The 141354-nt window shown below is 46.9% G+C and overlaps 5 protein-coding genes and 2 long non-coding RNA genes across 14 annotated transcripts; 3 read left to right on the plus strand and 4 right to left on the minus strand.

The window, feature by feature from the left end:
* Nucleotides 1-17075: 17075 nt before the first annotated feature.
* On the minus strand, nt 17076-18419 carry LOC310833060 (uncharacterized protein). The gene is made up of 2 exons (XM_083715409.1): nt 17850-18419; nt 17076-17819 (listed from the first exon to the last, which is right to left on the minus strand). Exons 1-2 carry the CDS (start codon nt 18330-18332, stop codon nt 17229-17231), a joined length of 1074 nt encoding a protein of 357 aa, XP_083571535.1. The 5' UTR covers nt 18333-18419; the 3' UTR covers nt 17076-17228.
* Nucleotides 18420-25107: 6688 nt separating this feature from the next.
* LOC310833453 (uncharacterized protein) lies at nt 25108-41229 on the plus strand. 3 transcript variants are annotated; one of them, XM_083716196.1, is made up of 7 exons: nt 25108-25262; nt 28016-28143; nt 34045-34113; nt 35443-35484; nt 37079-37116; nt 38587-38709; nt 40772-41229. In XM_083716196.1, exons 2-6 carry the CDS (start codon nt 28083-28085, stop codon nt 38704-38706), a joined length of 330 nt encoding a protein of 109 aa, XP_083572322.1. In that variant the 5' UTR covers nt 25108-25262; nt 28016-28082; the 3' UTR covers nt 38707-38709; nt 40772-41229. The 3 variants fall into 3 exon arrangements, 2 of the variants coding, with proteins under 2 accessions (XP_083572322.1, XP_083572321.1); XM_083716195.1 differs by having other exon boundaries at nt 25132-25262; nt 28012-28143; XR_014558689.1 differs by having other exon boundaries at nt 25248-25262; nt 27978-28143.
* Nucleotides 41230-53956: 12727 nt separating this feature from the next.
* On the minus strand, nt 53957-54371 carry LOC310833036. The gene is made up of 2 exons (XR_014558526.1): nt 54202-54371; nt 53957-54033 (listed from the first exon to the last, which is right to left on the minus strand). It is a non-coding gene; the product is annotated as an uncharacterized lncRNA (long non-coding RNA).
* Nucleotides 54372-56374: 2003 nt separating this feature from the next.
* Nucleotides 56375-71187, plus strand: ANP32E (acidic nuclear phosphoprotein 32 family member E). 2 transcript variants are annotated; one of them, XM_083716104.1, is made up of 7 exons: nt 56375-56823; nt 60752-60901; nt 61813-61935; nt 63769-63934; nt 64597-64769; nt 66222-66276; nt 67847-71187. In XM_083716104.1, the coding sequence occupies exons 1-7, from the start codon at nt 56770-56772 to the stop codon at nt 67912-67914; spliced, it is 789 nt and encodes a 262-aa protein (XP_083572230.1). In that variant the 5' UTR covers nt 56375-56769; the 3' UTR covers nt 67915-71187. The 2 variants fall into 2 exon arrangements, with proteins under 2 accessions (XP_083572230.1, XP_083572231.1); XM_083716105.1 differs by lacking the exon at nt 56375-56823 and adding an exon at nt 58408-58480.
* A 1624-nt stretch (nt 71188-72811) lies between these two features.
* LOC310833361 (uncharacterized protein) lies at nt 72812-80573 on the plus strand. Of its 5 annotated transcripts, XM_083716064.1 has the most exons (7): nt 72812-73442; nt 73914-74028; nt 74668-74687; nt 76597-76668; nt 77261-77351; nt 78499-78620; nt 79463-79657. In XM_083716064.1, exons 1-7 carry the CDS (start codon nt 73020-73022, stop codon nt 79526-79528), a joined length of 909 nt encoding a protein of 302 aa, XP_083572190.1. In that variant the 5' UTR covers nt 72812-73019; the 3' UTR covers nt 79529-79657. The 5 variants fall into 5 exon arrangements, 1 of the variants encoding a protein (XP_083572190.1); XR_014558655.1 differs by lacking the exon at nt 76597-76668 and having other exon boundaries at nt 73163-73442; nt 79625-80573; XR_014558654.1 differs by lacking the exons at nt 74668-74687; nt 76597-76668 and having other exon boundaries at nt 72890-73442; nt 79625-80573.
* On the minus strand, nt 74740-76166 carry LOC310833556. The gene is made up of 2 exons (XR_014558788.1): nt 75576-76166; nt 74740-75000 (listed from the first exon to the last, which is right to left on the minus strand). It is a non-coding gene; the product is annotated as an uncharacterized lncRNA (long non-coding RNA).
* A 29927-nt stretch (nt 80574-110500) lies between the features above and the next one.
* PLEKHO1 (pleckstrin homology domain containing O1) lies at nt 110501-134618 on the minus strand. Its single transcript, XM_083715752.1, has 6 exons — nt 134045-134618; nt 132831-132977; nt 117713-117853; nt 116186-116290; nt 112738-112839; nt 110501-111548 (listed from the first exon to the last, which is right to left on the minus strand). The coding sequence occupies exons 1-6, from the start codon at nt 134579-134581 to the stop codon at nt 110763-110765; spliced, it is 1818 nt and encodes a 605-aa protein (XP_083571878.1). The 5' UTR covers nt 134582-134618; the 3' UTR covers nt 110501-110762.
* Between the last annotated feature and the right edge of the window lie 6736 nt (nt 134619-141354).

A 141354-nucleotide genomic window follows, 5' to 3' on the forward strand; every position in this document is an offset into this window, starting at 1 on the left:
CATTAAAAAAAACTTCCCTCAACAGGGCTGCCTTCAGATGTCTTCTAAATGTCAGATAGTTGTTTATCTCTTTGACATCTGATGGGCCAAAGAATATGCACAGCCGAGAGAGGTTGCAAGAGGATGGTACATTTCTGAGAAAGCGAAGTTGCTTTTTACGTCTCTGGAAATTAAAACGTTTGAGATTTTCTAGATGATGCATGCCATAATTGCATATTATATATCTTGATATATATATTTTACCTTTAGTATATTATTTGCTTCAATGGTTCTTATTTCACTTATGTGCATTGTTAATAATAATAATAATAATAATAATAATAATAATAATAATAATAATAGCTCTGGTTTTCCCAGTAGTGATGTATGGAAGTGAGAGCTGGACCATAAAGAAGGCTGAGCGCCCAAGAATGGATGCTTTTGAATTCTGGTGCTGGAGGAGACTCTTGAGAGTCCCATGGACTGCAAGAAGATCAAACCTATCCATTATGAAGGAAACCAGCCCTGAGTGCTCACTGGAAGGACAGATCCTGAAGCTGAGGCTCCAAGACTTTGGCCACTTCAGGAGAAGAGAAGACTCCCTGGACAAGACCCTGATGTTGGGAAAGATGGAGGGCGCAAGGAGAAGGGGACGATGGAGGACGAGATGGTGGGACAGTGTTCTCGAAGCTACCAAGATGAGTTTGACCAAACTGCAGGAGGCAGTGGAAGACAGGAGTGCCTGGCGTGCTCTGGTCCAGGGGGTCACAAAGAGGCGGACACGACTAAATGACTAAACAACAACATTTTTAACTCCTAAGCCTGAAGGTCAAGACCAATGTGTGTGTGTGTGTGTGTGTGTGTGTGTGTGTGTGTGTGTGTGATTTGCAAGCCATTCTCTGAACCCTTTTTGGCTGAAGGGAGACATTAAAAAAAAGAGAGCTTTAGATTTTGTTTAAAAAATGAAAAATCCACTCCTTTGCTCTGCAGAGAGCCTGCTTAATGTTACTTCAGAAGGCAAGGTGAGGTGATGGGTTGCTATTGTGGTTGGGCTGGGATCTGAATGTCTCTGAGGCATCTGTGGGCATTTCTGACGCAAGTCTATGCACCTCCAAACCTGAGCCAGTTTAAGTTGTATTATTGTGGCTCTCACACATACAGGAGAAGGAAACCGCACAAAGATAGAGGTAGCTTTGGTCAATATATTTATACTTTTCTGAGAAACAGTGGAAAAAGAAACCCTGAATTGTTTGCACTGAACAAATAAACAAAAGATAAGGTAGAGAAGAATGAGGTTTCCGTTGCCAGCTTCCAAAATCTCCCCACTTCTTCCCAAGCCCTGCATTTGATTACAGAAGAAGGGGCACAAACAAGAGTTGCCAACTTTTCCTCCTGGCATGGCTCCTCTGCCTTGAACAGCTGTGTGAGAAGCAGAAATTGATTAGTGGGTACCCTGCATTGTCTCTTTTTTCAGGCTGTGTTTCCTGCAGATCCCTTTTCATTTGTTGTGAGACATAGTGTTACAAGCAGTGTTAGGTTGGGAAGAAAAAAGGGGGAAAGAGGGGGAGGGGGAATAGTGAGTGGGGTGGGGTTTGTGTCAGTGTCACTTGTGTGGGTTCTCTTACTATTCACTTGTTACATTTCCTTGGTGGTGAGAGAGGTTGGGGGTGGCCTTACAGTGTGGTTCTGGGGTTACGTTTTCCCCTTCTGCTTCTCTGCTCGCCCTGAAGCTGTTGTTAACGGAGATATCTGAGGGCTTCCTTGGATAAAAAACAAGGACACCAGCCAGGAATACCAGAGCAAAACAGCAGCCAGTAGGCTTGGTCTTTATTGAAGACTGTTGCGACAGGACTCCCACCTGCCACACGGTGGAACAAGATGGAAGCCCCAAACAAAAGAGCCCCCAAACTTTTATTAGCTGCTAATCCCCATGTTGGATGCGGGTGGCGCTGTGAGTTAAACCACAGAGCCTAGGACTTGCCAATCAGAATCCCCGTGACAGGGTGAGCTCCCGTTGTTCAGTCCCTGCTCCTGCCAACCTAGCAGTTCGAAAGCACATCAAAGTGCAAATAGATAAATAGGTACCGCTCCGGCAGGAAGGTAAACGGCATTTCCGTGCGCTGCTCTGGTTCACCAGAAGCAGCTTATGCTGGCCACATGACCCGGAAGCTGTACGCCGGCTCCCTCAGCCTGTAAAGCAAGATGAGCGCCGCAACCCCAGAGTCGGCCACGACTGGACCTAACGGTCAGGGGTCCCTTTAACTTTACCTTTAATCCCCATGTTACATCCCCCCCCAAACTGCATCACTAATACATCATGGTTACATCATGAAAGGGGAGGTCTGGTGGCAGTAATCTGAGCATCGTGGACCCTGCCCCATGGTTCTCCTTGCCCTCCACCAAACACCCATCAAGTGTAACAAAAGAGATCTTTACATTTCTCTGTTTCCCAGCCAAGTTAATCACACCCTTTTGTCTTCATCTGGGTTTGTTATTTCTGGAATGGCTACCTGTTTGGTACTCAGGTATCAGGAGGCCAGGGATTATCCCTCAGGCAGAGGGGCTGCTGAGGAGCTGAGCTCACATGTCTATATGGATTTCTGAAGTTTTCCCACTGAGCCAGTACAGAGATACCCATTTATCAGTGAATTCTTACATTTGGTATCGTGCAGCAAAGGCCCTTTGAATAGATAGGAAGAAACTGTGATGAAGTGTTTTGTGGGGACAAATCACAAAAGTCACAAAAGTAATTTTGGTAGTGGGCTGCATGTGCATGATATCTGCTGGAGGGGCAACCCCCCCAACCTATACATAAATTCCTGCAACACTGTTCAAGGTGCAGGAGCCTTGCGAGGGGGGGGGGAATTGGCGCCTCCACCTGCGGAAGGGGAAGGTGGCCTTCAGCTGGCCTCATGCAAAAGGGGACTGGATTGCATGCTTCTAATCATAGGTAGGCAAACTAAGGCTTAGGGGCTGGAACTCTGGGTTATTTGTGGGGGCATAGGAATTCGTTCATTCCCCCCCCCAAAAAAATATAGCCCGGCCGCCCACAAGGTCTGAGGGACAGTGGACCGGCCCCCTGCTGAAAAAGTTTGCTGACCCCTGGACGCTAACTGCAGAAGCATACCCTCCAACATTTATCTGATGAAAACAGGGACGTCCCATTCCATAATTATAATTTTACTATTTATACCCCACACATCTTACTGGGCTGCCCCAGCCATTCTGGGCAGCTTCCAACATACATAAAAACATGATAAACCCATACTTACAGTGGTACCTCGGGTTACAGACACTTCAGGTTACAGACTCAGAAACCCAGAAATAGTACCTCTTGCTAAGAACTTTGCTTCAGGATGAGAACAGAAATCGTGCTCCGGCAGCGCGGCAGCAGCGGGAGGCCCCATTAGCTAAAGTGGTGCTTCAGGTTAAGAACAGTTTCAGGTTAAGAACGGACCTCCGGAACGAATTAAGTACTTAACCTGAGGTACCACTGTACTGTTTTAAAAAACCCTTCCCTATACAGGATTGCCTTCAGGGGTCGGATAACTCCATACCCTCCAACACTTCTCCGTTGAAAATAGGGATGCCGTAATGAAAAGTGGGATGTTCCGGGATCAAATCAGAAACTGTGATGGCTTCTGTAAATCCGGGACTGTCCCTGGAAAATAGGGACACTTGGAGGGTCTGCAGAAGAGGCGAGTTTCGTCACACTTTTTGCCATCCCTAGGGCTCCAGGAAATGTCACACGAGCACACGAGCTTCCTTCATTTATAACACTATTAAATCAGGGGTTCCCAAATTTTTTGGAGTCACATCCCCCTTGGAGGAGGAATGATGGCTGGGAGGAGCACAGACAGAAGAAACACCATGGTGCATCTGCAGCAGCACAACCAGCACAGCCTTCATCTGCCCCCGCTGCAACAAAACATGTCTCTCCCCTATCAGTCTCTACAGCCACAGAAGGCGCTGCAACTTTCCGATGGTTTGGCTTCACCTGCAAAGACACCCTCCTCCGTGGTCTCCCAAGATAGCCAGATGCCAAAGGCAACAAGAGGATTTGGAAAGATGTAGCCACAGGCTTACAATCTATTCCAGCCATCCAGATGTTGTTCAGCTCCCCAATTGATGACATGGCCAATTGGCCAGAAATGATAATAGAAGTGAGCTATAGTTGCCACCAGGACGCAGGTGGCACTGTGGTCTAAACCACTGAACCTCTTGGGCTTGCCGATCAGAAGGTTGGTGGTTCGAATCCCTGTGACGGGATGAGCTCCCGTTGCTCGGTCCCTGCTCCTGCCAACCTAGCAATTCGAAAGCACACCAAAGTGCAAGTAGAAAAATAGGTACCACTCTGGCGGGAAGGTAAACGGTGTTTCCATGCACTGCTCTGGTTCACCAGAAGCAGCTTAGTCATGCTGGCCACATGACCCGGAAAAACTGTCTGTGGACAAACGCCGGCTCCTTCAGCCTGTAAAGCGAGATGAGTGCCGCAACCCCAGAGTTGTTCGCGACTGGACTTAATTGTCAGGGGTCCTTTACCTTTACCTTATAGTTGCCATCATCTGAGATGCCCACCCCTGATTCAGACTAACTTGCCAGCTTGGCAAAACTCATGAGGACTAGCCCCATGCCAAAAATCATTTGGGCTAGGCTTACCTAGAAAAACACAGGGGCGTGTTTGTTCTCTGATGGCCTTTTTCATCTGTCTCTCCCCCCCCCCCCCGCTGAAAACAGGAAACCAGGCTTCTAGCTTGCCATTTCAGAGTTATATTTAGGCTGAAGTTGTCCATCTATGCGGTTGAAACAGACCGCAGGTACGTTCGAGGTCCTGCGCCTCAAACCAGATATAGGCGCCTGTGATGGGATAGTGAGCTGCTTGTGCGTAAAAGCTTGATCCCTCTGGGGTTTGGCTGGTCATCCAAACCGAGGCACTAACGGAGCCCCCAAAGCATGACTCCGTCAGTCGCTGGTAGAATCTGACAGTGGGCGTCTACGGAATTTACGCCAACATAAAAGCTGTTTGACGGACATGCGCCTTCGTGACTCTCTGCGTGACAGTTTCCGGCGAAGGGTGGGAGTTCCTAATGGGGGTCTTGTTACCTCTTCGCTATTCTCACTAGAAGTATCCCAGAGCCTCCCCTCCGCTGTGACTCCTGCACTCCCCCTGCTGGTTCCTTCCTCTGCTGCAGATTCTCTCCTATTCTCCTGGAGCCTGTCCACCACCTGTCCCTCCGATGGCAGTTCCCTGACATCCACCTCCCCCCCAGGGCCCCCTTCACCCCCTCCCGCCTCCTCTCCCACTGGCGGTGAGGGCAGAAAGCCCCTGAAGGAACTCTCCTCGTCGTCCGAGGATTCAAACACTTCTAGCCACGGCGTACCGTCTCTCTCCCCGTCTTCCTCTTCTTCGTCGGAGTCGGCTTCCTCACCCACCCCTGACTCTGGGAACCCTTCAAACTCTCCTTCCTCATCGGTGGTCCCAAAGTGTTCCCTTCTAAATCGTGCCACGGGTTGCGGTTTTCTTGGGAAACGCTGATGAAATGTTTCTATTAAGACCTCGTCATTGACTACCTCTGCTGGTACCCAAGTGTTTTCCGACTCTACTTCCCCCTCCCATTCTACCAGATATTCCACCTGATTCCCCTTCCACCTGGAATCAATGATTCCTGCCACGTTCATGTCGCGCTCTCTCTCTTCTATCACGGGCGTTTGGGTGGCCTCTCTCTCACGCTCCCCCCACTCACGTCCCTCTCGGTACGGCGACAGTAATGACCTGTGAAATACTGGGTGTAATTTCATGTGACTGGGCAGCCTGAGTTTGAATGCTACTGGGTTGACCTGCTGTATGACCTCAAAGGGTCCCAATCTTTTGGGTCTCAATTTCTTACTCCCGCCCTTGAACGGTAGTCCTTGGGTGGATAACCACACCCGGTCTCCCACCCTTATAGTTTCACCTTCCCTCCTATTTCTGTCTGCTTGCTTCTTATATTCTTCCTTGGCTTTCTCTAAGTTAAGTTGAAGCTGACGGTGGATCGCTTCCATCTCTTCAAAAAAATATTCCGCCGCCGGCACGCTCCACCTCTCCCCTCCCTCTCCTGGGAATGCCCGGGGGTGACACCCATAATTTGCCAGAAAGGGACTCATCCCTGTGGACACGTTCTCCGTGTTGTTGTAGGCAAATTCTGCTAGAGGTAACTTATCCACCCAATCATTTTCTCTGTCTTTTACATAACACCTCAGGTATTATTGTAAAATCCCGTTTGCCCTTTCCGCTTGCCCATTTGTTTCTGGGTGCCGGGCAGTTGAGAAATTGAGTTCTACGTGCAGTAAGCTCATAAGTTTCCTCCAGAACCTGGAAGTAAATTGTTTCCCTCTGTCGCTCAAAACCCTCAAGGGGGCGCCATGCAACCTAAAAATATGTTCTACAAACAACTTGGCGGTTTCCTCCGCTGTGACCGCATGTGAACAAGCTATAAAATGACACATCTTGGTTAATAGATCTACCACCACCATGACAGCTGTTTTGCCTTTGGATTTTGGCAGGTCCGTCATAAAATCTATGGATACTGCCTCCCATGGCCTTTCTGGCGTGGGTAAGGGTTGTAATAGCCCCGCTGGCGCCACCCTCTCTCCTTTCGCTCGCTGGCACCTGTCGCAACCCCTGACATATTCCCGTACGTCCTCCCTCACCTTGGGCCACCAAAACTCCCTGGTAACCAACCACATGGTTTTGTGCTGTCCAAAATGTCCCGCTGTGGGGCTGTCATGCAACTGCTTGAGTACTCTGCCCCTCAGTTCCCCATCGGGTATGTACAGTGCCCCTTTGTAATACAATGCCCCGTTCTTTTCTTCAAACCCCCCTGTGTTCTCCTCTGTCCTCCTGAGCTCTCTGAGTTTCTCTTGGGCGTATTCATCGTTCTCAGTACCCTCTATCAGTTCCCTCTGCCCCACCAATGCCGCCCCACACACCCAGCGGTCTTCAGGGATTACATGCCTTGCCTCAGGCGCTCCCTCCCCCTCTAAGTACTCAGGTTTCCTGGAAAGAGCGTCCGCCCTCACGTTCTCGGATCCGGGCACGTAACGAATCTCAAAGTGGAATTTGGAGAACTCCTGGGCCCATCGCACTTGTCTCTGGTTCAGCACTCGGGCTGTTCTCCAGTATTCCAGATTTTTGTGGTCAGTTCGGACTTGAACCTTGTGCTGCGCCCCAATCAGCAAGTGCCGCCATTTCCGGAATGCTTCATGAATGGCGAGCAGTTCTCGGTCGTATACTGTGTAGTTCCTCTCGGATTTGTTCAACTTCCGCGAGAAGAATGCACACGGTCTCCATTCAGACGTATCTTTTCCCGGCTGGAGAAGAACGGCCCCCACCGCTCGGTCTGACGCGTCAGTCTCCACTCTCATTGGTTGTTGTAGATCCACGTGCAAAAGTTGCTCTTCCGACGCAAACGCCTGCTTTAAACGTTCGAACGCCCGCTGCGCTTCTTCCGTCCAAACATATTTCTTTTTGCTACTAAGACAATCCGTGATGGGCGCTGTTAAATGGGCAAAGTTTTTGATGAACTTCCTATAGAAGTTTCCGAAGCCCAGGAACCTTTGCACGTCCTTCTTGGTCTTTGGTGTTTTCCATTCCAGTACCGCTTGAACCTTGCTGGGATCCATGGCCAATCCCTTGTCAGACAACCGGTACCCCAGGAATTCCACCTCCCTGGTATGAAACTGACACTTCTCCAGTTTCACCCACAGCCGGTTTTCTCGCAGCTTGCTCAGTACCTCTCTTACATCTCGCACATGCTGCTCCTCATTCTCTGAGTACACCAGGACGTCATCTAAGAACGCTACGCAGTTCTTGTAGAGCAGTGGCCCCAGGACGTGATTCATGAATGATTGAAAGCAGGCGGAGCCCGCTTGTAATCCGAAAGGCATAACCCGGTACTCAAAAGCCCCCAAGGGGGTGAACATAGTGGTCTTCCACTCATCCCCCTTTCTCACACGTATCAAGTTATATGCCCCCCTAAGGTCCAGCTTGGTAAAAATTTTCCCTTTTCTCACCCGTGTTAGAATGTCATCAATTCTAGGCATAGGGAAAGTCACTGGTTCTGACACTGCATTTAGGGCCCTGAAATCACATACAAGCCTGGGCTTGCCCGTGTTTTTTTTGTCCACAAAGAACACTGGGCTGCCCCCCACCGCTCGTGACTCTCTGATGAAACCTCGCTTGAGGTTCTTGTCAATGAACTCCCTTAACTCCTGCATCTCACTGTCTGACATTGCATACAGCTTGCCCACTGGCAATTGTGCTCCTGGGAGTAAGTTAATTTGACAGTCAAAGGGTCTGTGCGGGGGCAGTTTATCTGCTTCTTTTTCGCTGAATACGTCAATCAAGTCAGCGTATTGTGGTGGCACCCTCCCCTTGTCCATCACTTCCATCCCTGCTAGAGTGGCCCTGGCCCCTGCCTGAGCCTCTCCCTCCTTGCAGTGTTCTAGGCAATGTGCTGATCCAAAGGAAACCACTCTCTGATGCCAGCCTACTAGCGGATCGTGTAGTGCCAGCCAGCTCATTCCCAAGATAATAGGAGCTCCTCCCAAGGTGGCTACGTTAAACGCTATCAGTTCTGTGTGTCTTGCCACCCTCATTATCATTGGTACAGTTTGTTGGTTCACTTCTCCTCCCAACAGCTCCCTCCCATCAATCGTGGTAACCTGCAAAGGCTTACTTAATGGGATAGTCTGTATCTGGTGTTCAGCTGCAAACTCCTTACTCATGAAATTACATGAGCTACCTGAATCCAATAGCGCTTTTATCTTCAGTGGGTGTCCGTTTGCCAGTTCCAGCAACACCTCTATCACAAGCGCTGGTCTTGGAGGTTCCGGCGTGGGCACATTCACTACTCCCTGGCCTGGCTGCTGTGCCCTGATGTTGGCAACCAGGCGTTGGCTTTTACTTGCTCCGTGATTTCTTCTTCCTCCTTCCCCCCAACAGTTCCCGCCATCCCTTGCCATTCCTTCCTTTGCGGACAGACTCTGGCAAAGTGACCTGGCTGTTGGCAGAGATAGCATCTCTTGCCGCTCTTTCCCTCCTTCTTCCGCCCTTCACTGGTGTTTGAAACTGCGCGCGCGCGCGCTGTTCCAAGTTCCATCGGCTCTGCTGGCGGGAAAGGCTGCTCTGGAATCTCTGGAATGCGGAAGTCCTTCCAACGTTCCCCCTTTCCTTCCCGCTTTTCCATAGCTCTAGCCTCCTGGCGTGCTCCTATGGACAGCGCTGATTTAGTCAGCTGATCCATAGACTCCGCCCTAGGCGCCCGGGAAAGTTCATCTTTCACTGCCGGAGAGAGACCTTCTTCAAACAGCATTTGAATAGGTTCACTAGCAAGGTCCCACCCTAGTCTATGAATCAGCATGGTGAACTCAGTCCAGTACTCACGTACAGATCGGCTCCCCTGTTTACACGCCATTAACTGTCTGCGCACCACCCCCTGCTCGATCTCGCTGGAAAACATCAAGTCCATGGCGCGAAAAAACTTCATAGTGTCCTTTAAGATTTCATTATTGGCTGCCATCAGGGGCCGAACCCAGTCCTTCGCCCCTCCCTCTAGATGGCCAATCACGTACGCCACTCTAGAGTTCTCATCGGGGAAGTCATCAAACAGTAGATTGAGAGCATATTGCATCTCTGTCCTAAAGGCTTGATAGTTCCTGGGATCCCCCCCAAATTTCTGCACCAATCCAGGCACCCGTCTGGCAAGTGGGGTGGTTTTCCCTTTATCCGCATCTTGAGCCCTCCTCTCCTCGAGCCTCGCCGTTTGCAGCGCCAGCTGGACCTCCAACGCCCTGTACCTTTCTTCCAGGCTTGGACTTGCTCCAGCTCCAGCTCCTGCTCCTCCGGTTCCGGCTGGTTCGCTCATGATGCCCTCTGCTTGCACAAGCTGCTTTCAAAGACTGTCAGATTGCTGTGATGGGATAGTGAGCTGCTTGTGCGTAAAAGCTTGATCCCTCTGGGGTTTGGCTGGTCATCCAAACCGAGGCACTAACGGAGCCCCCAAAGCATGACTCCGTCAGTCACTGGTAGAATCTGACAGTGGGCGTCTACAGAATTTACGCCAACATAAAAGCTGTTTGACGGACATGCGCCTTCGTGACTCTCTGCGTGACAGTTTCCGGCGAAGGGTGGGAGTTCCTAATGGGGGTCTTGTTACCTCTTCGCTATTCTCACTAGAAGTATCCCAGAGCCTCCCCTCCGCTGTGACTCCTGCACTCCCCCTGCTGGTTCCTTCCTCTGCTGCAGATTCTCTCCTATTCTCCTGGAGCCTGTCCACCACCTGTCCCTCCGATGGCAGTTCCCTGACAGCGCCCTTGGTAAATGCCACGCTTCTGCCTGAGACAACCTTTCTGTTCTTTTGGTCTTGGGTTGTGTTTGTGTCTTTTTACTTGTTAAGGTTGGATAAAATAAGTTAGAATGCTGAAATAATAACCTATAATGAAACATAAATAATAATGAATAAAATACAGTGAGCAATTTTAATAGACATGTAAATATGCAGATAATTTATAATGCCAGGTAAGTTGAAAGCCTTTCCTTTCCACCTCTGAATTCATGGAGCTCATCTCCTTTTGCCCATGCCCAAGCGTCACACATGCATACATTCAGAAAGAAAGAGAGAGAGAGAGAAAGAAAAGAAAAGAAAAGAAAAGAAAAGAAAAGAAAAGAAAAGAAAAGAATGAATCATTTTAAAGAGACTGATCTTGGATACGGAGGAAGCGCCTTCGTGACTCCCTAGGTGCTAGCCAATTGGTGCTGTTCTCATCCAAGTGCAGCAACAAACTTGAAAAACCAGCTTCTTTCCCTCTAAAGAAACCTGGGTGTGCTGGGGAGAGGAGCAGTTCCCACTGCTCCAAAATGTTCTATCCAATGTCATTCTGGAACGTGTCCAGAAGAGGACAACAGAGATGCTCAAGGGTCTGGAAACCAAGCCTTATGAGGAACGGTTGAGGAGAGATAGGATAGCCATCTTCAAATATCTCAAGGGCTGTCACATGGAAGAGGGAAGAAACTTATTTTCTCCTGCTCTGGAGGGCAGGGCTCGACCCAACGGCTTCAAGTTACAGGAAAGGAGATTTTGATTAAACCTCGGGAAAAGTTGATAGACAGAGGAACGGTCTCCCTAGGGAGGTTGTGGGCTCTTCTTACTTGAAGCTTTGCATTGGCTCCCAGTACGTTTCCAAGCACAATTCAAAGTGTTGGTGCTGACCTTGAAAGCCCTAAACGGCCTCAGTCCAGTAGACCTGAAGGAGCGTCTCCACCCCCATCGTTCAGCCCGGAGACTGAGGTCCAACTCCGAGGACCTTCTGGCGGTTCCCTCATTGCAAGAAGCCAAGTTACAGGGAACCAGGCAGAGGGCCTTCTTGGTGGTGGCACCCGCCCTGTGGAACGCCCTCCCACCAGATGTGAGGGAAATAAGCAGCTATCCTATCTTTAAAAGACATCTGAAGGCAGCCCTGTTCAGGGAAGTTTTTAATATTTAACGCTGTATTGTTTTTAACACTCGATTGGGAGCTGCCCAGAGTGGCTGGGGAAACTCAGGGTATAAATAAATTATTATTATTATTATTATTATTATTATTATTATTATTATTATTATTATTTTAAAGCAGAGTTTGGATGGCCATCTGTCATGGATGCTTTCGATGAGATTCTTGCATTGTAGGGGGTTGGACTAGATGTGGTTCCTTCCTACTCTACAATTCTATTCTTCTATGAGAGGGCCGCGGGTGGCGCTGTGGGTTAAAGCCTCAGCGCCTAGGGGTTGCCGATCGAAAGGTCGGTGGTTCGAATCCCCGTGGCGGGGTGCGCTCCCGTTGCTCGGTCCCAGTGCCTGCCAACCTAGCAGTTTGAAAGCACCCCCGGGTGCAAGTAGATAAATAGGGACCGCTTACTGGCGGGAAGGTAAACGGCGTTTCCGTGTGCGGCTCTGGCTCGCCAGAGCAGCGATGTCACGCTGGCCACGTGACCCGGAAGTGTCTTCGGACAGCGCTGGCCCCTGGCCTCTTGAGTGAGATGGGCGCACAACCCCAGAGTCTGTCAAGACTGGCCCGTACGGGCAGGGGTACCTTTACCTATGAGAGGGCAAGATTCCAGTCCTCATGGTTACAGTAAAAGCTGGGTTAGGCAAGAGCAGAGGAAGCAGACCATTGTCCCATGTAGCTCAGCACTGTCTACACTGACTGGTAGCAGCTCCCCAGGATTTTGAGGAAGGAGGCATTCTGTGCACAAAGCAGGTGCTCTAACCACTGTGAACAACAGCCCTTCCCTGCTACGTGTTGTGGTTGTTTAGTCGTTTAGTCGTGTCCGCCTCTTCGTGACCCCCTGGACCAAAGCACGCCAGGCACTCCTGTCTTCCACTGCCTCCCGCAGTTTGGTCAAATTCATGCTGGTACCTTCGAGAACACTGTCCAACCATCTCGTCCTCTGTTTTCCCCTTCTCCTTGCGTCCTCCATCTTTCCCAACATCAGGGTCTTTTCCAGGGAGTCTTCTCTTCTCATGAGGTTGCCCAAGTATTGGAGCCTCAGCTTCAGGATCTGTCCTTCCAGTGAGCACTCAGGGCTGATTTCCTTCAGAATGGAGAGGTTTGATCTTCTTGCAGTCCATGGGACTCTCAAGAGTCTCCTCCAGCACCAGAATTCAAAAGCATCAATTCTTCGGCGATCAGCCTTCTTTATGGTCCAGCTCTCACTTCCATACATCACTACTGGGAAAACCATAGCTTTAACTATACGGACCTTTGTTGGCAAGGTGATGTCTCTGCTTTTTAAGAGGCTTTCTAGGTTTGTCATTGCTTTTCTCCCAAGAAGCAGGCGTCTTTTAATTTCATGACTCCTCTCACCATCTGCAGTGATCATGGAGCCCAAGAAAGTAAAATCTCTCACTGCCTCCATTTCTTCCCCTTCTATTTGCCAGGAGGTGATGGGACCAGTGACCATGATCTTCGTTTTTTTTGATGTTGAGCTTCAGACCATATTTTGTGCTCTCCTCTTTCACCCTCATTAAAAGGTTCTTTAATTCCTCCTCACTTTCTGCCATCAATGTTATGCCATCTGCATATCTGAAGTTGTTGATATTTCTTTCGGCAATCTTAATTCCGGCTAGGGATTCATCCAGCCCCACTACGTAGGTGATGGTTTTTTGTAGCTCAATTCTATTTTGGAAGGTGATTGCATCACAACCTAATTATCAGGCGAGGAGTTTTAAGGGACCCAGAAGGGAAATAACAGATGAATGAGTTTCCTGCTGGAACTCGTCTCAGTTGCAGAGAATACCAAAAATGTCCCGAAATGTTCTATGCGCCAAAGGAAACGTCTGAGGAAGGATACTGTTTGGACTATGTGTCTGCAGCTGCCACGTGAGAGGGACGGCCGTGCATTTAGAAAAGGGGAAAGAAACCCCAATGTACGATAATAAAGGAAGGAAACTTTACAAACCCGTGGCAGCTTTCATCCCCATCTGACAAGCATTTTGTAGGCAAAGCATCCTGAAACCCCAGCACCCAACTGGGCCCTTCCCCAAAAACTTGGGCACATGCCTATGGTGGCTGTTTTGATCCCTGCCTCTAAGCGATCTTCCCTTGGCTCGGCCAAAAGGGGTCTTTGTGTTGCCCATCACTAGCCATCAAAATCCCGTTCCCTCTCCTGCCTCCTCTGCTGTTGTGGCGAATAAATAAGATAAAAATCGGGCTTAGCATCTAGCCAGAGAATTGTAGAGTCGGAAGGGACCCTGAGGGTCATCTAGCCCAACCCCCGAGCAAATCAGGAATCACAGCTGGAGAATTCCTGGCAGGCAGCCCCCCAAACTTAAAAATCTCCAAGGAAGGCGAGTCTGCTGCCTCCTGACAGAGCCCATTCCACCGGCAAACAGCTCTTGCCATCAGAAAGTTATTCCTAGGTGACCGTGACGCCACGTGACAGGAATGGCCAATGGAAGTATGTGTTGATTCTGTGGAGTCCGCTGTGAATGCAGAAAGAGGAGGTAATCCCATAAAAAAAATGGAAGATCATTGAGGGGTCTTTCTAGGCCAGGACACCTCTGGGTGCTGGCCGCCTTGAGCTGTGTGCCAACCTCATGGAAGGAGGAACAACACCTACTATAGGCCTTTTGCAAATGGTGAAGCAGTGTATAAGGTAAAGGTAAAGGGACCCCTGACCATTAGGTCCAGTTGTGACCAACTCTGGGGTTGCGGCGCTCATCTCGCTTTATTGGCCGAGGGAGCCGGCGTGCAGCTTCTGGGTCATGTGGCCAGCATGACTAAGCCGCTTCTGGCGAACCAGAGCAGCGCACGAAAACGCCGTTTACCTTCCCGCAGGAGCGGTGCCTATTTATCTACTTGCACTTTGACGTGCTTTTGAACTGTTAGGTTGGCAGGAGCAGGGACCGAGCAACGGGAGCTCACCCCGTGGCGGGGATTCGAACCGCCGACCTTCTGATCGGCAAGCCCTAGGCTCTGTGGTTTAACCCACAGCGCCATCCGTGTCCCTGAAGCAGTGTATAAGGGTGGCTGTATTTGTGATGATCCGCCCCCGTGGGGGAGATTTCCTCTATTCTGACTGAGAAATGGAGGTGATGAAGGCAGACATCCGACTTGCCAAGCAACATGGGGCTGATGGGTTGGTGTTTTGACTGAGGATGGACGTGTGGATACAGAGGTCTGCACAGCACTGCTGGCTGCTTCCCGCCCTCTGCCAGTCACCTTCCACGACCCTTTGGCAGCCTTGGGAACGCTAATATAGGGACGTGGGTGGCGCTGTGGGTAAAAGCCTCAGCACCTAGGGGTTGCCGATCGAAAGGTTGGCGGTTTGAATCCCCATGGCGGGGTGCGCTCCCGTTGCTCAGTCCCAGGGCCTGCCAACCTAGCAGTTCGAAAGCACCCCCGGGTGCAAGTAGATAAATAGGGACCGCTTACTGGCGGCAAGGCAAATGGCGTTTCAGAGTGCTGCGCTGGCTCGCCAGATGCAGCTTTGTCACGCTGGCCACGTGACCCGGAAGTGTCTTCGGACAGCGCTGGCCCCCGGCCTCTTGAGTGAGATGGGCGCACAACCCTAGAGTCTGTCAAGACTGGCCCGTACGGGCAGGGGTACCTTTACCTTTACCTATGACCCTTTGGCAGCCTTGGGAACGCTAATATCGATGGGCTTTGAACGGGTCCTGACTAGTGGCTGTGACAGCTCTGTTCTAGAGGGGCTGCCCTTGATAAAACGACTGACAGAACAGGCTAAGGGCAGGATTGTTGTAGTGCCAGAAACCCTTACACTACCACGGGGGACTACCTCTGCACACCTGAATATTCCATCAAGGTGGCTGATGTGGCTAAAGTGAGGACCCTGGATGCAATTGCAAAGCATATCCTGTAGAACAAGCTACTGTGAGCCAGGAAGACCCAGAGCCCTGTGACCTGACAATCCACAGACATAGACATTTCAGCAGCATCCTTGCCAGCACTTAAAGGACATGGGTCAATCAAATTAAGAAACCTCTGCTTGTTTTTCTCTTATTCCCACTTGCTCCACAGCATTTTTTCCTCAGATGCCGTAATGCCATTTTGTCTGTGGAGAGCAAATGATGGGGAGGGGCTTAATTAAAGGGGCACTTGCCATAGGGCAACACTCTCCCTGTTAAGGTCTCTTCTCAAATAAACCCTGAAGCCACTTGTCAGGACTGCCGCTAGGTCCCAGCTCACAGAGGACCAACGCCCAGTGGATGTTATATACAAAAGTCTTTATTAAAGTTTAGTTTCCATTTCCAAGCTCTGGGCGCGCAGACCCACGTTTTGACGCTAGACCGGCTAAGTCCCCTCTGACTCACTGCTCCACCCACACCAGTTTAAGATTCTAGCCCGGCTCCACCTGTTGCGCTGTTCTTTCCTGCGCTGGGTCCTTCTGCCCTCTGGGGTTCCCTCCTTCCTGGACTCCTCTGACGCTGAGCCTCCTGAGTCTTGCCCCTCCCTCCGGCGGGCTTTAGGACCTGGCTCCCTTCCCGGGCTCCCCGCTGTGCCGCGCTCCTGTACATTTGAACTTGGCGCGCGCGCCCAGCCGGTGACTTTCCTTCTGACCGTTTCCCCGCTTCCTGATGTGGGCGTTGCCAAACCTGACTCCTCTCCTCCCTCTGGTGGTGAGGATACTGGTCCCGACTCCTGGGACTCCCCCTCCCCACTGCGCTCTGGTGGAGACGCTGGTCCTGATCTCCAACTGCTGCTCAGGGACTCCCCGCTGGCCCCTTCCTCCTGGGGCTTCCCCCCTGGAGCCCCCTTCGCTCTGGCCACCGGCGCTCCCTTCTGTGAGTCCTCCGATTCGCTAGAGAGGCTTGTGGAATAACTCTGGCCACTGTCACTGCCTGCGCCCCCCTCGTACTCCTCCTCCTCACTCTCCATTTGCTCCCCCTCCTGTGTCTCTCCTTCTGAACCCCTGACACCACTATATATATTTTTTAAAAAACAAGTTCTTCCTGATGTTTAGGTAAAGGTAAAGGTACCCCTGCCCGTACGGGCCAGTCTTGACAGACTCTGGGGTTGGTGCGCCCATCTCACTCAAGAGGCCGGGGGCCAGCGCTGTCCGGAGACACTTCTGGGTCACGTGGCCAGCGTGACAAAGCTGCATCTGGCGAGCCAGAGCCGCACACGGAAACACTGTTTACCTTCCCACCAGTAAGCGGTCCCTATTTATCTACTTGCACCCGGAGGTGCTTTCAAACTGCTAGGTTGGCAGGCGCTGGGACCGAGCAGCGGGAGCGCACCCCGCCACGGGGATTCGAACCACCGACCTTTCGATCGGCAAGCCCTAGGCGCTGAGGCTTTTACCCACAGCGCCACCCGCGTCCCTCCTGATGTTTAGTCAGATTCTATTTCTTGCAACTTGACGCCATTGGTTCTAGTTTTCCCCTCTGGAGCAGTAGAAAACAAGCTGGCTCCATCTTCCATGTAACAGCCCTTGAGATATTCGAAAATAATAATAATAATAATAATAGTAGTAATAATAATAATAATAATAATAATAATAATAATAATAATAATTTATTTATACCCCGCCCTCCCCAGCCAAGGCTGGGCTCAGAGCAGCTTACAAGCAATAATAAAAACAAGATGAATGATTACAACTTAAAAACAAAAATAAAATACAACATTAAAATAATGGAACATTAAAATATTAAAATGTAGCCTCATCGCAGGAGAAGGAAAAGAAAAAAGAAAGAGAGGGAGGGAGGGAATCAAGCTGGCTCCAAGCCAAAGGCCAGGCGGAACAACTCTGTCTTACAGGCCCTGCGGAAAGAAATCAGATCCTGCAGGGCCCTGGTCTCATGAGACAGAGTGTTCCACCAGACCGAAGCCAGTGTTGAAAAGGCCCTGGCTCTGGTTGAAGCCAATCTAACTTCCTTAGGGCCCGGGACCACTAGGGTGTTGTTATTTATGGACCTTGAGGCTCTCCGTGGGGCATACCAGGAGAGGCGGTCCCGTAGGTACGAGGGTCCTAGGCCGTGAAGGGCTTTAAAGGTCAAAAGCAGCACCTTAAATCTGACCCTGTACTCCACCGGGAGCCAGTGCAGCTTGAAAAGCACTGGGTGAATATGCTCCCATGGCAGAGACCCCGTGAGGAGCCTCGCTGCAGCATTCTGTACCCGCTGGAGTTTCTGGGACAGCTTCAAGGGCAGCCCCGCGTAGAGCGAATTACAGTAGTCAAGCCTGGAGATGACCGTCGCATGGATCACTGTGGCCAAGTCAGGGCGGGAAAGGTAAGGGACCAACTGCTTGATGCGGCGAAGGTGGAAAAATGTCGCCTTGGCTGTTGCTGTAAGCTGCGCCTCCATGGAAAGGGAGGTGTCAAGGATTACACCCAAACTCTTAACGGAAGGCAATGGCACTAATTGGGCCCCCGCAAGAGAAGGGAGTTGGTCCCTCATCCCCATGCCATCCTGACCTAGCCATAGGACCTCTGTCTTCGAAGGATTTAGTTTCAATCGGCTCCCACGAAACCATCCAGCCACAGCTTCCAAGCATCTGGTCAGTGTGTTTGGGGCCGAGTCGGTGTGGCCATCCATCAGCAGATAGAGCTGAGTGTCATCAGCATATTGGTGACAACCCAGCCCAAAGCTCCGGATAATCTGGGCAAGGGGGCGCATAAAGATGTTAAAAAGCATCGGGGAGAGGTTTGCGCCCTGCGGCACTCCACACACCAAGGAGTGGCGCGACGACATTTCCCTCCCTAGTGCCACCCTCTGTCCCCGACCAGAGATAAAAGAGCACAACCAGTTACGGGCTAAGCCCTGTATCCCCACGTCTGCGAGGCGGTGGTCCAGAAGATCATGATCGACCATGTCAAAGGCTGCTGACAAATCTAAAAGGATCAGCAGTCCTGACCCGCCTCGATCCAGTTGTCTACAGAGATCATCTGTGAGGGCAACCAGAGCTGTCTCCGTCCCAAAACCAGGACGGAAACTGGACTGAAATGGATCTAATGCCGATGTTTCCTCCAGAAACCTACCAAGCTGTTCAGCAACCGCTCTCTCAATTACCTTACCCAGGTATGGAAGATTTGAAACTGGGCGGTAATTGGATAGGGTCTAAGGGATCTGATGAAGTTTCCTTTAAGAGTTGGACACACCACTGCTTCCTTCAGTTCCCCTGGGAATGTCCCCGTGTGAAGGGACAAATTGATAATTTAACCCACAGCGCCACCCACATCCCTACTTTAAAATTGATTGCGCCAATTGGTAGAAGATGAGATCAGCAGTGGCTATTAGCTACCATGGCTGTTTCCTGCTTCTATTATTAGTATATAGTAGGGCAGAAGCCGATAAAGCGAGATGAGCGCCGCAACCCCAGAGTCGGTCACAAATGGACCTAATGGTCAGGGGTCCCTTTACCTTTACCTTTATGCAACACCACCACACTTAAACTTATAAGTATTGTTTAGGCACTTACTTAGGAAAAACATCAGTCGTGTCAAAGGTGCCTCTGACTCACCCTGCGGCCTCATAGCAGCTCAATACAATACGTAACATAATATTTTGATGTAAGAGTTAATTTTGCGTGGACACCGCCGTTGAGAATGACAAGCGCTGCCGCTGGCATGGCGCATCTTTGATAAAAGAGCGCGCAAAGTCGAAAGTCCTTTAGTGAAACAGTAGGTATACATTTCGGCCAAGCCTCTTCTAAGGCTCCTAAATGGCTTTAGCTTTCTCGGACCACATATGCAGATTATATTACCCACAATTTCGCTGCATGCTTTCAGGTGAAATAAAGATTTTGATCTACATTAAGCATTATGTTCTGCATGCATTCTCCATTGTGACGCATTCAGTTATTCTGGGACAGCCCCTGCTTTCAACTTTGAAAGTCAAAGGCGGTGGCTGTTCCATGAAGACTACATTTTAAAAGCATAATATTTCTGTGCAGCTGAAGGAAGCAAAGTACCTCCCTTTGCTAAGCAGCTAGGAAGTACCCAAAAATGAGAGAGCTGTTTCTTCTCCACTATCTCAGTAATCTGCATATGAAGAGGAACTGCAGTTGATGAGTCAGACAGACAGATAGAAAGAGCACGGAGAGGATATCAGAAGAGCTTGGCTGCTGCAGGATCAGGCCAAAGGGGGCCCATCGTAGCCCAGTGTCTTCTTCTCACAGTTGCTAACCAGATGCTCCAATGGGAAGCCTTGTTAACGGAAAAATCCGAGGGCTCCCTTGGACAAAAAACAAAGACACCAACCAGGATTATGAGGAGCAAAACAGCAGCCAGTAGGCTTGGCCTTTATTGATCTGTTGCAACAGGAGAGAGGAGGGGCCCAGAAAAATGGTGTGCAAGGCCTTATAAAGACTTTTGAAATTGCCACCCTGTAGATCAAGACCACCCCCAGAAACATCATACATACATCACAGAAGGGGTGTAACCTAAGACCACCCCTCAGATACATCACACCTACATCACAGAAAAGGCGGTCTAAAACAGAAAATTGAATACTGTTTTTCTCCTGTTGTTGTTTATCTCCTGTCTGGCAGGTTACTTGACTGGATTGCCTGGGTAGCCTGGCCAGTCTTTTGTAATGATAAATACTTAGTTCCTGGGCCAGGTCACAAGCTCACACCCTATTCAAACACAGACATACCCTTAAGACAGGATTTGTGAAGGAAAAGACAATGGGGAGGCTTTTCCAGTTTGACCTTGCAGAGAAAATATTTGGTCAGTTTAGGAATCAAAATGGTTCCAGGTTGGCCTTCCTGTGCTGATCTATGTACGTGCTTGGTTGGTACACTTATGAACATTGCCATATATCTAAGACCATAAAATTCCTATCACAGCCTGAAAACAAGACCTCAGTGCAAAAGCAGCAAAGCTCTCTACTCAGAGTTCCCAGAAATCAATATTATTTGGGGGCATATTCTCTCCAGTGGAGAGAAGACTCATCGCCTTACAGGAGGAAGTGATGCATGCCCTCCAACATTTATCTGATGAAAATAGGGACATCAAAGTCAATAATAATAATAATAATAGTAATTCTGACTGGGCAGCTGCATCCACTCTGGGTAACTCCCAACATATATAAAACCGTAATAAAACATTTGAAAACTTCCCAATACAGGGCTGCCTTCAGATGCCTTCTAAAGGTTGTTTGGTTACTTATCTCCTTAGCTTGTTTGGTTACTTATCTCCTTGACGCGGGTGGTGCTGCAGTCTAAACCAATGAGCCTCTTGGGCTTGTCGATCGGAAGCTTGGCGGTTCGAATCCCAACGATGGGGTGAGCTCCTGCTGCTCTGTCCCAGCTCCTGCCAACCTAGCAGTTTGAAAGCACGCCAGTGCAAGTAGATAAATAGGTACCGCTCTGGTGGGAAGGTAAATGGCGTTTCTGTGCGCTCTAGTTTCTGTCACGGTCTTCTGTTGCGCCAGAAGCGGTTTAGTCCTGCTGGCCACATGACCCGGAAAGCTGTCTGTGGACAAACACCGGCTCCCTCGGCCTGAAAAGCGAGATGAGCACTGCAACCCCATAGTCACCTTTGACTGGACCTAACTGTCCAGGGGTCCTTTCCCTTTCCCTTTTTACCTTCCTTGGCTTGGGGGGGTGTCACATAACTCCATACTCTCCAACATTTCTCCGATGAAAATAGTGACAACCTAAGCAAAGGCAGGGATGCGGGTAGCACTGTGGGTTAAACCACAGAGCCTAGGACTTGCCATTCGAATCCCTGCGATGGGGTGAGCTGACGTTGCTCAGTCCCTGCTCCTGCCAACCTAGCAGTTCGAAAGCCTGTCAAAGTGCAAGTAGATTCTGGTTCACCAGAAGCGGCTTAGTCATGCTGGTCACATGACCTAGAAGCTGTGCGCCGGCTCGCTTGGCCAATAAAGCGAGATGAGCGCCGCAACCCCAGAGTCATCCGCGACTGGACCTAATGGTCAGTGGTCCCTTTACCTTTAAGCAAAAGCAGAACATTCTGGGATCAAATCAGAAACTGGGATGGCTTCTGTAAATCTGGGGCTGTCCCTGGAAAATAGGAGGGCCTGGTGATGGCCCCCAACTTGGATGGTTTTAAAAGAGGATCAAACAGTTTCGGGAAGAAGACTACTGCTGGCTGCTGGGCACAATGGCTCAGCTCTGCCTCCACAGTCAGAGGTAGGAGTGCTTCTGAATAACAGTTGCTGGAGAGGGCAGAAGGGGAAAGGGCAATGATAATGATAATAATGATAATGATAATGATAATACTTTTTAATTATTTGTACCCTGCCCATCTGGCTGGGTTTCCTCAGCCACTCTGGGCGGCTTCCAACAAAAGACCAAAAATACACTAAAATGTCACACATTAAAAACTTCCTTAAACAGGGCTGCCTTCAGATGTCTTCTAAAAGTCTTGTAGTTATTTTTCTCTTTCACATCTGCTGGGAGGGTGTTCCACAGGGCGGTGCCACCACCAAGAAGGCCCTCTGCCTGGTTCCCTGTAGCTATGCTTCTCACAATGAGGGAACCGCCAAAAGGCCCTCGGTGCTGGACCTCAGTGTCCGGGCAGAATGATGGGGATGGAGATGCTCCTTCAGGTATACTGGGCTGAGGCCGTTTAGGGCTTTAAGCGCTCAGGTCCTGCTTGCAGATTTCACCTGGGGGTCCCTGGGTGGCCACAATGCTGGACAAGATGGGCCATTGGCCTGATCCATCATGTCTCTTCTTATGTTCTTGGGTAACACAGGCAGCAGGTCTGTCAAATGGCATGGTCTCTAATCTGGAAGTGAGCAAAATGTGTATTCTTCATTATCTGGCTTACTTCATTTCCTGGAAGGGGGAAAAAGAAGAAGAGGAGAAGGATTTCACTTCCTCCAAGAAGCCTCTAACTCCTGCAGGTGTTTTCTGTTTTAGCAATCAGCTTCTTCCTTAAACAATGAAGCTATGTCATACCTAGTTCCGGACAGACAGCAGCTGAATTATCCAGCACAAACACTTAAGAGCAAACAACACACACACACACACACGAAGTTTCCTCTCCCTTTTCCAGAAATCTGAATCACGCAGCAACAAACACAAGGAGCACATTTGTGGATCGGGCCGCCGATAGCACGGATTTCATTCCATCTTGATCAGCAGCCAGTGAGTGCAACAGTGAACAGAGATAAGCTTTCCCTGGGTGCTTTGCATCCATTCGCTCAGAGGTAGACTGCTGCTGTACATGGAAGTTTCATTTAGACTGGGCATGGGGCAGTGGCGTAGCATGGGAGGTGCAGGGGGGGCCGGCCACACCGGGCGCAACATCTGGGGGAACGCGCTCGCCGCCTCCAGAGTCGCCAAAGAGCCTCGGGCGCAGGCTGTAGCAGAGCCCCATGTCTCGCGGAACCGACGAGCTGTGCGCGCGTCCGGGCTGAAGGCGTCCGGCTGCTGGGCCATGTTGCATTTTCCTCGCCTCTCTGCCCTCCTCCTCCTCTGGGCAAGCGGCGTCGTTTGGGCGCCAGCGCCAGCGGCAACTCGCCTCAGATCACCTGACACGGACCCACCGCCGCCGCCATGGCTACCTTACCGTAAATACCCCAGCCCAGGCAGCAGCAAGAAGAAGCTGGCAGCGGCGGCAGGTTAGGGGTTAGGGGCGCAAATTACTTGCCTTGCCCCGGGTTAGGGGGCGCAAATTACTTGCCTTGCCCCGGGTGCTGACAACCCACGCTACGCCGCTGACATGGGGGAGCTTTTGGCTCTCCAGAGGGGACTGGTCTACAAGTCTCAGCAGCCTATATGCCACCCGTGCTCAGAGACCCTGCACTGGCTGCCAATTTGCTTCCTGGCCAAGATGAAGGTGTCGCTGTTCGAATATTAAAGCCCTTAAGAGCTTGGGATGAATGTGCATGCAATGCCCTAAAAGAAAATGTGATGAAAATGATGTATAGATGGTATATTACACCTGTCAAGTTAGTGAAAATGTATAAAGTTAGTAATAAATGTTGGAAATGTAAAGAAAAAGAGGGAACATTTTATCACATGTGGTGGGAATGTAAAAAGGTGAAATGCTTCTGGGAGATGATATATAATGAGATGAAAAAAATGTTGAAATATACAGTACATTCATAAAGAAACCAGAAGCATTTTTACTGAGCATTGTGGGGAGTGACATAAATAGAAAGGAATGTAAGCTCTTCTTATATGAAATAACAGCAGCAAGAATATTACTGGCCCAAAAATGGAAGCAAGAAGAATTACCGACGATTGAAGAATGGAGGATGAAGTTAATGGACTATGCAGAACTGGATAAACTAACAGGAAGGATTCGAAACCGGTGGGACCAGAAATTCATGGAAGACTGGAGTAAATTTACGGACTACTTGAAAAGTACCATATTTTTCGCTCTATAAGATGCACCAGACCACAAGACGCACCTAGTTTTTGGAGGAGGAAAACAAGGGGAAAAAAAATCTGAATCCCAGAAGCCAGAACAACAAGAGGGATCACTGCGCAGTGAAAACAGCAATCCCTCTTGCTGTTCTGGCTTCTGGGATAGCTGCACAACCTGCATTCGCTCCATAAGACGAACACACATTTCCCCTTACTTTTTAGGAGGGAAAAAGTGAGTCTTATAGAGCAAAAAATACGGTATTTGTGAAGATCAGACAATGTTTGTAGGTTTGCAAGAAGTTTTGTGAGGAGTATTATTGGAAGTATTGCAAAAATGGAGAAGAGGAAGGATGATTTGTTAAGAGATGTAAGGGCAATATAAAGTTAAGAAATGCATAAGAGGTGGTTAAAATGGTGGATCATCAGAGGTGCTGATGGAAGTCTAAAAAGATTGTATAAGTGATAAGTTTTGTGGTACATTTTATAATTTATATGTTAAAATCAATAAAAAAAAAATAAAGAGTTTGGGATGAATGTACCTGCGAGATCGCCTTAGACCATATTCACCCACTAGGTCACTTCAGTTGGCAGAACTGGCAATCTTACAGTTGCCTCATAATACTTATTCCTCATTTGTAAGAAATTGATGCGTTAGTGTGGCAACATTTTGAAATGCACCAAGATTGCGCATAGTCAAAACACTTTGGGTCTGATGGCGGTTGGGATGGCCAAAGCCATTTTTCCTGGAATTCTGCTCCCTTTTTAATTAAAAATTATTATTTCCCCACACGCACGTAAAGATGAATACGCACAAGTTAAATGTGCATATAAGTTGCGGGCTTACTGTATTTTTAAACCCTTAAAAAGCCGACAATAAACACCAGATTAAAACACATGCTGATGTTCTGCATGTCTGGACAGACTTTGCCTTAACAAATATGCTTTTTATTGTGTGCCGAGAAGATTAGAGTTTCCAGATATCAATAGCTAGGAAGATCCTGGAACTTTGACCCCATGTGAGTTGCAGGCTTGCTGGAATTTGCTCTATTGCTTCCCTGCTTGGTAAACTGCTTTGAGGTTTCCTTTCATTTTATTAAATCCATTATTAAAGACGCACGGAGTATTCCAACGATTCGGCAAAAGAGGCGTCGTTTCGGTTTTTTTTTACAAAAATCTTCATTAAACAAATAAGTGTGTACAATTTTCAACTCTGGCTGTGGCACCAATGCTCCGAGTTGGTGGTTGGGCGAGATTGAACCAGCCCTCCAAAATTCCCCAGAACACAAATTTAGATGCAGTTTCTGTTCTTTCTCCACAGGCCTCCCCACCTCCCACCCTCCTCCTCCTCCTCCTCTCTGTGCGCTGAGATCCACCTTCGCTTTCAGTTTAACTGAGCCGAGCTGCATTCCTGAGGTCTGTCACTTGTGGCTTCGGCTTGAATTCCCACCAGACATGTAAGTACCACTCCCTTTTGAAGTCTCTCAGGTGGGCTTGCTGTATGGCCAGGGGCAGCCGCAAGAGGTTTCCTGCCCCTCCCATAAAACATCCCTCGGGTTACAGACGCTTCAGGTTATAGACACTTCAGGTTACAGACTCCGCTAACCCAGAAATAGTACCTCGGGTTAAGAACTTTGCTTCAGGATGAGAACAGAAATTGCATGGTGACAGTGCAGTGGCAGCAGGAGGCCCCATTAGCTAAAGTGGTACCTCAGGTTAAGAACAGTTTCAGGTTAAGAACGGACCTCCAGAACGAATTAAGTACTTAACCTGAGGTACCACTGTATATTAAATCTTGATCACTAAAATATAACCTAAAAGTATCATTTAAAACCTTAATCATTTTGGTAGTACAGTGGTACCTCGGGTTAAGTACTTAATTCATTCCGGAAGTCCGTTCTTAATGTGAAACTGTTCTTACCCTGAAGCACCACTTTAGCTAATGGGGCCTCCTGCTGCCGCTGCGCCGCCAGAGCACGATTTCTGTTCTCATCCTGAAGCAAAGTTCTTAACCCGAGGTACTATTTCTGGGTTAGCGGAATCTGTAACCTGAAGCATATGTAACCTGAAGCGTATGTAACCCGAGGTACCACTGTACTTTTAACCAGAACCCATAAACGAAACACAACAGGGCCGCCCAGTCAAACTGTAGATTGGGAGACCCACGATGGGCAAAAAGAAAAGGCTTGTTCAAATTACGATAAATTCAACAGTGTAAATGCGGGGCTGGCAGCGGGAAGAAGCACACGTCTCCCCGCTGTCAGCCTCCAAACCACATCGGGAGACAGCGGGATGGCAGCGGTCCGCCTCCCCGCTGTCCCCCAACCTTGTGGGACTGGCGCTGCGGCTCTCCTGAAGCCTGGAGAGCGAGAGGGGTCGGTGCGCACCGACCCCTCTCGCTCTCCAGGCTTCAGCGAAAGCCTGCATTCGCCCCATAGGACACACATGCATTTCCCCTTCATTTTTGGAGGGGAAAAAGTGCGTCCTATAGGGCGAAAAATACGGTAGTTGTTTATCTCTGACATCTGGTGGGAGGGCATTCCACAGGGCAGGCGCCGCTACCGAAAAGTCCCTCTGCCTGGTTCCCTGTAACTTGGCTTCTCGCAGGGAGGGAACCGCCAGAAGGCCCTCGGAGCTGGAGCTCAGCGTCTGGGCAGAACGATCGGGGTGGAGACGCTCCTTCAGGTCTACTGGACCAAGGCCGTTTAGGGCTTTAAAGGTCAGCACCAACACTTTGAATTGTGCTCGGAAACATACTGGCTATTAATGGCTACTAGCAACAATGGCTATGTGCTATTCCTCCTGTGTTGAAGGCAACATGCTTCTGTATACAAGACACAGCCGAGTTTACTGGCTCTCAGAGGATGGTGCCCGGTTGCCACTCTGTCTGAGTCTCTGCTCTAGGGCTCTCCTCTCCCCCCCCCCCCCGGGATTGAGGCCGCAGAAGCAGTGGTGGCCTTGGACCAAACAATATCAAATTTGAGATTCACACAGAAAGGCAGGCTTCTCTGAGGGAGGGAGCACTCCATACCCCCTCAAAAATGAATTTAACTCAGAACCCCAGCCATGAAAACCCGCTGGCGAATAACCAACTCAGCCCACACCCCATAGAGGGAAACAAAACTCCTCTGAAAACCTATAAAGGAAGTAATGAAGACATCAAAACATACTCGGGCTCGACCAACAGCGCCATCCATTTGACCTTTGCAATTTCCTGTTTCACCCTTAAACTTTGCTTCCTAAAGAAAAGAAGAAATTGTATGACTTTTGATCACCATTATACATAAGGGCATAATAAATCTGCCTTATGCCCAGCCAGAGCATTGGTCCATATAGCTTGGCTGCTGGCTGGGCTTTCTGCCTTTGGCTCAGAAGTTGAACATACCTGTGCCCGGAAAATCCCTTATTTTGGCTGCTGATCCCTTATTTTCAAATCTGTAAGTTGACAGCTATGGGGTGGCTACTGTGAGTACAGGATGCTAGACTGGATGGGCTCCCTTTGGGCCTGATCCAGCAGCCAAGCTCTTCCTATGTTCTTATGAGCCACACTGACTCCTGGAGCTGATGGGATTTGGAGTCCATCAACATCTGGAGCTTAAAGTTTTCTCTTTCCATGGAATAATCCCTAAGCATTGGGCTAGAAATCCATTAAAGCAATAGGAATACTTACAAAATGTTGTTCCTGCTAATCAAGACGATTCCTTCTGCAGAAATAAATAAGCAAAGTTTCAATGTATTACCCGTCCGGTCCCAGCATGGGTGACAACATTTTAAGATTCCCTATTAAAAGCACTTGAAAGCAAATTGTATCCAGTGATAGTTCTACTCAAGGGCAGAATTAATGAATAAACCAGACCAACTTAGGTCCATTAATTTCAGGAAGTCTACTCAGAACAGGACTAGCACGGGATACAAAACAACAACAAAAATGTGAGTCTACTCTGAACGGGACAAAATGTAACCCTGTAATGATCATAAGTGGTAGAGGTGATAAGGAAACATTCGTCCCCTGCAAGAAAACATCTTTCCTTGGAGGGGTTACACCCGTTTCCTTGGCCTACCCAACATGATGATTGCACAACATGGGTTTCTCCAGAAAAATATCTTGGGAGATTTTATTTTATCAAAGCGAAAAAGCCCCTTCGCATCCAGCCTTTTCTGTTTCACAATAGAGGGTGGTGGTGACTGGTGTTGTTTCCTGTTAAGACAGCGAAAGGAGCAGTTGCATTGTTCCTCAGCTAAGGAGGGCTCTGACCAACTCTCTGGACGTTTGAACAATGGCATACGTGAAGATGGGAGCCTTATTCCTGCTCACCGCCATCCTTCAGAGTTTTGTAGGTAAGTCACCCTGCCTAATCTCTTGCATTTCCTTCATTCAAGGGTTTGGACTTCTTGTTGTTTTTGCCTTTTGCTCGTTTGCTTTGACCCAGTGAGATTTCAGGCAGACGGGTGACTGTCCCAAACAGACCGGCTTATGGAGCAAGTTTGGACATTGCACCCATTTAGGTATAACTGCAAGGCTTTTTTTGAGTCTCAAAACATCTGAATGAGCATTCGGACCTAGGAAAGCCATTTAAAAGCTACTGTTTTTCTTTAAAAGAGCATCTTTGTTTTTATTTCGCTTTGCAATCAGGCAAACTTTACCAACTCATTTTTAGCAGGTTATTTGTTTCTTTTTTAAGGGAATGAGAAGCAATGAATCCTTTAGGCAGGCAGCTGGGGGACGGACGGACAGAATTGATTAGTTATAATTTTACCTTCAAATGTCATTTTAGCAGCTTTTGAAAAAGAAAATGAAATGGGAAGTAGTTACTCATTTACTCAGGGTGGGGGAACGTTATGACTTTCCTCCCAGGTATCATCAAGGGAAAGTTATAGATGATATTTTACAAAGTCACGGAGAAGCCATAAATTGATTTTTTTCCTAAAGCAAGTCTTGTGAAACATCCAGTTAGCCAGAAGATAAACATTTATTACACAAGCCAAAGGCCATAACATCATCCGAAAACACTAATAGCATAAGAACATAAGCAAAACCGCCTGTTCTCATGACTCATTGGGAAACCTCCAAGTAGGATCTGAGCACAAGAGCAGCTAAGGCTTTGGGCGGGGGGCAGAGTTTAATCTGCAGCAGAAGGCAGAACGCTTCTGAGGTCACAGCCACATCTTATATTGAAAGCACGTTCAACTCACAGTTAAAGCACATGGTGTCCTTTCCCTCAAAAAACAGAACCCTGGAAACTGTAGTTTGCCATTTCCAGCACCCTTAACAAACTACAGCTCCCAGGATTCTTGGGGGTGGCACTATGTGCTTTAAATGTGTAGTAGAAAAAGGTAAAGGGACCCCTGACCATTAGGTCCAGTCGTGGGCGACTCTGGGGTTGCGGCGCTCATCTCGCTTTATTGGCCGAGGGAGCCGGTGGCATACAGCTTCCGGGTCATGTGGCCAGAATGACTAAGCCGCTTCTGGCGAACCAGAGCAGCGCATGAAAATGTCGTTTACCTTCCCACCGGAGCGGGACCTATTTATCTACTTGCACTTTGACGTGCTTTTAAACTGCTAGGTTGGCAGGAGCAGGGACTGAGCAACGGGCGCTCACCCCATTGCGGGGATTCAAACTGCCGACCTTCTGATCGGCAAGTCCTAGGCTCTGTGGTTTAACCCACAGCGCCGCCCGCATCCCAAATGTGTAGTAAATGTGCCTTAATATATATATGGTGCAGATATTAACTGAATGCCAGTTTCCAAAAAATTAGGAGAGTTGCTGTTTCACTCAACACCATGCTTTAGGCTTCACATTTGGGGCATTTGACCGGCCATTGAGAAAACAGTAGACTGGACTGGATGGGTCCCCTTTGGCCTGATCCTGTGGCAGGGCTCTCTTTAAGTCCTTGCATTTATTTCCCAATTGAATGGATCCTTGTTGCTTTCAGATATGGGGTAGTTTTACTATATTCTGTTTTGAAGCTGGCTGGGTTCTGTGCAGGCTGAAATGTTGTGCGGGTGCCTGATGATCGTCTTCCAAAGCAACTACTCTACTCCGAACTTAAAAATGGGAAGCGTAATGCTGGTGGTCAACAAAAGAGGTTTAAAGACAGATCTAAAGGCAGATCTAAAAAAATGTAGTATAAACACCGACAACTGGGAAACACTGGCCTGCGAGCGCTCCAGTTGGAGAACAGCCTTTACCAAAGGTGTCATGGGCTTTGAAGACACTCGAACTCAGGACGCAAGGGAGAAACGTGCTAAGAGGAAGGCACGCTTGGCAAATCCACACCGTGATTTCCCGCCAGGAAACCAATGTCCTCACTGTGGAAGGACGCGTGGGTCCAGAATTGGCCTCCACAGTCCCTTACGGACTCATTGTTAAAACCATGTTTATGGAAGACAATCTTACTCGGCTACAAGGGATCGCCAAAGAAGAAGAAGAAGATTAAGGCGATGAGCTGACTCAGGATGCCTGTGAAACTGCTCTCTGGGCAGAATGAAGAAGCAGCATCAGGTCAAACTGATGTTCCAAGGGGAACTTGCCTATAATGGCTCTGCATTTAATTTAATCCCAAATGAACATGTGCAAATGCTTAGACTGCCCCTCTTCGGAACAAACCAGACGAATTCTAAGGTGTATCAAGGGGGAAAGATGCACCCACACTTTGGAACTCCCTGCCAATTGACGTAGAATCATAGAAGGGTAGAGCTGGAAAGGGACCACAAGGGTCATCTAGTCTAACCCCCTGCAACGCAGGAATCTTTTGCGCAGTGTGGGGCTTGAACCCAGGACCGTGAGATTCAGAATCTTACGCTCTACCAACTGAGCCATAAAGCTGTGTACTTTGTTCAGCACCTGCTTAAAAACTATTTTTGTTTGGGCATGCCTATCCAGATTACATTTGAATTTGCAGTTAGGTATAACAAGGACAATACAGATATAGCAACAGTTTAAAAATATATAAATTAAAACTTAGTCGATAATGGCACTGTTTTGTTTTCTCTCCCCCCCCCCTCTTTTTTGGGGGGGTAAGCCACTTTGAGATTAGTTTTAACGATCAAGATGAATATGAGATCTTATGCAATAAATAAGAAGTTGACGGTTGGGCTCCCAACCAAGGACTGTCAGAGGTAAAGAATGAGGGAAATTCCTTAAGATGAAGAAGGGAAACAACTTTCACAGCTAGTGGCGAGGAAGGGAAACCCCAGACATCACAAGTCACCCGACCCTTCAAAACAGACGACTAGAAAGGGAAGGAAGTTCAGGGAGGAGTCAGTATGCGGATGATACCCAGCTCTACCTCTCTTTCAAATCGGAACCAGTGAAGGCGGTGAAGGTCCTGTGTGAGTGTCTGGAGGCGGTTGGAGGATGGGTGGCGGCTAACAGATTGAGGCTGAATCCTGACAAGATAGAAGTACTGTTTTGGGGGGACAGGGGGCGGGCTGGTGTGGAGGACTCCCTGGTCCTGAATAGGGTAACTGTGCCCCTGAAGGACCAGGTGCGCAGCCTGGGAGTCATTTTGGACTCACAGCTGTCCATGGAGGCGCAGGTCAATTCTGTATCCAGGGCAGCTGTCTACCAACTCCAACTGGTACGCAGGCTGAGACCCTACCTGCCCGCGGACTGTCTCGCCAGAGTGGTGCATGCTCTGGTTATCTCCCGCTTGGACTACTGCAATGCACTCTACGTGGGGCTACCTTTGAAGGTGACTCGGAAACTACAGCTAATCCAGAATGCGGCAGCTAGACTGGTGACTGGGGGCGGCCGCCGAGACCACATAACACCGGTCTTGAAAGACCTACATTGGCTCCCAGTACGTTTCTGAGCACAATTCAAAGTGCTGGTGTTGACCTTTAAAGCCCTAAACGGCCTCGGCCCAGTATACCTGAAGGAGCGTCTCCACCCCCATCATTCTGCCCGGACGCTGAGGTCCAGCGCCGAGGGCCTTCTGGCGGTTCCCTCATTGCGAGAAGCAAAGCTACAGGGAACCAGGCAGAGGGCCTTCTCAGTAGTGGCGCCCGCCCTGTGGAACGCCCTCCCATCAGATGTCAAAGCGATAAATAACTACCTGACATTCAGAAGAAATCTTAAGGCAGCCCTGTTCAGGGAAGTTTTTAATCTGTGATATTTTAGTGTATTTTTGGTTTCTATGGAAGCCGCCCAGAGTGGCTGGGGAAACCCAGCCAGATGGGCGGGGTACAAATAAATTATTATTATTATTATTATTATTATTATTATTATTATTATTATTATTAAAAAACAAAAAGGGCTCAAACCATTGCAAGAGGTGTTGAAATTTTGGGAGGCTGGATGGCTACAATGGAATGCTCTCGGTGGTGGGGTACACATTTTTATTCTTATTTATTTATGATTATTGTTGTTGTTTAGTCGTTTAGTCGTGTCTGACTCTTCGTGACCCCCTGGACCAGAGCACGCCAGGCACTCCTGTCTTCCACTGCCTCCCACAGTTTGGTCAAACTCATGTTCGTAGCTTCAAGAACACTGTCCAACCATCTCGTCCTCTGTCGTCCCCTTCTCCTTGTGCCCTCCATCTTTCCCAACATCAGGGTCTTTCCCAGGGAGTCTTCTCTTCTCATGAGGTGGCCAAAGTCTTGGAGCCTCAGCTTCAGGATCTGTCCTTCCAGTGAGCACTCAGGGCTGATTTCCTTCAGAATGGATAGGTTTGATCTTCTTGCAGTCCATGGGACTCTCAGGAGTCTCCTCCAGCACCAGAATTCAAAAGCACCAATTTTTCGGCGATCAGCCTTCTTTATGGTCCAGCTCTCACTTCCATACATCACTACTGGGAAAACCATAGCTTATGATTATTAATTTATCAAAATAAAAATAAAATAAAAAAGAAGGGGCATCAAGCCCAACTCCTGCAAGTAGTTATAGCCTTGTCTATGTATTCATTGACTTGAGATCACTGACTAAATCCTGCATCTGGACATTTAAAGGCCTGATAGTTTCCTCTGCAGCCATTGCCTTATTCTGAGGACTGGGGGTTCAAGCTGTGGAGCTGTGCTCTTGACAGGAGATCCCTGAGGAGATAATAAAAGCCTACTGGACTGGGCCAATGGCCCATTCAGTCCTGTATCCTGTTCTCACATTGGCCAACCAAATGCCCATTATGCAAAGCCTGCAAACAGGACCCCAGAACAGGAGCCCTCGCTCTTCCTGCTGTTTCCAGCACCTAGTATTCAGAAGCCATCATGGTTAATAGGCATTGGTAGCTTTCTCCTCTGTCAATTTGTCCAGTCCTCCTTGGAAGTCCTCCAACCTGCTGGCCATCACTGTGTAATGTTGAAGCAAGTTCCTCTGTGGAACTATGTGATGTGATATCTCCTCGAGAATCTCCTGACTCGCTAAGGCCTAGGACCCTCATACTTACGGGACTGCCTCTCCTGGTATGTCCTGCAGAGGACCCTAAGGTCCACGAATAACAATTGCTTAAAGGTCCCAGGCCCTAAGGAAGCTAGACTGTCCTCCATCAGGGCCAGGGCTTTTTCAGTAACGGCTCCGACCTGGTGGAATGCTCTGTCCCACGAGACTAGGGCCCTGCAGGACTTGATCTCCTCCTGCAGGGCCTGTAAGACAGAGCTATTCCACCTGACGTTCAGTTTGAATTAACCTCTATTCCCTTTCCCCTTTCCTCTTCTATGAAGAAACCCTTTCTGGGACCCCACATTTAAATTCTTATTCACACACCTCCTTGCTGGCCCTAGTAGGACCAACTTGGCCAGTTAGCCCTGGTGATCATTCAGTGTCTACTGAATGGGTTTTTTCAAAAATGACCCCTGAATTTTTGAATATTATTGATATTGATGCTGCATTGTATGTTGTATTCTATGCTGTTTTATGGTCACATTTTAATCAATGTTTTTAATTGCTGTTAGCCGCCCTGAGTCCGGTTTTTAAAATGGGAAGGGCGGGGTATAAATAAAAAAAAATTAATATTATTATTATACTTAAGGAAGTATTTGGACTGATCAGCATAGGTTTGGGAGCAGAGGTATTTTCCTTGGGGTTCAGGGAAAGAGATGCAGGTACCAGGGACCATGGAACAGCATGGGGCAGACCAAGGATTTGACCCATCATCAAGGATGCCATCATCGGAAGACTCTTAAGGATTCTGTATCTGGGCCATGATCCCAATGGCTTGTGTGTAGAAGAGGCATTTGTCAATACTGTATCTGGAACAAATCTCTTGTGTCGTGCTCACAGGCTTGAAATTTTGCTTTCTTAGAAAGGAGCACCGCTGGCGTGACTATACGTTTCGAGGAAGCTGGCCAGAATTACTCCTTTTATATCAACGGTAAGAAAATCCATCAGACTTTGGCAATTTTAAGGGGAGTATTAACAACTGCACAGAGAGCTATCTGTTAATCACCACCAATCATTATATTTGCATGCTGGTTTTTCCAAATTGTGCTTTGGAGGGAGTCACAGGAACGGTAGGACAAACCAGTGTTTTGGCAGGTGCGTCGGAAAACAAATTGGAAGTCTTATCAAATATATCCCACAACGTAACATTCAGACCAGTGGTTCCCAAATTGGGAGGTACCACTTTTTGGGGGTCGGTGGGATTACCTAGGGGGTTGCTAAGAGGCAAGGGGCTCTGGAGATGACATTGACTTTGAAAAGCTTGTATCACTGGATTAAATTTGTCAGTTTCATTTGAATTCATTAAACTAAACTGGTTTCATTGGGTTTTGAATAATTTTGACTGTTTTGAACTGTATCATACTATATTATCTTCCTTAGTGGGTCATGCAAAGTGTTATTCTGAACAATGCTTTTTGTACGGTAGGGGGCACTGGAGGGTGATTTATGGAACAGAGGGGGGCGGCCCACAAAAGTTTGGAAACCCTGGGGAGAGGGCCATCTCTGTGGTGGCCCCCAAGTTGTGGGACCTCTGTCCCACAAAGGTGCCCTGGCACCTGCATTGTATACTGTAGCTTCCAGTGAACACCTTTGATCCATGAGGTAGATATTTTTAGGATGCACTTATTTTGGTGACTGTAAGTCGTTTTAAACCGTATTGTGTTTTATGGTTGCACCGTAGGGTGAAGGGAGGGTAATGTAATAATAATAGTAACGGTAATAATAATGGGGTTCCTTATTTTATTTCATTGTGTTCCATTAAAAAGAAAATAATAATAATATACTTGGCACCTGCCTGTTCCATTAATGGAATTGGAAGTCTCTAATGACTGCAATTGTACATTGCAGTTTTTATTTCAGTGTGGTGCAGTGGTTAGAGTGTTGGACTAGGACCTGGGTTCAAATCTTCCCGCTTGGCCATGAATCTCTCACTGGGCGTGGCCTTGGGGGGCAGTCACTGCCTCTCAGCCTAACCTACCTCACAGGGGCGTTGTGGGGATTAAACGAGAAACAGGGAGAGCCATGGAGTACACCTCCTTGGGTGGAAAGCTGGGATATAAATGCGATGAATTAATAAACACGATTAAATTAATTGTTCTGACCTGACCTCAGAGTTAACGGTGGCAGAGGGGGATTCACATTACGACTATTCTTTGCACAAGTGGGAAAAGGAATATTTGTCAATATTCAGAATTAGTACCCTGGTCTTCAATGATTTCTGTTACTCACTTCAGTATTCTTACAACTTTTCCCCTCATAGATACCTTTGAGGACTTTTACACGAACGACAGCGACTATTATGGTATGATGATCTGGAAGGATCCACTGTAACAGCGTGGAGAGTGTCATTTGGCCCACTTGGGGCCTATGGATTGGCCAAATTTGACTGGATCACCCCAACCGGTCAGAAGGTTTGGGGTCAGACCCTCGGGTTTGGTAGCCTCAGTGAGGCAGGGCCAGTTTAAAGCCACGGTTTTTGAACTTTCAGCTGCAAGGGAACCTTTTCTTCATCAACTGAATGTTGGAAATTGGGAAATATCAGGAGAGATAAAAGGCCTTTTTTTCACACAGTGCATACAGTCATACCTTGGAAGTCAAATGGAATCCGTTCCGGAAGTCCGTTTGACTTTTAAGCATTCAAAAACCAAAGCGTGGCTTCAGACGCAACGTCAGACATTCGGGTTCCAAAGAACGTTCCCAAACCAGAACACTCACTTGCGGGTTTCAATCATTTGGGAACCAGTTTGTTTGGGAGCCAAGGCGTTTGAGATCCAAGGTACAACTGTATTTAACTTTTGGAACCCCCTCCCACAGGAGGCAGTGATAACTACCAACTTGGAATGCTTACAAGAGGATGGTGAATTTTGAGCATCTAAGCCCAAAGCATAGGAAATAAAATCCCACCAGACCAGATGACCTATAAGGGTTGCTCTGGTTCTAGTCCAACCCCTCAGAGACATGCGGTTTATGTGTATTTTTTTCCACAATAGCTGAAGTTCTCTCTCCCCCCCCCCCCCGCAGTGGTTAAAGTGCATACTTTAAAAAAATAATATTTTATTTGTTGAATATAAGAACAACATATAATCAAATACAAGCAATCAAATACAGTTTTTCCCTACACCCCCCCCAAAAAACCAGCCCCAACTACGTCCGGGTAATTACATTAGTAATATAATAATAATAAAAATTCTACAATTGCTGGTTTAAAAATATCATCCCACTTGCTCCCATGTATCTTAGGTGGTTTAAATCTGAAGTTCTTATGCAGTGGTACCTCTACTTACGAGTGCGATCTGTTTCGGGGTGCCGTTCGCACCCTGAAAAGTCCGTAAGGAGAGTGCTAGTACTGTGCATGCGCGAAGTGCAATAGAGCATTTCTGTGCATGTGCGAAGCATGCAGATTGCTTCTGCGTGCGCGGTGAACCTGGAAGTAAACGCTACCGGGTTTGCCACGTTCGTAACCTGAAAAGCGGAGCAAAACACGAAGCAAACGTAACACGAGGCATGACTGTATACCACAAAAATCAACTGTAGACCCCCTACTCAGTTGGTTAGAGCGAGGTAGAGCTGATAATGGCAAGGTTGCAGGTTTGATCCTTGTATGGGACAGCTGTATATTCCTGCATTCCTGGAGGTTGGACTAGATGATCCTCAGGGTCCCTTCCAACTCTACAATTCTATAATTTATGACCTCCAAGGATTTTCATTGCTGGACTGTTGAAATCCCGGCTGCAGCTGACATCAGTGTCCAAAGCTCTTTAGAGCAAAAACCATCCATGTTGTCCATCCACATATTCAGTAAAGGCAGTTTAATAAATACATAAATTAATAAATAAACATATAAATTAATAAATGCATAAATTAAGTGTTTACTTCTTTTTCTTTTACCTTTCCAGATACATTGGATTATGATGAGTTCAAAGAAATAGAAAAAGTAAGTCGCTTTTTTGGGAATCTACAGGTTAAATCCCACCCACTCCTCAGTGGGTGTTACGTCTCTGTAGGAGCAAGTCGAGAGGCTAGGCACTGAGTGTTGCTGCTAGTTGTCCCCCCTCCCCACACCATCGCTGAGTGTGCCCCTTCCTTCCTGGTTGGCCCAGTAGATACCTCCTCTGGGGCAATGTGCATAGAGGCTAACACCTTCTCTTCTTTATTTATTTAATAAAATGTATACACTGCTTGGGACGCAGGTGGTGCTGTGGGTTAAAGCCTCAGCGCCTAGGACTTGCCGATCGAAAGGTCGCCGGTTCGAATCCCTGCGGCGGGGTGCGCTCCCGCTGCTCGGTCCCAGCGCCTGCCAACCTAGCAGTTCGAAAGCACCTCCGGGTGCAAGTAGATAAATAGGGACCGCTTACCAGCGGGAAGGTAAACGGCGTTTCCGTGTGCGGCTCTGGCTCGCCAGAGCAGCGATGTCACGCTGGCCACGTGACCCGGAAGTGTCTCCGGACAGCGCTGGCCCCTGGCCTCTTAAGTGAGATGGGCGCACAACCCCAGAGTCTGTCAAGACTGGCCCGTACGGGCAGGGGTACCTTTACCTTTACCTTTTATACACTGCTTGGAGATGCAGGTGGCACTGTGGGTTAAACCACAGAGCCTAGGACTTGCCGATCAGAAGGTCAGCGGTTCGAATCCCCGCGACGGGGTGAGCTTCCATTGCTCGGTCCCTGCTCCTGCCACCCTAGCAGTTTGACAGCACGTCAAAGTGCAAGTAGATAAATAGGTACCGCTCCGGCGGGAAGGTAAACGGCGTTTCCGTGCGCTGCTCTGGTTCGCCAGAAGCAGCTTAGTCATGCTGGCCACATGACCCGGAAGCTGTACACTGGCTCCCTCGGCCAGTAAAGCGAGATGAGCGCCGCAACCCCAGAGTTGGCCACGACTGGACCTAATGGTCAGGGGTCCCTTTACCTTTATATACTGCTTGGTTGTAAAAAAGAAAAAGCGGTTTCCAAAAAAAGTTTAAAGTAAAAAATTACCATTGAGGAAAAAATTAAACTTTCGGAAAGTTGAAATAATAGAGTAAAATTGCACCAGCTCTCTAAAACATCTGGGTAGGCCTGCCCAAATAAAAATATTTCTCTGCAAGCACCAAATAGAGAACAGTTGAAGGCACCTGCCTGAAGTCAATAGGCAGGGATGTTCCAAAGATTTTAGTTTCTGCCACACTGAAAGATCGATTTCTCGCTCCTTTCGCCAGTGGCTCGCTCAGAGAGGGCAGGTCAGCAAGCAAAGAGGAGGCAGAGGAGCACCAAGGGCAGAAAGACACGAAAGATTGGTGTGAGGGGTGTGCCTCAACTGGAGGGGGGCCGTGGCAGCTTCCCAGCAATACAGACCACTTCCATGTCAGCCCTAGAACCAAAGATCTGTGTTTGCGGAGTAAATTATAGCCTTCTGTTTCCTTTTGCAGCACCCCAATGACCCTAATGACTCCACCGGGCCTTTACACCCTTGCTGCTGTGTCCTGTTCTTCGTTAGTCTCCTCCACACTCTACCTGTCATCCTGCGAGTCCTTGATGCACGACACTAGAAGGTACAGAAGTTCTCATCGTATTCATGTGATTTGACAATGTGCCTGTGGAGTACATACGATACGATACGATAATCTTTATTGTCATTGCCCCATACAGAACAACGAAATTGGGGAAGAAGGAAAAAATCTACATCAGACATTCAAAACCAACAAGCCTGCTATCCCAGCCTGGTTAGCTCCCTAAAAACTCTGATACCCCATAATTAAATACAATATACTCCCATAGAGACTACCTTACACTGCGTTTAAAACCAAAATCGCATTTGGATAGAAACCGTTTCTCAGGCGGCTAGTCCTAGTCTTTATAATCCTGTACCTTCTTCCAGAAGGCAGAAGCTGAAATAGATCATTTCCGGGGTACGCACTATCCGGCATAATCTCTGCAGCTTTCTTGTGACACCTGGAAGCGTAGATTTGATCCAAGGTGGGAAGAGTGCACCCAATTATTCTCTCCGCAGTCTTTACAACCCTGGACAGCATTGTTTATCCCTGACCGTGCAGCTCCCAAACCACACAGAGAGAACAAAAGTTAATACACTGTGAAGAGATATAAAGAAAGTGTTGGAAGTTTCAGGGCAGATGAAAGAAAGCACTTCCTCATGCAGTGCATGGTTAAACCACATGGAACTTGCTGCCACAGGAGGTGTAGATGGCCCCCAACTTGGAAGGCTTTAGAAGAGGATTAGACAAATTCATACGGAAGGCTGCACTGAGAAAGCAATGCTTCTGTATCCCAGTTGCTGGAAACTTGCTCTTCTGCTTGGAACCTGCTTGCGAGTTTCCCAAAAGAGGCATCTGGGTGGCCACTGGGACAGCAGGATTCTGAACTGGAGGGGTCATTGGCCTAAGTCAGCTGGCTTCTTATGTTCTTGACTGTAAGGGATAGCGTGAAAAGACATTGGTTTTATATATATATATTGGGACACGGGTGGCGCTGTGGGTTAAACCACAGAGCCTAGGACTTGCCGATCAGAAGGTCAGCGGTTCAAATTGCCGTGACGGGGTGAGCTCCCGTTGCTCGGTCCCTGCTTCTGCCAACCTAGCAGTTCGAAAGCACGTCAAAAGTGCAAGTAGATAAATAGGTACCGCTCCGGCGGGAAGGTAAACGGCGTTTCCGTGTGCTGCTCTGGTTCGCCAGAAGCGGCTTAGTCATGCTGGCCACATGACCCGGAAACTGTACGCCGGCTCCCTCGGCCAGTAAAGCGAGATGAACGCCGCAACCCCAGAGTCGGCCACGACTGGACCTAATGGTCAGGGGTCCCTTTACCTTTACATATTTAATAATTTTGTAACATATAAATCCCAACAATCATTTAACATAACTTCTTATCTTATACAATATTTTAGACTTCCGTCAACAGCCTCTGAAGATTTTCCGTTCTTTATCACTTGTTCTGCATTCTTAATTTCTCTATTACTTTTAATTGTCCTTAACCAAGAATTATTTTCAAAGTCTATCTTACAATATTTCACAAAGTCCTCCTTACAGAACTTCTTGCAGTCCTACTAGCGTAATCTGTTTGTCACAATTGCTTTTCAAATAGTTCAAATATTTACTCCAGTCCTCTAAGAATCTCTGATCCCGCAGGTTTTGAATCCTTCCTGTTCATTTATCTAATTCTGCATAGTCCATTAATTTCATTTGCCATTCTTCTTTCGTCGGCAGTTCTTCGTGAAAAGACATTGTTAGGAGAATCTGCTTGCTCAGACTGTATGAAGGATGTGTCGAGAGCTGTGATTCCTGCATTGTAGGTGGCAGGGCTAGATTCCTCCAACTCCACAGTTCGGGATTTCAAAGAAAGTTTGTGCAGGAAAAACATGGCCTTGTGCTAGTCTGCAAGAGAGCAGGTATCCTGTCCTCCTTGCTAAATCAGGCATCCAGCTCTGATAATGCAGGCATGCTTTTTGTCTGAATAGGTGACTTAATTTCTGCAGATGTGCAAAGCTAAAGTGAGGGAATGCCTCTAGATAAGCCCGGGTAATTCATAGGTCCGTGGATTCTACCTTTGTTGAATTATTTTTAATGGATTCTCTTAGCTCTCTCTCTCTCTCTCTGTTCCAGATCTGATGCAATCTGCTTGCTTTGGTGACAGGATTTGTGGTTTTAATGTCTTCCTGAGTGCCAAAGAGGAACTTTCCTACACCTGTGAATGTAATGCCTTATTTTCCTACATTACTGCTATGATCGAAAGAACCACACAACTTCTTCCATGGGCCAACAACTTTTGTACCTTCCCTTTCTGGAGCAAGGCACGCAGGCTCTTCACGGGACATTATTTGTTAAATTCTAGGAAGCATCTAAAGCATTTTGATGTTTGGGGGTGGGATGCAGTAAAGAATCCTAGTGCGGTCCCTGCCTATGTCTTTTTCAGCAAGGGATATTGGAAAATTCAGATGGAATCGGCAAACGATATGTAATCGATGAGTCTCCCCTGCACATTTGCATTGAAATTAACAGTGGCAGAATAACGTAATGCCAATGTAAATTATGTAATAAATTATGTAAGTCTGTCACAGCAAGCAGCAGAATGAACAGTGTTGTTTTTGGCAGAAGGCGACCTGCAGCAAAACAAGCAGTGCTGCATACAACAGGAAACGATTCCCTTGTACACCCCTACCTTCTGCTCATCTAAAAAGTTATTTTTTGCTCCATAAGACGCACCTGACCATAAGACACACCTAGTTTTTAGAGGAGGAAAGGAAGAACGCCCCGTTTTTTGGGGGGATCAGCTCACAGTTTTGCAGCTTCTTTTGCAAAGGGGAAAAGCCCTGTTTTTTTGAGGATCAGCTCAAAGTTTTGCAGCTTCTTTTGCAAAGGGGAAAAGCCTTGTTTTTTTGAGGATCAGCTCAAAGTTGTTGAGCTTACTTTGCAAAGGGAAAAAATCCTGGTTTTATGGGGTTCAACTCACAGTTCTGCAGCTTCTTTAGGAAAGGAAAGGGAGCCATTTCTACAGTTTCCAGACAGATAATCTAATCAGCCAGTCACATGTCGCTGTGGGAAACAAACAGCCTCCGTCTGCAGAACATTCAACAATGGAGGGCTGGCCAAGGGGGCAGAAAAGGAGCCAGCGATCAACCACACATTCGCTCCATAAGACGCACAGACATTTCCCCTAACTTTTCAGGTGGAAAAAGGTGCGTCTTATGGAGCGGAAAATATGGTATTTGCCTACCATCTGGCACCTGCTTAATGGCAAGAGTTGTCGGCAATATCCATTCACTGTTCAAACAACTGGCCCGCATTATCGGCAAATGGCAGCCACTGAAAATCTGCTGAGTTTCTTGTTGGAAGATCTGATTGTGTGGTTTCTGTGGTTCCTTCCTACACCAGTGCCAGCATTGTGTGACAGCTTCAGCAAAGTGGCAACATAAGAATAACCTGCAGGATCAAGCCAATGGTCCATCTAGCCCAGCTTCCTGTTCTCACAACAACCAAATGCCCCTAAGAACCTAGGAATCCTATGGAGCTTCTGGACTTGGAGGCTCCATAGGAACATCCAAAGAACCCCACTGCTGGATAAGGCCAGCTAGGTGGCCATATGGGAAACCGGCAAAAGCAACTTAGCTGGCAACCTCTGAGTAGATCCTGACAATAACTGCTCACCGTGTGCCACTTAGGGTACATGTGGACAAGCTCAAATGTTAAGGATGCACCCAGGGTAGGGTAGATCCAGGGCAATGCTCATAAGCTGGACACCTCAAGAATACCAACATTGTTATTCAGAGGGAAGCTGGGAAAAGCACCATAAAAGCTAGTTTAGGTCAGCCCTCTGTTTCTCTCCCATTCTCTTCCTTATGTGTGATGTGCTAAGCGACTCTGCCTATTTCCGTGTGGATTATGAGAGGGTGATAAAATGTGTCCGTTGCAAAACAACAAATTGTCCTGGCGTCGTTTGTAATCAAACTGATCCACACTTCCTGGTGCAGATACAAACAGTCCAGTCAAATATTTATTTATGGTCAACCAAATAAATTACGACGTATTATATATATATATGTGTGTGTGTGTGTGTGTGTGTGTGTGTGTGTGTGTGTATATATATATATATATATATATATACATATATATATATGCAGGTTTTGGTGTCCTCGGGTGTCTTCCCGTGTAAAAGTTGGGGTGTCTAGGCGACGTTTCGACGAGGTCTCACTCGTCATCTTCAGGCTGGTGCTTTCGGCTTCTTGTTACTGGAACAGAGCGGGATCTCAATGTTTGAGTTCCTATAAATACTGTAGAGGGGGTGTGGTGTCTAGCCTCCAATGTTCTGGGCAGAGAGGAAGTTCCCAGGCTAGTGTGCCTTTTCTTCTTTTGTTCCTTAATTACTTGAGAGATACCTTGAGTGATTTCTTGAGTGATATCCTGAGTACCACTTAGGTGGGTCATTAGGTGTGGATTAGTTGCTAAAGTCTTTGTGTCTTGACCTCTTGAACTTTGTGAAGAGTTTTCCTGAGAAGATGGCTGTATTGCACTTAGTTGTGCTTTGGCTTGGCTTCGTGTATAGGGGCGAGCTGTGGTTTTGTGGCTTGTGTCAGCCAGATCTGTGTAGGGATTGCAGGGGGGTGCAGCATCCGGAGGTGCCACCATGGATTGGCTACTGGATGGTGTCAGTAATTCATCTGTGGAGAGGGTCTGGGTTTGGGTCTGGTGTGGTTGATTGGTGTTGGCGTTCTGTGTGCCTCTGGATCTGGTGTCAGTTTTTGTGGGGAGGGCTAATTTCCAGATGTCTGGCAAGCGGGATGTGTCGTCACGCTTGTTCATGTTGTGAGGGTGTTTCTCTATCTCGATGGCTTCCATGATTATTCTCTTGTGGTGATGTTCCGTGTTAAAGAGCAATTTGGAATCTGCAAAATTAATTTCGTGTCCTGTTTCTTTCATGTGTTGGAAAAGAGAGGAAGTTTTTTCTTCTTTTTTGACGGCATTCTTGTGTTCTGCGATACGTGCATTTATTCGTCTGTTTGTTTGTCCAATGTACGTGGCTGGGCAGTGCAATACAGCCATCTTCTAAGTGCAATACAGCCATCTTCTCAGGAAAACTCTTCACAAAGTTCAAGAGGTCAAGACACAAAGACTTTAGCAACTAATCCACACCTAATGACCCACCTAAGTGGTACTCAGGATATCACTCAAGAAATCACTCAAGGTATCTCTCAAGTAATTAAGGAACAAAAGAAGAAAAGGCACACTAGCCTGGGAACTTCCTCTCTGCCCAGAACATTGGAGGCTAGACACCACACCCCCTCTACAGTATTTATAGGAACTCAAACATTGAGATCCCGCTCTGTTCCAGTAACAAGAAGCCGAAAGCACCAGCCTGAAGATGACGAGTGAGACCTCGTCGAAACGTCGCCTAGACACCCCAACTTTTACACGGGAAGACACCCGAGGACACCAAAACCTGCATTCCTGTACCCGTGAAAATCTACGAAAGCAAATATCTTACCTCTACGGGGAGGAAACCTTCCAGCTGACAAGAACCTACGAGAAACTAGAAGTCCGAAGAGCCACCATCTTATGTGATCTCTTGTTCCTACGCAACTGCCGAGACAACAAATTAATTCCCACATGCTTCCAACTTAAATTCCATTCTAAAACCCCAGCCACCGAAAGGATCCTGAAACGAACTGAACTATCCCTAATCAGAAACGAACTACACAAGAAAAGATACCTACTAGACCAAACCAACAAAGATCTACTCACTCTTCACCTCAAACTCTGTAACAAAATCCACCCTGCACTCTGGGACAAATGCAAACAACTAGCCGTCTGGAGAGCTGAAACGGAGACCTCACATAAGACAGACACACACACCAACAAACTCCACAAACTAGAGAAACGCCAGAAGCCCGGCCACCCTCCACAGCAACCCATGAAACAAACAGTACATAACATATCAGACAGGATCCTCACCACAACTGAAACCAAAGTACTCTCCAAAGGTTTCAACTTTGCAGTCGCCCCGAGACGCATCCCCACGGAAAACATCATATGCGGAGTCGAAGCTAGCCTAACCAAATTCAACCCAGATGAAGCCAATAAAATCAGACTTGAAGTCACCAACATCCTCTGCTCCAGCAAACCACCCAGAAGCAATTTACACAAAGAAGAACAGAAAGCACTCACCAACCTGAGGAAAGACAACAACATAATCATTCTCCCAGCAGACAAAGGTAATGCCACAGTGGTGATGAACACATCGGACTACCAAGCAAAACTATCAAAGCTACTCCAAGATCCTGCCTACAAACCTATAAAAACAGATCCCACCACCTATCTGGAAAAAACCACCAAATCCAAAATAAAAGCCTCTCCTATCAGTGAAGAAATCCAGCTAAGAATCATCCCCAGAGAAAAATCATCCAGATGCCCCAAACTCTACGGCCTCCCCAAGATACACAAAGAAGGAACACCACTCAGACCAATAGTCAGCTCCATAGGCTCACCTCTACAAAATCTCGCTAAATTTCTCGCCAAGCAACTTCAGCCCTATGCAGAATCCATCTCTTCACACGTACCAAACTCCTTCCAGTTCATAGAAACAATAAAGAAGCAAAACCTACATCCTAATGACCTACTTGTAAGCTTCGATGTTGTATCTCTCTTCACACAAGTGCCCATTAATGAAGCCTTGACAGCTATTCAAAACAAATACAATCCCCCCGAATACATCTTGGACCTGACCAACCACTGCCTAACCAACACGTACTTCATCCACAATGGACAAAGATACAAACAGATAGAAGGAGCACCTATGGGATCACCCCTCTCACCGGTCATCGCAAACCTGTACATGGAACACTTTGAAACCAATGCTTTAGACAAGTCAGAACACAAACCCAAACTTTGGCTCAGATATGTTGACGACACCTTTGTAATTTGGCCACACGGGAAGGAAAAACTGGATAGCTTCCTCACACATCTCAACAACTTACACCCCAAAATACAATTCACTATGGAAATAGAAGCCAACAACCAACTTCCCTTCCTTGACGTCCTAATCTACAAAAAACCTGATGGCTCCCTAGGACACACTATCTACCAGAAAAAAACACACACCAACCGCTACTTACATGCACAATCACACCACCACCCTGCACAAATAAACTCCGTAGCCAAGACTCTCATCTCCAGAACCAAACGCCTGGCTGACAAAGACCACTTGACAACTGAGTTACAGAATCTCTCAAATGTGTTAATTGCCAATGGATACCAGCAAAACAGGATTACGAAGCTAATCCAAAAGGAAACACCCCCCAAAAACCAAGACACAGAAGAAAACAATGGCATGGCCCTCCTTCCTTATATCAAGGGCACTACAGATAAAATTAGCAAAATCCTCCATAAACACAATATCAAAACAGCCTTTTGCACCAACCAAAAAATAGCCAATATCCTCAGAAACCCCAAGGATAAAATCCAGTTGGAAAACCAAGGGATCTATGAAATACCCTGCAAAGTCTGCCCAGCCACGTACATTGGACAAACAAACAGACGAATAAATGCACGTATCGCAGAACACAAGAATGCCGTCAAAAAAGAAGAAAAAACTTCCTCTCTTTTCCAACACATGAAAGAAACAGGACACGAAATTAATTTTGCAGATTCCAAATTGCTCTTTAACACGGAACATCACCACAAGAGAATAATCATGGAAGCCATCGAGATAGAGAAACACCCTCACAACATGAACAAGCGTGACGACACATCCCGCTTGCCAGACATCTGGAAATTAGCCCTCCCCACAAAAACTGACACCAGATCCAGAGGCACACAGAACGCCAACACCAATCAACCACACCAGACCCAAACCCAGACCCTCTCCACAGATGAATTACTGACACCATCCAGTAGCCAATCCATGGTGGCACCTCCGGATGCTGCACCCCCCTGCAATCCCTACACAGATCTGGCTGACACAAGCCACAAAACCACAGCTCGCCCCTATACACGAAGCCAAGCCAAAGCACAACTAAGTGCAATACAGCCATCTTCTCAGGAAAACTCTTCACAAAGTTCAAGAGGTCAAGACACAAAGACTTTAGCAACTAATCCACACCTAATGACCCACCTAAGTGGTACTCAGGATATCACTCAAGAAATCACTCAAGGTATCTCTCAAGTAATTAAGGAACAAAAGAAGAAAAGGCACACTAGCCTGGGAACTTCCTCTCTGCCCAGAACATTGGAGGCTAGACACCACACCCCCTCTACAGTATTTATAGGAACTCAAACATTGAGATCCCGCTCTGTTCCAGTAACAAGAAGCCGAAAGCACCAGCCTGAAGATGACGAGTGAGACCTCGTCGAAACGTCGCCTAGACACCCCAACTTTTACACGGGAAGACACCCGAGGACACCAAAACCTGCATTCCTGTACCCGTGAAAATCTACGAAAGCATATATATATATATATATATATATATATACACACACACACATATATATGGCAGCCACATAGAAGAAGAAGAAGAGTTTGGATTTGATATCCCGCCTTTCACTCCCCTTCAGGAGTCTCAAAGCGGCTCACATTCTCCTTTCCCTTCCTCCCCCACAACAAACACTCTGTGGGGTGAGTGGGGCTGAGAGACTTCAGAGAAGTGTGACTGGCCCAACGTCACCCAGCAGCTGCATGTGGAGGAGCGGGGACGCGAACCCGGTTCACCAGATTACGAGACTACCGCTCTTAACCACTACACCACACTGGCTATACACACACACACACACACACACAATATCACAACCTCAGGAGAATGAAGATGATTGGCTAGGAATTCACAATCATAGCGGGTTTAAGAGGTACCAGAACATACAGGTATATTGTCAGCTGCTTGGTTATGGATTTATGAGACTCCCCTCTCGGAAGATGCTCAAAAGGGTCTTTAAAGGTCACCCAGGAAACTCTCTTGTAAGGGGAACAGTTACGTATTCTCAGCCATTGATAGGGAATCTATGGTAGAAAATCACTTGATATATCGTTTCAATGTTTTAAGATTTCACCCTCCAAGATCCCAGAAGACATAACACGAGGTTTCATAGATTACACTGAGAGCCCCATCCTCCATGAATTTGTCCAATCTTCTTACCAGGAAATATCCTGGGAGATCTCTGGGTAATCTGCAGTCAAGTGGCAAGGATTTTCGGTACCTAATCTGTTTAAGAGTAGCAGCAACAAAGGGGGACCCAGCCACACTCACGCTGACATGAATTACACTACGAAATGAAGAAAGTTTAGGGTAAGCTAGGTGCAGATTTTTGTATGGAGGGAATGGAGAGTTCTGTTCAGTTCCGATACTCAAACTCTTTGGCTTGGAATCCTTTCATTCTAAGTGTTTCTGATAATGGTTGGTGGCTCTTGTGGGGCTCTGTTAAAAAGCAACAACAAAGTAAATCTTCCCAAATCTGAAGACTGACCACCCCTGAGCTAAACTCCTGCACCAGTGATGAATGCAGAGCTTGCCTTCAAATTAGATGACCAGCCAAATCACAGAATTGCAGAGTTGGAAGGGACGTGGATGGCGCTGTGGTGTAAACCACTGAGCCTTTGGCTTGCCGATCAGAAGGTCGGCGGTTCGAATTCCCGTGACAGGGTTAGCTCCCGTTGCTCGGTCCCTGCTCCTGCCAACCTAGCAGTTCGAAAGCACGTCAAAGTGCAAGTAGATAAATAGGTACCGCTCTGGCAGGAAGGTACACAGCGTTTTCGTGCGCTGCTTCGGTTTGCCAGAAGCGGCTTGGTCATGCTGGCCACATGACCCGGAAGCTGTACGCCGGCTCCCTCGGCCAATAAAGCGAGATGAGCGCCACAACCCCAGAGTCGTCTGTGACTGGACCTAACGGTCAGGGGTCCCTTTACCTTTACCTAAGGGACACCTCCAGCCCAACCCCCTGCAATGCAGGAATCACAGTCTCAACCTCTGCTCAAAAATCTGTAATGTAGGAGACGTCTTTTGAAGACGTCTGTTCTGATCAGTTTTTTGTTTTTTGTTTTGGTGGCCTGTCAGATCTTCACTACCATGATCCCCCCCCCACATCCAAGAATAGTTAATTGTTTCCCTCAACAGGGAATGCCATTCAAAACCAGAGCTTAAACAGCCCCAGACAAGAAATAGATCTGTTATGTACTGAGTCGAATAGGATCCAAACTGCAGCAGTCTGATTGGTCCTAGAACAATAGGATCCAAAAGGCAGCAGTCTGATTGGTCCTAGAACAATAGGATTCAGAATGCAGCAGTCTGATTGGTCCTAGAACAATGCAGCAGTATGATTGGTTGGCAGGAACCACCCAATCATGCTCCAGATTGAAGTGAATCCACAACCTGATTGGCTTACAGTAGAATTCCGGAATTAGCCAATCATGTGCAGCCCATTGTGTAAATGATGTATATAAAGCAGATACTTTGAGGGGACTTTCATTCATTCCTCCTCACCACTATGAGCTGAATAAAGAGCATGAAATCACTTTGCGCCTCTGAGTATATTTCAAGATCCTCTTATTGTTAGCTAAAGCTTCCTCATACAGTCGCACCTCTGGTTACGTAAACCTTGGGATGCCCGCGCAGCAAAGCCGGAAGTATTTTACTGGGTTTCGCTGCGCGTGCATGCGCAAAATTGGTCCTCAGGTTGCGGAAACCTTGGGATCAGACTGGACCTCTGGAACGAATCCTGTCCGCAACTGGAGGTACCACTGTACTTCCTTTGATATCTCTAAAAGGACATCTGTATTGCAGATCAATTAATTAGTTCATTGATCAGTCAACAGGTTCTAAGGATTCTCTAATTAATTGGTTTACAGGCCTGTTAAAAAAACATTTCAGATTACGGCTTCATTCCTAAGCATATTTACTTGGGATTACAGTGGTACCTCGGGTTACATACACTTCAGGTTACAGGCGCTTCAGGTTACATACTCCGCTAACCCATAAATAGTACCTCGGGTTAAGAACTTTGCTTCAGGATGAGAACACAAATCGTGCTCCGGCGGCACAGCAGCAGCGGGAGGCCCCATTAGCTAAAGTGGTGCCTCAGGTTAAGAATAGTTTCAGGTTAAGAACGGATCTCCAGAACGAATTAAGCTCTTAACTCGAGGTACCACTGTAAGCCCCTACAGAACACGAGTTTCTTCTGCAAAAATAAGTATTATGCAACTGGACTGTGATTCTCCAGTTCCCTGACACCATAAAGCCCTATTACAGTGTACTGTATTACAGTAAATGTTTTGAAGTAATTTGGTATTGGTGGCTTTATGGTGCCACCTTGTGGCGATTTGCTAGAAAAGCAGCCCCAAACCTTTCAAGATTCTTTACAGCATATAGCTACAAAAGTCGGGTGCCTGCCCCTCTTTCTGCCAAGTGGTGGCGAGAGCCCATGGGTTCCCCAGGCACCCACGCAGGGTGTGTGTCCTTTTTTAATATTGAAGTTGCAGTGGAGACTGTCACAGCTTTAAGAAATATGGTTTATTCACTTCTTTACACCTTCAGTCTGCATGGAGGGTGTCCAGTTCTTACCGCATGGTCATTTCAAGAGGAAGCAGCGCAATCAGTCTGCAGCTGGTCCCCTCCAAAGATGGATCTCTCCTCTTCCCAATAACCCTTGCTCAAAAATACACCCCATCACCTTGGCAACCCCTGTCTCTATTTACACCTCAGGGAAACAGGGAAGGAGTTCTCCTGTATTGTTAATGGCCCTCTATTGTTCTCTTGGGACACGGGTGGCGCTGTGGGTTAAACCACAGAGACTAGGACTTGTCGATCAGAAGGTCAGTGGTTCGAATCCCCGCGACGGGGTGAGCTCCCGTTGCTCGGTCCCTGCTCCTGCCAACCTAGCAGTTCGAAAGCACATCAAAGTTCAAGTAGATAAATAGGTACCGCTCCGGTGGGAAGGTAAATGGAGTTTCCGTGTGCTGCTCTGGTTTGCCAGAAGCGGCTTAGTCATGCTGGCCACATGACCCGGAAGCTGTACGCCGGCTCCCTCGGCCAGTAAAGCGAGATGAGCGCCGCAACCCCAGAGTCGTCCACAACTGAACCTAATGGTCAGGGGTCCCTTTACCCTTACCTTATTGTTCTCTTGATAGTCATAACTCTGCCATGTTGGTTTGCATAAACCTGCCCAGGATTTCCCTGTCTGGCACAGCTCTGCAGTTTGTGTTTTGATCCATATCCCAATTAATCAAAATCCTAGCATTTATCCATTCTTAGTGTTTAGGGGGAACTCCCCCACCCCATCTATAGCAATATACAAAAATGTGTTTCTAAAATCCTGATTGAATTGTATAAGCTTAAAAATAATTCAAAGGTTTCTGGAACGTACTTTCAAACCCTCCCTGCTTCCTCGGAAGTTTGTTACTAATAAAAGAAAAATGCTACATACACATCCAGTGGTGTATTGGTTTACGGAGTCATGAAGAGGAGTTGAAACCTATTACTGTTTCTGCACCAGGATTGCTGTCTCCAGAAACACAGAGCTGCCCAATCAGCATGAAAGGGAAGCCAATCGAAGATCGGAGTAAAAGGTGAGACAGCCATTGAGGATCGGCTCCCAGGGTCACTCTGGAGAAGGACACCTAAGCAGAATTGTCCTGCATGCTTCAAAGCTAAGCATCTAAGAACATGGAAAGGCGAAGGGGCTTCAGGAGAACAGGATTAAGTACTGTTAGGGACTAGTGGAATTTACATAACAACTCAAGTCACTCAGGAACAAGATCATAGGAGCAATCCAAATCATTTATCCTAGTAGATCTAACTGAAAGGTAATGCCAAGAGATCTTCATTGATCATTGCAAAACAGTCCCAATTATGATCATTACATAATCATAAGGCGATTGCGTAATCTTGGAAAATTATATCATTATGTAATTTGCCTTCCAATAGAAGTTATAGACAGGCTCCATCCTTGTTGTCTTTCTGCCAGCGGGGGAAGACATTTCTATTCCAACAGGTATAGGGAACTGACTGTTTCTAAGGAAAGGATTGTGCAGTGGTGAAGCTGCATGCTCTGCTACCGGGGGCGGAGAGCAGGCGGGGTGTGGTTGGCGCGCACCAGGGGCATGGCATGCCGCCTGCAGGGGTGTGGCATGCATCGGGGGTGTGGTACACCACCCGCGAGGGCATGGCACGCGTTCTGGCGGTGTGACGTACTGTCTGTGGGGGCGTGGCGCCTGTTTGGCAGACGGGGAAACAGCGCGTGTCCGGGGGGGCTGCTGCGATGGCACCCTACTGGAACAGTGATGCCAGGGGCAGTCCGCTCCCTCCGCACTCCCATTCCCCCGCCAGTGGGACCGTGGTGTTTTAATTGCAACTATCTATATGTTTTAATAGATCTTCTATACACTGTGTGTGTGTGTGTGTGTGTGTGTGTGTGTGTGTGTTATAATTCTAATTAGTGTTTCATAGAATTGTACAGCTGGAAGGGACGAGTCACCTAGTACAACCCCCTATAATTGAGGAATCACATCTCAAGGTTCCGACAGGTGGGCATCTATCCTCTGCTTTTAAAATCCCCAATGCGAAGGGATTTGGCTGTGACTTATCATGAAGGGATACTGTACAGTGGTACCTCAGGTTACAGATGCTTCAGGTTACAGACGCTTCAGGTTACAGACTCCGCTAACCCAGAAATAGTACCTCGGGTTAAGAACTTTGCTTCAGGATGAGAACAGAAATCATGCTCTGGTGGCACGGCGGCAGCAGGAGGCCCCATTAGCTAAAGTGGTGCTTCAGGTTAAGAACAGTTTCAGGTGAAGAACGGACCTCCGGAACGAATTAAGTTCTTAACCCGAGGTACCACTGTACTTCTGAATTTGCCACTACACTACTATGTGGGTGTGTTTGTGTGTCTGTTAGAAAAAATATGATACAGCTTGGGCCTTCTCTAGGACCAAACAACTTGGCCCCTATGATTGGCAGGTGAGGCCTGGTGGGTGGTGCTGCCTTCGGAGGAAGCCTGGTTGCTGCTGCCTCACAATGGGGCCTTTTCAGTGGTGGTTCCCCAGTGGTGGAATTGCTCTCCCTAACAAGGCGTGCCTCTCTCCATCATTAACTTTCAGCAGGAATTTGAAAACATTCCTGTTTACCCTGGCATTTGGCATCTGAAGAATACTCTTCCAGGCCACCCGAAATCATGGGACGGAAGCTTTTCAACCACTTTTAGATGTTTTGATGTGTAATTTGGGGGGGAACATTTTACCTGTATAGTAATGTTTTTGTTTCAAAATTGAGAATCTGCTGCCCTGGGCTCCTTGAGGAGAATTTACTCCTGGAGTAAATTCAATAAATGATAAACCCTACAGGTAAAATTCCTAGCACCCTTTAAAAATAGTTTTCAGGATTTTTGAAGCAGGGGAGATGTGCTTTAAATGTGGTGCGGTGGTTAAGAGTGTAGGAGAGAGACCAGGGTTCGAGACCAGGGTTCACATCCCCATTCGGCCATGCAGCTCACAGGGTGTGACTTGGGAGTGGGGCAGGGAGACAGTCATTGCCTCTCAGCCTACGCTATCCCAAGAAGTTGTGGGGATTAATGATTGGGGAAAACCATGTACACACCACCTTGAGCTCCTTGGAGCAAAAGGTGTGTGTGTGGGGGGGGAATGCATATAAAAGCCCCCAATAAATTTGTTCTCTTTTCCAAGTCTTTCTCCTCCTGTTTGACAAGCACCAAAAATTGTCTCCAAAGCAAATTGTCACTGGAGAGAACTGTACACAAACATAGGTAAAGGGTAAAGGGACCCCTGACCATTAGGTCCAGTCGCAACCAACTCTGGGGCTGTGGTGCTCATCTCGCTTTATTGGCCGAGGGAGCCAGCGTACAGCTTCCGGGTCATGTGGCCAGCATGACTAAGCCGCTTCTGCGTGATTTTGGGGGGGGGGGGGAGGCTGTAGCCATGGACATGCTATGTGCTCTGATGGTGAATTTGGGCTGACCCAATGCAAAGATCCTGAGGATCCATGTGGATCCATGTTTTGTAACCACGTTTTTGCACCATTGCATCCCCAGGCAACAGTGGGTGCTTGATTTGGGGGGGGGGCAGGCTGTAGCCATGGACATGCTATGTGATCTGAGGGTGAATTTGGGGTGACCTAATGCAAAGATCCTGAGGATCTATGTAGATCCATGCTTTTTAACCACGTTTTTGCACCATTGCATCCCCAGGCAACAGTGGGTGCTTGGTTTTTGGGGGGGCAGGCTGTAGCCATGGACATGCTATGTGATCTGAGGGTGAATTTGGGGTGACCTAATGCAAAGATCCTGAGGATCCATGTAGATCCATGCTTTTTAACCACGTTTTTGCACCATTGCAGCCCCAGGCAACAGTGGGTGTGTGATTTGGGGGGGGCAGGCTGTAGCCATGGACATGCTATGTGATCTGAGGGTGAATTTGGGGTGACCTAATGCAAAGATCCTGAGGATCCATGTAGATCCATGCTTTTTAACCACGTTTTTGCACCATTGCAGCCCCAGGCAACAGTGGGTGCTTGATTTTTGGGGGGCAGGCTGTAGCCATGGACATGCTATGTGATCTTATGGTGAATTTGGGGTGACCCAATGCAAAGATCCTGAGGATCCATGTGGATCCATGCTTTTTAACCACATTTTAAGTGGGGAGGGAAGGAAAAACACAGAACGGACAAGGAGCACGAGAGGGGTGTGCAGAGAAGCAGCTGGCTAAGAATGCAGGAGAGGGGCATAACGGGAGGAAAGGAAGGCAAAAGTTTTCCCTCACCTACCCACCCAAGCCAGCCAGCTCGAGCGCTCTCTCTCTCTCTCTCTCTCTCTCTCTCTCGTTTTCAGCAGCACGGAGCACAGCCTGAAGGGGAGGGGCTTTCCCTGCTCTTTGTTCCGTTTGAGCAAACACAGCAAGGAAACAGAGATGGGTGGGCAGTAAGACCCTGAGGCAGAATGCAGGAAAGCAGCCACTTCCTCTTTTCAGGTTTCCCTTCTAGGAGACGCGCGATTTGATTTTTGCCTGCTTTTTCGGCTCCAGGGACCACACATTCGCTCTATAACATGCACAGACATTTCCCCTTCCTTTTTAGGAGAAAAAATCTGCGTGTTATAGAAGGAAAAATACGGTAACTAAACTATATTTGGCTTTAACTAGATTTTGACTAAAGAAGCAATTAATTGCCCCGTTTTGAATTTTACTGGGTTTTTATCTTCCTTAGTGGGTCCTGCAAACCGCTATAGCATGGGTAGGCAAACTAAGGCCTGAGGGGCAGATCCAGCCCAATCACCTTCTAAATCTGGCCTGCGCACGGTCCGGGAATCAGCGCGTCTTTACATGAGTAGAATGTGTCCTTTTATTTAAAATGCACCTCTGGGTTATTTGTGGGGCCTTCCTGGTGTTTTTACATGAGTAGAATGTGTGCTTTTATTTAAAATGCATCTCTGGGTTATTTGTTGGTCATATGAATTTTTTCATATTTTTTTCAAAATATAGTCCGGCCGTCCACAAGGTCTGAGGGACACTGGACTGGCCCCCTGCTGAATAAGTTTGCTGACGCCTGCACTATAGGGTCAGATAGAGGACAGTGGGGTGAATTTATGGAACCCAAGGGGGCGGCCACCTCAAAACATAAGGGAACCACTGGATTACGTATAATATAATATAATATAATATAATATAATATATCTTAAAAAGCAGAGAATCACCTTGCCAACAAAGGTCTGTATAGTTAAAGCTATGGTTTTTCCAGTAGTGATGTATGGAAGTGAGAGCTGATCGCCAAAGAATGGATGCTTTTGAATTCTGGTGCTGGAGGAGACTCTTGAGAGTCCCATGGACTGCAAGAAGATCAAACCTCTCCATTCTTAGGGAAATCTGCCCTGAATACCTGAGAAGACTCCCTGGAAAAGACCCTGATGTTGGGAAAGATGGAGGGCACAAGGAGAAGGGGAGGACGGAGGACGAGATGGTTGGATAGTGTTCTCGAAGCTACCAGCATGAGTTTGACCAAACTGCGGGAGGCAGTGGAAGACAGGAGTGCCTGGCGTGCTCTGGTCCAGGGGGTCACGAAGAGTCGGACACGACTAAACGATTAAACAACTCTCTCTCTCTCTCTATATATATATATATAGAGAGAGAGAGAGAGAGTGTGTGTGTGTGTGTGTGTGTATCTGTATATATGTATGCGTGTGTGTATATACACACACACACACACACACACATATACACACATATGTGTATCTGTATATATGTATGTGTGTGTGTGTGTGTGTGTGTATACACACACACACACACAAATATATATACTGTATGTACTTATATATGCAGTAAAGCTCATGGAAGGAAGAAGGGAGAGGTCCTTGGAAGCGAGCCAGAGGCCTTGCTGCAAAAAAACAGCCAGGGCGACCTCTTAGGCCACTGCAAGGCAGCGTGCCAGCCCCGACGTTCGCTCGCCGCGCAGCTCTTGCAATGGCCGCAGCCCAGCCTCGCCGAACCCTGGGACCCCTCCCCGAGCCGCGCGTTGCTTCCAGCGCGCCAAAGGCGCACACAAAAGAAAACACAGCGCGGCGGCATCAGCTGCAGGAGGAGGAATCGGGAAGGCGGGAGGCAAGGCTTCGATGGACGCCTCGCCCAGCCACTGGCGGCCGCTTTCTCTCCGCTCGCGGCCAATCGGTTTTGGGGGGAGGGGAGCCCCGGCCTCTCCTCCCGCTGAGCTTGGAAAGAGCGCGCGCGCGCAAGGGCGACTGGCCGGGCGGAGGCGGGGCGTCTGCCAGGGGGCCCCATGCGCCGTGTCATGGAGGCTCAGTGTGCGAGCGGCCATTGAAGGGAAAGGAGCTGCGTGTTTCGCAGGAGGAGGAGGGATCGGGGGTGGGGGGGCTCTGGGCTGGGAGAGGAGCCGCGGCAGCAGCCTTAGCACCTGGGAGTTCCCAACTTTCATTTGCACCGGCTCCTTTGGGTTGATTTAGAGGAGGACGGGGCTCCTTCCTTTTTTATACATTTCCACCCCGTTTTGGGGGGTCCCTTCCTTTGGGTAATATTTTTTGTTTTGCGCTCCTCCCTCCACTTTTTTTTTGTTTTTTTGGAGAGGGGCTTTTCCCACGCAGGGCCGGCGCGCAAAGGCGGGAGGGCGATGGAGATGAAGAAGCGCATCAACCTGGAGATGAGGAACCGGGCGCCCGAGAAGGTGAGAACAAACTCCAAAATGAAAATTAAAAAAAAATATCCCTTAACCCTCCCCCCGCGGAACATCCCAAACGGCTCTCCGCCTCCCCTTAATCCCTTTCTCTCTTTAAATGGTGGGTTTCCCTCCTCCACGCTGCCTTCTTGGCGAGGCGAAATCTCCATTGCGCTAAAAGTGCGCGATGATGGGCGCATTTGGAGAGCTAGCGAGGGCGCGTTGGACTCGATCGCGCTTATTTTTTTTCGCCATGCTGGACTTCCTCTCCCGTTCAGCAAAAGGACAACTTGGGCGAATTTATCTCCTTTTTGTGGGGGGGCCGCGTATCCGGTCCAATGCAAAGTCTCCCCAAAGGCGAGGTTTTATTTTTCAAATGATGGCATCTGCTTGCTTTCGTGCTGGCGCTGGTTCCTTTCCACCCTCCCGGCGCTGCGCCTGGAAACCAGACCCCCATCTCCGCCCGGTTTGTCTCTTTCTCTCTGCCCCTCTAAAACGGGGGTTTCCGTGGCGAGCTTAAGTAAATTTGCCAACCGTGATTGAAAGAGGACATGGGGGGGTTAACTCTTCCGCTCCTGGCGCCGCCTTCTCCCCATGATGGGCGCAAAAGGAAAAAGAAATAGAAATCTGGGTCATGCTTCGGTGCCATCTCTCCCCGCCCCAAAAGCGGTTAATTAAATATATATCTATGTACGTAACCGCCAAGCTCGGAGAGCGTGAATTCTCTCCCCCCCCCTCGTGCAACGCGTAAGAAAAGAAAGTATTTCCGAATTAAAAGTTTTCCTCCCTCGCTTTCTTTGCATTAGTTAACTGCTCTTCCGTCAAATCTAGGTCACGCGTCCCCTTTCGTCGACGGTGGGGAAAAGGATCGGGCTTTGGCTGGGTTGTGGCTTTTTTTTGCAAAACAAAACTAGGGAGGGCCCCTTTGTTCTGTAACACCCCGAGGAAATATTCAGGAGAGCCCTTCTGGGACACCCCCCCTTTAAACTTTTTTTTTTAAAAAAAAATTCTGTTGTTAGAAGGGGGCATTTATTTATGCGAGTTTAACTTGGCTGCGTAGATTGCTTGCTTGATAAACAAGTCGCTGGGCTTACGCCGAATCCATCTTAGTCCAACTACGCAGATGCTTTTGGGCTTTCCTGTAGCCTTGCACAAAAAAGCGATGGGGGAGGATTTTAATTATTTTTTTAATGCTACCCGCGCCCTTTTTAAACGAGGCATTTTTGACGCACTAAGAAATGAAGCCTCGGCTTTATTTTTAATTATTCGTGTCTTGCCCAACCCTTTCCTCGGGTGCCGTTCTGCCCTGCTCTCGGAGAGAGAGCACATGGCTGGCGTCATATGCCCCCCCCCCCGCCCGGCTCGCTTCCCTGTGCAAGCTCGCTCCCCTAATGGTTCCAGAAGATAAGGCGATTGCGTTGTGGCTGAGTCCCTTTTGCTCCGCGCTGGGGGTGGGTGGGTGGGGATGAGACAAAAGCGCCCGCCTTCTTCCCTCCGCCCTCTCTAAAAGCTAAGGTTCATGGCAGGAGTTCGCAGAGAATCAGCCTTGCCAGAGAGGGAGGGAGGGAGGGAGGGAGAGAGAGAGAGAGAGAGAGGGAAGCTGGTAACTTCCTCCGCCCCATAATGTCTCTTCCGTGGAAGTGCTGGTGTCAAAAGAGTATTACAGGTAACGCTGCATGGCCTGGTTTGCTCCAAGCTCACTCCCAGCCACAGAGAAAGCAGCAAAGAGAGCGGGATGTGGTGGCTGCCCCAAGCCATAAATGTACCCAAACTGGTTGCAAATATTTCCCCTTTTGTGCCTTCTGGTTCATAATGGATGGGGGCAGCCCTGGGTGTTATAGCCCCCCCCCCAAAAGCTTGGCACAGAAGTCTCGGGTGTTTTCTTTGCCCCCTGCCTTTGGTTGGATATGGGGCTGGGGGAAACCTCCTGGGTATAGAGGCTGGGGCTAGGGGAACTTGTTTTTTAGATTTTCTCCCAGCTGCTTCCCACAAAATGTGTGTGGACTTTCTGAAGGGTTGCAGTGTTTGGGACTTTTCAGTTTAGAGAAGAGGCAAGTAAGAGGCAACATGGTGGGATTGTATAGAATTATGCATGATGTTGAGGAAGTGGATAGGGAAAAGTTTTTCTCCCTCATGTGGATATCCTGTGACGGTTCGGGACAGATAAAAGCATGCACGTTTTGTGAACTGCCCTGTGATTTTGCGATGAAGGGCTGCACATAAATCTAATAAATAATAAAGTAACAAGGACATAGTTAAACTGTGGAACTCACTCCCACAGGAGGCAGTAATGGGCACCGGCACGGATGGCTTCAAATGAGGATAGGCAAGTTTTTGGAGAAGGATCAGGCTACGGGTGGCTATTAGCCATGCACAATCGGAGGCGGGGATGCTTCTGGAAGCCGCAGGAGAGGGGGGGAAAGGAGTGTTGCTTTTGTGCTTGATTCCGGCTTGCGGGTTTCCCACAGGCATCCGGTTGGCCATTGTGAGAACAGACTAGGTGGCCCACTGGCCGGATCCAGCAGGCTCTTATGTTCTTATGAAATATGTCAAATTCAGTTGTTGTGAACAAAGATCAGAATTTGCTTTCTGCTGGGGCTGGGGCAGCGGTGGCCTGGCTAAACTTCAGTTATAATTCCACTGCCATGTGTTGTTTCAAAGAGCAGAGTCAACCCCCTTGTGGCCTTTCCCAATTCCCTGCTGCTCAACTCACGACTCTCTGGCTCCAGCAGATGTCCCTGCATTTAGGTCAGGACAAACACTTGCTCTGTCTCGCCCCTTTTGCAGTTGATTGGCAGCAGGGAAAGTCTTCCTTCCCTTCCTCCCTGCTCCTTACAGGTTAAGCCTTGAAGAGCTAACAGCTCCCCTGGCATTTAGTAATGCAAAGCAACTCTGCACTGTTGAGAGTACGGTACTGTAAAGACAAAAAGTAACCCAGGTGTTGTTTTAAACTTGACTAAATTGTGCATTTCAAGAACTCAATTGTGCATTTCTGGTTTCCTGAAGAGGGGTGGGTGGGAATGAATCAAGCTGGTTCCAAAAATGTTGTTGCCTCTTTTCAGTACAGTGGAACCTCGGGTTGCGAACGTGATCTGTGCGGGAGGCATGTTTGCAACACACAGCGTTCGCAACCCGCAGCGCCGGATCTGCGCATGTGCGTGATGTGATTTGGCGCTTATGCGCAAGCACCAAAACCCAGAAGTAACCCATTCCGGTACTTCCGGGTTTTGGCGCGTCCATAACCCGAAAACGTGCAACCTGATGTAGCACTCGTTGCATTTACCATATTTTTTGCTCTATAAGACTCACTTTTTCACTCCTAAAAAGGAGAAATGTGTGTGCGTCTTATGGAGCGAATGCAGGCTGTGCAGCTATCCCAGAAACCAGAACAGCAAGAGGGACTGCTGCTTTCACTGCGTAGCGATCCCTCTTGCTGTTCTGGCTTCTGAGATTCAGAATATTTTTTTTCTTGTTTTCCTCCTCCAAAAACTAGGTGCGTCTTGTGGTCTGGTGCTTCTTATAGAGCGAAAAATACGGTACTTTGACTAAGTTTTATCCTTGAGTGGAGCCACTGAAATTAATGAACATGACTCTTCATGGAGGAGAGGGTTGTTGATGGCTGCAAGTCATGATGGCTATGCTTTGCCTCCACAGTCAGGCAGAAATGTTTCTGAATACCAGGAGGAGAGAGCACTCTTGCGCTCAGGTCCTGTTTGTGGGTTCGCCTTTGGGGTATCTAGGTGAGTGGGATGCTGGACTAGGATGTGCCATAGGCCAGATTCAGAAGGCTCTTCTTTTGTTCTTAAGTTAGGTCCATTAGTTTCAACAGGTCTGTGAGTAAAAGTTAGTTGAGCAACACCCATAATATCTGTTTGAATGTGACAGGGAGCATAGGTCTTTCTTCAGCTTGAAGTTGACTTGTGTCCTGTTTTTGTAGGTGGCTGAGCTGGTCCTGGACAATTGCCGGTCTAGCAATGGCGAAATCGAAGGTCTGAATGACACATTTAAAGAGCTAGAGTTTCTCAGCATGGCCAACGTGGAGCTGTCATCACTCGCCAAGCTCCCCACTTTGACTAAGCTTCGAAAGGTGAGTATTGACCAGAATGCAACGATGAGTTAGTTCTGTTTGGCCAGTGGGTTGCAAGCGCATAGGATTAGCTCCCTAAATCCTTGGGTATATTTAGCCCATTCCTGTTGAGCTCAGTTAGCGACACTGCTTGCATAGCAGGAGTGCGGGTCCTGTCGGCTCGTCTATGAATTTGGGTCTCTCCAGGCCTGCTCTTGACGCTATCCTAGCCTCCTTCAGCATAGTGCTGCTGGCTGCAGCTGGTGGGAGTTGTGGTCCAGGACATTTTGAGGACACTTGTCTTAATTGCATGTCTGTATTTTTTGGTGTTTTTCCATGCAATATCCTTTTAAACATGTTTGCACATGACTTTATTTTTCATTTATTTCATAGTAAAAAAATATTACAGCGGTTTACAGAAATTATCAATAGAAAAAATAACAATAATTTAATACTTTTGAAAAGTTAAGAACAATAGACTAAGTACATATTGAAACTCACAGCAAAGGCAACTGCCTGATAGCAATGGGAAGAGAGTTCCAAGGTTTAAAGGGATTAAATTTACCTTTATTGTTTCTTATATTCGTGTCCATTCAAAAACAGCCCCGTGGAGGTGGGTTAAGCGGAGGAGCAACAACTTGCCCACTCCAGCAAGCTTCATGGCTGAGCAGAAATTGTTACAGTTAAGCTTGCAAGGAAGTGATTGTATACTTGTAGGTTAGGTGCAAACTTGGATAATGATGCAAGGAAGATTATTAGAACTGCTATTATTTTCTGGCTCTGAAGAAGTAAAAATGCAATCAACTGTCCTTAGATAGCATCTAAAAAAAGGTTTGTTTAGATTCCTAGAGCTGCATGGTTTTACTAAAATATAGACATGGGAAAAGTTGGAAAACATCTGCCTGATCATATGATACTTTTCTGCACCATAGCTGGAACTGAGCGATAATCTAATTTCCGGAGGCCTGGAAGTCCTGGCAGAGAGATGTCCGAATCTCACATACCTAAATCTGAGTGGTAATAAAATCAAAGATCTCAGCACTGTGGAAGCCCTTGTAAGTATAAAGCGGCATTTTTACAAAGTAGTCCCGATTTCATATTTACTTAGAAATCAGTGTTGCTGTGTCCGCTGGAGCATACTCAAAACTGGCAGCTTTGCATAGGATTGCGGTGTTTAGAAGCCTGGAATAATTTCAGCCCAGCGTCGCTGGATAGGGTAATTAGATGGCATGACTGCATAATTGTTGTTTAGTCGTGTCCGACTCTTTGTGACCCCCTGGACCAGAGCACGCCAGGCACTCCCGTCTTCCACTGCCTCCCGCAGTTTGGTCAAACTCATACTGGTAGCTTCGAGAACACTGTCCCACCATCTCATCCTCTGTCGTCCCCTTCGCCTTGTGCCCTCCATCTTTCCCAACATCAGGGTCTTTTCCAGGGAGTCTTCTCTTCTCATGAGGTGGCCAAAGTCTTGGAGCCTCAGCTTCAGGATCTGTCCTTCCAGTGAGCACTCAGGGCTGATTTCCTTCAGAATGGAGAGGTTTGATCTTCTTAAAGTCCATGGGACTCTCAAGAGTCTCCTCCAGCACCAGAGTTTAGAAGCATCAATTCTTCGGCGATCAGCCTTCTTTATGGTTGACTGTATAATAGGTGTTGGTAAATGTTTCTCTACTTGTAACCAGGTATATAAAGGCACAAATCTCATAAGCTGAGTTTAAAGTACCATGCTAAAGGAAGTCGGCATAATTTATAAAGGACAGTCCAGATCTCTTTAGTGGTTCATATTCTGGACAGGAGATGGACAGATCAGCTTTAAGAAGGGTAGCCGCGACTATTTTGCATGTTGTTGCACAGTTTGCATGCATGGAGTGGTTAAATCAGTTTTGTTTCCATCAAACTGGAGCCTGGAACTTGTAACTCCACCTTCGTAGCAGAGCTCTTTTGCCAACCACTGTCTCCCTACGTTAATAAATTATTAAGAGCACTGAAGGAATGTATTGACTGCCTCTCCCTATGTAAACCCACCAGCACCCTGCAATCATCATCTGAGGTCCTTCTTCATGTGCCCCCTCCACGGTGGGTCCAGGGGGTGGCAACATGAGAACGGGCCTTTTCTGCGGTGGCTCCCTATTTGTGGAATGCTCTCCCTAGGAAGGCTCGCCTGGCACCTTTGTTACATACCTTTAAACGCCAGGCACAAACATTCCGCTGCTCCCAGACCTTTAGCTAATTAATCAGTCTATGGCCTTTTAAGCTGTGTAGAGGGTTTCATTGTTTTGTTTGTTACTATGGTATGTATTTTTGTGTTTTCATATTGCAAACTGCCCTGTGATCCTCTTACGAAGGGCGGTGTAGAAATTTAATAAGTAATGATGGTAAATGTTGCAGAAGTGTTCAAAACAGAGTCATCTACCCAAAATCAGGACTTAAATATATAAGGAAGTCTCTATATCTCTATTATTATCTTCCCTACTGGGTTGTGGAAACCACTATTCTGATAAATGCTTTTTTATAGAGTAGAGGGCACTGCAGATGAGTTTATAGGTGCAAGGGGGCAGTGGCCAATTTTTTGGGGGCGAACCACTGTTCTAGCTCAGTGGTAGGGTTACAATTAGAAAATTCACTGATGTTTGCCTGCTTATGTTTGTAAGCCATGTCAGTTTGTGGAGTTGTGGGGTGTGTGTGTATATAAAATAAAGCACAATCCAACCCACGCTTGCTTGGAAATAAGTTAATTAGGGCTAATTCCTAGATTGCAACCGTAATGTTACAGACAGGGCTACCAACATTTGTGCAGAGTTGACAGGCCTAATAATGAAGCATCTAAAGGTGTCGTTAAAAGGTGTGTTCTATTGACGTAGAAATCTAATGTGTCATTCTGTTCTTTTCAGCAAAATCTTAAGAATTTGAAGAGTCTTGATTTGTTTAACTGTGAGATCACAAACCTGGAGGATTACAGAGAAAGCGTGTTTGACTTGCTCCAGCAAATTACGTATCTTGATGGGTTTGATCAGGAGGATAATGAGGCCCCCGACTCAGAAGATGAAGAGGATGAAGGTAACTCTTTGTAAACATGTCTGGTGATTAGTTATTATACCCTTTCTAGGTTGGATATCAAGTCACAGGCTTGGAGCAAATGGCATGACAATTGTGTGGTTTAACATTCACTGTTCGCACTATACTTTTTATATTTGTGCCAAAAAGACTTACAGTGCACAGCAAAACGTAAATGTCACGTAAAGAATACATTTTGTTGTTTTTTTTAAAAAAAATGTTTGCTATGTATAACATTGTATGAGCCACTCGTATATTTGGTTTTGTTTCTAGAATCGCTTTTCTAACGTCTGGAAAAGAGCTAACATTTGATTGGATGTTGAACTGATCTATACATTCCAAAAAAATTGTACGTGTTATAGTCCTCATGGGAATGCAGGTGGATAATCACGTTTTGAAATGTTGCCCCCCCCCCAAAAAAAAAACCCACACACACATAGGGATGAAGGCTAAACGAAAATCCTCCTTGACACGATAACACAGGTGGGGACGTTCTTGAGGATCCAAGCCTGCAAACTACTGCGATGCATTCAGAAGTAGTCATGTCCCCGGAGGACTGTACCATGTGCTTGTTTTTTGAGTCTGTGGGTTTGAACCTGTAAATTCTGTGTCAGAAGTTGGAAGCACGTGCCGCGTGCATCTCATTAGCGTTAGCTTTCCTTCAGATGGGGATGAAGATGAGGATGAAGAAGATGAGGACAAAGCTGGTCCCCCTGGAGAATATGAAGAGAATGATGAGGAAGACGACGATGGCTCAGACTTAGGGGAGGGTGAAGGTGAAGACGAGGAAGATGAGGAAGAAGTGGGCCTCTCGTACTTAATGAAAGAAGAGATTCAGGTAAGTTTTATGCTCTTCCTCCCTCCCCTCTCAAGTTCCAAACATTCAACCTAGATATTGGTGCATGCTGTGCAAAAAAGAGTATATTTTGTCCACGCCATGCTCCCATAGACAGCACAGAAATCATGGAAATTGTATAAATGTGCCGGCATATATATTCTTGAAGCAAAAGCTGTGGTTTGAGATCTTGGACTCTAGCCTATTTTGCGAGAGAATGCTGCTGATGGGACTGTTCAAAATAAATCAACCAAGCTGCGAATGACAGAAGACTAAAAGTAATGTTGCTAGGATTAGACCAAGGAACCTTGGGAAACATAAAGATTCATCAGAGAAAGATGGGAATAAGTGCATAATCCCATGGCTGAGAAATTATCGTTATAGAACTCAGGGACTGTTGTTTTGCATGAAAAATGTACCCACGTCTTAAAATGTACTTTATAGATCCCGACAGAACCAGAGTTTTCTTTATTGGGGGCTCAGCACCACAAATGGTGCAGACGTGTGAAGGGTATATGAATCCTAGTGGGAAATGAAATGGCTAAGGACAAGTTAGTGAGAAGTCCCCAAGAGTACAAATTGAGAACAAGATAAGCAAATGAGCAGTGAAACACTAAGGCAAGATACTTGACTTGGTTCTGGCTATATGTTGCTGAGGTGCATGTCAAGGCAGGTCGAAGACACTGACTATATTCTCCCTGCACACCAGAGAAATCCTGCAATTCAGTAGCAAACAGTTTGGCCATTGCATATTATTTTTGTAATCGGCTTCTCCAAATTGTAAAAATTTAAGAACATAAGATGAGCTGGCTGGATCAGGCCAATGGCCTATGTAGTCTCTTCTGTTGTGAACACAGATGCAAAGAATTCATTCAGCTTCTACACAGATTCCTTGTCCTCCTTTCACTCCCTTGTCAGCCAAGGGTCCAACCACCTCCCTAGAGGGTTTCCTGCTACTAATATATTTAAAAAACTTATTATTGGTAGTTTTAATGTTTTTAGCAATGTTTTCCTTTTTTTATCATCCCTTACTGTCTGCTTGCACTCTTTTTTTTTTGCCAAAGTTTGTGTTCCTTTTTATTCTCTACATTTGGACAAGACTTTGGTTTTTTGAAGGACGCCTTCTTGCCTCTAAAAGCTTCTTTGACTGCTTGATGCCAGCATCTTGGCCCTTGTGGTACCTTTCCTGACCTGTGATATACACCTCAACTGAGTTTCTAATAGTGTGTTCTTAAACAACTCCCAAGCATTTTGGAATGAGTTGACCCTCTTGACTTAGCTGTTTTTGACCTTTGCCTTAGTTGAGCACAGAGAAATTTGGCTTTGCTTTTTATAGAATGCAACAGTCTGGGAATGCCATGTCTTGCAGCCTTATTAGAGTACGATTAGGAGTATTGGTTTCACTTTGTAAATCATACTGAACTTCTGAGACCATCAACTTCTTTCCCTCTTAAGGATGAAGAAGATGATGATGATTACGTAGAGGAGAAGGAGAATGAAGAAGAAGAAGGTAAGTTTCATATTCAACTGAATGTGAATAAAGTTGCATTTGAATTCTTAAAACATCTGAAACTTCCTAATTCGGATCCAAAAGGTTCCTTTACTCAGGCACGAAAGAGCTGCATTCCATTAGAGGAAGGGGGCATCTGAACCCAACATAAGTTGAATTTATACTTGGTTGATGTAAATCAGAGGAGGGAAGCCTTTGGCCCTTGAGAAGTTGTGAGGTTGCAACTCCCATCATTATCATCATCCCAGGCCATTGGCTATGCTAGCTGATGGGAGCTGAGAACATCTGAAGGACCATAGGCTTGCCATCTCTGCCTTAAATAGCTGATAATTTTTTTGCAACCTATATTTAGGTTTTATAAAGTTGCCACAGCTGGACTATATTTTTCTAAGAGGTTGTAAGTTGGTGCAATCAAATGGAAGTGTTAAATTAGTGTTTTCCTTTCTGTAACATCCAGCTTTCATTCCATCATTTTTCCACAACAGAAGGGGATTTCTGGGAGAGATTTTTCTGTGGTCCACTAGAAATAGCCTCCTTTTATTACTGAAGTGCTTATCTTCCCGTACAGCAAAAGACAAGAGCTGAAATAGACTTCAATACATGACTCATTAGCCACATAAGACGTTGCCCTGAAGACTTCATAGATTCTCCCATTGTCTGTCCAGATGATGCTGGAAAAACAGGGGTTGTGGGGTTGTTTGGTACCTGACAGGTCACCATACAGCCAATGTCCCGCTTTTGAGGTTGTTTAGTTTTGTCTTGGGGTGTATCTACATTATAAACCAAGGCACCCAGGTTATCAGCTCACAAAATTTGGGGAATTGATTTGGGTGAAGGTTTCTAGTGAAGACTTCTCAGCAGCCCTTAACCTCTGTTTCATGGACTGTTTGGGGATGGGGGAGAGACTAACAATACCATAACTGATTCATTGCCTTTAGGAAAACATCTGATCTGTATTTTTGTATATACTTAAAATAGAAGGAGGTAATATGCCAGTTGCTCTGATACATTGAACAGTTGAGGGCTCAGACTATGCATAATTTCTTCTTACTGTTCAGCCAATTTCATGTCGATGTATTTGTTTTGTGTTTGATAAACTAGGTGTAAGTGTCCAGAAGAGGTAGAAATAAGGCAGTGTGTGTATATGACATGCTGTAGTATGCTTAAAGGTAAAGGGACCCCTGACCGTTAGGTCCAGTCGTGAAAGACTCTGGGGTTGCGGTGCTCATCTCGCTTTACTGGCCGAGGGAGCCGGCATTTGTCCGCAGACAGTTTTTCTGGGTCATGTGGCCAGCATCACTAAGTCGCTTCTGGCGAACCAGAGCAGCACATGGAAACACGTTTACCTTCCCGTTGGAGCTTTACCTATTTATCTACTTGCACTTGCACTCTGACGTGCTTTCAAACTGCTATGTTGGCAGGAGCTGGGACCGAGCAACAGGAGCTCACCTTGTCGCGGGAATCAGCAAGCCCTAGGCTCTTTGGTTTAGACCACAGCACCACCCGCGTCCCTGTAGTGTGCTTAGCCTTAGCTTTAACATCAGTGAACATTCTCCTTTCCTTTTTGCAGCGGAAGGCGTCAGAGGGGAGAAGAGAAAACGTGCAGCAGAAGATGAGGGAGACGATGACGACGATTAAGTTGTAGGAACAAAAAATAGGACCAGGTGCATTTTTTGTTGCAGGATACGCAATAGCGATATGCAGACTTGTATGTCTCCATGTATCCTAGGTATCCCTACAGAAGATATTAATGTGTTAACTTTTTATAGGAAGTGTGTTTTTACTATTTTTGCCCTTTTTATCATTCCAACTAAGACATAATAGCCCACTCTGGATCATGTGCAGAGAGAACACTGTTTCATCCCTTTTTAATCACTGAACCAGTTGTCTCCCCCCCCCTCCACCTCCCCTAGAAACATTTTTCTCCAGACCCCCCCCCCTATTTTTATGTGAGCATGCTGTTAGTTCTAGTAACAGTTAAAGCAAAACATTTAACTAATTTAATCCAGACTTTTAAAGATTGTACACTGAATTAAGATCCACTGCAGTGCGATAATCCAGCTTTTCCTTAGAGAGGCTTATATATGAGATGAACCAAAGGCTGCATGAAGTCAAGAATTTGGATAATAGCAATTGGCTTATTTTAAAAGGGCATCTGAAGAATGCACAAACAGGTGAAGTCTTTGCTTTTCTGCTTTCTCATACACTTTATACACACACACACCTTTCCATTTTTTTTAAAAAAAATCTATGTAACTATGGAAAGCATGGGATCAGCTCTCTTGAGTCAAACCTTTTCCATAAGAATGTAAGAAGAGACCTACAGAATCAGGCCTTAGGCCCATCCTTTATTCGCTGTTGAGAAAAGACTCCCACAGGAGGCAACCTGGATGGCTTTCAAAGAGCGTTAGACAAATTCACAGAAGATATAAAGCTCTGTCCTACCTCCACTGTTGGAGACAGAATGCCTCTGTATGCCAGCTGTTGGGAATCACAAATGGGGAGAATGCTGTTCTGCTTGTGGGCTTCCCGTAGGCATTTGGTTCTCCACTGAACTGGACTTGGCTTTGGCCCGATTGAGCAGAGCTCTTTGGAAAAGGCGAGACCCAAAACGCTTAAGAGAGAAAACAAAAGCAACATTTCATTCACACCCACACCAGTAACCTGGAAATGCTTACTTAAAAGTTCTTTCAAGTTTGCTGTTCCCTTTGTGTTATCTTTCTGATCATTATAAGGTGGAAACAGGATTCATATTTCTGATGCAAATTCTAGTTGCCTCCCCCCTCCCTTCGTTTTTCTTTTTAAACCCTGAAGCTTTTTAGGCTTTCATTAAAATATATACATAGGAGAGGCACATTTCTTTATATGTCACCTTTCAAGGGAACAGTTGGCAGGTAGACTAAGCCATGTGGCGAGGCCTAGAGCACAACATTTGGGGTGGGGAGGGTGGGCTAGCAGCTTACTTCTGGGAAAGGGTCACTGAAATGCTTTGCTGTTTCCCTGCCCTCGGTGAAGCTTGCAGTGAGGTTGGCTGTTGTCAAAAGGTGTCCTGAAAAGGGCTGTGGTGGATCAACCTTGCAATTGTCTGCATGCTAACCTTAAGCTGATGACAGGCCTGCAGTTGCTTCCCTTAGAAGTGCAGGTTATGCTGTGGGAAAACATTTGGGCAAGAATCCTTCGGAAATTTGTTCATCAAAGCAAAGACAATGAGCCTTGGGCTGGCAACAAAACTGGTTTTTATGGATCTTCTTTGCAGATTGCTTTTTAACAACAAAAAACAGCAAACGGCATACTGGGCTCTTGAGAACTCCTGCTGTTCTTACTTAAACGATAGACTAACTTGGATTGTTAAATATTTTACCCAAATAGTAACACACAGCTGTATTCCAGAGATACTATTTTTTTATTATCTGTCCTGCTTAGGAGAAGCTGTCGCTAATGTGGTTTTAGATAAAAAGGGGTATTTTTACATAGATGGATGGGAGTTGCCCCTCCCCTTACTACAGTTGCCTGTGAATATAAATAACACATTAGACACACGTTCTGACATGTTTAGTATGTGACATTGGACTCTTAAGTTTTGATGACACTGCATTTGAGAAGCTCTGCGAAACAGTATTTCTCTCCCCCGCCCCCGAGAAATATTCACAGCTAACTCTAAAGAGGCATTTGAACAGAAGGAAATGCAAAAAGGCATTTTAATAGGAAGACTTGGATTTTTAAAAAATGACTTAGCTGAAAGGACTTGGTAAAGCTTTATTCCAACCCTGTTACATTTGTGTATGAATGAATCTTAGAAACTTTTAAAAAGCGTATACTGTTGTCCTGCTGGTTCTGTATTTAAAAACAGTTACTTTGTATTCATTCAGATTCCCCCTCGCCTTTCCATATACCCTTTTGTTTTTAATTTAGTTAGGCTCGGCAAATAATAAAACCCTTCCATTACAAAGAGAGCATTTAAATGTTGGGTCTGGCTTGTACTAATCCATTGCACATGTAAGGTTTTCTGGCTATAGTACTATCTGAGCTGTGATTGACACCACAGAACAACTGAGCAGCCATCTTAACCCAATTCATCTCAATGGGAGTAGATTTCCTTATGCAGGAAATCCGCCTTCTGCTCCAGTTTCATATTTTAAAATTAGTGGTTGAGGGATCTCTCAAGTGTGCATCAAACTCCTGCACTGGTTCAAAGACATGAATGGCCGAACCAGTGATTTTTAGAAGATTCCCCCCCCCCCCAAAAAAGTTACCTTCAATGAATGACTACTACTAGTCTGTATTTGACCATTTAAAAGGGTGAAAGGTGGTTTTGTGTGTTATTTTTTTTACAGAGGAGTAAAATGAAACCAAGCGCACCAGCATGGTTATACATAGTATGTATTTCAATAGTTTTACATCTTCTCTAAGGATCTTTTATGTAGTAAACGTAACAACCAGCTAACTACATTGCCACAGTTTTGAGTTGTCAGCTTTAGTGTGTGAGCAAAATAGAACTTTTTCTTCTTTTTAAAACAGGGGTGGGGGGGGTGAGTATTACAGAGCCTCTGGATAACTTCTTTTTTTTTTTTTGGCTTGGTGGGTTCTTTAATGAAAATACGTAAGGGTGGGTTTTATATTTTGTAGCAATTTTGTCCTATTTGGATGCTCTTTATATGGCAGTATGTATATAGTGTGTTCGATTCCTTTTCAAATTCTAAAGAGAGAGAAAAAAGACACAAACTTGGAGGTAATTGGTTTTTGTGCAACTGTGTTTTGGGAGGGGGAGAAAAAGCCATGACAGTGTTAAATAAATACCTACAGCACACTTCTGATGGATTTTAGTTGTAACAGAATGTGAGTGTTCCTCCTGCCCTCCCCCCCCCCCCCCGTGTGATGTAAATTTTAAATTAAAGATTTTCAATCTGAAAATGTGAGGATTTGTTATTGGGGGGTAGTCTGAACTTCTTGGAAGTAAAATTACTGTTTTGAAAACTTGGAAGGGAGGTGTGTATCAATCCTTATTTGAGAACTTTCCTATACACCCCAGAGGGCCTAGATCCGTTGGGGTTTACCATAGTTACTTAGCCTGCAAACCCCTATAAAAGTATTGTGATGCTGTCTAGTCCAATCCCTGGTATCCCCAGGTAATAATAATAATATTTTTTATTTATACCCCGCCCTCCCCAGCCAAGGCCGGGCTCAGGGTGGCTAACAAGCAATAATAAAAACAAGTTGAATGAATGCAACTTAAAAATGAAATTAAAATACAACATTAAAATATTGAAACATTAAAATATTAAAATGTAGGAGGAGAAAGGAAAAGAAGAATAATAATAACAATAATAATTTATTATTTATACCCCGCCCATCTGCCTGAGTTTCCCCAGAATCAAATTGGCTCCAAGCCAAAGGCCAGGCGGAAGAACTCTGTCTTACAGGCCCTGCGGAAAGAAATCGGATCCCGCAGGGCCCTGGTCTCATGAGGCAGAGCCTTCCACCAGGCCAGAGCCAGTGTTGAAAAGGCCCTGGCTCTGGTTGAAGCCAATCTAACTTCCTTAGGGCCTGGGACCTCTAGGGTGCTGCTGTTTATGGACCTTGAGGCTTTCCATGAGGCATACCGGGAGATGCAGTCCCGTAGGTATGAGGGTCCTAGGCCGTGAAGGTAGGGCTAGGGAAAAGATTGGTTGTCCGAGAACATGGAATATGCTGCCAGTTAGTGCAGGCAATACTAGATGGACTCAGTGCAAGGCAGCTTCCTATAAATTTGGAGAGCTGGAGTGCAAGAGATCCCACCACTGCTTTGACTAGTTTGCCCTATTGCCAACCTGCTATTGCAGTAGTCAAGATTCCTTATATTTAGCCCAAATCAACCTTTGCATATACTAAGCCTACTTGGTTTTGCCCCCTTGTGGGGGGCCGGGCTATATTTTGAAAAATAATAATGAATGAATTCCTATGCCCCACAAATAACCCAGAGATGCATTTTAAATAAAAGCACACTTTCTACTCCTGTAAAAACACCAGACAGGCCCCAGAAATAACCCAGAGGTGCATTTTAAATAAAAGGACACATTCTACTCATGTAAAAACCCGCTGATTCCTGGACTGTCCGCAGGCCGGATTGAGAAGGCGATTGATTGGGCCAGATCTGCCACCCAGACCTTAGTTTGCCTACCCATGGTCTAATACATAGCCCAGTTCCTTCAACTTTTCCTCACAGGGCTGGCTTTCCAAACCCCTGAACCGGTAGCCCTAATTTGTCTATATACCTCCTCAGAAATGGCCACTGGGAAATAAAGAAATATAAAGGGTGTGGTGATGTACTGAGAAGACTGTATAAAAGACCACATGCAAGGATCACAGAAAAAGGCAGTCTACAAGAAAAAAATTGAGAGTGTAGCTTGCCACCTGTCAAGATATCTAAAAAGGTTTGCAGATCACTTCACTTTGGCCAGTGTGGGTCATTATTTTGCAATGGCAAATACTCAAATACTCTAGTTTCTGGAATTATTGTCAGCTCCCCTAATCATACACAGCGTGTTTCTTTTGACTGGAGTGAAAAGAGCTACTGGGAGATATTTCCCCCAAGTTATTTCCTTCTGCAGAGGAAATATTTGGGGTCATTAAGAGTCATTGCAGGGCTGTCGAAACCACTCTCAGATTTAGTGAACTACACTGCAAAGTTGTCTGCCATCCAACCAGGAATGGAAAGATAATGGATTGCAATCTTATTTTTGTAATACTGCATTGAAAAACTCGCAATGCAAGAGAATTGCATACAAAACAGTAGGAGTTTCATTTCCCCCACTCATTTCCACGGGCAGCCTCCACTTCCGCCCTGGGAATGGGGCATTTCAAAATGGCAGAGCAAAACCGGAAGCTCCGTGGCCAAGACTCCCTCAGAGAAGGCGGGAAGAAGACGGCGGCGCCGACGAACGACAGAACACAAACAAACGCCGCTTCTCGCTCGGGGTTTCCCTCGGAACAACCGCAGGGGTCGTGCGTCGCCGGGGATTGGCTGTCGCTTGTCGCAGTCTCCCTTTCCCTCCCGCCCCCTGTCCAATCCGAGTGTCGAGCGGTGCAGCTGGCTGTTGGCGGGGGAGGAAAGAGGCGTTGGAAGCTTTGAAGTGGCGCGCGAGGGAGAGCTAGCTTTTCCCGCGCATTTCCAACCGTCGTTACCTCAGGTGCGCTCGGGTTTTGTGTTATTTTTACCTCAGAATTGTCCCCTCGCCTGCCAGCCTCTTGAAGCAATTGCGGTTAACGAATGCCAGAAGGGGCATTAGACACTTCTTTAAACAAGCAAAGCACCGCTATTTATTACTACTGCGTGTTTCCCCCCCTAAGTACTGGTACATAAAAATTAGCTTTCAAAAATCCAATTTCGTTGCACTTGTGCAATGTTGCACTTGTGTAATGACAATAAAGAATCTATCTATCTATCTATCTATCTTTTAGCCCAAGTCGCTGAAAAGGCGATCCTTTTATCCTGCTTGAAAATATCTCCCTTTTTGATTGGGCTTAAAACTAATCCTTACACACGTTTCAATTTTTGCTTTTTAAAAAAATAGATCAGTATAAGGAAATACACATTTCTAAGGAATTTGGATCCCTCATTAAAATGTTAACCTTTCATTTTTTACCTGTGCCTTTTAAAGGTTCCTACTATTCCTCTCTCGTTCTTCTCACCTGCTGTTTTGAGGATTATGGCCACTAGGGAGACGTTTGTCTTTGTCTTTTTTATGTTAATTTCTCCTTTTTACCACATTTCAGGTAAGGTTTTGTGCAGGCAAGTATCTTTAGAGGTAGAAATAGTTCATTAAGGGGAATAAATAACCTGAAAAGTATCTAACCACAAGTGTTGCCAAGTGATGCAATTTAGTCATGAGTCACCCAGCTGTGAATAAATCGCTGTTTCTCACTGTGAAAGAGAAAATTATGTGTGCGGGTTGACTAACCAGCCAAAACACCATTATTTCAAAAAAACCACATTCTCAATATATTTAAATTAAGCTTGGAACCCTAAACATGTTTGTGACTGAGTTCCATTGACATTCTGAGTTATATACATCAAATTGCTCTGCAATTTGTGCTAAACTTTGGATCATACCCCTAATTTGCAAAAAATAATAATAATCTGTGAGAGCGCAGAATGAAAATAGCAAGATATATTAAAAGATTTGGAGACTAAATGGTACATTCTCAGAGCAACTGTTTTAAGTTGGCATACCTGTAATAAAATCAAAATGTCAACTGTTCAGCTGTCATCTATTTCATGTCAACCCTTCTTAAAAGGATGATGATTCTGCTTTGATTCGTTAATCGATTCTGTATGAAGAAGTGTGTAAAGTCATCTTTTCTTGCCATTGCCTTGTTAAATCGTGCAACTCTCCCCGTTTTTCCTTTCCTTAGGTAACTCGGTAAGATACCAGGTAAAAACCTCTTTCCTGTTCCTAGAAAGCAAGAAGTTAAAGCAGTTGTTTATTTTATGTGACATTGGATAAATAAAAATTAGGAGCGCTCCATATTCAACTTGGAAGGGATCCAGAATGCCTGAGGAGCTAAGCTTAGACAAGATGTAATTTTCAGGAGTTAACTTCAGATCTTTTGCAGACAAATCCACCCCAAAAAGCTAGGTTGTCCAACAAGCTTGGCATTAGAAATCCGAAAGGCTCTTGGGCCTCCGTGATGCATTATTTCCAGGGCTGCTGTTTGGGGCCCAAATTCATCTTCCCGCTTGGACTACTGCAATGCGCTCTACGTGGGGCTACCTTTGAAGGTGACCCGGAAACTACAGCTAATCCAGAATGCGGCAGCCAGACTGGTGACTGGGGGCGGCCGCCAAGACCACATAACACCGGTCTTGAAAGACCTACATTGGCTCCCCGTACGTTTCTGAGCACAACTCAAAGTGTTGGTGCTGACCTTGAAAGCCCTAAACGGCCTCAAAGGCCCAGTATACCTGAAGGAGCATCTCCACCCCCATCATTCTGCCCGGACGCTGAGGTCCAGCGCCGAGGGCCTTCTGGCGGTTCCCTCATTGCGAGAAGCCAAGTTACAGGGAACCAGGCAGAGGGCCTTCTCGGTAGTGGAACCTGCCCTGTGGAACGCCCTTCCAGCAGATGTCAAAGCGATAAACAACTACCTGACATTCAGAAGAAATCTTAAGGCAGCCCTGTTCAGGGAAGTTTTTAATGTATGATATTTTAGTGTTTTCTGGTTTCTATGGAAGCCGCCCAGAGTGGCTGGGGAAACCCAGCCGGATGGGCGGGGTACAAATAATAAATTATTATTATTATTATTATCTTGGCATCCTGGACCCGCTACCTGCCTTGCTGAACTTCCCTCATCCTCAGGGATGGCATCATGTGCCATTTTGCCACCCGAGGCAAGAAGATGGGAAGCCAGGTGGGCTGGCTTTGTTCATCCTCTTGTTTGAGGCCATTTCAGTTACTATCCTTCTGGGTGTTCAAGATGAGTCGTTTGGGAGTGGCCGCCAAGACCATATCATAGGCATGTCCTAAATCCGTTTCAGGGGCCTAATCCAGCCTGCCGTTCAGTTTAATCCGGCCCCGGTGGCAGTTTATTTCCTGGGGTAAAATCCTAAAAAAAACCTCAACAACTTCAATCCTAAAAGAAGCTCAACAACTTCAATCCTAAAATAAAGCTCAACAACTTTGGGGTAAAATCATAAAAAAGCTCAAGAACCTCAATCCAGGTCAACAACTTTGGTTGGCCCTTTGGTCGGCCCCCATGGCCCTTCATTTCGTCAAATCTGGCCCTCTTTGAAAAAAGTTTGGACACCACTGCCACATAACATTGGTCTTGAAAGACCTACATTGGCTCCCAGTACATTTCCAAGCACAATTCAAAGTGTTGGTGCTGACCTTTAAAGCCCTAAAGGGTCTTGGTCCAGTGTCTCCACTCCCATCGTTTTGCCCAGACACTGAGGTCCAGCTCCGAGGGCCTTCTGGCAATTTCCTTGCTGCGAGAAGTGAGGTTGCAGGGAACAAAGCAGAGGGCCGCCTTGGTGGTGGCACCCACCCTGTGGAATGCCTTCTCATCAGATGTCAAGGGGATAAACAACTATCTGACTTTTGGAAGACACAGAAGTTTTTAATGCTTGACTTTTTATTTTTATTTTTTATGTGCTGGGAGCCACCCAGAGTGACTGGGAAAACCCAGCTAGATGGGCGGGGTATGAATAATAAATTAATGTTTGATGTTTTATTGTGTTTTTAATACAATGTTGGGAACCGCCCAGAGTGGTTGGGGAAACCCAGCCAGATGTGCGGGATATATACACTATATATATAATCTTTTCAATTGCTGCTCCTTCAGAAGATCAAGGATTATCTAGTGCACCTCTTCCAGCTGTATGAGAAGATCTTGACACTTTGGTTATCAACTAAAGTTAAGAAAATAGGCAACACCCTCCTTAAAATGTCTTTATTTCTTTTTTGTTAATTGGCTTTATGGATGGCATTTCTCTATGGTTATCAGCTGCTTTGAACAGTTAGGAAAGCGGAGAATACATCTGTGAAAATCATTTTCAGCAAATTAAACAGCTACAAGAGGATATAACACTCCTATTCCAATTGTTTGGAGCAGTGCCTCTGATGCCTGAGATTACATCTTTTACGAGATACTGGCCTAGCAACAAGTATTATGACCTTGCATTGGTGTACCTATTGGTTCATTCTGTCCTACATGTTATCACTCCACCAACCTTACAACTGGACCGTAAGTAAATATGCCCATGTTGAAATTTGCCAAGACATCATGGTGACCTGATGTTTTAAGGAATTATGAAGTTGCTTATGATAAAAAAGTTGTGAATTTTATTTTGTATCTGCCTTGGTCAGTAATGTACACAGATTTCTGAATTTAAGAAAGCATTTAGCATTTATGAGCCAGCAAACATATACTGTCAAAAGTTTTTAGCAATGTAAACACAGTATTTTACAAGTCCCTTTTATTGTGGTGTTTTGTCTGCTTGTTTAAGGCTAGAGTTAAACAAATGGATAAGTTTACTACCGAATCCATGAAGGCACAAGAAGCTCAACCTGATATTATCATCATCCAAAAGGAATCAGGTATGAAATGTTTATCACCACCACAGATGTGCTTATAAGTCATTGGTCAGCATTTCCCAAATAACAGTAATATGCTGAATATATGTATGTAGACTTCCAGCTATATATTTATGCTGGATCTGGCTGAAAACATAACACACGTGAACAGGGTATTTGTTAGAAGCCTTGGGAATTTTTTTAAGGAACTTGCTAGTCCCTATGGTAACTGAGACATTGCTGAACCTAACATTGCTGAACCAGGTCTTCATTAATACTTCCCAAATGTATTGACTGCAGGGATATCTAAGAGATTATATTTCTTGAGTATAGCTTTAGTATTGCAGTTGTATTCCTGCAGACACAGAAAACCATTTTGTGTGATAACGAAGCAAAGTTGCAAGTGAAGAGAATCTCCACTGTCCCTAGTCCACATGAAATGTAGTGTTTCTGGAACAGGTGATAGTGATGAGGTAGATTAGAAGAAACTGGTACAACACCACCAGAGGAGGAATATCAGGAGAGGGGTGCCTTAAATGACTTGTTTGGCAAGAAACTGGGCATATGTGGGTAGCAGGAACAGAGGATGAAGGTTTCGGAGGAAGAGCTGTGTTCCAAGAGGGATTTTGGTACTCCAGGCTAGAACATTCATTGGCATGCTGCGTCCACACAAATAATATAAAGGTTACAAGGTTACAAAAGAGTAACCTCATTGAACTTCGTTGGACTTCTACTATATTAAAAGGTGCATGATAAACATCTCGTTATCATGGGAGAAGTTTGCTTTTAGCAAAATGTTCCATTACACTTTTAAGCCAGGGGTTCCCAAACTGGTCTGGGAGCTTCATTCAGGTAGTCTTCTGCTTGTATAGTGAATATTAATACTGATTTTTAATTGTATATTTATTGTATATTTTGTTTCTTGTATTACTAAGCAATAAAAATAAAAATCATATAGCACTGTGCAAAACACATTACATTTCCTACAGCAGGCAGAAAAATCATTAAGTGGTCCACCAGGACCCTCAGCAATTTTCAGGTAGTCCGTGGAGAAAAGAGTTCGGGAACCACTGCTTTAAGCCATTGCTGCTCTCATTCAGTTGCTTTTAAGGTAGGATTCAGAGTAATATGTCCTTAGAAACAGGCTTTTGTTCACATTAATTTCTTTCAGTAGAGGCACCGTTTGGATCATATGTCCCCCAGGCTGTTCAAGAATCAAATGAAGTGGTGTCAAAAATTCTTAGCGATTTGCAGCCCAGCAAACCAGTGCTTTGGAAGCAGTTAATGTGGCAGGTAAATCATGATATAAAGAGCTTGTTCACATTGGAGCTTACTACGTGTTGATAGCTGTTTTGTGTCCTCATTTAATTTGTGTAGTACACATGATGTTACCCTCAAACACCAGTCTTATCGCTGTCTCCTGTAAATTCGAGTTTACCCAATTCAGGGATAATACAATCAACTGCAGGAAATTGGGTTTCAAACTACTCCACTTGGGGCGGCAGACAGTTTTGGTGGGTGAGTGGGTCAGTCATTTTCTGCCACACCCGTTTCAACACCTGTGACTTCCTTGGTTCTTTTGTTTCTTTTCTGGCCATGCTTGTCACTATTTGTGGTGTGCTTCTGGATAGAGAAGCATGGCCTTGCAACACACACACACTTATTTGGATCCGTCAGATTTGAACAAAACAAAACTGCAGAAATGTGCATTGAGAATTTACCATTGCCTAACTGTGCTTTTGCACACTTACTGGGTGGGGAATTTTATTTTAAAGTTGTATGCCACCATCTGTGAACATACCCTGTTAGTACCGTAGTTAATTGGCATAAGGGAATTGACCAATTAGAAGGCAAGGAGAAACACAAAAGGGATGCCTGCTGGTATGAACTACTCCAGTCTAATTCAAACTGGTGTGGACTACTCCAGTCTAATAAAAATACAGGGATTAATAACTAAATAAAATCACATGTGGGCAGGCCAAAAATGAGGAGAAATGATCACATACAGAACTGGGATTGATTGGGCTCTTTTATATGCCATTTCTCCTGTTGAGCTTCAAGCTCTGCCCCTATGTGAGAAGGAGTACTAGAGACCCTAGAGCCTGACTGAGGCTTTGTTGCATATTTTCCCCCAGGGAGAAATAGGAGACAGGGGTCTCAGTTTCTATCTTTCCAGTGATCTAACAAGCATAGTGGCCTAGGAGGTGCAGAGTATGTGTCTGAGCTATTTCTAATACAATCTTTCAAACTTAAGCATTTATGGATGTTTTACTCAAGTCATGGTTGGCATTTTGCAGAGGAAGAAGCGTTGGACACATAACAAAAGGGGGGGAAAACTTTCCAATAAAAGAAGGAGAAGATTTAGAAAGCATTTGGAAAGAAGTACAAAACCAAGGTTTGCAGACAGACAGGATTGGATTCCCAGAAGGTTCAAAAGGCAAGAATGTAGGATCAGAAATATACAGAATAGCGAAGACAAAATTCAGAAAGCCATAGAGCAGAAAGAAATTCTTAGATGTGTAAGAAGTACCTATGTTGGTGAGAAGGAATCTAAATCACAGGCAACTTCCACACATTCCAACAAACGTAAAAGAAGAAAAGCCAATGAAGTCATCACTTATAATGTCAAGGAAGGACAACTCTTAGGACTAAAGGGAAGAAGAACAAGAAGAAGAAGAAGATCAACATACCCAGGGAAGCCACACTTGGTTTCTTCAAAACCCTTTGATAGCTATAGTTCTTCCTACAGTTTGTCTTCTTATTTTACCCCAAGTAGCTCCCAGAGTACATTATCAAGAAGAATGAAGAGAAACGTTTCCAGTTTTCATAAAAAAGAAGGTAGTTTTGAGGATACATTTTTGAACAACACAAAGGAACAGAAAATAAGAGAGAGAGAAATGGGAGCATTTCCAAAGAAAAGAGAAGCCAGAGAAACACAGTCGGTCAGAAATGTAAGTCTTAAACTGAAAACCTTAAAATCTCAAGAGAAATTATCTAACATGGTAGACCGTCTGTCAGACCCATCCAATAACATGTCAAAAGATGAAAAGCTCACCTACATGCATGAACTCCTAGATGAATTAAAGTTATTCATTAAGCTGTTGGAGCAGCAAATACTACTACAGTCACTAAATAACATTGTTTATTCAACCACAGTTTCTGGCTCACAAAAGTAGAGAGCGCTAATATTGCTGAATTTAAAAACATGTTGCTATTTTGTTACATAAAAATCCTGATAATACATAATTTTATTTTGGCTTAATTAGTCTTTAAATCATAATGTTGGTTTATAGCTCGTATTAGGAAATGTTTTTGGATAAACGACTGAAAAAATACTAAAATAATTCCTAATAAATGACATTACTCTGGAAAATGCTCCTTGTAAGAAAGATGCACCATGACAGTAGTCATAGGAGAAGGAATAATAAAATTGTAGATTTATAGAGTTGGAAGATACCCCAGGGGTCATCTAGTCCAAATCTCTGCAATGCAGAAATTTCAACTAGATCATCCATGACAGATGGCCATCCAATCTCTGCTTAAAAACATCTGAGGAGTCCACAACCTCCTGAGGGATACTGTTCCACTGTCAAACAGCTCTTACCCAGAAAGTTCTCCCTGATGTTTAGTTGGATTCTCCTTTATGTAACTTGGGTCCTACCCTTTAAAGTGGGAGAAAACAAGCTTACTCCGTCTTCAATGTGGTAGCCCTTTAGATATTTGAAGATGGCTATCATATCTCCTCTCAGTCTCCTCTTTTCCAGGCTAAACATACCCAGCTCCTTCAACCATTCCTCATAAGGCTTAGTTTACAGACCCTTGATCATCTTGCTCACCCTCCTCTGCACACACTTGAGCTTATCAACAGCCTTCTTAAATTGTGGTGCCCAGAACTTGATCAGGACACTAGATTTTTGTTAATGCAGCCCAGAATTGCATAAGCATTGTTGTTGTTTTTTTGCTTCAGTATCACACTGTTGACTCATGTTCACCTTGTAGTTTACTAAGATCCTTCTCACATGTACTATTGGCAAGCTAGGTGTCTCCCACCTTTTATTTGTGCAGCTGGAATCATCAACCACCCTAACATTCCTGACTTCAAATGCACCAAATCACTTGGAACTCAGAGATACAACAAGAATGTGGGTGGGTGTAATCACCATTAATATGAAACAAGGCAAAACCCTTTAAGTCTCATTCCAGCTAGGCCAATTTCAGTTTCAGAAGAAACTTACAACAGTTTGTTTGTTTTTTAAAGGCTCTTACTTGTCCTTAAATATGCTTTCATAATTTCATACAGTACTTTTAAAAGTACTGCCTTTAAATCTTATGGTGTCAACTATGGTTTGGGATTTTTTTTTTTTTGTCACACTTGTGTTTCTACATGAAACATGTTTGGGGGAGGAAAATGAGCCTTCAGCCTGAATGATGAAAGAATAATTCCTCTTTCGTACTTTGCATGTAAACTCTTCAAAGTGCTTGAGGAGGAGAAGTTGCATGTCTCTCTGATCTGCAGAACCCACTTTGACTCCTGAAGTGTTACTATAACATATTAAGTAAGAGATGAAAAACATCTGAATGTTTATTCAAAGTCCTTTATCATCTGTATATATTTCTTTAGCCACAGCTATTTACATTATGGACTTCTTCATGGCAAACCCTTTTTAGAAATCTAGTATATTTTGAGGATAAATAAGTGGTTATAAAACAAGCAGTAGGGGGCAGTAAAAGCACAGAAGTTACAGCACTGAGGAGTGTTTGAGATATGGTTCAGAAGGCAGATGGTCTAAATAGTGACCAGTTTTTATGGAAAGTGCATCTTAACAGAGATAGTAGCAGTTGTGGAAAAAGGCAGAAGAGTGTTCCTAGTGAAACTATTTTAATTAATGTCAAGGGCGGGCTCAAAGAGTAATGAAAGCAAATTCCCAACTGTCTCTGTCAGTAATGATATCTGAGGCTCAAAAGCCAAATGGCGGTCAGTTTCCACAGGATGCATTTCAGTTACATAGTTATACTACCATATGCCTTGCCCTGCGTGACGTTATTTTGTCCCTGTTTTTTTGCCTGATACGGACACCTTGTTAAAATATTATGAATGTGATTCGCTAGCACTGCCATGCTTCCTGTTTTCAGCTGCTTCTCCAGGGAAGTTCAAACAGTACTGAGGGCTCAGGGCCGGGGTGTCCTTGATCCTTTTACTTTTTACGATGCTTCCTGAGCTACTGTTTTAAAAGACTATAGTGGGGCAGCATGCTACAGTTGAAATGGTGGGGGGCAGGAAGCCCAAGGTAAAGCTTGTGGATTCTTCCTCTCCCCATAACACAAGTAAATGAACACAATATATGTCGGTCAGTGAAAAGCCTTCAACAAGAAAGAGACTTAGGAAGGGATCTTTGGTATGAAAACCATGATGTCACAAGGATGTCCCTATTTCCATATGCGGAACATCAGGTTTTGCATTTACAATACTATTGTGCTTAACACAATTCTTCTAAAGTTCCACTTTTATAAAAATATGGGAGCTGCCTTTCCTGGGGATAGAATAGTGGCCTCTATTGCCTTATAGACTCTAGTTCCTAGAGCAGACTTTGCCATGCTGCCTAGGGCTCATGGGAGTTGGAGGCCAGTAACATCTGAAGGGTGCCAGCAGGAGCAGACCTTGGTAATATACTGCCCTGTACAAGGCCAGCATTTGACCCCCTCCTCAAGCCCTCTTGGCACTGGCTTAAGCCAGGTGAGAAGCGCCCTCCTCAGCTGCTCACCCAGTACTGTGACATTGCTTAAATGTAAAGGTAAAGGACCACTGACAGTTAAGTCCAGTCACAGACGACTCTGGGGTTGCGGCGCTCATCTTGCTTTACAGGCCGAGGGAGCCAGTGTTTGCCCGCAGACAGTTTTTCTGGCTCATGTGGCCAGCATGACTAAGTCGCTTCTGGCACAACGGAACACCGAAACCATGCCATTTACCTTCCCGCCGGAGCAGTACCTATTTATCTACTTGCACTTTTCGAACTGCTGGGACCGAGCAACAGCTCACCCCGTCACGGGAATTCGAACCACCGACCTCCTGATTGGCAAGCCCAAGAGGCTCAGTGGTTTAGACCACAGCGCCACCTGCATCCCTTGCGACATCACTTAAAAGGTAAGGGTATTACGTTGCCCTAAATCTGCCTCTGGCACTTGGTTAGCAAAGGCTTATGAGGGAGTCCATAAGTTTTTCTAAATGTGTTGCTTGAATTCGGGAAGATGACATAACATGTCATAGAATGGGTTTCTCTTCCAACTGTGTCAAAGACCCCTCCACGCCACGGAGCGAGACAATGCACCTATTGGCCTCCACAGATCAGCCCATACAAGTGCCACAAAGATTAAGTGTAAAAGCCATTTACACTTAGGGCCCTCATATCTACGGGACCGCCTCTCCTGGTATGCCCCGCAGAGGACCTTAAGGTCCATGAATAACCATAGTTTAGAGGTCCCGGGTCCTAAGGAAGTCAGACTATGCTCCACCAGGGCCAGGGCCTTTTCAGTGATGGCTCATACCTGTTTGAATGCTCTGTCCTGTAATGCTAGGGCCCTGCAGATTTAACCTCCTTCTGTCGGGCCTGTTAGACAGAGCTATTTTGCCTGGCCTTTAATTTGAATTCAGCCTGATCTTTTATTTCCCTTCTCTTCCTTCCCCCTCCCCTTTTATGAAGATCACCTGTTCTGAGACCCCACAGCTAATTCTCCCCTGGCCGCCTCGCTGGCCCAAGTAGGACCAATTCAGCTAGCTAGCCCTGGAGATTATCTAATTGATTTTTGATTTCATTGTTATTCATGTTTTTATACTGTATTTTATGCTGCTTTTATAATTAAGTGTTTTAAATTTGTTGTTAGCTGCCCTGAGCCTGGTTTTTGAACCGGGAAGGGCGGGGTATAAATAAAAAAATATTATTATTATTATTATTATTATTATTATTATGGAGCAACAGTGCAAGATGCACTAATCAACGCTGGCCAAACCGCAAGCCACAAGTTCATCACCCCTGCCCTATTGTCTTTCCCTTGGTTCCCTTTCCTTTGTAGATAAATCTACAAAAGTTCATAGGTGCTGTCTAGATGGTGTGTTGGTATTCCGGCTTCCAGTCAAAGAGGAAAGAGTTAGGGGCTTACAGTCCATACCTCCTTAAAGAGACAAGCTTCAGAAGGTACTTGGCTGATAACAGAAAAAGTTGCAGCACTGAGCAGCTGTGTCTGAAAGCCAGCCCGGAGCACTTCTCAGTTCTTCAGTTAAGAACCGGTATAGTTCCGGAGTTGGAGCCAAGGATATGAGCTGCTGTTTAAGAGCTCTTTGGTGACAAAGCAAGGTCATAAGGCTACACTTATAGTCCAGTGGCACAGAGACTATTCACATGTGTAGTAGCATTTGAGCCAAGAAATCAGTATCATTTAAACTCTTCTACCCTGAATGAATAGCATGTTTTCAATATTGTTAGATGTGCAGAATCAAAAATACTATTCAGCAAGGGACAGCTGTAAGACATGCTTAAGGGTTTGTGTTGTTGGGGGTTTTTTGGGGGGGGTTGCACATGGACTTGCTCCAACTTCCTCTCTGCTCACCAGCTGAGAGGTTAGTGGCTGTAAATCATTCCCTTAGAAAATAAGTGGGGCAGTGTCCAGTGGCTGAAAGCCATCACTTCACCCATCAGCCTGGAGGGCCTTTTGCCACTTTGTCTGGTATGTGATGGCCTTGTAAAAAAGAGTGTTTCAAAAATGTAAATTCTCTCAGACAAAAAGATGCATTTTCTGGCATGAAGCACTATGGTATCCTTAAGAGGCCTTGGCTTGGCTGTTTAATCTGATATGTCATTCAATCTCTACATTATGGTTGATGCCTAGTATCCAGTCAAAAGGAGCTCAAGGCAGCTAACAAATCCAAACATGCCATTATTAAAATATGTAACGATCCCCATTCTGACATCCCGTCATAAAAGGAAAAAAAATGTAAAAAGCCAAAACCTGAACAACAAATTCCAGAAGCTACTACCAGAACTTAAATAATCAAAGAGAAACAAGAAAAAGGGAAATGACCAGCCAAATGACATTTTTGCACTGTTATGTTTTCACTACCTGCCTAAAACAGGACAACGATGAGGCTTGCTTGAAACGTTGACTGGCAAGGCATTCCAGGCAATGGGCACCACCCACTCATATAGAAAAGGTCCTAGTCTCTGAAAACATACCTACAACAGCTGATCAATCCATGTGACCAATTACTGGTAACTGGGAAGACAGGACTGAGTTTTATACAGCATAGAGACTGTATATATATATATATATATATATATATATATATATATATATATATATATGAATGAATGAGAATGACACTCAAAACCCTGGAAGTCAGTTCCACCAATATGCCAACATGCAACCTGCAATTTTCCATTTCGTAGAAGAAGAGCTACAGTATTGTGCGTGTTTATGGCTCCAGTGTTAACATTGCTCATGTGAATGGCTCTTGTGCAATCAGGGCTTTTTCTTTTAGTCAGAAAACCACATTTATTTGGAAAGGAAACAATTGTGGGACATCCAGTGAAACTGAATTCATAGAAAATAGGCCTGGGATGGGGAGGTTCAGAGCTGACAGAAGAACTTCATGTAATTCACCATTTGCCTTCCCAGGCTGTGTGCTTGTGAAGCAGCTTAGAAACTAGCATATTCTTGACACATAATAGCAAACATATCTATTTCCTGTACAGCCCCCCCCCAATAATCTCTATAGTAAGAAACATTGCAACAAAGTTAAAGAATGTCAGAGAGCTATGTCCTTCACACCAAGAAGCCTCTTATTCCCCAATCCCAGTAAGGTGCCAGCAGATTGTTGTTGCTCAGTGGTGCTTTGTCTGGGGGCTAAACCAGCCCCACTTGAAATTATGCCCCAAGAACATCTCTGAATCAGCGCAATCTATTTGCTGGTGTTAGTAATAGAATTGAAACACACAGCTGCCATTTTAAGGGACCAAAATGCATTTAGTGACTCCTTTCATTTGTCCACATCTGCTGTTTTCTGTGGGAGTACAAAAAGGAGAAAAAATAGTTCCCCCAGTTTTTTAAAAATACATTTTTAATAGATTGTAGTGAGGAGGTCTTTCTGTGTGTGGCGTGTTTGTAATACCAACAAACCCTTATTGGATAATAAGGGCCAGTCCAGTTTCCCACTCACTTAGCCTTAAGAGAGTAGCTGCAAGCGTAGGCTCAGGGTTAAAATTAGACATTGCATTAATACCTGCCTACTACTAGTTGGCCATTTGCTTGCACCATATGTCCTCCCCCCATTTCTAATTGTACTATACAATGCAAGTGGTGTGTGTGAGAGAGAAGCGGTGGGGGGGAAGTGTGTGAGAGAGAGGACAGCTGAATACGATCAAAGCTAATCCAAATTGATCCAGCCCAGCTCCAATTATCTAACTGACCTTCATAAGAAGCTGCTTTTCTGTGCTACCAATACATCAGGTGCAGGAAATCATTCTGATTTCAAGATACCAGTGTACGTATTTGATTTCATGTAAAAATTCCCTTAAATTCAGCTGAAAATGTATGCAAACTTGAAATTTCCACCCAAGAATCCTGGGAACTGCAGTTTAGTAACTATTCCCTTAACAAACTACAACTCCCAGGATTTTTGGTGGATGGGTGTGCTCTAAATGTATGGCATGTATGCAGCATTGGTATATATAAAACTAGCATGGGGGATACAGTATGCTTGATATGTATTTAATAAATGCATACCTCACCTATTTCAATATAGAAGTCACAGCAGCCTACAACAGTAAAATAGCCAGACAATATATAAAACAGATCAACACTACACAAAACGGTAAGCATGGAAAACAGCTGAGCCAAGAAATCAAATATCAAAACCAGCAATTAGCAAACACAAATGGAAAACAGGAGTACTAACATTAGATGCAAAAAAGGGGATGGAAAATATTCACAGAATTGTAGAGTTGGAAGTTACCCAAATGGTCATCTAGTCCAACCCCCTGCAATGCAGGAATCACAGCTAAAGAATCCCTAACAGATGGCCATCCAACCTCTGCTTAAAAACCTCCAATGAAGAAGAGTCCACCACACAAAGTAGTCCGAACAGTGCTATTAACATCCCATTTGTAACCAAACATATGAAGATTGCATATTGCATACCACCCCAATGTGTGAGCAGTCTTTCTAACTATCAGACAGTTGAGGAAGGCCCACCCATTTGCCCTCTGGTTCTCTTAAGGACCCATACTTAGCAGGCCATTACCAAACTGGCCTGGCTATTCCAAGATTTAGATGGGGGGGGGGGCAGTCCAGGCATTAGAAGGGTCTTGGCCTACTGCTTCCGCACCTCTCCACAAACTCAGCAATATACAGAGCTTCCTTGGAAGGACATTCCACAAGGTGGATCCCACCACTAAGAAGACTGTTACCCAAATAAAAAAAGCAATAACTGATCCGCGGGTGGATCTACACACAGAGGGAAAATGCTATAAGTCAGAATTAAATTGTTATAATGAAAGAGAAAAAAACACTATGTAAAACCACATAGAAAAGTTTCCTTCTCTATAGCATCATCTGGTGCTGCATGTTATATAACACATTCAAAACACTGTTTTTTGACTAATGTAGTCAAAGCTGGACCATAAAGAAGGCTGATTGCCGAAGAATTAATGCTTTTGAATTCTGGTGCTGGAGGAGACTCTAGAGAGTCCCATGGACTGCAAGAAGATCAAACCTATCCATTCTTAAGGAAATCAGCCCTGAGTGCTCACTGGAAGGACAGATCCTGCCTGAAGCTGAGGCTCCAATACTTGGGCCACCTCATGAGAAGAGAAGACTCCCTGGAAAAGACCCTGATGTTGGGAAAGATGGAGGGCACAAAGAGAGGGGACGACAGAGGACAAGATAGTTGGACAGTGTTCTCGAAGCTACCAACATGAGTTTGACCAAACTGCGGGTGGCAGTGGAAGACAGGAGGGCCTGGCGTGCTCTGGTCCAGGGGGTCACGAAGAGTCGGACATGACTAAACAACTAAACAACAACAAAGTCAAAATGTAGTCGAGTTCCTGGAATTATTTGTAGGGCCAGGTCACAGAGATTCATTGGCCTGTGTGTGAGGACAGAACTGAGCTGGCCCTGAAGAGGCTAAGCCTCTTAGTCCTTCACATGATAGTCTCGAGTAGCTCTGCTGCATCAGAGGTATGAGCATACAAACCACAGTTTCATGGTTCAAGGCCCAACTCGTCCTGATGGATACCAAAACACCATATCATAAGCAAACGTGCCATATAGGGTAGTTGGATGCAACAGAAGGCACTGGCAGGGTTCCTGCAAATTTAATATTAGCTACATCTGTTGAAATTCCCTATTCAGCCCAACTGTTAAAGGTTTGGGAGCCCTATCTTGCATATTACAACCCTCTTTCTCTCTCACACACACATCATGTTCCATTGCAAGCTCCAGCACCAAGTGAGAACATTATCTGGAGTTTACTATCTGCCTTCTGTTTGTTGAGATGTGCTTGAAATCCCAGAAGGCGCTGCACTGCCTTCTCATGAAGCACAAACTTAACAGTCTCTTTTCTCTCCCAGTTCCAAGCAAGACTGATTCACGTCTTTGGATTTCATGAGAAAAGGCATTTTTTTATTTCTGTCTGCAGTGACCAAGCAGAATGAGTGCTTCTTGTTTTCCTAGTGACACTGCTGATACGCATTTGCCAGAGGCTATTTGTTTGCTGTTGGTGGTAGGTCATGCCTTCCTATGAAAACAAAGAAGCAATGTGTTTTCTACCCTGCACTTCAATTGAGCTTGATAATAGGAATTCTCCTTTCTCAGCATCTGATATAGTAGCGATGATCTGTGAGTGTATTTTTCTTCCCAGTTCTGTCTCTCAAGTCACTAAAGATAAAGGGAAATATAAGGATTGGTTTATTTTTGGTGTATGCAAGATTGGCTTAAGGTTTGCTATTTTGCTACCACACCGTTAAAGAAGAATGAGGGTGCAGCCTGGGAATTAATTGAGGATCTTGCCCTTTTCCTTTCAGAGAAACCCAACTGCTGAAGAAAAATTCACATTTAGTTTCATGGGCTTAATTAACTAGTATGGTTGTGGGTTTTGGTGGGTTAGTCTGGATGAAGCCCTGAGTCACTTCAAATTCTTGGGATCCTGTATCTGTGTGGGATCTAAAGCAAGATCTGTTGAGATGCTAATTCTGAGAGCCCCTCCATCTTATACTCAGGTTGTACATCTGTGTTTTTGAATTATGGTGCTGGAGGAGACTCTTGAGAGTCCCACGGACTGCAAGAAGATCAAACCTCTCCATTCTGAAGGAAATCACCCTGAGTGCTCACTGGAAGGACAGATCCTGAAGCTGAAGCTCCAATACTTGGGCAACCTCATGAGAAGAAAAGATCCCCCTGGAAAAGACCCTGATGTTGGGAAAGATGGAGGGCACAAGGCGAAGGGGACGACAGAGGATGAGATGGTTGGACAGTGTTCTTGAAGCTACCAGCATGAGTTTGACCAAGCTGCAGGAGGCAGTGGAAGACAGGAGTGCCTGGCGTGCTCTGGTCCATGGGGTCACGAAGAGTCGGACACGACTAAATAACAACAACAACATCTGTAAATAAAACCATATATCCTAAAGACACCAAGGTCTCCACTGACCTTCATTTCAAGGAAACCAAACCTGGGTAAGTGCCTAGAACCCCTGGAATCTCTCGCCACTCAGAGATTGGAGTGGTGTGTAACAATAATTTGCAAGACAGCTGAATTCTCCTTGACATTCAAAACTTGGGAACAGTTGCATCATTCCCTCCACAAGCCTGACTGGAATGGAGACAGAACAACTGTTGAACTAAAACCAATGGCAAGATATTTGTGGGCTGCCTAGAAAATATAATCAACCTTGCAGATCCTTCTCATCACTTGTTTTCTGGAATCTACCAGGTCAGAACAGCACCTTAATGAATGTACAATGTGGTTTTTTGTTCAAGAAACACACATAAATTGATTTACAGTAGTAGTTAAAAAGCCTAGGGGGAAATGTGAACATCACAAACATGGCTAGAGAATAAGAGAATAAACTGTGTGCAGCCAATATATTTTGCAAGTGAGAACAACCCAATGACAAACCTTTCCAAAAGGCAAAATTATGCATCCCCTAGTTGGGGAAATCGCTGAATATTTATAGCTTAGGGAATCTCTGGTTTTGATTGAGATTTATTCATGTTCTTTACTCTCATGAGTATGTGGAGGAGTATAATGATATTAACAGATGAAAAGATGCTCTTATCTCTCTATTTTTTTAAAAAAACAAGCGGTGGGGGGAGTATAACACTCCTGGGGAAGTTAGTGGGATGTGGAAACTACGCTAGAGTAGCAACTATGCAAATACAAAAAAAAAATGCCCTAATTAAACGTATGAATTTTCAAAGCGATTCCAGGGGCATGCTCTCGATTTAATATCTCCAAATCCTTAACAGCAGAAGTAACCAAAAACGTAGTGGTGGTTTGCCTTTTAAGTAAGTAAGTTGCAACCTGCAACCTGATTAGAAAGTGAGAAGTGCAAAGCTTTGACTCCCAAAAGAAAAGAAAAATAAACTTCAGAACTGCGAAGTTTAGACTTGTTGAAAGTACCATGGCCAGTTCCCACTACAGCAGTTTTAAGAAGGTTGCTAATAAATCAAAAGGGGCCCGGGGGGGTTGAAGGAAACCGGACAGTTGCACCACTGGTAATGCGAAACATGTAGCGAATTGTGACAAGCAGTCACAGAAACCCCAGTTCTGGTGCCCTCTGATTCACCTTCTTGATTATGATTCGGGATAGCAAATAACAGTAGCCTGCAGGGAGCTTGGATTTGGTCAGGGACTGTCAGTTGCTGATCCCTCAAACACGAAATAGGAGGCGGAAACAGAATGGAGCTAGGGAGACAGACTAGAACAGAAGCAGGATACTGTTGTGGGTCTGGTCTGGTGTGGGGGGGGGGGCGGTCAGTCTGGGTGATTGCCCTGAGCCCCTTTTAGTTCTTGGCGTTCTGAACCCAGTGAGGGTTAGAATCTAATAGAGGTTTCTATCGCCGAACTAGTCAGACAAGTTTCTTTGTAAGACAGTGACCTTAGCTGGCCACTTAGCTGTATCTTTTGCAACCTAGCTCATTCTTTCGAGATGCTGATGAGGAAACTTAAATGGTGCTACCCTCTAGCCCTTTCTCCATTTCCACTCAAAACTAGCTTCTAGGTAGGAGAACAAAAGCCAGGGGGGCGTGTGTGAACTGAGCTGGAAGCAGGCTGGAAGCTGGAGACACAGAGACATGCTTGATCTGTGCGGGATCCAAAGCTCTTACTAATGGAGAAGCAAGATTTGTTGGGGTGTTAATGCTGTGAGTCACTCTGTCTTGTTCTCAGGGTGTGGGTGTGTGTCTGGAGTCTCACATCACTCAGAGGTATGGGTGGCATGTAACGATATATTAGGGGGGCAGGAAAAAAGACTAGCAATCATAATTGCATGAACTTAGAGAAGCAAATAAAACTTCCACCAACGGATTTATTTTTAAATAAACATGCTTCCTGCATTGCAGGGGGTTGGGCTAGATGACCCATTGGGTCCCTTTAAACTCTACAATTCTATGATTCTATGAAAAATATTTATGTTTGAACTGACTCAGCAGCATAGATGCGACAGAGAGCCTGCCCTTTACTTGATACAGGCAATCTGGGTAGGAACACTCAAATTACCATATTCATAATCCGAACATGAAATAATAACATGTATTATCCTTCAAAGCTTCTTTATCCACTAACCCATTGACCCAGTTGTTAGTGAACTGGATTTTTCCGCGCGCACACACCCTTCCCAGCTCCTCTCCCGCCTTCCTCCCTTCGCAGCTCTGAACAGCTTCCTGTCTCTGCATCGCTACTGATTCATCCAAGCGAAATTATGAGCTGCTTTCATCTCACCACTGTTTTTGCCTTGCAAAACATCATCATTGTGTGTGTGTATTTCGAGTGTTCCTGCAGCCAACTTCCTCTTTCAGGCTGATGGGGGGTCCACATGCTCTTCTACTTCTTGCTTGCTAGCTGCAGGTAACCAGCACTTTGTAACATCCTCTCTGCAAAGCTCACTTCAGCACCCAAACCTTAGTTTGACACCCAAGACTTGTTCCGTTTCAGGCAGTTGGACAGTTCCATCTTACCTGGATCGCTGGATGAGAAGCCATCCTGCTCAGAAATCAGGACTGAGCCACCTACTCCACCCCACTCTCAGCTGATTCACTTTGGAGAGATTCATAGTGGCATCTGGAAATACATCTATCCTTGGCAGATTAAAGGGGTATTGATGGGATATCCCCCTCCCTTCACTCTCAGTGACATTCCATTTCCAGTAACAGCCAGAAATGTTTCCATGCTTTTGTATTATCTCTCTGCACATACTAGGGACCTCAGAAAGTCTGTCCGGAGTGGTGCAGCAATAAAAATGCTAGCACATTTGCAAAGCTAAGCAGGGTCTAGTATGGGGGAACCACATGTTGAGATTCTTGCATTGCATGGGGTAGGACTAGATGACCCTTGGGGTCCCTTTAAACTCTACAAATCTATGAGTCCTCTGAACTGGTGCAGGCAGAGGTTAGGAGGTTACATCAGTGACTACTAGCTGTGATGACTATATTCTGCCTCCACTGTTAGAGGTATGTCTCTGAATTCCAGTTGCTGGGAATTGCAGGGGTACAGAGTTCTGTGGTGCTGAGGTCCTGCTTGTGGGCTTCCCATTGTGGCACATTGTGGATCAGGCCAATGGCCCATCTAGTCCATCATCCTGTGGCCAGGCAAATGCCTATGAGAAACCCACAAGCTGGACCTGAGTGCAAGAGCGCTCTCATAAGAGCAGAGCGCATTTCCACTGTGAGAAAAAGATGCCACTGTGAGAAAAAGATGCTGGACTAGATGGGGCCATTGGCCTGATCCCACAAGCTCATCTTACATTCTCAAAGTCTTCTATCTGGGCCTGGGCCAACCTTGGCCTGCTTAAACTTCAAATAAGGAAAAAGCGTCAGGATGCTTACGTTGCTTATTTCAGTTCTTTTACATCGCCTTGGAGTGAGCAATGAGGTTGGCTGTAGCTGGGACCCAGATTTCACAGCCAGATTCTGCGGACGGCTGTGCTCCACTTTCTCTTGGCTGCTGCACCGCGATGGAAGGCAAAGCATGTGCCCGGGCTGCTATCAGCGGGAAGCCGTGCAGCGCGATGGAGGAGCAGATGGGAAAGCCCGGCTGTCTCGCTGGGAGCAAGGAACAAGCAGCCGAGCAAAGCTGCGGAAACTCCTTCGTCGGAGGTTTAAAAGAAGAGGCAGGATAACAGGATCAAACGTTTGCCAGAGACAGGTTTAGGTCTAGCTAATCTCATGCTGAACTTTGTGATCCCTGCATAGTTCAAAGCATGCTGCTTAAACCTGGCTGCAAAAAAGAAGACAGCAAGCATAGAATATTGCTAAAGGAAGGCGGTACGGATGTAGCTCTCCCTTGGTCCCCTGTCTCTCCTGGATGCAGTTTCAAGAGGGGGAAAATGACTACTTAGCAGCAGAGTCAGTAGAGTTGCCAGGTCAGGAGCATCCCAGAGCCTGAGAGTTCAGGGCCCAAACCTGAGAGATGGAGTAGCCTCTGGTGATGTTATGGGCTGACATCCAGTGATGCCATGGGGGCAGGCCCTGGAGACGGAGGTTAATTGGGAGGAGCAGAGGAGGGCAGATCACTTTCCCAAGTGTATTTGCTATAACTTGCAGGCAGCGCCTGCTGGGCTGAATTTTGCAACCTGCATGCACGGTCTTTTATATATGTATTTATACATCCTCTCATTTCCTTGAACCCCTTTTGAACAGTAGTGTGAAATAAGTGCAGTGGTGGTGGGGCAAGGCAAGCAAAAGAGCATTGGTGTAAGTTGCAAGACCAGCTGTGAAGGGACAGAAACACCCTCCCTCTGTACCTCACCAGAAGCTTTCTCGAGAAGAAAGGATCTAGAGAGGGTAGGCACTCAGGCCCACTATTCACCCATTGCATTGAGAAAAGAAAGAAGTCCACCAAGGTCTTTGACTTCTTAGCTAAATGGACAGAATCTGGAATGCCTACCATGAGCCGCAGAAGATGTCACTGTTTTAAGCTTCATCCCAGGCATACTTTGAATGAGAATTGTCTGGTAGCAAGGAACATAAGAAAAGCCTGTTGGATTAGGCCAATGGCATACCTAGCCCAGTATACTGTTTGCACAGTGGCCAATCAGATGCCTATTGTGGGAATCCCCCAAGCAAGATTTGAGCACAAATCTCCCCTCCTGTGGCTCCCTGTGTTATTCAGAAGCATTGCTACCTCCAACTATGGAGGCAGAGCAAAACCAGCATGGGTTGTAGCCACCAATAGCCCTGTCCTCCCTGAATTTGTCCAGTCCTCTTCTAAATCCACCAAGATTAGTGGCCGTCACTGTTTCCTGCAAGAGCGAGTTCCGTCGTTTAACTCTGTGCTACAATGAAGTCCTTTCTTTTATCTGTCCCGAATCGTCCAGCATTCAGCTTCATTGGAGAGCAGGTGCTGCGGCCTAAGGAGCGCTATTTCTTACAGAATTAAAGCCGGCCGTCTCATTTGTTTTACTTTTTAAAAGAAGAGCTATGGGAAATTAGGGGGAGAAAAGGTGGCCTTTGCAAATATGGAACTAGCAAAAACGCAGAGAAGTACAGGTGTCTGCTCTGAGGAGGAGGAGGAGGCTGGATAAGGAGGATGGCAGAGCACATTTGAAGCCATCTGTCAGCTTCTAATTATCTAAATGGCAGGGCTTCCTGAGCCCCTTTTGCTGAAATCAAAGCTGAGGTCAGGGGGTTGCGGGGAGGAGGAGAGGCTGTGCACATTACCAGCTTAAGATGCAGTGAGGTCGTTCCCCACCGCTGCTGCTGCATTTCAAATGGCATTTGCATGTTGCCGTATGCATCAGTTGTGTTGCGTGTGTTTCCTTGTTGCCCACCGTCTGTCCACACACAAGTGGGCAGAGAGATCATAGGATCGCAGCATCATAGAGTTGGGAGGGTCGTCTAGTCCAGCCCCCTGCAATGCAGGAGTCACAGCTAAAGAATCCCAGACAGGTAGCCTTCCAACTTGCTTAAAAACCTCCAGGGAAGGAGAGTCCACACCTTCCAAGGTAGTCCATCCTGTTGCCGAACATAAAGTTATTCCTAAAGTTAAGTCAGAATCTCCTTGTCATTTGAATCCGTTCGTTTGGGTCCTACTCTCCGGAGCAGGGGGAAACAAGCTCGCTCCATCTTCTATGAAATGTCTCTTTAGATGTCTAAGGTTTGTGTTCTCAAATCGGCTTGAAGCTGGTTTGCGCCGGGGGGGGGGGGCACACACCAAAACACAGTGTGGATCATGGGTAGGCAAACTAAGGCCCAGGGGCCAGATCTGTCCCAATCGCCTTCTAAATCCGGCCTGCTTATGGTCTGGGAATCAGTGGGTTTTATATGAGTAGAATGTGTCCTTTCATTTAAAATGCATCTCTGGGTTATTTGTGGGGCATAGGAATTTGTTCTTTTTTCTTTCCCCCAAAAAATATAGTCTGGCCCCCCACAAGGTCTGAGTGACAGTAGACCGGCCCCCTGCTGAAAAAGTTTGCTGACCCCTGGTGTGGATTGTGTCGTGTGAAAGCAAATTCAAATGGGAGAGTGCTGGAGGAGGAGTAATGTGTACTCAGTGGCCTTACTCATGCTTATAGTAGAACCACTAAAATTAGGGTTGTCATATGTCCTCTTTTCCTAGGACACATCCTCTTTTCATGGGTAGATTCGTCATAGTGATCCATAGTTAACAGCAGAAGTTGGCAAATGTGCCCTCTTTTTTGCTCATCAAAATATGGCAACCCTATTACTAAGTCCTATTGAGTGTGGCGGATCTACTGAACATTAGTCTGGATCCAGTCCATTCTTACAAAAAGAAAGAACGAAAGAAAAAGCACCAGTCCTTTATTTTGAGTTCTCAGCAGGGCTAAGAAAGTTCCCTGCCTCTTTCAACCAGTCTGGTGGTTGAGACATTACTTCCAGAATGAAGCAAAACAAGCAACACCAAAATAAAAGAAATTGGAGAAAGAAGTTCATTGGTGGGGTGGGGGTGGATAAAAGAGTTATTATAAAAAATTTTATCCCGCCCTCCATCAGAAACTATCAGAGGGGCCCACTCATAGTCAATTAACTCAACAAATAAACCCAGATGAATAGACAACAATATTCCAGTGAAATGTTAAAAACCACCCAGACCTCAGCAAGTCCAGACATCTGACATTTAGGAGGTTTTTTTTTTTTGACTGGCGTATGTTTCTGACCTTATCAAGCCTCCTCAGACGGGAATTTTGTCAAAGCGGAAGCAGGCAAATGACAAGATTTCTTTGTTGCTTTCTCTGAACCAAGAGAAGCCGGAAAGAATAGAGGGAGGACAGAAACAGGGTTCTTTGTGGCATATATTCATCTATGAAGAATCTCCATTAAGTTTTTTTTTTTTAAGGGTTGGATGCTCTAGGACAGTGTCAGGGGAACTTGTTCAACAGGTTTATCAAGGCTCCCTTTTAACTGATCAGATTTGCACCCGGGGTGATTCCATCTCACTGTCCTGGATGGAAGCCCCCTTTGCGCATACACCCAGACTGTTGGGGTTTGCCCAACACCAGAAGGCATGCCATTGAGGCAGCATAACCACTTCTCATTGGAAGGTGTCTGAGACTTCCGCACTGGAGAGGCAAACCAGACTTGGGTCTGGACAGGGCCTGGACTTTATAGGAATCTCATGCACGCTGCCTTGAATTCTACAAAGGAAAGCCAGAAATGGGTCTACAAGATATGTAATCAGCTACATCGCTACAAATATGGATGTTGTGAATGTGTTTCCTTCTTCGTACTTTGAGAAGGTGATCTTGCTGTGGATGGTTGCTTCTGTACAACCCTAAGAACACAAGAAGAGCCTGTTGCTGGATCAGGCCACTGGCCCATCTAGTCCATCATCCATTTCTCACAGTCGCCAACCAGGTGGCCGTGAGAAGCCCACAAGCAGGATTCAAGCACCAGAGGACTCCCCCCTCCTGAAGTTTCCATCAACTGGTATCCAGCAGCATTGCTGCCTCTGACTGTGGACGCAGACCATAGCCATTGTTCATTATGCATTAATTTTGATTTTGCAACCTTGGGAAGAGTTTGCTAGAACAGCCACTGGCAGGTTTCTCTATCTGCCTTGTCCCACCCCCTACTGGGGGGGGGGGGCAGGTATTATTTGTGGCTCTTTTATACTTGGGCTTTGTTTACATGTTTATTGACATGAGATGTTCGTTTGCCCTATTGATATTGTTGTTGTTTAGTCGTTTAGTCGTGTCCGACTCTTTGTGACCCCATGGACCAGAGCACGCCAGGCCCTCCTGTCTTCCACTGCCTCCCGCAGTTTGGTCAAACTCATGCTGGGAGCTTCGAGAACACTGTCCAACCATCTCGTCTTCTGCCGTCCCCTTCTCCTTGTGTCCTCCATCTTTCCCAACATCAGGGTCTTTTCCAGGGAGTCTTCTCATGAGGTGGCCAAAGTATTGGAGCCTTAGCTTCAGGATCTGTCCTTAGCGTGGCTTTTTGCTGTGGCTCTGTTTTGCAATTGTTCATGCATTATATTGGAATGCCATTATATTTTATGCTGTGTGTTGTTCTGAGCCGCTTCGAACATGGCTCGGCCACAGGGATGCGGCATGCAAATAAACTCACCATGCCGATGACCATTTTTACTTTATTCCAAGACCGACACCATTTTTAAAATTTATTTTTTGGTTTTGGTTTTGGCAATGCCAAGACACCTGTTTTACCAGTCCCAGAGGTCGGTGTTGCCCCCTGGGGATCTCCAAAACACTGCCTGGCACACAGTGGCGACTGGAGAGAGAGGAATATTGTTTTGCTCTGTCCTTGTTTTTATGAGGAGTGAGGAAGGCAGGCAGCAGGCAGGGGAGAACAGAAGTTCTGCTTCATTTGGCCTCTAATAAGATTAGTGTCTGTTCTGCTGATCAGGTGACCAGGAGCTGTCTGTCTCTCTTTCTGTGTGTGTGTGTGTGTGTGTACAGAGAGCTGCACACATGTGGTGCACTAGGGTTTCCTGGCTCCTACTTCTCCTTATATGGTGTGAAGCTTAAGGAAGCTGCCGATTGGCTGGTCCAGCAGACACCCCAGAGGTAGCAAGAAAGGGGGTGACAAGAAGGAAAGAAGAGAGAGGGAGCAATCGAGGGTCTTAAATGGCAGATGACAAGGAATCTGGGTGCATCACATGCTCTGGAAAAAACAATAACAACAACAACCGAAAATGTGTCAAGCAAATTGCAGCTGTTTATAGAGAGCCTCTCCACCATTGCCACTCTCAGCAAGGCTGTGCACTGGCTGTTTCTGATGCCAGTAAGGAAAGTGAGCCAAATCCAAACTGCTCTGCACCAGGTCCCCCTTACCACCACCATCTCCACCTCCCCCTTTCCTAAATGTGACGGTACTGTGGATGCCGTACAATGAACCACCGCCGGAATGTCCGCCGTATCTCTGCCGCACTGCCGGGTGCCTCCGTTACATAATGGAATAAAATGCAACCCGTTGTTAGCAAATCAAAAACGATGGAGCTGTGCGAAGAGACAATGCAAGCGTCTCCTACCAGGAACGGCTGTCTCTTGTCACGCCGATGAGGCGGCCGAGGCTGTGGAGAGGTTTATCAATGCTCTTGGCGGAGAGAGTTGAGAGAGCGTTGCCAGAGGCAAACACATATGTGTGGTGCTGTCCCATTGTCGGCCCGCTGTTAGGGTGCCGCACTTGGCGCTGCAGAATGTGCATTTCCAAGGTGATGGAGGCAGAATGACATTCATGACACCCGGGACGGCTGGCAAAAACGTTCAAGCAGCTGGGGTGACTGCCCTATGAGGAAAAGCTGCAACTTTTTGAGGAAAGGTGCGAAAGAGGAGACCTTCTCATACAACACTACGATTCGTGGAAGCTGAATGTTGGAAGATAAAAAGAAGCCCTTCTTCACTCAGCGCATTGTTAAACTATGGACCTCCCTCCCACAAGAGGCAGTGGTGATTCTGAATACCAGTTTCTGGAAACTGCAGGAGGAGAGAGTTGCCCCTGTGTTCGGATCGTGCTTGCTGGTTTCCCATTGGGGCATCTGAACGGCAACTTTGATAACAGGATGTTGAACCAGTTGGAATAACCAGGCTCTGTTTATGTTTGTACAGTAGCAAGGGACGTGGGTGGCGCTGTGGGTTAAACCACAGAGCCTAAGGCTTGCCGATCAGAAGGTCGGCGGTTCGAATCCCCGCGACGGGGTGAAGTTCCGTTCTCAGTCCCTGCTCCTGCTCACCTAGCAGTTCGAAAGTACCTAAAAGTGCAAGTAGATAAATAGGTAAACGGCGTTTCCGTGCGCTGCTCTGGTTCGCCGGAAGCGGCTTAGTCATGCTGGCCACATGACCCGGAAGCTCCCTCAGCCAATAAAGCAAGATGAGCGCCACAACCCCAGAGTCGGCCACGACTGGACCTAATGGTCAGGGGTCCCTTTACTTTTACCTTTTTACCGTTGTAGCACTAAAACTCACAAGCATCCAATGAAGCTGGATGTTGTGAGACCCAGGATGGACAAAAGAAAGATGGGAATGTACCAAGTATTCTTTAAATGCTTCCACACATTTTAAGAAAATGTGGTTCTAGATTGCGCTGGAACCTTTTGCCTCCATATGGTAGATTTCTACCTGCAGATGTGCGTGCTTAATGGAAAATATTTCAAGGATGTGTTCCCGCATGTCTGAATCGGTCCTGCTGCAGAAAGGCAGTACTAGCTAATTCTGTTGGACATGTGGCTTAGCTCTTAGACTTTTAAATCTGCTTCTGTTTAAACATTAACAATACTGTACATCAGAAAGGAGTTTAAAACAAGCACAACCCCAAATTCCAACCCAACACCTGCAAAGAAAGGAAAAGGACACACCTTTAAAAACATTCGGTGTTTTTATTCTTATCTTCAGCACAGCCTTAAATATCAAAGGAGAGCTGCAGCAGGCTGGAGCAACACGGCATATACAAAGAACCGGGAGGGCTTTAAAAAAGATTTCACAATAAAAATCAGTGCAGAGTTAGGCTTACTTTGAGAGAGGAAAGGCAGGCATTGAGAACTGGCAGGGGGAGAAATGCACAAACGGCAAAGAGAAAGAGGAAATAGACAAAACAAATGTACAAACCTAGTTTGTGCTTAACATCAGGCAATGGCTTGTTTGGCAAACCATGGTTTGTCTCACAGATGATTCAACAAACCACAGTTTTCCAAACTTTGCTTTGTTTCCTTGCTGCTCTTGCTTTATTCCTTAGTAGCTTGGCAAGCTTCTGGGGTGATGTGTTGAAAACAAGCTATGGTTAAGGAGGGGCGGCCTGGCTGACTCAACATCACCCTGTAGTTAAAACAAACCAAGGTTCATCAGTCAACAACAAACCATGGTTTGCCAACTGTGAATGAAGCACAGTGAAACCGTTGGGCAGGGCTGAAGCACAACACTAAGCCGTGGTTTCACCAGCGGTTTAATAAATCATGGCTTTGCATTATGGGCAATCAAAGCCATTTGCCAGATCAGGGTTGTTGTTTTTTTTGCACTTTTGCCAAACACATATCCCCGAGCTGGAGGAGAAGGAGACAAAGAAAAGAGAAAACTCAAAGAAAGTTGGGGCTTTTTTAGTTTACTCAACGCAGAACATGATGAAGAGGAGACATGATAGAGGCTTACAAAATCATGGATGCTGTGAAGGGAGACAAATATCCCTGCCCTGGAGAAGATACCCTGCGAAAGTAATTAGCAGTAAGTACAGGGCAAACAAAAGAAAATGTGGTTCGAGTCAAGGCATGAACAGTTTGTGGAACTGACTTCTGCAAAAATGCAGTGATGGCTGCTAGCATCGATGCCTCCCCCCCTTTTTTTTAAGGATTGAGAAATTTGTGTGGGACAGGCAGCTATCAGCAGCAGCAGTTAAGAACAGAGCTTCCACATTCGGGAGCAGAATACCTGTGACGAAGGGCCTGAAAACAGGAAGTGGATATGCTCACCATCCTAACCTGGCTGCTTGTGAGCCTGCAGAAGGCCTTGGCGGAAGCAGAAAGCTTGCACAATAAAGAAAGACTGAAACCCAGCAATGCAATTATTGCATCCTTAGGCTGTGTATACATCGCCAGCATTAGGAAGAACTTCCTGACAATAAGAGCTGTTCTACAGTAGAATGGGCAACCTTGGAAGATTCTGGACTCTCCTTTATGGGAGATTTTTAAACAAAGGTTGGGTGGCCATCTGTCAGGGATTCTTTAGCTGTGATCCCTGCATTGCAGCAGGGGGTTGGTCTAGATGACCCCAGGGGTACCTTCAAACTCATTCTATGTTTCCATGATAAAATCATAGCCTGGTCATTATTTTCTTAATGAGGACCAAAGCTGAGCTTTTTAAAATAATAATAATAATAATAATAATAATAATAATAATAATATGTTGTTATTTGTACCCTGCCCATCTGACTGGGTTACCCCAGCCATTCTGGGCAGCTTCCAACGTATATGAAATGCACAAAATGTTTAACATTTAAAAACTTCCCAATAGAGATGGATTGTGGCTAACACTCTGTGAACAGCGCTTCCAGAACCAGTGGTGGAAGAGCGCTGGGTGTAGATGGAAGCGTATACACAGCCTTAGCTTACACATTTCACCTGCCCCCAAGGAAACCTCGGGAGCAGGCTTGCGCCGTTAAGCGCTTAATTGCAAAAGGGGACCAAAAACCCCATTTGCCAAAACTTCTCTGCAAATGTCCCTCCTCCTCGCCTCCCTGCAGCTGTTCCATTTACTGGCAAGTTTCTTTCTTCGCTCAGAGGCCTTTCTGCAGAGCTGCAGTAAAAAGAGTTTCTCACACGGCTCACCACAGACCCGTTTTTTAAGGGCAGAGGAGGACAAAAGGCCAACCGTTTGCTTCTTGGCGCCGGGAGCCGAGATTCTGCGCCAGTTTTGCTCGAGAAGAAAAGCCCCAGCTTAATCACATATGGGGTTTAATACACTCGTACGTGCAAAGCTCTTGTGGAAACCTCGCAGAGAAAAAAAGAGAGAGAGAATCTCTGCCTGGAATGAGAGGGCTCAAGAAACAATATACGTATATATATATAGATATTTAAAGAGAAGGAAGGAAAACTTAAGATTTTATTGGGTGGTTTGCATAGTGTTTTTCTTTTTTTAAAAAAAGCTGGCTTTGTAGCATCCACAGAACTTTCGGAAAAGCAGAAAAGCAAACATCAGCAACAGGTAGTCGGAACTCTTCGCTGTCCCACGTGGATATTTTTCGGAAGGACAAGGCCATAGATTTCATAGCTCTGAAGGTGGAAGGAGCACAGAGGATCGTCTTGTCCGCACGGACATTTGTCCCCATCTAAGACTGCCTGCAGAAAGCGGCACAGGAGGGAATCACACGAAAGGGAACGCGTACAAGGGACAGGGCGTGTTGCAGTGCATGCGTTGCTCGGCTTTTGGGATGCGGCGTTTTGAATTGTTTCTCCCACGTGCAGGAGTCATGCACAGATGCATTGTGCCCAGAGTCCAGCCACGCCACTCATGCAGGATGTGGGCTTGGAATCGGGGTGGCTGCCAATGTTCCCCACTTCCTGGGAGCGCCACAAGCTTGATGCTCCCCCCTTCTTTCCTGCAGCCCCCCACCCCACCCCCAAGATTGGCTCCTCCATCCCGCTTTCGGATTGGCTAGGACTCCTACTTAAGCTCTTCCAACGGGCAGCTGAATATATCTTGCCTACCTTGGTTCAAGAGCTGACCCTCCTGGTTGCAGCCAACTAAATGCTACTCAGAGTAAATGCACCAAAATCAAGGGACTGACCTGAGAAAAGCTTGCTGGATCAGGCCAATGGCCCTACTAGTCCAGCATCCTGTTAGCATGTTTTCCAACCAGATTCCTGTTATTAGGGTTGCCATATTTCAAAAAGTGAAAATCCGGACACCTTCCGCCCCCAATTGAAATCAATTTTGGATTCAAGCACAACTGGGATTCAGAAGCATTGCTGGACGTAGTAGCCATAGTAGTTATCAAGAAGAAGAAGAAGAGGAGTTTGGATTTGATATCCCGCTTTATCACTACCCTAGGGAGTCTCAAAGCGGCTTACAATCTCCTTTTCCCTTCCTCCCCCACAACAAACACTCTGTTAGGTGAGTGAGGCTGAGAGACTTCAGAGAAGTGTGCCTAGCCCAAGGTCACCCAGCAGGAGGAGCGGGGAATCGATCCCAGTTCACCAGATTACGAGTCCACCGCTCTTAACCACTACACCACACTGGCTCTCCTCAATAGCCTTCTCCATGAATTTGCCCAGTTCTCTTTTAAAGGCATCTAAGCTGGTGCATGTAAGTTACCAATGACCCTTGGTTTAAATAGGTCTACTCTGAGCCGGATTTAGTTGGGACACAATCCTCTTTGGGGATTTGCCTCCCATCCTTTCCGGCCTTCTTCCCCCTCACCCTTGATCTCCCTTGACACATATTTCAGCTTTTGCCTACTTTAATTACAAGTAAGCCTCCACCGGTCCACCCCAGCTGTGGGTCCACACCGAGAAGGGTTGCTGTATTGGAGTAGCCATGCATCTGATGGGGAGCCGTTGAAGCCCTTATAAAGCTGACGCCACAATACATTTGTTCGTTGCTAAAAGGACATGCTGTTGTTTTAGCTACCATGGACTAGCGTAGCTAACCCCACCTGGAGTTGTTTTTTTAACAGTTGTTAGCTCGGACCACACATACACACACAGCACACGTAACACACACAAAATAAATAGAAATGGAATGGAATATGACCGATGGGCCTCTCCCCCTCCTCCAATCTGGAATGAAATCTCTGGAACTGTAATAAAAACTGGGAGATTCTGCACTCTGCCACCCCCCGAGTTTATGAGGGCATGAAGAAACCAAATGTTGAAATAAAAAGCAATGATTAGAGAAAGGACCCATTTCGTATGTCTTGGGAAGAAAAGAGAAAATGTTTAATCTGTGGTTCTTGGGAATGCACACTTTCCCCTAAATTTCAGGGTCTAAATCAAGCCCCAAACCAGAACATTCCTCACCACTTTGAGTCTTCCTTTGATCACCACGGTTGCTTGAACGTTACAAAGATGGTCAAAGGGTTCGGTGATCCCCACAGGATTGACGAAGCAACTCTGAAGGGCTGAGAGGACTTGGTGCTAGTAGGAACTGAATCAGAGAGAGAGATTTCCGCCCAGTAAGTCAACCTGGACTGGAAGAAAGTGACTGTTCTGGATACCACATTTTAAGAAGGATATTGACAAGCTGGAACGTGTGCAAAGTAGGGCAACCAAGATGATCGAGGGTCTGGAAACCAAGCCTAATGAGGAACAGTTGAGGGGGATGTTTAGCCTGAAGAAGAGAAGACTAAGAAGTGAGATGATGGCCATCTTCCAATATCTGAAGGGCCATCACATGGAAGACGGAGCAAGCTCTTTTCTTCTGCTCCAGAGGGGGTGGACCTGAGCAAATGGATCCAAATGTAAAGAAAAGAGATTCTGACTAAACTCGAGCTTTCTGATTGTAAGAGCTGTTTGACATTGGAATGGACTTTCTCAGAAGGTGTGGACACGCCTTCATTGGAGGTTAATAAGCAGAGGCTGGATCCAGGCCACTTGGTCTTAGCGGCTCAAGGGATGGAGCTGCCCTGTGTACATTTGAGCATTCTTTGCCACTAGTTAATTGCATTTAATTAGCCAGAACGGCAAGGAACGACGGCACTTTCCTGACTGGCGTGTTTACCGACAAACATGCCACTCTTGCCATATAATTGGTGGGGAGAGAAGAGATGAGGCTGTCTGCAGTCGGCAGCATAGATCCCTTTCGGATAATTTGCAATATTGTGGGAGGGGGTTGGGGGCAGAGGTGTGCGCTAGCGGCACTCACTGCAACCTCAGTCTCAAAGCTGAAGAACCGGTAGCTGTCATTCTGCACAGCTGCTGCTAAGAGAGTATTGCATTCAATGCCTGATGCTCATGCCAATAAAATAGACTTAGGGAGCTGCTAGGCCATGGGGGCAAATCTGTACCAGTACTGTCTGCACTGACTGGCAGCAGCTCTCCAGATTTGCAGGGCAGGGCATATTCCCAGCCCTGCCTGGAGATGCCACACAAAGTGTGTGTTCTGCCACTCAGCTGCGGCCCATCCCCTAAAAATAAAGCAAGTTTCTAGTCCTCATGGCTCTGAATAATGATTGACACGGGAAAATAGAAAGCTCCTTCATATACAGAGAGTCAGGCCCTTGGTCTGTCTGGCACATTATTATCTGCATTGAATGTCAGCAGCAATCCAGGATTTGGGGCACGGAGCCCCTTCCCAGCCCTACCAGGAGATGCCAATCAGGATTTGAACACAAGACTTTATCCATGAAAACCAGATGCTTTGCCACTGAGCTGCAAGACCCGCCATCAACACAATGGAAAGGATTGAGGGGGAAGCCATCAAGAGATGATCAATGCTCCAGAAGGCTGAATTCTCCTGAGGAATGTCTGGATGTCGTATGTGCTGAGAAGATGGAAGGGACCCAGAGGGCCATCTAGACCAACCCCCTGCTATGCAGAAGGAGATGACAATGAAGACCACGCTGGCTGTTTTCAAGTATTTAAAAAGGATGAAAGAAAGGAAGATTGCTCACCCTGGATTCTGAGAATCAGGTTTTCCTCCCTCCCACCCATCCACCCCAAAAAGCAATTGTGTTTAAATGACAAGAAGCTTAAGAACTTAATGCTCAGGAATGATGAATGAAGGCCGATGCGAAGGATGTGGCGGAATCTCTTTATTTGGCGGCTTTTCAAAGATGATTGGGCAAGCATCAGCCTGGGATGCTTTCGGTAGATTGGCTATCCTGCTTCTGAGGACGAATCTGGACAGCCCACTGGCTCCACTCCAAGCATTCGGTCGTAAATCCGCTAACATGTCCAACCAGAATTTGCTGGTCAAAAAAGATAAGAGAGGTGTTTTGCATTTTTTTTGCACCCGCTTTGATTCAGTATGACAGTCACAATGCTCACAAGGGGAGCTGAGGGGATCAGCAGTACCTTAAGACTTTATTCAACAGACCCATTGAAATTAATGCACATGACTACAGTACCTTGGGCCCCTTTTTTTGCAGAAGCAAAGAAAGCTGATGCTATTCTAGGCTGCATCAACAGAAGTGTTGTTCAGGCCACACCTGGAATACTGTGTCCAGTTCTGGGCTCAACAGTTTAAGAAGAATATTGACAAGCTGGGGCATATGCAGTGGAGACCAAGATGATCAAAGGTCTGGAAACCAAGCCTTATGAGGAACGGTTGAAGGAGCTGGGTGTTTAGCTTAGAAAAGAGGAGACTAGGGGGAAATATGCTAGATACCTTCAAGTGTTTCAAGGGCTGACACATGGAAGATGGAAGATGCTCCGGAGGGTATGACTTGAACCAATGGATTCAAGTTACAAGAAAGGAGATTCTGACCAAAATAGTTCTTCCTAATATTTCCTAAACAAACTTTATCAATAAATTGAGTACGTTTCTGAAGGAAAGAGCTGTTCAGCAGTGGAATCCCCTTGGAAGGCTGTGGTGGTTTTTAAGCAGAGGTTGGATCCCTACCAGGGATCATTGAACTGTGATTCCTGCGTTGTAGCAAGGGGTTGGACTAGATGACCCTCAGGGTCCCTTCCAACTCACCAATTCTATGATTAATGCATGCACAACCTTAGACGGCCAGGATCGACACACCCAGGACTGCACGTAAGGAGGAAGGCCAGCTGGTGGATGCTGGTTGAAGACCAGGACATCAGCAAAGCAGTGTCCTGTGTGCCCTGATGGAGCAGTTTCCACTGCTTGGCCATGTGGGGATTCCGCCCCACGAGTCTGAAGGGACAGTGCTGCTGGGAGAGTAATAAAGCCTCCTCTTATCTAATTACGCAAAGCAGAGAAAGCTGAGCTGGTCTGGTTACCAAGAGCAAGATGAGGACACGTGAGATAAGGGTCTGTGGCTGGTGTCAGTTTCCCAGGCTCAGTTCCCTGGCATCATTGAGGAGGACGGCCACCTGGTCTGGTGCAAGGTTGGTCCCTAAAGGAAGAAGGTGAGAAGAGCCTACTGGATCAGGCCAATGGCCCATCCAGCCCAGCACCCTGTTCTCACAGTGGCCAACCAGTTGGGAAACCCACAAGCCGGATTTGAGCATAAGAGCCCTCTGCCCTCCTGCAGTTTCCAGAAACTGGTATTGAGAAGCCTTGCTGCTTGTGCAGAGCGAAGCAGAGCCAATTGCGGCTAGTAGTAATCAACAGTTTTGAATTCTGGTGCTGGAGGAGACTCTTGAGAGTCCCATGGACTGCAAGAAGATCAAAGCTCTCCATTCTGAAGGAAATCAGCCCTGAGTGCTCACTGGAAGGACAGATCCTGAAGCTGAGGCTCCAAGACTTTGGCCACCTCATGAGAAGAGAAGACTCCCTGGAAAAGACCCTGATGTTGGGAAAGATGGAGGGCACAAGGAGAAGGGGACGACAGAGGACGAGATGGTGGGACAGTGTCCTCAAAGCTACCAGCATGAGATTGACCAAACCACAGCTGTCAACGTTTTCCCTTTTTTAATGGAAATTCCCTTAATCCAAATAGGATTCCTTGCAAGAAAAGGGAAAAGTTGACAGCTATGGACCAAACTGCGGGAAGCAGTGGAAGACAGGAGTGCCTGGCATGCTCTGGTCCATGGGGTCACAAAGAGTCGGACACGACTAAACGACTAAACAACAACAGTCATTAACAGCCCTCTCCTCCTTTGTGGATTTGTCCAATCCTATCTGAAAAAGCCACTCAACACTTTCTGCACCACTAGAGAATTCACCTACCCACTTCCCACCCTGAGAATATGCTTCTCCAGGTCACTTCCACTATTCTGAAATCTACCCACCCAAGCAAAGATCGTGTCAGGCAGTGAGCTGGGTGGAAATGGGATCATGAAGGATAGGAACCATAGAATTGGAAGGTGTCCCCAAAGACCATCCAGTCCAGGCACCCCCAACCTTTGGCCTTCCATGTTTTGGACTACAGTTCCCATCATCCCTGACCACTGGTCCTGTTAGCTAGGGATCATGGGAATTGTTGGCCAAAACATCTGGAGGGCCACAGGTTGGGGATGCCTGATCTAGTCCAACCCTCTGCTAGGCAGGAATCACAGCTCATGAATCCCTGACAGATGGCCATTCAACCTCTGCTTAAAAACCTCCAGTGAAAGAGAGCCCGTTGCCTGAAGAGGGAGTCTGTTCCACTGTCAAACAGCTCAGTCAGGAAGTTCTTCCTAATGTTGAGTCACTCTCCTTGCTTGTCATTTGGATCCATTGGTTATGGTCCTCCCCTCCGGGGCAGCCGAAGACAAGTTTGTTCCCCCTTCCATTGCAACTGTCCTTTAGAAGATGGCTATCCTACCATCCCTCTTGTCAAGGAAAAGAGCCTTCCATTGCAATCTAGTACCAGGCTGTCTGCAAGAGAAAACAGACCTGCCAGTCCTATGACCCTTCAATCAACCTGTCCGCTGGTTTTCAGAGAGCAGAAAGGCTGTAGTTCAGTGGCAAGAGCAGCTTCTGCCTTGCATGCACAAGGTCACAGGTTCAATCCCCAAGGACATCTTCAGATCGGGCTGGGAGAGAACCCTCTCTGAAATCCTGGAAAGCCACTGCTAGTACGTGTAAACAATACTCAGCTAGATGGAACAATTTTCTGAAATAAAGCGGCTTCCTAGGTTCCAGAAGGGCTAAGGGAACAAGGGCTCCGGGCCTGGCAGACCCTTCAAACAAGTCCTTGACTATTTGCATAGCCTTGACGGTGGTGGCCCCAGTGAGGAAGCCCATGTAGAAGCAAACTGGGTTTGTGATCCATTGAGCAGTAGAGAGAGCGCGCCCCAACGAACTGAGACCTACTCTTGAGCTCCTTCGTATCTGTTTTGCACCAGTATCACTGAAGGGAAGACAAAGCAAAGAGGAAACAAAACTCTCTGCTCTTGGAAGAGAGGAGAGAGAGGACTTGGTGTTGGTTACCAGGATTGACTGGGGCCCTTTTGCACATTGCATTTTCAAAGATACGGGCGATGAAACATATCCATGAAGCCACGCAAGAAACTAACATCATGAGAAGGGCAGAATCTGCCTACAGGCCTCTAGCAACGTGAGAACTCTGATGAAGGATCCCAGATCTCGTGAGTCATAGCTTTTCTTGCAAACTGAGTCACGTGCTTTGCTAACTCGTGAGCTGCACTTGACTGTACAAAGCAGCTTTTAGGAAGGCTGCGTGGGATGTTCGTATGAACAGGCCAATCGGCGACATCAATGTGTGTTGTTGTTGTTTAGCATGACTCATGAATGTGTACCCAAAAACTCTGTTGCCGGTCATGTAGAACTTAAAAGACAACCAGAATTCCACCAGAGATCAAGAACAGTCAGATAAAAGTTTTAAGAATTGGGGTGCAATTCAATCTGACGTTGTGCTCAAGCACAGAGCTGAATTGATTTGGTTTGGAAACATCAGGGAAACTTAGATGATTTTTCTGCATAGTTTAAGACCGCCTTTGTGGCAGGGTTTTGGGCGCAGGCCAAGGTGGGCACTGTGGGCAAAGGAACAACAGCCCAAATAGCAGAGTGGCTCAGAGTGAGAGCCCGAAGAGCAGATTTTGTAGAGCGAGAGAGATTTGAATGTGGAGGGACTAGTAGTGAATTAAATCTGCTGTTTTGTGGGAAGAAACCCACATCCTGGGTCCCAAAGTCAGTCTAAACCTCCAGGGACTTCTGGAGAACTGGAGAAAGCTACTGGGATGCTCTCATTTGCTCCATCCTCTCTGCGCTCAGGTTGAGGGCCTCAAGTTTCCATTTGGAAGTTTTCTCCAGAAAGAAATTATTGTACCAGATTCTGTGCCCTGCCACCAAACTACAAAAAAAATAAATATTAAGCCCTCCTGCCGTAAACCTAGAATCCTTTATCCTCTTTGAAAAAGAGGCTTGATATTGTTTTAGAGCGAGAGAAAGCTGAGGAAAACGAAGCCCCCCAAAATAAATTTAAAAGCATGGATACAAACTGATTTATTGGAATGTGTTTGTCTGGGGCTGGAGAAAGGGAAAGGGCGTGAGGTGATAGGGGCAAAAGAAGGGCAGCAAATCAAACTGGTGAGAAATTAGGATTGGATGAGAACAGGCACCTCGTCAGCATCAAACACTGTAAATAATAATAGTGGTAATAAAAAGGTACATACCAACCCTTTTGACCCTCTTCCTAGCCGCCCTAACACCCTGTCCTTCCCGCCTAAGAGGGCCCAAAATGGGCCTCCGTTCACATCATACTTTTCCTGTACTGGGATTGCGCGTTCTGTTTGGATTTGGGGTCTGAGAGCTGCAGTTCGAGCTGCTTGTACAGGCCCCTCAGTTCTTGCACCTCCTGCAGCACTTTCTGAGCCTGGCTCCAGTTGGACGAGGCCTCCCCAAGCAGCCGCTCCGTCTCCTGCAAGATGGCCTCCGAGTCCAACTTGGAAGAAGACGAGGAGGAGGAGGGAGAGGAAGCGATGGTGGTGGTGGCGGTGGCGGCAGAAGCGGGGTCCTTGGCCTTCCGTTTCCCCTCGGCGTAGCCCCTCACCTCCGCCAGCAGTTCCTGGGTCTTTTCAAGTTTCAACGCAACAAGTTCCTGGATCCGGCCCAGCTGCTCTGGCCCGGCCGAGGCCAGCTGCTCCTCCAGCCCTTTCCGCAGCACCGCCCGGTGCGCCGAGGAAGAGTCCCGGCATGACAGGATCTCCTCCATGGAGGCACATTTGTTTTTCTCCAGGTGGGAGAGCTTCTTCGGAACCTGAGGGGTGTACATGGTACCCTTCTCAAAGGAGTCGGTGCGCTGAGAGAACTTGTCCCAAGACGCCACCTCCCGCCTCGGGAGGCTGTTCGTCCGGCTTTTCTCCGCGGGCTTCACGTTCTCGGAATCCGAACACCGCCGCCCGGCCGAGAGGTGGGCCACCGATTTGTCCAGGTCCACCCGGAAGCTCTCCTCGCAGGTGCCGGGGTCTTCCGGGGAAGCGTCCTCCTCCTGGATCAAATCAAGGGTCAACATTCCGTCGGACGTTGAGGTAGATGCCTACAGAGGTCGTGGGGCAGGAAGAGAGAGAGAGAGAGATAAGGGCTACGTGTTTTGAGAATTATTTTGGAGCGTCGTGCCTGTAGGCATCACAAATAAACCCACGGATACAACAGTGTGGTCGCATCTTACGCAGGGGTCACATTCCTGGGATGGCACATAAACACAAAAGCACATGGACACAAACCACCCCCTTGGAGGCGCCCTCGTCCGAGCACCCCTAGTCTTCTAGAGCTGGTATGCCAAAATAACCCCTCTGCAGCAAGGCACAGAGCTTCAATGCTCTTTTTGTGCCAGGTAACCCAATACCAAGGACAGAAATGAAGAATTTGGCTCTGATCCATAGTTGCTACTTCCTATGCCCAATGAATCAGTCAACTTTTGCATGTGTATAAACAAAACAAAACAAAACATGCATGCTAATGCCATCTCTCTCTCACACACACACACACACACACACACACACACACACACAGGGATCGAATACAAACATAAGCAGAGCCTGTTGCTGGATCAGGCCAGTGGCCCATCTAGTCCAGCATCCTGTTTTCACAGTGGCCAACCAGATGCCTCAATGGGAAACCTGCAACCAGGGCCTGAACACAACCACGTCTCCCGTGATTTCCAGCAATTGTCATCTGATGCACACTTAATTTGTGCAGTTTCAGACACAAGTGTTTGAAGTCCAGCTTGTTCGAATTCTGCAAGTTAAAAGCAAGCGACACAAAGAGCTTGAAAGCTCTTTTTGCACCGGGTTTTCCTGGCATGAAAAGACTGTTTGAGCTGTCTCCCTTTCTTGGGCAAGCCCCACTCAGCGCGCGGGCTCCGGGATGCTCTCATGAGTTCCCGTGAGATCTTGCGTGAGCATCTGTAACCTGGAGCCGGTGTGCCAAGCGGGCCTTGCCTGGCAAACGAGACAGAGAGCTTGAAAGCTTTTTCCATGCTGCGTTTTGCGGGAAGCTTTTGAGCTTTCTCCCTTTCTTGGGGAGCGAGACCTGCACAATGCGCTAGTTCCAGGAGTCTGGATATGCTCACATGGGGCAGTTTGAAAATCTGCCTTTTTGTGTGTGCATCAAACCCTTGAAACCAAACCCCTGCATAAGATGATATTGTACTGCACGTATATATTTCCCATGTCCAGTTCTGAGTGTGCACCCTTAATGGAAGCGGGAAATCCGCCTTAACGTACCACAGCCATCAAATGCCCCCTGGTCGGCGGCCGCCTGGAGTGCTGGATCTTGGCCCTGTCACGAGTCGGGTGGGCAAGGTAACTCTCCTCCTCCACGGTCACCTGAAATGCAACACAAGAAGACCCACCGTCAGTTTGTCACGACGACAGGCCAGCGCGGTGGATCGCGGTGAATAATTTATCCCTCTCGTTTTGGCTCCCTGCAAGGGGCTGATCCGTCAGCTTAGCCTGGAACTCTGCGGCGTATTCATTACCCGCAACAATTAGCTGGAATCTCTTTCGGGGTCGAAAACGGCTTGACTGCTGCCTGGCAGAGGCTCCAGATTTTGCAGGGCTGCAAATCCTCTGGAGAGACAGGCGCTGCTCAGAAGTGTGTTGTTGGCCAACGTTCCAGGCATGAAGGTGCAAGCGCACTTTGGTCAAAGCAGAGCATCATTCTGCTAAACCTGTTGGGCCTCCAGGCAGTCAGAATTTTCCCGGATTGGAGCCCTTTCTGGAATGTCAGTTGGCACATCCAAAGTGGATTCAAGCGCTCTGTCACCCTAGCGCAGAACATTCCCTAGCAAGGGCCATGCTCCCTTCCAGGCAGCTGTCTTGAGGGACCACATTCTAGAGGTAGACAAGGCCAGTGGGGAAACTGGACAGACACGGGAATGTAACATTTTTCTTTTCTACAGTGGGCTAGTTTCTACACACAAACACCCCTCTGTTATCCATCCATAGCCAGGGCCTTTTCAAAACTGGCCCCGGCCTGATGGAACGCTCTGTCTCATGAGACCAGGGCTCTGCAGGATCTGATTTCTTTCTGCAGGGGCTATAAGACAGAGTTGTTCTGCCTGGCCTTTGGCTTGGAATCAATTTGATCCCCTTCCCCCTCTTTCCTTTCTCCTTCTGTGATGGAACTCCTATTTGGGGACTTCCCTGGCTTTTTTCTGGCCCACGTAGGACCAGTCTGGATAGTTGGCCTTGGTGAAGATTTGACGTTTTCATCCCCAAAAAGTTTTTGATTTGAGTTTCTACTGAAATGAGGCTGCATTTTGATGTTGTATTTTAATCTTGTTTTTAAGTTTTATTTTGATCAATTGTTTTATACCTGGTGTTAACCACCCTGAGCCCGGTCTTGGCTGGGGAGGGTGGGGTATAAATTATTATTATTATTATTATTATTATTATTAGGCAAGCAGACAACATGACCAGGGATCAAGGACAGGAAAAGCATTCAACAGGGGTGCAAAACAGAGCTGGGCAGGGGTGTGGCCTTGGCACAGAGGTGTACCTAGGAGTTGGTGAAACCAGTCCCCACCAGGGGCTCAAAAGCCACCTATCTGACTATGGATCATATGATGTATTAGTGGGGGGAGATCACCGCTCCTGTCGCACTGAGATCAAACACAGGAGAAGCTTCCCATCCTCGCACCGTGGCACAAAGACGTACAATTTTTCCTGCCCTTCCTCCCTGCCCTCACTCGAGATGTTTCAAGCAATTGGGTCGCGTGAAATGTAGTAATTTTTAATGTGGCTATTGCAGTAAAGTGATTTTCCGGTGAGGGGAGGCGGTGATACAGCTCTTTGATTAGGGTGCCAGAGACCTTGGTTACACCTCTGCCTGGGAGGAGAATTTGCAAGGCTACATTTGGCCCCCAGGCCTAAGGTTCCCGACCTCAGCCAACCCCAGAGCAAACGCCATGGGGTTGGAGGTAATAGATTTAAGGAGAACGATAACCCTAAGGTCCGAGGGTGGGTTGCAGAAATTAAAATGCAATGTTAAAAGCAGTTTAAAATAACAATTGCAAAATAAGGTGTGTTTTTTAAAAAACATGCACCCCGAGTGCCAAAAGCCTGAGCAAAGAGGTACATCTTTAGCATCCTCTGGAAGGTTTACAATGAAGGTGGCGGGCACATCACTGCAGGGAGGATGTTCCACAGCTTAGGGGCCACCACAGGGAAGGCCCCCATCCCCTGAGCCTCTGCAACAACCTAGAGGGCGCCCCCTGCCCATCTCAGCACCCAAGAGGGTCTGTAGGCAAGGAGGCGGCCATTGTCCCATAGTTTAACAATGCACCATGTGGATCAATCTCTTCTTTGGTCTTGCTGCTCCTGATTTAGGCCAAAGGGAGCCTACTTAGTCCAGCATCCTATCCTCCCAGTGGCCGACCAGATGCCCCAGCAGGAAACCAGCAAGTGGGATCTGAGTGCAAGAATAACACTCTCTCCCTCCTGGGTGTCGCAGCAACCAGCATTCAGAAGCATCGCTCCAACCCCGGGGATTATTACGGATCAAAAGGCGGAACCACAACCCCAGCCTTTAAATAAAAGCAAGAAATTCTCACTGTGGCCGCCCCTTGATTCTGCCCTGCTCTGCAGATGCAGAATGAGTCACAAGCCCACAAAGGCAGAGCGATCAAAAAAGAGAGACAGATGGCCCCAGCGATATCGGAGACAGCAGACTGTAGTCTCGGTTCTTCTTTCTTCCTTCCTATTTTTTTCTTTAAAAGAGTTCCTTAATTCAATCGCACTGTTTAAAACTCTGAGCAGAGGCAGCTCTTTATATAAGCTCACATTTCAGTGGGTGGAAGGATGGCGGGAAAGGGGGGCAACCGGTGGAGAAACAAAAGGGATCTTGGAGGCAGTGGGAGGGGGGTCTCAAAAGCTTCACTGTGGGAGACTACAACCCGGCAGAGGCCCCTTTGTTTAGCCTGCCATAAGCGCAATGTTTTCCTCTTCCCTCCCAGTCCAGTCTCCCTTGCGTGCTGTGGTTTTGTTTGCTTTTAGATTGTGCGGAAAGGAACTCTTGTTTTGACTGTACGTTAAGCTGCTCTGGGGGCCTTTTATTTATTTATTTTTGGCTGAAAAGAAGGGTACAAATGCTCTGAATGAATGGATGAATGAATGAATACAAACGATGTCCATTTCTCATTATTCCTGGGAGGAGGAACAATTAAGTAAGTACCGTATTTTTCCATGTTTAACTAGGTTTCCCCCCTAAAAAATAATGTCATTAAATTAGGGGGTGTCTTATACACAAATACATCTCCCCCCATTTTCTTAAATTTCTTAAAAAACAACTCTAAGGCAACTTTCAAAGGGCAACCCCTTGAACAGGTTGGGGGGGCGCAAGACCCACATTGTAGGAACAGACTCTGCCTTATGCAGAGTCTGATGCTGGGAAAGATGGAGGGCACAAGGAGAAGGGGACGACAGAGGACGAGATGGTGGGACAGTGTCCTCAAAGCTACCAGCATGAGATTGACCAAACCGCGGGAGGCAGTGGAAGACAGGAGTGCCTGGCGTGCTCTGGTCCATGGGGTCACGAAGAGTCGGGCACGACTAAACGGCTAAACAACAACAGTCCTACCCAGAAGATGCCTTCTGGCACTGAACCCGGGACCACCTTCATGCAAAGCAGATTCTCTGTCCGTGAACACCTCATTCCCTAAAGGTTACTTGCCTCGTCCAAGATGCGGTTCTTGGCCCGAGTTATCGCAGAGTTGAGAGCGTTGATCCAGGACTCCTTTTCTTCAGGACTCACAGCCAGGAAGACTAGGTTAGGTGCCTAGGAGAGAAGGAATGTGCATCAGCTGCAAATGTCACGCCGTCAACAAACCCATCCCAAGGCAAAGGAAGATGGCGTCCATCTACGTCAGAAGGACCAGCGCCTAACAGCTTCTTAGTGGAAGAGAGAATCCCTAACAGTGCATGGAAATACAAAACCCACTTACAACTCGGTTGGCTTTTTGAAGCACCCAGGTGACACCCTGGTTCTGGACAGCAGAGCTCCCTCCATTAAGCTCTGCTACAGCAGGCCAGTTCCCTCAGGCCTCCTTTCCCCTCACCTGTCACCTGGGGGCAGCCATCCCATCAGGAGAGATGGGAAGCAGAAGGCCTCTTCCATCAGGACAACTGTTTGGAAATCTGTATCTGAGTTTTGATTTTTCCTCTTCCCTCCTTGTCCGTTTCCCCTTGTGTGACGTTCTTGTTTACTTTATAAACCTGTGCGGGCAAGGGCTGTCATTTTTTTTTTATTGTACCTAAGCCTTTCCTGGAGTCTTTTTGGCCACGCAGGGCATGAATTCTCAAACTAAAATAAATAGTAATGCAAAACCATGGTGTCTGAGAGAGGATCACTTAAACCTTGCTTTATTATATCCCTTCCTTGTCTCCCATTAAAGGAGATGCAAGTCAAGAAGACCCATTCTTCACTTGCGGCTCTGTAGCTTTTGATCAATGACGAAATCCTGGTTTCCTAGGGTGCTATTACTATCCCAGGGCTGGGGAGTCTTAAAAGCCTCAAGGTGTCACTGGAATCCAATTCCCCTAACTGCTAACCACTGGCCATCCTGGCTGGTCTGGCTCCTTCAACCTCGCGGGATGGGTTACCTTACGCCTACAGGAGAGGAGGCTGCAAAAAAATTATAACCCCTATTGTCAACACAAACTCTCCTGCAAATCTGGAGAGATGGAAGCAACTATTCTTATGCCTTGCTCTTTTATTGTGATCCGCGCCGGATTTTTATTGGAAACTCCTTTTTACAGAAACTCCCCGGGCGGTCAGGTGAATTTTATGCTTTTTAAAACTCCTCTCAGATCGGGGATGCATCCATCTCTTCTAAGCTGGGAGCTAAATACTGCGCTGCAGCAAGTAAAACTCACTGGGGATTAATTTTAACGAACTTACGGCTTTATTTTCTGCGCTTGGCATTCTATAGTATGCTTCAGTTATTAGTCATCGTATCGTTACATCTCTCTGTCTTGTTTTGTCTGGTACTAGCTTATAGATTTTAAAATACTGGCCGCTGACTGTAATAAAGAGACTGGCTGATGGACCATTGGCCACCTTGGCTGGGGGCTGATGGGAGTTGGAGTCCAAGGATGCTGGAAGGACCATCCTTCTCCTGCCACATCCTGCAGCAGGGAGTTCCATAGTTTAACCAGGAGCCAGGAATCCCTCTGGGTGGGGGTGACAGGGAAGACCTACTGTGTTCCCAGGCTCCTTGGAGTGGGCGAGCGAGAACTTGCTGTAGTTCTTTTTGCTTCTGCTTTTTGATTTCCTGAGCTCTTCGCATTTCTCGTAATCGTTCAAGTCAAACACTTCCTGAATGTTTTTCTCGTCTTTTACCTGCAGGCAGGGAATAACAAACACAGAGGGACACAAGTTCAGTGAGAGTCTTTCATTTGCGATTGATTGCTGGTTCTGTCTCTATACACTACAAACCCTCAACTGTTTTAACTATCCTGGCTTATGGAGCCAGCTTGGTGTAGTGGTTAACAGCGGTAGACTCGTAATCTGGTGAACTGGGATTGATTCCCAGCTCCTCCACATGCAGCTGCTGGGTGACCTTGGGCTAGTCACACTTCTCTGAAGTCTCTCAGCCCCACTCACCTCACAGAGTGTTTGTTGTGGGGGAGGAAGGGAAAAGGAGATTGTTAGCCACCTTGAGACTCCTTTGGGTAGTTATAAAGCGGGATATCAAATCCAAACTCCACTTAACACAATGAAATCAGACATTGGAGGATTCTGACAGAAGCAAAATGGCCAATGTTGACTTATTTGTCCTGTCTACATGATGGGAATCAACCCAGCAAATATTGATTGACATTTGCTGCTGCTGCTTTCAGTCTGCAGACAATACGTAATTGATGGTTGCTGCCACCTCACATTTAAATTGCATCCAGCATTCATGAGTCATGACGTCAGTAACTTGCGTAAATGGCATTTGTAACGTGCGTAAATAATCAAGTCGATTGCGATGCATAGGAAGACAGGAAGAAGAATAAGTTAGCATTTGGTGGAAACCAAGATGCAGCAGAATGAAAACAGCGTTGATTGCGACGAAAGCAGATTAGAGTGGGAATCACTGCCTTCTGACTTCCCCAGCCACAAAGCATTCTGGGAGCTGTAGTTCCCACAGGGAGGCTAAGGCTCCTGGTCCCCACTGCAGCTCAGCAGCTGACTGCACCTGTTTGGATGGCGGGTGTAAGAGGATTGCACCCTGGAGATGAAGAGGCAGAGCGACTCCTCCATCTGCTCACGGCCCTCTCTGCTCGCTAGGTGGGATCCCAGCCAAAAAGGGTTGCCAGCTTTTCAGCCTCCCACTGCAGTTGTGTCAATGCCAGACTATCCTCCACCAGGGCCAGGGCTTTTTCAGTGACGGGTCTGACCTGGTGGAATGCTCTGTCCCACAATACTAGGGCCCCGCAGGACTTGGTCTCCTTCCGCAGGGCCTGAGCTATTCCACCTGGCCTTCAATTTGAATTAGCCTGATCCTCTATTCCCTTTTCCATTTCCTCTTCTGTGAAGAAACCCTTTCTGGGACCCCACATTTAAATTCTTCCCTGGTCTCCTTGCTGGCCCTAGTAGGACCAACTTGGCCAGTTAGCCCTAGTGATCGTTCAATGTCTACTGACTGGGGTCCCCCCCCCCAAAAAAATGACCCCAGAATTTTTGAATTTTATTGATATTGATGCTGCGATTTATGTTGTATTCTATGCGGTTTTATGCTGTTTTTAAGTCACATTTTACTCACTGTTTCACATTTGCTGTTAGCCGCCCTGAGCCCAATTTTTAAACTGGGAAGGGCGGGGTATAAATAAAAAAATTATTATTTATTATTAATTGGAAAGCGTTACGTTTATCTCCATAGCTGGGGAAGCCACACCTGCGGATTTCTGCAGGATACACTGTCATTGCAAAAAGTACAACCGCCAGGCCAGGTGGACAAACATTTCCTTAAAATAAATAAATAAAGTTTTCAGGTTTTACAGGTGGGAAAGCATTTCCTGGTTATTGAGAAGCCACATGGTGAACGCACTACCACCTTTGGCAATGCCTCTTGTGGCAGCAAATCCCATAAGTTAACCATGCGTGCAGCTGCTTTTAAAAGTGCAAATGACTACTAGGTAAAGGTAAAGGGACCCCTGACCACCAGGTCCAGTCCTGGCCGACTCTGGGGTTGCGGCGCTCATCTCGCTTTATTGGCCGAGGGAGCCTGCGTACAGCTTCCGGGTCATGTGGCCAGCAGGACCAAGCCGCTTCTGGCAAACCAGAGCAGCGCATGGAAACGCCGTTTACCTTCCCACCGGAGTGGTACCTATTTATCTACTTGCACTTTGACGTGCTTTCGAACTGCTAGGTTGGCAGGAGCAGGGACCGAGCAACGGAAGCTCACCTCGTCATGGGGATTCGAACCGCCGACCTTCTGATCGGCAAGTCCTAGGCTCTGTGGTTTAACCCACAAGCGCCACCCACGTCCCTACTACTAATAATAATAGTAGTAGTAGTGTTTGGGGTACTGACTGCAAATGACACCCCACTAACCAGAACACGGGATTCATTTACCGGAGACTTCCCAATGGAACAAATGGAAGTTGCAGGAGAGAAAGCGCATTCACAGGCAACTTGGGTTTGGTCCCAAAGGTTACACACCGAGGCAACATCCAGGTATAGCCAAAATTCCCTTTCGACGTGCCCCATGGCTAGCCAGCTATAAGGGAGCCAGTGAGCAGTAGGCTCAGATGTGAGAGGAAGCTAGAAACTCAAAGCAGACCCAGTGCAAAAAGAGCTTTTAAGCTATTGGTCATGCTTCCAAGTTTTGGTCTTTCTGGCCAAGTCCCTCCTGGGGCATCCTCTGAGTGGCTCACCTTTCGGCAGGGGTGCGGTAGGCAGTGGCGGACCTGGCAGGTCTCAAATTTCAGCAGCGCCTGGTGCAATGCCCAAATTCGGCGCCCCTGCCTTTTGGGCCCCTTTCTAAATCACAGTTTTGGCATCCCCTGCCGCTTCCCCAAGGCTCCATGCCCAGTGCGACCAAATCAGTTTCGCTCCCTTAAATCCAACTCTGGCGGTAAGGATGCTCCCGGGAGAGGTGGCTGGGCAAAATTACTTCCTGCGAGAACTTGAGAGCTCTGCTTTGCGGCTTCCACTCGCCTCTGATCCCCGCCAGCTCCCCTTCACAGCATACGGTTGAAACTCTATTGGGGTACCCACACTTTTTTCAAAGAGGACCAGCTTTGATGAAGTGAACATGCGTCAGGGCCGACCAAGGTGTTTAGGATTGAAGTTGTTGAGATTTTTTTACAATTTTACCCCAAAGTTGTTGAGTTATTTTTAGGATTTTACCCCAGGACATACAGTGGTACCTCGGGTTACATACACTTCAAGTTACATATGCTTCAGGTTACATACGCTTCAGTTGCAGACTCCGCTAACCCAGAAATAGTACCTCGGGTTAAGAACTTTGCTTCAGGATGAGAACAGAAATCGTGCTCTGGCAGCGTGGTGGCAGCAGGAGGCCCCATTAGCTAAAGTGGTGCTTCAGGTTAAGAACAGTTTCAGGTTAAGAACGGACCTCCGGAACGAATTAAGTTCTTAACCCGAGGTGCCACTGTATACTGCCACAAGGGTGCTGGATTAAATTGATTAAACGGACTTTGGACATGACTGCTGTATGTGGACTGCACCTAAGATGCAGGTTTACTGCATTCCTATGGACATGTGCATATGGAAGATACTTCTTTGTTTTAGACCGTCCCACACTCGAAAATATCGTGGGGCGGGGTGCCCGAAAAGCCTCAAAAGCAAAATACGAAATTAAAAACGACACGGATATCTTAAATCCATCTGCGAAAGTCAGCTTTGAGGAAGGGATGAGCACGCCTACAGTTTAGCAGAAGGAAAACCAACATCGCTGCGCTATTATCTGGTGCATTTTGGAAGTGGGCAGGAACAAAAAGTCAAACGGGAGGGGGGAGGATGAGTGCCGTCTATTTTTAACCGGGCCAGAATCTCTACTGTGTGCCAGGCAGGAGAGCTCACTTTAAGCCGCTTGAGACCCACAGCCAACGCAGGATTTGCGACACGTGAAATAAAACCACCGCCTTCGCTCCTAAAGCTTTTTGTCCCCAGAGAAGAGATTAGCCAAAAAGGGAATTAAACCCCGGAACAGAAGAGCGTGGACCCACGTTGGGCTTGAACCCGGCGGTCAGGCTCCCCTTTCCGTCCTGCGATCCATTTCCAAACGGACACATTAGCTGCGCTTGGGGTGGAAAACAACAACAGCCTACCAGCCATATCTCAGTCTAATGCCAAGTTAGCAGCTCACTTCTCCATGAATCTGTCTAATCCTCTGTTAAAGCCTTCTAGGTTGACGTCCGTCACTGCCTGCTGCGGCAAGAAGTTCCTAAGTTTAATTCTGCGCTGCAGGAAGAAATCTACCCTGAATCTCGCAACATTCAGCTTCCTTAGATGTCCACAAGTTGTAGTGTTATGAGGGGGGGGGGGGACCTCTTCTCTGTCTGCTTTCTCCTTGCCAGGCAGAATTTTATATAGATGTTGGCTCTTATTTGCTTTTGGCTGGGAAGGGACGATATGGGATTGGGGGGGGGGGGAGGGCAACTCCCATCTCTTGCAGGGCCGCAATTAGTGCCAGTACCGTCCGTTAAGAGTTTGGGTGTAATCTTCGACACCTCCCTTTCCATGGAGGCGCAGATTGCAGCTACAACAAAGGCGGCATTTTTTCATCTCCGCCAAGCTAAGCAGTTGGCTCCTTACCTCTCTCGCCCTGACCTAGCCACTGTGATCCACGCGACGGTCACCTCCAGACTGGATTACTGTAACTCGCTGTACGTGGGGCTGCCCTTGAGACTGACCCAGAAACTCCAGCGGGTGCAGAATGCTGCAGCGAGACTCCTTACGGGGTCTTCGCTGCGAGATCACATTCACCCGGTGCTATACCAGCTGCACTGGCTCCCGGTGGAGTACAGGATCAGGTTTAAGGTGCTGGTTTTAACCTTTAAAGCCCTATACAGTCTAGGACCCTCGTACCTACAGGACCGCCTCTCCTAGTATGTCCCACAGAGGACCTTACGGTCTGCAAATAAAAACATCCTGAAGGTCCCAGGCCACAGAGAGGTTAGGGTGGCCTCAACCAGAGCCAGGGCTTTTTCGGCTGTGGCTCCGATCTAGTGGAATACTCTATCCCAAGAGACTAGGGCCCTGCGGGACTTGACATCTTTCCGCAGGGCACAGTCTGACTCCCTCCTTTGGCAATCTTCACAGAACTTTAGCCTAATGGTTGCCATCAATTTGAGTTGAATTAATTTTATAATGAAATGATTTTAGAATGTTGTACTATTTTACTGTTGTTAGCCGCCCTGAGCCCGGCTTCGGCTGGGGAGGGCGGGATATAAATTATTATTATTATTATTATTATTATTATTATTATTATTATTCTCTAAGCTAAAGAAATCGCAAACGCTACTAACCTCTGGTAGCATTCCTAAAGCTAGCAAGGCCCGTCTGACTAGTGGGAGGCGTCCCAAAACAAGTGTGTCCGCACCACGAGGGAACGATTGCACCATTGCACCGCTCCTAACACCCTCCAATACCACAGAGATTTGGGAGGAAAAAAAGAGCAAGGGCAGCAGCCGCTTAATGGAGCGCCATGTTCATTCCAACTAGGGAGCCGCAAATAAATGCAATTTTCTCCATTGCAGAACGGAGGGGACGGCAATATCGATTGCCGCTCGCATCAGGTTGACCTAACACAGCTCATGCTCAACTCTCGCAAATCAATTTGGGGGAAGGCAAAGGGCATGTCATGCGGGCCTCTGTGCGCACATGGGCAGCTCGGCTGGGCTATCGCAGCGCAAAAACCTATGCCTGTGAGCTGGCGATCGGAGCAGTTCGTTGGGAAGCAGAGGGGAGAGAGTCCTTGGGAAAGGTTTACCACACCTGGGGTCACGAGGAAAGGAATGGAAATTGCCAATATCGTAATGCCGCGATACCGATCGGCGGTGCAGCCGAATTTGGAATATTGTGCACCGTTCCGGTCGCCTCACCTCAGAAAGGGTACTGAAGAGCTGGAAAGGGTTCAGAAAAGGGGATGGAGAGACTTCCCTACGACAAAATGTTGCGGAGTTTGGCCGTTCTTAGTTTAGAGAATCGGCGAGTAAGAGGCAAAATGATAGAAGTTTATAAAATCATGCGTATCATGGAGATAGTAGACAGAGAAAAGTTTTCCACCCTCTCTCCTAACAGTGGAATTCAGGGATATCCAGTGAAGCTGAAAGTTGGAAGATTCAGGACAGATAAAAAGGACTTCTTCACACAGTTGAAACTGTGGAACTCCCTGCCACAGGAGACGGCAATGGCCACTAACTTGGATGGCTTTGGAGCAGGCAAATTCACGGAGATTTCCCCAACTCATCCGCGCTCTTTCCAGATCTGTAAACGGGACATCGGAAGCGGAACCAGACACTATCGGTCCATCTTGCCGGATCTGGAGATGTCTTTGGGGATTGAACCCAGAACTACAGAGCTACAGCCCTCATAAAAAAATAAATAAAGTAAGATTCTAGTCCTCATGGTCATTGTTACCATCGGTCATTAACTGGCAAGCCATTCACTTGCCAGAACGGCTTGTGAATGGGCAGCCGGTTTGAACAAGAACCGAAGACGCCACCTTCTGCAGAGTCAAGACTACGGGTCCACACTGACCGGCAGTGATGCTCCAAACTTAACGCCAGGGGGAATCTGCTAAGAGCTAGTGCATTAAGTAAGCGGGTGGAACAATTTTAACATTGGATTAAAAATTAAAGCAAAAAGCTTGTGCGTGCCTGCAGGGATCTGGCAACCTTCCGTCTTGGAGGGGTGTGTGTGTGTGTGTGTGCTTCTGCCTCTCTGCCCCAGGAGCAGCGGAGGCCACGGTTGAAAGTGCCCCCCCCCCGCTCTTTTTCACACACATCAATAAACACAGACTTTCACTCTCCAGGGGCATCGATCTGCGCACCTTCTCCAAGGCTCGTATCAAATGCATTTTAGCACGCTATCGGAATTAATTACAAGAGGTGAAGTCGGGTGGCGGGCAAGGATCAACACCCTCCGCCTGCCCCCAAAAAACAATAAGCAGCATTTTGAGGACATGTGAAGCTGAGGTCTAGATTTTGGGGGTGGGGTGGGGGCTTTTAGGACCAAAAGGAAAACAGAAACAGCCTGTCTCTCAAGTCTAGGGTCTTGGATAAATGTGGCAATCTGCCACCCCCCCCAGCAACTAGAAGGTGGTGGTGGGTATATAGGGGCAGTGTTGTGTAGTGGTTGGAGTGTCAGACTAGGACCTGGGAGAGACCAGGGTCCAAATCCTGCCACTCAGCCATGGAGGTCACCAGGGGTGAACTTGGGGACCAGTGCCTCCTTCTCAGCCTAGCCTCCCTCACAAGGTTGTTGCGGGAATAGGCAGAGAGAGAACTATGCCTGGCACCTTGAGCTCCCTAGAGGAAAAAAGGTAGAATTGCAATCACCTATACGTAAATAAATGGAATTCACCATCCTGCAAACCGGACAGAATTTGCCGTATTTGCAGTATTGCAATTGGCCGCTGGCTTAAATGGCTCTTAAGTCAGATTAGACAAATTCATTGCTTTACCAACTGCACTGGCTCACGGCGGAGTACAGGGTCAAGTTTAAGGTGCTGAGTTTGACCTTTAAAGCCCTGTGTGGCCTAGAACCCATGTACCTACGGGACCGCCTCTCCTGGTATGCCCTGTGGAGGACTTGAAGGTTCACAAATGACAACACTTTGGAGGTCCCAAGTCGCAAGGAGGTTAGATTGGTCTCAACTAGGGCCAGGGCCTTTTCAGTACTGGCCCCGACTTGATGGAACGCTCTGTCACAAGAGACCAGGGCCCTGCGGGACTTGACATCTTTCCGCAAGGTCTGCAAAACAGAGCTGTTCCGCCTAGTCTTTGGTTTGGACTCACTCTGACCCTTATGTATCCCTCCCCTTGTGGTTTTGATCTATGGGCTACTTTTAAAACGAGGCTGCATTTTAAATTGCATTTTAAATTGGTTCCTCCCCCCCCCCCCCTATTATATTTTTACTGTAATTTTACTGGTGTTAGCTGCCCTGAGCCCGGCTCTGGCCGGGTCGGACGAGGTATAAATAAAATTTATTATTATTATTGTGGGCCGGGGGCCGGGAAGGAGACCTAACAATGGCTGTTAGCCCTGCTGTCTAAATGGAACTCCAAGTTCAGGGGCAGTCTACCTCTGTTGCCTTCGTTCCCTTCCCCAATGACACCTGGACTGGAGAAATATTTGATCTGATCCAGCAGGGCTCTTACGTTCTTCCACTTTCCTTTCCTTCCTTTCTTTTAAGCAGGAGAGGTCAGGAATAAAAAGAGTCGATTTCTAACCCTGAGGGGTTCGAAGGTAGACTTTTACAGTATTCCGGCAGTGCCTGGCATAATCTCAGACGACAAAGAATCACAGGGCTGGGAGGACCTGAAAGGCTCATCTAGTCCAACCCTGCAGGACTGCAGGAATCTTTTTGCCCAATGTGGGGTTCGAACCCACAACCCTGTGATTCAGAGGCTCTACGGACTGAGCCAACCAGAAAGAGAGTTTCGTAGCAGAAGGAATTGAGCAAAAAAATCACCAACAACGTGAAGTTGCTTCGTGTGAGTGACTCATGCAGGGTCAGAGATTTTCTTAGTGCAAGGATTTGGGTTGTCTGGGCAAATAATTTCGGAAATATTTTTAGCATGGAGGACACCCGGCCTTGTTTACAGCCTGCATCCTGGGAGGATGAAAGGAAAGCTCAGAATCAGCAAAGGAGGCTGAACACCATGACTGCAGCTGGAGTGCCAGCGACAAAGAGAGACGGCCAGAGAATCGTTGACTTCTTTGGAGTTGGAAGGGGGCCAGAGGGTCATCTAGACCAACCCGCTACAACACTGAGGCCCAGGCAGCAAGGGACGCCTAACCCGAGGTTATCTCGCAAACCCTGGTTGGCTAGGTCCCTCCCAGCCAAGTCCTCCTGAAAGAACTTCAGGACTCAATATTCCGCCATCGATAGAAGAGGAACATCCTCCCAACTCAGTCTGGATCCTTCGGCTCAGACCAGTCCATCAAGAACACACAAACACCTTACGGATTTCGATTTAAGGTATGATTTCAAAAACATGCCACTCATCACGGAAACAGAAAACCGACTTTGCACGCAGAAGGTCCCGACTTCAGTTCCTGAAAGGCTGGGAGATACATCCTTCCTGAAACCTTGGGAGAGCGACTGCTGCCAGCCAGTGTAGGCAGTACTAAGCTTGATGGACCAGTGGTGTTGCATTCTGTACAAGAAGGCTCTTAGAGATGCCCCCAAAATAACATCAGGTGTAAAAGATGGCAGCTCAGTTGACTGGAAGAGAACATCGCTTGCCCTGCCTACTGGCACCACAAAACTTGACTTCCACAACTCTTAACCGCCTTACAGGACCGCCTCTCCTGGTACGCCCCGCAGAGAACCTTACGGTCCACAAACAATAATACTTTGGAGGTCCACAAGGAGGTTAGACTGGCCTCGACCAGGGCCAGGGCCTTTTCAGCCCTGGCCCCGGTCTGGTGGAACGCTCTATCACAAGAAACCAGGGCCCTGTAGGAATTGACATCTTTCCGCAGGGCCCACAAGACAGAGCTGTTCTGCCAGGCCTTTGGTCGGGGTTCAGTCTGACCCCCTTCTTTCTATGGGACACTGTATGTAAGTGGCGCCTCTGGCTATTTCTATCGGCCCATATGGGACCAGCATGAGTGGCTGGGCCTGGTGCACTTTGAATTCCTTACCCCTACGGTTATGATTCGTGGGTTCCCACTTAATTTTATTTTAAATGTGATTCGAATTGTATTTTAAACTAATTGTTTGATTTTGTGTTTTTAATGTATTGTATATTTGGTAGTAGCTGCCCTGAGCCAATAAAAATTATTACTATTATTATTATTATTACAGTAGATGCTGGACGCTCGGGTTGCGAACGTGATCTGTGTGGGAAGCACATTCGTAACCCACAGCTTCTGCAACCCGCAGTGCCATGTCTGCGCATGTGTGGGTCGTGATTCAACGCTTCTGCACATGTGCAAAGTGCAATTTAGCGCTTATGCGCAAGCGACGAAACCCAAAAGTAACCTGTTCCGGTACTTCCAGGTTCGGCGCGTTGTGAAACCCGAAATCACAAAACCCGAAGCATCTGTAACCCCCGAGGTATAATTGTATTATTATTATTATTATTATTATTATTATTATTATTATTATTATTAACCAAGCCAGATGAGGGATAGATGAGGGAGTTGGGAATGTTTAGCTCAGATAATAGGAGACTGAGAGGAGATATGACGGCTGTCTTCAAATATCAAAGCTGACACCCAGAGGATGGAGCAAGCTTGTTTTCTCCTGCTCTGGAAGGTAGAACCCAAACCAACCGATTCAAATTACAAGAAAGCAGATCCCAACAAAACACATTAGGTAACCATTTCTGATGGCGAGAGCTGTTCGAGGGTGGAACGGACTCCCTCAGAAGGCAATGGACTCCCCTTCATGGTAGATTTATAAGCAGAATTTGGATGCCCGTCTGCCAGGCATTCTTGAGGGCATTGCAGGGGGTTGATCTAGATCCGCGGTTCTCGACCTGTGGGTCCCCAGATGATGTTGGACTACAACTGCCATCATCCCTGAGCTCTGGCCTTGCTAGCTAGGGGTGATGGGAGGTGATGGGGACCCACAGGTTGAGAAAGGCTGATCTAGTTGATCCTTGGCGGTCCCTTCCAATTCTAGGATAGCAAATGATTCCCCCCCCTCAAAGAATCCTGGCAGCTGCAGTTTGTGAAGGTTGGTGGGAACTGTAGCTCCACGAGGGATAAACTACAGTTCCCAGCAGTCTTTGGTGGCACCGAGGCGCCTTGAAATTGCACGGTGTGCAATGCAGCCTTAAGGCACGGCGGATCCCGAACGAGCCCCTTCCTCCAAGCCCTTTGCCCCCACCTGAGCCCGCCTACCCATCGAGTGAGCCACCCACCCACCCTGGAGATCGGATGTCTCCGTAACCGGATCGCCCCGTTCTCTGCCTTTCTGCCTAATCACCTCTCTGCATTTCTAATGCCTTAGTTTCCTGCCACCATAGCGCCCGGTCAGTTTCATGGTAATTAAAACGCCCGCTCTTCCGAAAGCCTGTTTCTGAGAACCCTCTTCCTGCGAAAAGCCTTGGGGGGTTGACTTTTCAGTTTACAGGAAAAGTGAGTAAGTGGAGACGTGAAAGAAGTTGACCAAGTTATGCTGAGAAACGTTTCCCTTCCCTCTCCCATAATGCTGGAATTGAGGGCGGGGGGTTGAAGAGGATGATTCAGGACAGGCAAAACCAAGTCCTTCTTCAGTTGAACTGTGTAATAATAATAATAATAATAATAATAATAATAATAATAATAATAATGGCTTCCCCAGCCACTCTGGGCAGCTTACAAAAAACTATTAAAATACTGTAATACATCAAACATTAAAAGCTTCCCTAAACAGGGCTGCCTTCAGATGTCTTCTAAAAGTCTGGTAGTTGTTCATCTCTTTGACATCTGATGGGAGGGCATTCCACAGGCCAGGAGCCACCACCGAGAAGGCCCTCTGCCTGGTTCCCTGTAACTTGGCTTCTGGCAGGAGGGAACCGCCAGAAGGCCCTCGGAGCTGGACCTCAGTGTCCAGGCTGAATGATGGGGGTGGAGACGCTCCTTCAAGTATACTTGACCGAGGCCATTTAGGGCTTTCAAGGTCAGCACCAACACTTTGAATTGTGCTCGGAAACATACTGGGAGCCAATGTAGGTCTTTCAAGACTGGTGTTATGTGGAACTCACTGCCACAGGATGCAGTGATGGACACCAACTTGGATGGCTTTAAAAGAGGAAGATTCGTGGAGGAAGGGAAGGCTCTGTCAATGGCTACGTTCTGCCCCCACAACTGAAGTCTTTTCCGACTATGAGTCTCTATAAACGGCCTCGGCCCAGTATACCTGAAGGAGCGTCTCCACCCCCATCGTTCTGCCAAGACGCTGAGGTCCAGCTCTAAGGGCCTTCTGGCAGTTCCCTCATTGCAAGAAGCAAAGCTACAGGGAACCAGACAGAGGGCCTTCTCGGTGGTGGCACCCACCCTGTGGAACGCCCTCCCATCAGATGTCAAGGAAATAAACAACTACCTGACATTCATAAGACATCTTAAGGCAGTCCTGTTTAAGGAAGTTTTTAATGTGTCACATTTTAGTGTATTTTTGGTCTCTGTGGAAGCTGCCCAGAGTGGCTGGGGAAACCCAGCCAGATGGGCACGGTGCAAATAATAAATTATTATTATTATGATGAAGGTTGCTCGATTCCTCAGCCCTGCCTTAGGAGCAGTCCACTGTTCTGTTTGTCTCAGGAACTGAGGACATGGAAACGCCAACTCGCTCTTCCCTTCCCTTCCCAAGATTGTGTAAAGCCAGGAATACAATAGACATTGGTGGGATGGCGCAATGGGGTGCCCCAATTACTCCCCACTTACCCCAAACATTTCAGGTTCCCAGGGCTTCCTGAGGAACAAATCCTATCTGACCACAAGGGTGGGGAGAGCAGATTTACAAAAACAGGTCCTCATACAGGGCTAATTTCAAACCTTCTTTGCAACCTGCATGGACTGCAGAAATCTTTCTGCAGAAATCTCTCTCCAGTCATGGGGACTAGGAACTCTCCCTGCTTTAAGGTGTCACCCCCCCCCCCCCAGGTGACCCGGTGTCTGTTTACATCCATTCGCGGCCCCCTCCCCCCCCTCCCCGGGTTCTTCTCTCGCTGCTATCCTGCCCATCCTAACCCCGACCTCTTAATTCTGAATGCAAGCTGATGGGGGGCAGGGACCCGACCTTTTCGCCCAAGTGACAAAAGCACCATCTGGCCTGCACGATGCTACAAAAAAAACCCACACACACCTCAAAGTGAAAAAAGAAGGAAGAAGAAATGCATAAAAGTTAGGCTTCCTGCTGCTGTGACAAACTGAGGGTCAGGAAGAGTCAGGCCAGAAGGCCGGATGTGCAAAATAGGTTTAAACCACATCACCTCTTATTAGAAACGAGACCCTCGTAGTCTCCAGCTGCGTGCAAAGTCCTTTTTTTGTCTCTCACTACCGAGAAACTGGGGCCGTTTCCTGTCCACCTGAAAATTAGAAGCTCAAGGTGCAACTTCCAAGCAATTTCTTTGGAAATAATAAATAAGGACATGCGCTGTGAAACTCCCTGCCTATTGATAGCAGGCCTTTTTTTGCACACACCTGCCAAAAGCATTTTTGATTAGACAAAGAATCTAAAGCAATATCCGGCCGGCGTGAGTTTTAATCCTGTTTTTACTCTACTGCTATTTTAACTTTTCAAAAGTCTTAAACTGTTGCTAGTTCTTCTCGACAACCTGTGAGATTAGTTTCCCCCCGCAATCGAGCGGCGCATAAATTTTATGAAATAATTTCTTTACCCCCAGGATTTTTTTATTTTCCGAACGGGTCACGGCGATGGTGGAAATGAGAGGGCACAGGTAAGAGTGTCAGGCACATCGACGGCAATGCAGCCAAGTGAATGCTCGCTCAGGTTAATCGTCCGCAAAGGATGAAGGTTTTAACAAGGCTAAGGGAGAGATTTCTACTTAGGGGGCCTGCGATGTGCCACACGACTTTGCATTTAACCTGCCCTTTGTCTCACAGCCGGCCTGGCAACCAGGAAAGGATGTCGCAGGAGGAAGCAAACCTCGAAATCGAGATGCAAATTTTCAGGAAAGGATGGCTGACAATGCAGAACACTACAGAAATACAGGAAGCTCTCATACCTCTGGTCCATCTGGTTCAGTATTGTCTACACAGACCGGCAGCAACTCTCCAGGGCCTCAGGGCCTCTCCCATCCCTACCCAGAGATGCTGCCAGCAGGGACTGAAGCTAGAGCCTTCGCCACCGAACTCTGGCAAACAATGTTCCCGGCACCTGGGATGGAAAACCCATAATGGCGCCCATTGCTCTGGCCAAGTAGCCAGGGGAGCACCATCACAGGAACACACATCAAGTGCTGAGCTGTAGAGCCACCAGCCTTCCCTTTAAATCAAAGCAAGATTCTAGTCCTCAGGAACACAAAGGAAGGACTAGCGAATAAGAAGGCAGGAACTTGCCATTCCAGAAGTCAGGCCGTCAGTCAATCTAGCTCAGTACTGCCCACACTGACAGGCAGCTGCTCTCTTCCTGGGCACTGAGTCTGGGACCTCCTTCATTTCTTCTCTGAGAAGAAAGCAAGGCGCTAGTCCTCATGGATCTGAATAAAGGGCCGGTTAATGGAAGAACCTAAAAAGCCATCTTAATGACAAGTGAGGCCATTGGTCCCTCTACCTCAGTATTGTCTACTCTGACTGGCAGCTCCAGGGTTTTGAGATGGGGGTCTACCTGGAGATTGAACCTGCGACTTTCTGCATGGAGGGCAAATGTTCCCTGCCTCAGCTGCGGCCCTCTCTAAGCTGTCTTACGCTGACCACCTGTGTCCATTAAGCTAAGTATTGTCTGCACTGACAGGCAGCACCTCTCCCAGGTTCCGGACCTTCCCAGCCTGACCGGGAGATGCCGGGAATGAAACCGGGACCTTCTGCATGAAAAGCAGGTGCCGGGTCCCTTGGCCAGGAGGCCACCCGTCCCCACTCCCCAACAGCTGTGAAGACACCAAAGGGCTTTTGAACCCCTTTCCCTGCCGCCAGGGGTGCCAACCTGAATAGATCATTGGGGGGCCCATCTAAGCCCCACATAATCGATTCCAAGACACGTCGCATGTACACCATTTGAATGGCAATACCCATCCACTTAGGGGGCAGCCCCCTCAAATGTTTATTGGGGGGGGCAAAGGGATCTCAGCCCCTAGGAGTTGGCTCCTTTGCTTGCTTGCTTGCTGCTGGCAAGCAACTGACCCCTCTCAACATTAATCACCTTTGACCCCACATCCTGGGAACGAGTCGCCACATTCCCACAAGGGCCCTGGGCCTGTGTCCTTTGGGGGCAGCCCTATAGCGCCTGCCGCACTTCCACGGACTTCAAAAATTGCTGCCCCTTTTCAACTTGCAAAATCTAGGTCTCAGGCAAGGCCCCAGCCAGTGGTCTCTCCTCCCTCCACCCCCCCAATTTCCTGTTTTGGAGCTCCGGCTACGAGGGTGGGGGGCGTGGGAAACGGTTGCCATCTCTCTCCGGGGTGGGGGAGCAGGGCTGCCCTCCAAGGAGATTCCAAGAGAGAGAGAGAGAGAGAGACCCTACCTCCTTCTCTGAGATGTACAGCTGGTCCCCTTTCAGAACCACGTAGCGGTTTTTCCAGATCTCCCGGAAAATGCCTCTTCCACAGAATTTCCGGACCCAGCCCACCTTCTCCAGCAGAGTGGGTTGCTGGTTCCCATCCTGGTGACCCTAGAAAGAGAAGCCAGAGAGAGAGAGAGAGAGAGAGAGAGAAAGAAAGAGAGAATTGGAAACTGTGATGGAATGTCTTTTATCTCAAGCCTCTCCAACCTGCATCCTTCCTTCCCGGAGACTGCAGGATAGGGCCCCTCTATCGCTGCAGAGTCCGCTGGCAATCTTTTCTGAGCCACCGTCCTCCCTTGAAAGTGTGCAGTTGTTGTTATTATTATTATTATTATTATTATTATTATTAAACTAACAAAACAATCCCAATTCTAACGGTCCCTCTCTGTGTGTGTGTGAGAGAGATGATGATGATGATGCACAAATCAATAAACAATTTTTTAAAAACCCTCTGGCACCCCACCACCACCCCACACCGCCTCCACATCCATTATGTAAGGAAACAGACTGTGTCAACCTGCCCCCCTGCCCACTCTGCGTTTCACCTTTTTTCCTTAAAAAATAATCATCACAATTTTCGTGTTTTCCCTGCTTTCTCGCCCTTTGAAAACGCGGAGCATAACAACATAATATTAACGGACCTAATGATAATAATAATCGCACGAGGCCCCGCTTCTAAGAGCAAATGTGGGGCTACAGAATTGGATGTTTTCAAATGGATCTCTCCCCCTCCCGCCGCCTTTCTAACCACGGTGAACAGTCTTAAATCTGGAGAATAGGCACCCTGCGTTGTTTCTGTAAGGGTGGTGGGTTTCTCTGCTGTTTCAAATACTCCCAGAATTAATGCAAAAAAACAAACGAAAACAAAACACCACCCACCCCCAATTTTAATAATAAACACTTGACAATCCAGCTTCTGTACCAGTTTAAAGGACTCAGCTATTGGGGGCTACTGGGGAGAGGTAGGAGGCAATTGAATTGTTGGAGGAAGGGGGCCGAATCGAAGGGCATCGAAACGATATTTACAACAACAGCAACCAAATAATCAATAATCCAGAAAAAACGCAGGCTCCCCAGCTTCCCCCCTCCCCACCGCGCGCCCCTCCAATCTCACAGAAGCTGGACAATGACCCTCTGCTTTCGGGGGGTCTTCAGAAAGCGGACTGCAAACTCACCCGCTTGGTAGAATTGGTTTTTTTCATCATTCCTCGGGGGGGGTGGCCGTCAGGAAAAAGGGGGTGGGGGGAGGAAGAGGGGTGGGGGAAGGAGAAGAAAGAAAGAAAGGAGAGGGAGAGAGGAAAAATCAGAATCAACGCTGGTCTCCTGGAGACGAGCAAGCAGCTGAAGGCTTGGGCTGGCTGTTTCGCAGGAGGGGGAAAAAATAAATGGCTCCCCCCTTTTTTTTCCTCCCTCCCTCCCTCTTTATTTCCTGGTTGCCTTCCTCCTTCCTCCCTCCTGCTCCTCTTTCTTCTCAGAGGGAGCGCAAGAGACCTCCGGTGGCATGGACCTCTTTGCGATGCGCGCACATCCCTACTGAGAGAGAGAGAGAGAGAGAGAGAGAGAGAGAGAGAGAGGCGCCCCCTCCCTCCCTCTCTCCCTCCCTCCCTCTTTGCCTCGCCTGCTCCTTCCTTCCTCCTCTCTCCTCCTCCCCCCTTTCTCTCCTGTGGGCAGGCGCTGGGAGAAAGGGGTGAGTCGGGGCTCCACAGCCCCATCTATAGCCAGACGAGCGCCACGGTGCCAAGAGGCGAGGCGAGGCGTCCTTTGTTCCAGGAGGAGCGTGGGATGGGATGTGGGGGGCGGAGATGGACGGGGGGGAGAGAAGGCGCTCAGCCCCCCCCCAGGAGAAGGGGCTGCAGGGGGTCGCGAGCGGCACCCGACGCGAGTAGGAACTCCTGCTCAGAGTAGACCTCCCCGGGGGAGATTGATTTGCTTCGTGACATAGTGCGTATTTTGAAAACAAGCAAGCCAACAAAAAACCCAGCCAAGCACCAAGCGGTTTGCAAAAAATGGTCAGCGAAAGGAACTTTTTCAAAACATTCAAACAATAAAATGGAAACCGGACAGAGGGAACCGGCGGCTCTGTTATTTTCAATAGGGCTACTCTTGAGTCAAAATGAGTTGATACCAATAGCTAGTGCTTTTTCCCCTGGGGGGACGCAAGGACACGCATACCCCTAAACATTGTGTGAATTTTTGTACTTTTGTCCATTGACTGTATTTCTTTCCCCCGATTTGAACTATAAAATGGTGATTTTCTTGAGTCAAAAGGAGAGTACCCCTAAACATTTTTTTAAGAAAAAAAAGCACTGCCGGTAGTAATAATAATGTTGCACTGACAGGACCTGAATCATCAGTGTCAAGTACAAGGGAATTGTAAGAATAATTTATTGTTTGTGGTTGCATTGCCTGAAGGCTGCCTTTATTTCCACACAAGTATTTTATAGATAAATAAACTTAATGATAATATTTGTAAAATGTGTTGTATTAACAGGACCGTCCAAAGAATTGCAAATGTCAAATACCAGGGAGTGATGATGATAAGAAAAATAAGTATTGCATTAAGAGGACTGGTCCAAGAAACTGCAAATGTGAAATGCAATGGCTCAATGAGATATTTAAGAGTTACTGAGGATATCCCGTTTCTTTCTTTTTTTAATGTTAACGCCCCAAGTGTCTAGTTCTCATCATCTAAAATATGTGCTTAAATATGCACAGCGAACACCTGGTGGAATCGCAGGAGCTGGAGAAGTTGTTGAGTAAGATCTCCTGCGTTTGGGACTTGAGAACTTGGTTGCCCCTCCTCACCAATGGCGGAAGCAGAATAAATTATGCAAAGTCAGGGAAATTATGCATAGCTGCCCAATCTGCATGATTAATGCAGGCGGCAGCCTTAAAGGGTCACCTTGGCACCAAAGTCTGCGCACTGACAGGCCTCCCTCTCCTTCCTCCTTCACGGCCAAAGGCTCAGGGAACCCAAGAAATGGGTGGCAACTGCGGGGAAGCAGATTTTGGCTATAACCACTAGGAGAGACTCCCTAAAGGTGAGAGCTGATCACTGGTGGAGCAGAGACTGCCTCTGGGGTCAGCGGCTTTGTTTTTCGCCAGAAGGATGTAAAAGCACAGGCTGGGAAGGTCAGGTTTCAAGATCCCGACCCTGAGCAAAAGGGGGGTTGAGATGGATGACCTCTAGGGTGTCTCCCATGTCTGTTCTAAATTCCCTCTTAGAACACTTATAGGGCACTCTAACCTTTCCTCCTTCAGGTCCTCCTTCAAGCCCCATCTTTCCCTTGAACATTTCGGCCTGCTGATTCCATTCTAAGCTAAACGACTTTTGGCCCAGTTTTGTCCTGTTATCTTTTCTTGCCCTCTGTTGAAACTCTCTTTTCCAGGAGTTTAGATTGTAGGTTCCTAGAGGGCAGAGACCTGCTCTCTCTCCCGCCTCTCGTGCTCTTTCTTTAAAAAAAAAATAAAACTTTGGAAAATGCCCTATTTTCCGCCACCACTACTTAAATAAATAAAACCAATTCTTGGCACATTTAAATAACAGCTCTTTTAATTGTGCATTCAGGAATATTTGCACTCATGACTGAGAGCGAGCCCAACTGAAGCTGGGAATTGTAGTGTTAGAATTGTTGTGGGCCGTTATACGTCATCCCAAATTTCGATCTTTGCTTGCACTTGCAAAGACAAGGACTCTGTGGCGTCTGCCATTGGGGCATTCCCCAGAATTTCCTGCTGCCCTCCTGCAACTTTTCATACCACAAATGGTTTTTTAAAAACATTTTTGTCCTACTTTTGTTGCTCCATAGCGCAAGAGTGCTCTTTCAGATGGCAATAATGCGGTTATTATAGAGGGGTGGAGAAGCATCTCAGAACAACCAATGAAGCAGAATGGAAGATTCGGGACACATAAAATACGGTCCTTCTTCACACAGCGCCGAGTTAAACTGTGGAACTCCTTGCCACACGAAACAGTGGTGGGTGGCAATCTGGATGGACTGGACAAATTCAGGAAGGAAGTGTGGGCTATATCAGTTACTATTAGTCATGGCAGTTCTGTTCTGCCTCCTTCGATGGGGCAAGAATGTTTCTCAACACCAGTTGCAAGGAAACACAAGAAGGGAGAGGACTCTGGACTCCAGCAAAACTATACCAGAAGAAAATCACAAGTGCTGGCGATTGAACCCAAGACCTTCTGTGTGCAAATGAGATGCTCCCTTGCTGAGTTATGGCGTATCGCTCTGTCCAAATTCTGCTCCTTTAGCATCTGACTTGAGGTTTCGGCAAACATTGCCGCCACAACCCGAAGCTTATGTAATAAACGGAAATCTGCCCTTATTCCCTTATGGGGGACACAAAAGCCCTTAAAGAGTCCTTTCTAGGTTCTCCATCGGTAGGAGAAAATAACAGAGGCCAACCAAAGAATACTGAGAAGCAAAGCAGCTCGTAAGCCTGATCTTTATTGAACTGTTGCAATAAGGTGCTCCCCTCACATGCAGGAGAAGAAGGAGGACCCAGAACAAAGATGTGCCTGCCCTTATATAGACATTTTAAATTGCCCGCCTCGGAGTCCAAGACCACCCCCAGAAACATCATACCTACATCACAGAAAGGGCTGTCTACAGCAGAAATTTGAGTGGGTTGTTTACTTCCTGTCCGGCAAGTTACCTGTTAATGCTTACAGTGGTACCTCAGGTTACATACGCTTCAGGTTACAGACTCCGCTAACCCAGAAATAGTACCTCGGCTTAAGAACTTTGCTTCAGGATGAGAACAGAAATCGTGCTCCAGCGGCGTGGCAGCAGCAGGAGGCCCCATTATTTAAAGTGGTGCTTCAGGTTAAGAACAGTTTCAGGTTAAGTACGGACCTCCGGAACGAATTAAGTACTTAACCTGAGGTACCACTGTACTTGATTTGATACCCTGGGTAGCCTGGCCAGTCTTTTATTATGATAAATACTTAGTTCCTGAGCCAGGTCACGGGCTCACCCTATTCATACACAGACATACCCTTAAAACAGGATTTTTGAAGGAAAAGGCAATGGGGAGAGGCTTTTCCATTTTCCTTTGACTTTGCAGAAAAAACATTTCGTCAGTGTGGGAGTCAAAAATGGTTCCAGGGCTGTTTTCCTGTGCTGCTTCAGACATGTGGTTTATATATTTATGTACGTGTTTGCTTGGTATATTTATGAACATTTATTATATATAAGACCTTGATTATTTATTTCGCTAACTTCCACACTCCCAGGGACTAGAAACTTGGTTCCTTTCCCCACTAACAAAAGTGGAGGTTCTCAGGATGCTATCACCCACCCAAACCCGCAACAGCTGTTCTTTTTTGCACTGTCACAGAACATGCAAAGCCCCAGATATGACCGGAATCATCTGGTTCTTTCAACAACAAAACAAGACCAAGCGTCTCACGAAGTTGCATTGTGTGTGTGGCAAAATCTCGCAGCCTTGGACCCGGCCTGGGAACGTTCCCTCTCCAAGGGGCCACGGAACAATGAACAGGAGGGGAAATAAACAGCAAAGCGAGGAGTCTTGTTTGCATTTTGCTACACACCAAGGAAGTCTCACTAAATCCACAGAGGCAGGCTGCAAAAAGCGACCTTGAAATGCCTTGGTGGGTGTGTTGCATCGAGAATGGAAGGCAGAGAGAGATGTTCCCTATCTAAAGCCGTTATTATCTGCCTCTGTTCTTCTGTCCTGGAACATCCTATTCACACACGCTGTGTCCCCATGTTGCAGTTTCGTTCTCCGATTCTCCGGATAATCACCGGTTACCAAAATATCTTTTGCTCAAGTCAAGCCAGTCTCTCTCTTTCTCTCTCCCTGCTGGCCTGCGGGGTTGCAAATGTCGCTGGTGCTATCTTCTCCTCGCATCTATCTCTTGACACCCTGCTTCTTCCCACCCCCACAAAACTTGCAGACAAAATAAAAAGGATTTTAATAGGGGCATCCTGGTAACTGTTCCATTTACCTCCCCGCTCCTGGTCCTTGGTGCTCAAGATTGCTTGGGCAAAGAGGTCGAATTTAGGCCATTGGATATGGGTCCTGCTCGAAGCATAAGATCTTGGTCTGGGGGGTCATTAGACCTTTGGGGAGTAGCAAGAAAGCCCCCAGCTTCACGGGAGAAATTCATGGAGAAGAAGGCTTTCAATGGCTACTTCCAGCCGCGATGGCGACACGATTCCTCCATGCTCGTGCTTCTGAAATCCCTGTTTCTGGAAACCCAGGGACAGTGTAGCTGAGTCCCCCAATGCCTGGGTTAAACAGGAGCATTTCCAATTCCTCCTCCGAAAATCAATAATGATGGAAGCAGGCACATCTCAATAGGGCAGGCTATTCTCCACCCCCTGGACAGCATCTTAAAAAGCAGAGACATCACTTTGCCAACAAAGGTTCGTATAGTTAAAACTATGGTTTTCCCAGTAGTGATGAATGGAAGTGAGAGCTGGACCATAAAGAAGGCCGAAGAATGGATGCTTTTGAATTCTGGTGCTGGAGGAGACTCTGGAGAGTCCCATGGACTGCAAGAAGATCAAACCTCTCCATTCTGAAGGAAATCAGTGCTCACCGGAAGGACAGATCCTGAAGCTGAGGCTCCAAGACTTTGGCCACCTCACGAGAAGAGAAGACTCTCTGGAAAAGACCCTGATGTTGGGAAAGATGGAGGGCACAAGGAGAAGGGGACGACAGAGGACGAGATGGTGGGACAGTGTTCTCGAAGCTACCAGCATGAGTTTGACCAAACTGTGGGAGGCAGTGGAAGACAAGAGGGCCTGGCTTGCTCTGGTCCAGGGGGTCACGAAGAGGCGGACACTACTAAATGACTAAACAACAACAATTCCCCAACCCTTAGATATGGTGGAATTGTATCTCCCATTCTCATCCCCCCTATTCGTGATCCAGGCTGACTTTCTGGACACGTTCAAGGAGGGCCTGTGAAGCCGGGGAGGCGAGGGGCAGGATAGGCGAAGAGTCTCGAGGGCCACGTTGAGAGCCTTGCAGGGCCACATCCAGCTCCTAAGGCTGGAGGAGCCCGTTTTAAATCCAGGCGCGAGTGGAAAGGGATCCCCCTCCTGCTAAGTAGAATCCCACAGTGTCAAGACCAGCTGGAAGTCGTGGGTGGGCTTTAGGAAGTTTAATTTCAGACAAACATGGTGAAAGGGGGAGGGATTTCATATTTAAAAGCCCTGCAAAGCCGTCCAATTTCTCTCTTGCTCTCATGCTGCTCCACCCCCACCCCCAGTCACCCAGTTCTAAACCTTACTGGTGATCTTGCAATGTCACTGGGCTTCCCGTCCGAATGGATCCATTTCTTGCACGGAGGAGATGAAGGAGGGAGGGGGGAAGATTCAAAATATAATAAAAAATTAAATTACCAGAGGGGATTAAAGGTAAAGGGACCCCTGACCATTAGGTCCAGTCGTGACCGACTCTGGGGTTGCGGCGCTCATCTCGCTTTATAGGCTGAGGGAGCCGGCATACATCTTCCAGGTCATGTGGCCAGCAGGACTAAGCCGCTTCTGGTGAACCAGAGCAGCGCACGGAAACGCCGTTTTCCTTCTTGCCGGAGTGGTACCTATTTATCTACTTGCACTTTGATATGCTTTCAAACTGCTAGGTGGGGAGGAGCAGGGACCGAGCAATGGGAGCTCACCCCGTCACGGGGATTCAAACTGCCGACCTTCTGATCGGCAAGTCCTAGGCTCTGTGGTTTAACCCACAGCGCCACCCACGTCCCTACCAGAGGGGATTATGAGCTGGTTAATTAATCGAATTAACCGGAGGGGATTATGAGCTGGTTAATTTGATTTGACTCATTATTTCCCCAAATAAAGTTCCAATTACCGCTGAGTAGGTTCTCTGGAAAATTCTTCTTCCTCGGTGTCCGAAATGGGACCAGATCCCAGGAGCAATGAGCTCACCATTGCACAACCAGCGGGCGCAACCACGAGGGTCCGTAAGCAAGTAGAGAACAATTCCTCCCTCCTTCCTTAGCAGTGGTTCCTGGTCCCTTCTGATTCTACAACTCTATGATAGCAAATGACTTCCCCTCAAAGAATCCTGTAGCCTCAGTGGTGTAGCGTGGGGGGTGCAGGGGGGACCGGCTGCACCGGGCACAACATTGGGGGGGGGGCACGCTCGCCGCCTCCGGAGTCGCCGAAGAGCCTCGGGCACAGGCTGTAGCAGAGCCCCATGTCTCGCGGAACCGACGAGCTGTGTGCGCGTCCGGGCTGAAGGCGTCCGGCAGGCAGCGGCTCTCAGCGCTGGAGGGCGCGCCTCCTCACAGCCCCGCCACGCTGCTGCTGCAGCTGCTGCTGGGCCATGTTGCATTTTCCTCGCCTCTCTGCCCTCCTCCTCCTCCTCCTCTGGGCAAGCGGCGTCGTTTGGCCGGCAGCGCCAGCGGCAACTCGCCTCAGATCACCTGACACAGACCCGCCCCCGCCGCCGTGGCTACCTTACTGTAAATACCCCA

This window comes from Podarcis gaigeae (genome assembly GCF_964106915.1).
Source record: "Podarcis gaigeae genome assembly, chromosome: 16".
Classification (NCBI taxonomy): Eukaryota; Metazoa; Chordata; class Lepidosauria; order Squamata; family Lacertidae; genus Podarcis; species Podarcis gaigeae.

Coding starts and splice junctions, on each gene's coding strand:
- LOC310833060 (XM_083715409.1), bottom strand. CDS start 18,332: ATGGTCGATCATGATCTTCTGGACCACCGCCTCGCAGACGTGGGGATA. Junction 17,820..17,849: donor CTTCCGTTAAGAGTTTGGGT/GTAATCCTTGAC, acceptor CTTTCCATGGAG/GCGCAGCTTACAGCAACAGC.
- LOC310833453 (XM_083716196.1), top strand. CDS start 28,083: ATGGCATACGTGAAGATGGGAGCCTTATTCCTGCTCACCGCCATCCTT. Junction 28,144..34,044: donor CATCCTTCAGAGTTTTGTAG/GTAAGTCACCCT, acceptor TTGCTTTCTTAG/AAAGGAGCACCGCTGGCGTG. Junction 37,117..38,586: donor AGTTCAAAGAAATAGAAAAA/GTAAGTCGCTTT, acceptor TTCCTTTTGCAG/CACCCCAATGACCCTAATGA.
- ANP32E (XM_083716104.1), top strand. CDS start 56,770: ATGGAGATGAAGAAGCGCATCAACCTGGAGATGAGGAACCGGGCGCCC. Junction 61,936..63,768: donor TCAGCACTGTGGAAGCCCTT/GTAAGTATAAAG, acceptor TGTTCTTTTCAG/CAAAATCTTAAGAATTTGAA. Junction 63,935..64,596: donor AGAAGATGAAGAGGATGAAG/GTAACTCTTTGT, acceptor GCTTTCCTTCAG/ATGGGGATGAAGATGAGGAT.
- LOC310833361 (XM_083716064.1), top strand. CDS start 73,020: ATGCAAGAGAATTGCATACAAAACAGTAGGAGTTTCATTTCCCCCACT. Junction 73,443..73,913: donor TCCAACCGTCGTTACCTCAG/GTGCGCTCGGGT, acceptor TGCCTTTTAAAG/GTTCCTACTATTCCTCTCTC. Junction 74,029..74,667: donor TCCTTTTTACCACATTTCAG/GTAAGGTTTTGT, acceptor TCCTTTCCTTAG/GTAACTCGGTAAGATACCAG.
- PLEKHO1 (XM_083715752.1), bottom strand. CDS start 134,581: ATGGGGCTGTGGAGCCCCGACTCACCCCTTTCTCCCAGCGCCTGCCCA. Junction 116,291..117,712: donor CCAAGGAGCCTGGGAACACA/GTAGGTCTTCCC, acceptor CTTCTCTCCTAG/GCACCTAACCTAGTCTTCCT. Junction 111,549..112,737: donor GGGGGCATTTGATGGCTGTG/GTACGTTAAGGC, acceptor CGACCTCTGTAG/GCATCTACCTCAACGTCCGA.